At 40.3% G+C, this 144,179-nt stretch overlaps 1 protein-coding gene and 1 pseudogene across 2 annotated transcripts; one reads left to right on the plus strand and one right to left on the minus strand.

Moving 5' to 3' along the window:
- Nucleotides 1-25,989: 25,989 nt before the first annotated feature.
- On the minus strand, nucleotides 25,990-94,578 carry PARP11 (poly(ADP-ribose) polymerase family member 11). Of its 2 annotated transcripts, none has more exons than XM_090273858.1 (8): nucleotides 94,491-94,578; nucleotides 47,756-47,884; nucleotides 46,761-46,881; nucleotides 44,370-44,445; nucleotides 41,286-41,358; nucleotides 41,076-41,206; nucleotides 28,201-28,352; nucleotides 25,990-26,462 (listed from the first exon to the last, which is right to left on the minus strand). In XM_090273858.1, exons 1-8 carry the CDS (start codon nucleotides 94,506-94,508, stop codon nucleotides 26,146-26,148), a joined length of 1,017 nt encoding a protein of 338 aa, XP_090129984.1. In that variant the 5' UTR covers nucleotides 94,509-94,578; the 3' UTR covers nucleotides 25,990-26,145. The 2 variants fall into 2 exon arrangements, with proteins under 2 accessions (XP_090129984.1, XP_090129986.1); XM_090273860.1 differs by lacking the exon at nucleotides 94,491-94,578 and adding an exon at nucleotides 94,308-94,409.
- A 35,949-nt stretch (nucleotides 94,579-130,527) lies between these two features.
- LOC150012549 (dnaJ homolog subfamily A member 1-like) lies at nucleotides 130,528-132,326 on the plus strand (annotated as a pseudogene).
- The last annotated feature ends 11,853 nt before the right edge of the window (nucleotides 132,327-144,179 follow it).

The following is a 144,179-nucleotide window of genomic DNA, read 5'->3' on the forward strand; positions in this document are numbered from 1 at the left end:
TGTAGCAGCTAAACATATCACAGCCTTGGTCCTCTGTGATCGAAAGTTCTCCCACAGTGGAGTAATGATCCAAGAAGAGAACAAAAAGCTACTGGAGTAAAAATAAACTGTCAAATTGCACTATTAACAGAGAGATCCTATTTCCAGTGGTCCAGATGCCATAAAAGGAAGGATGACTATTAACTCTGCAGGTGGATGAAATGGTAGAGTCCCAAGGTTGCAAGGCAGTAACATAAACTGAAATATCAGGACTCTAAGCCTCTAGAGCCTCTGACACCTGGCAACACCCACCATCGCAGTAGACAGCAGGGCCCGGCCTACATTTTGCAGGCACTGAGCAGGCTGGGCTAGGGCCAGGCAGGCTTGGGCAGCCAGATAGCAGGACTAGTCTCGAATGTAGGTGGGGATTTAGTTCCTCATACAGTTAAATTTATGCCTCTCTCACCCCACTGAACTGGATTTGCTATATCATTGGAAACTAACATCTTGGGCTCTCTTCCCCGCAACAGATATATGCTATATATACATAAATTTTGTATATTTGAACCACTGGAAATAGGATCTCTCTGTTAATAGTGCAATTTGACAGTTTATACAAGAGAACTTGTGTGGCCTTGTGTCTAAGTGCTGGGCTTTGGAGGTAGACAGGTGTGAGTTTATGTCCTTATTAGCTATTTGACCTTGGATATGTTGCAATCTCTCTAGCTCTCGCTTGCTTATTTGTAAAATGGGGTTAAAAATGCCTCGTCCATAGAAATCTGAACTAATATGTAGATATAATTGGAAACTTTATTCTGTTATTAAAGAGATGGCTTATAAGAGCTGTGTTTCCAAAGAAAGATGCAATGGTGTTGTAACAACACAAGTAAGTCCATACTACTAAAACTTCTCAGAAGAGATTTTGGAACTTACCTGAAATGGGAAAGGTACTGAAAGGAGGGAGAGGGTGAAAAAGGTGAGAAACTGAGTCATTTCAAAGACACATTTCATCTGAATTGAATTCATTCACTCCAAAAATTTTCTCGAGTGTCTACTATGTACAAGGCACCATGCCAAACATTCTCATTACCCTAAACATTGCTAGAGTCTTGTAGGGTAGATAAGGTATGAACCCATCTTGTCATAAGTCTCATGAAAAAGCAATTCTAAGGACAAGTGCATGTGTGCCTAGAAGGACATCAGTGAAGAAGGGTGACATCTATATAACCTCTATCCTGGCAGGTTGCCCCATCCATCTGCCTGTCCTTCCTGTTGTTAAAAATTCTCAAGGCAAGCAATTTCATAGCTGCTCTTGCTCACCAATTCTGTGTCTTAAAACTATAACAGGCAATTCTTCTTGATGACTAACTGAAAGATCTTGTGCTGTAGCTTAAACTCGGTCCCCCCAGTTTGTTCTCAGAGAAGATAAAGAGCAGCTGGCTGCCATCTTCTGCACAGTAACCCTCTAGGTTATTGAGGACTGTTATTAGGTTCTTTTTGAGCTCTAGGTGCAATTACCCTTCGTGGACTGACTGAGAAAGCAAGATGCAGACATTATTCTTCATTTCCATGGCAAGTGAGCTTCTGTGGGAACTTGGAGACGCGTAAGACAGTGCAACTTGCCTTTGGTTGAGGACAAGATGGGGTAAGTAGCTTCAAGGTCGTCAGGAATTTTCTCCCAAGGACAATAAATAGACTATGATGCATCCTAGGGAAACAGTTTATCACTATGACAACCCACAGAAGTTCATTTTAAAACTTCAGTTTTAGAAAACATGGGAAGTTTGCTCTCCATCCAGATAATCAATCACCTTCTTAGGGAGAACCAAGCAGCAAAATGAGGAGTAAAGAGAGAAATCAAGATTGTATTTTAGTTTGATCCTAATAAATTTGATGCACTATTAGTTGATTTTTAAAAAAGACACATCCGTTTATTACTTCTTAAATCCTCAGATAATATATCTCATATGGTAGTAATTTTAAACTGCAAAATATTGAACACTGATGGGGTCATTATTATGCCCCTAGCTTCCAATCCAAGAAATGCTTTGTTATTTGAAAATGCAGACATATCTTGTTTTACTGCATCTGCTGTATTGCACTTTGGAGATACTGCATTTTTTTTTTACAAATTGAAGGTTTATGGCAACCCTGCATTGAGCAAGTCAATTGACACCATTTTTTCAACATTTGCTCACTTTGTGCCTCTTGTGTCACATTTCGGTAATTCTCACAATATTTCAAACTTCTTCATGTTGTTACATTTGTTATGGTGTTCTGTGATCAGTGATATTTTATGTCATCATTGTAATTGTTTTGGAACTCCACAAACCATGCCCATATCAGATGGTAAGTTTAATCAGTAAATGTGTGTGTCCTGACTACCCTACCAGCAAACTGGCCAGTCCTCTGTGTCTCTTCTCCTCAGGTCTCCCTATTCCTGAGACACAAGATTATTGAAATTATACCAGTTAATACCCTTACAATAGACTCTAAGTGTTCAAGTGAAATGAAGAGTCATACATCTTTCACTTTAAATCAAAAGCTAGAAATGACTTAGCTTAGTGATGAAGGTGTGTCTAAAGCTAAGACTGGCTGAAAGTTGGGCCTCTTGCACCAGTTAGCCAAGTTTAATTTCCTTCAAAAACTTTCCCTTTGGAAAATGCTACTCCAATGAATACACAAATCATAAGAAAATAAAATACCCCTCTTGCTGATATGGAGAAAGTTTTAGTGATTTGGAGAGAAGATCAAACCAGCCACAAGACTGCCTTAAGCCAAAGCCTAATCTAGAGCAAGACCCTAACTCTCTTAAATTCTAGGAAGGCAGAGAGCGGTAAGGAAGCTGCAGAAGTTTGAAACTAGCAAAAGTTGGTTTATGAGGTTGAAGAAAGGAGCTGTCCCATATCATAAAAGTGCAAAGTGAAGCAGCAAGTACTGATGTAGAAGCTGAAGCAAGTTATCCAGAAGATCTAGCTAAGATAATTAATGAAGGTGGCTACCTACCCAAAACAATTGATTTTCAATGTAGATGAAAAACCTTATCTCAGAAGAAGGTGCCATCTAGGACTTTCATGGCTCGAGAGGAGCGATCAAAAGATAGGCTGCCTCTCTTATAAGGGGCTGATGCAGTTGGTGACTTTAAGTTGAAGCCTGTACTCATTTATCATTCTGAAAATCATAGGACCATTAAGAATTATGCTAAATCTACTTTGCCTATGATCTATAAAAGGAACAAAGCCTGGATGACAGCATATTGTTTACAACACGATTTACTGAATATGTTATCCCTGTTGTTGAGACCTCCTTCTCAAAAAAAAAAAAAAAAAAAGAAAAAGGTTCCTTTCAAAATATTACTGCTCATTAACAATGGACTTAGTCCCCCAAGAGCTCTGATGGAGATATACAATGAGTTAAATGTTGTTTTCACGCCTGCTAACATAACATTCATTCTTCAGTCTATGGATTAAGGAGTAATTTTGACTTTCAAGTGTTATTCTTATTATTTTTTTATTTGTTTAAAGGTAAATATTTTTTATTTTATTAATTTTAAAGATTTTACTTATTTATTTTTAGAGAGAGGGGAAGGGAGGGAGAAAGAGAGGGAGAGAAACATCAATGTGTGGTTACCTCTTGCACACCCCTAACTGGGGACCTGGCCTGCAACCCAGGCATGTATCCTGACTCAGAATCAAACCCATAAGCCTTTGGTTCGCAGGCTGGTACTCAATCCACTGAGCCACACCAGCCAGGGCTCAAATGTTATTATTTAAGAAATACATTTCATAAGGCTATAGCTGCCATAGATAATGATTCCTCTGCTGGATCTGGGCAATATAAATTGAAAACCTTTTTGAAAGGATTAACCATTCCTAATGCCATTAAGAACATTTGTAACTCATGGGAAGAGGTCAAAATGTCAACAGGAATTTAGAGAAAGTTGATTCCAACTCTCATGAATAATTTTGAGGAGTTCAAGACTTCAGTGGAGGAAGTAACTGCAGATGTATGGAAATAGCAAGAGAACTAGAATTAGAAGTGGGGCCTGAATTGACTGAATTGCTGCAATCTCATGATAACACTTGAACAGATGAGGAGTTGCTTCTTATGGGTGAGAAAAAGAGTGGTTTCTTAACATAAAATCTACTACTGGGGAAGATGCTGTGAAGATTGTTGAAATGACAACAGGATTTAGAGTATTACATAAACTTAGTTGATAAAGCAGTAGCAGGGTTTGAGAGAACTGACCAATTTTAAAAGAAATTCTACTGTGGGTAAATACTATCAAATAGCATCACATGCAACAGAAAAACTATTCATGAAAGGAACAGTCACCTGATGCAGCAAACTTCATTATTGTCTAATTTTAAGAAATTGCTACTGCTACCCCAGCCTTCAGCAACCACCACCCTGATTATTGAGGCAAGATCTTCCACCAACAAAAATATTACATCTGGGGACTTCCGGCCAAGATGGAGGCTTAGACGGACGCGCTAGGTCTCCCTCTACAACTAGAGAGGAATACAACTACTTCAAAACAAAGGATAACTAGAAATTCCAGAAAATAAAACTACACGGAAGCCCAACATATGAAGTTATAAACCAGCGGCGCCCTTTGGGCAGGTAGGACGAGAGGAAGGGGGCGGAGCTGTTTGCGGTCGCACCTGGGACAGCGGCGGGGAAACAACCCCGGCTGCAGTCGAACCCCCGGCAGCTTGCGAACCCAACGCTGGGGAAAGCAGCCACCACATCGCCTTGAACAGTGAGGCCCAGGGGGGCAGAAGGACGGATCCCGGTCTCCTAGCGGAATAACTGTGTGAATCCATCTTGGGCCCCCGCCCCCACAGAAAGCGCCACAGCGCTGTGAAATAGGTTGCGGATCGCCACCGGCCGCTGGGTCGTGACGAGTACACAGGCACTGCCCCCGACAGCCGGCCCAAGAAAACAAAACGCATCTGTCAAAATGAGGCAGACAACTATAGAAATCCCGGTGGCACAGCTCACCAGGCAACAGATAGAGAACCTGACAGATGAACAGATAAGAAACCTGTCAGAGGCTCAGTTCTGGGCCATTGTTATCAGGTGGCTTACAGAATTCACAAAAGATTTGGAAAAAGATGAGAAAGAAGCGAAAAACACTCATACTGAAAGGAACAAAACCACATACGAGACAGATGGTGAGGAAATAAAATCCAGAGTTCATTTCAACAAACCGGAATATGGAGAAGGAACAAGCAGCCAACCAATGCAGCGAGAGGAAATGGGAAGCAACGATGAGAGGATCAGAAACCTCTGGGACAGCTATAAAAGGCCCAACATAAGAATCATTGGTTTGCCAGAGAGCGAGGAAGATGAACTAGAACTTGAAAAATTGAGTGAAAATATAATAAAGGAGAACTTCCCAGACTTGGGGAGGGAAATGGACTTGCAGGTCCAGGGGGCACAGAGTTCCAAAGAAGCTGGACCCAGGGAGAGCCACTCCAAGACACATTATAATCAAAATGTCGAGGATTAAAGATAAAGAGAGAATCTTAAAAGCAGCAAGAGAGAAGAAAAGAATCATGTACAAAGGGGTCCCAATTAGACTATCAGCTGACTTCTCAAGGGAGACCCTGCAGGCAAGAAGGGACTGGCAAGAAATATTCAAAGTAATGAAAATCCAAAACCTACAACCACGAATACTCTATCCAGCGAAATTGTCATTCAGAGTAGAGGGACAGAGAAAGTGTTTCCAGGACAAAATAAAACTGAAAGAGTTCATTAGATCCAAACCACTGTTGTATGAGATGTTAAAGGGACTGGTTTAGAAAAAGGAGGATCAAGACAATGAAATCTAAAATGAAAACTGCATCACAAGAAACAACAGAAGCTAGGGAATTGAAACAAAGGCAAACTAAACAGGCAGCGAGACTGGAAAGAGAGCTATGGGTATGGGGAACATGTTGGGGGGAGGTCAACGGGGAGGGGGAAGGGGGAGAGGGAGGGAGATGATATAGGCATTAAGGATCATGGTAGGAGGGAATGGAATAGACAGAGAGAGGTTGAGAAGAACTGTATGCACAACTAATGGACATGATCTAAAAGGGGGGGACAACTGGAGGGAGGGGGGCCACCGGGTGGAGGGGAGCAGAGGCAAGGGAAATTGGCACAAATGTAATATTATAATCAATAAAACACATTTAAAAAAAATAAAATAAAATAAAAGAGTAATTTTGAAAGAAAAATAAATAAATAAAAATAAAAAAAGAAATACCAAATAGATCTAGATACAGTATTGCATTAATAAATGATGAAAATTACAATATAAATGATAAAGATTTATATGATGAAAAAATATTTTCTGGGATAAAATGTTTATTATATGTGACTCCTTGACAATAAACATGACATAAAATTAAAAAAAAAAAATAATTACATCTGGCTGAAGGCTCAGATGATGGTTAGCATTACTTATTGACTAAGTATTTTCACTAAAGTATGCACACTTTATTTTTAGACATAATGTTATTGCAGACATAATATACTACAGTATAGTGCAAATAAACATAACTCTTTTAAGCACTGGGAAACCAAAAAGTTCATGTGACTCACTTTATCATGATATTTGCCTTATTGCAGTGATCTGGAACCAAATCTGCAATATCTCTTAGGTATGCCTGTATTAATGAAGGGTAGCAGAACATGCCACTGCAAAATAGGACTGTATAGTTCAGAACATGCCACCAAAAGTATGTAGCTCTGGTATTTTGATCATTTTGAGCTGTAGGCACTTGAAAACAGCCAATGCAGGGAGATATTCTCTCTGAACACCTTTTATCTTCCTGAAGACAGATCCTCCAAAAGAAAATCAGTTATCATAAATCCCCTCCCCAGGAGTTTCATCAGCCAGGGAGATTTGATTCTTATCACAGGAGAGTAGACTAAGAAGTCACCACCACACCCAGACAAGCTTTGTCACAAACTATTATTACCAAGCAAAGTAGGGCTCGTTCACGTGGTGCCTTGGTGTATGACCCAGCAATTAGTGATGAGAAAAACAGGCCTTTATTTATAATATTCCAACCTTGCCGGGGGGGGGATGGCTGGGAACACTTCAGCTCTGAGCCCTGTTCTTTCATGAGACTGAGCACTTCCCTTGCTCCCCCAAAGGCTAGAAAACAAAACCACGTCCAATAGTTCCCCATTCCTTATCTGTCAGTTCTCTCCTTCAGAATCTGAGGTACGTTGTCATCAGCCTCTGTATAAAGGTCCGGGAAAGCATGTGCCATGTTACACTGGATCATGGTGAAGTCCAGGGAAGGCACAAGTCCTAAGAGAGTGTCCTCTCCATACATTCCGAGTTCCAAGAATCCGAATAGACTCCGGGTCTACAAGACAGAGTCCTTGGTGGCTTCAGAGTCAGCTGGAGCAGGCACGGGCAAAGCAGCAGCATGCCTGCTTTCCTACTAGCCCAGGCTGCATGGCCGAATCCTGATGACAAACTGCATAGCTGCTCCTTCCTTCTCACCACGGACCAGCTTCACTACAAACCGCATAGCTGCTACTTCACTGCAGGCAGCATGGCTGAATCCCCTTCCGGCTCATGGCTCCTTCTTTATGGCTACTCCTCCTCTTCCCTTCTCCACTCGCTCTGCCTGCATGGCCCTCTCCCATGGCAGACCGGCTCTCCTACAAAGCTGCCTCACTGATACATTATGCCTCTCTCCCCTTATACACCAGACCTCCTAGCCGACTCCCCATCTACCCCCTTCCAGACCACATGGCTTTTTTCCTTACATGGCTGCCTGCCCTTATTTTAAATGCTGATCCAGAGCACCATATGTCATTGTTATGAAAAGTATCTTAAACCTATTATCCACCCTTTTACCTGGGGCCATCGTGAAAATATCTTATGTCTATCATCTTTCCTTTTACCTGTGGGCAGCATAGCTAGTATCTAGTTACCAACTTGCTATAGATATGGAAAGTACTTTAAAAGCTGTACTATCTCCTTTCCTCATCCCCCAAACCATGAGCTGTGGGGACTTTGGAGACCCCTCCCCTGCTCTGTTACACTATCTTACCACCCATCTATTCTTCTAAGGACCCATCCATCCTTCCTAAAAATCACTTACTGTCTCCTAAGAAGCCTACATTTCTTCTACCTACCCCACTCCCTATCACCTTTCCCTATTAAGGTGGTAAGTCTGAATTCTAAGCCACTTCAGGGAGTTACTCATTTCCCCTTGGATATCTCTCATGTACACATAAGGTATACATGTTAATAAACTTCTGGTTTTTCCCCCCTTGTTAATCTGTCTTTCATTACAGGATCTCAGCCAAGAACTCAGAAAGTAGAGGGAAAATATTTTTCCTCCCCTATGCTGACCATTAAGTTCCTTGTGTTTTGTCATTCTCTCCCAGTAGTTCAAGTATTTTATAGACATCAGATTTAAGAGGTATTCAGAAGGTAATTTCCCTGTCTAATGGTGTTCAGATAAATGAGTCTCTTTTGTCCCTTGAGAACTCTATGAAAGGAAACTGGACTTTGGTTAAGCATATGCGGTATTCCTTTCTTGATGCTTTTCTCTTACTTTCCATATTTTGCTGTCAGTGTTCCTCAGCTTCCATCTGAGGTTCTTTAAGATGAACATGCCTTTGTTCTAATCAACCATCCTTTTGTTGCAGTTGAACCCAGCAGTTCCTTGTTTGAATTACATCTTGTCTCCGGAGACTACACAAGCATGAGGACCTTCATATAAAGCCAATCCCATTTTGCAGACAGGAGAAGCAAGAGTCTTGCTTACATCTTTTGGTCAAAATCATACACTGAGTCACGACTGAATTCAGGACTTTTGATTTCCAGTCAACGAATGGGAATCCTGGGCTACAAGGCTCTTCCTAAAAGGTATAATCCCAAGTCTGGCTGGAGATGGAAAGATGGACGAAATTATCTTTTAGGTGCCTTTCACTCTGAATGTATTTTCTAAGAATATATCACTAGAGATCAATGTAGTGATTAAATCATATATCCAGGTAGTACTATAATCCAAAAGTTCAGTGCATTCCTAGACATTTACTATAGCCCTCTATTGTTCCCCAACATTACAAACATTCTTCTCTCCCATCTGGTAGATACATTTTTCAATGACAAAAATGTTGGGCAATAGAATTAGGATCAAAAATAATTTCTTGAAGTTAGAAAAGTGAATATCAATAAGATAAAATTGAAGAGGGACACCCCCCCCCCACTAAGTTCCAGTCCCTTTGCTAGTAGAAAGACTTTTAATAATTTCTTATTCCATATGGTTTAAACCCGGCATTTTCCTTAACATATGCCATAAGTACTTCCTTATGTCATTACATATGCATCAGGAAGATCATTTTGACAGACAAATGATATTCCACCTTAGGTATGCACTATATTTAACATTTTTCTACTTTTGATCAGGTATATTGGTTCCAATTATTTTTATCTTAAAAATAAGATTATAATGATCATTCTTCTATATTAAAAATAATTTAACACAGACAAATGGAAAGGCCTTTAAGTTCAACATTAATCACTTAATTACAGATTCTATTTGTCTGGCTTCCCAGAAATTTCTAGGAAAAACAAGACCTAGGATGATTTGGTTGCTCACAAGTGCAATACTTCCCAACAGTGCAACTGGTATGGTGTTCAGGCCGGGGAGGTAGTTATACCTGAAACAGTGTGTCTGTGCCAGATATCATCCTTTACCCTTTGCAACACAGACAAACATTTAGAAGAATTCAAGAAAATCTGGTAGTTCTCAGATGAGTGCCAATTCAGGCTGAAAGAAGTGAGAGATTTAACTCTGAAGAAGAGAGACCTAAGGTTATGAGGTCAGATTTCAAATGTAGGAAAGGCATTTTGGGAAAGAAGAATCAAGAGTTACTCCCATGCTCAATACCTATGGGAGGCAGATTTCAGAAGATGTGGCCTAGAGCAGTTAAAGAAAGAAAAAGAAAAAGAAAACTATTGATACCTTCATAGACTTTAACAGATTGCTTTCTTCCCACTGAGCACCATAGGATTGGAAGAGCTGGGTAAGCTCAGGAATGGCCCGAGTGTGAAACAGCTGTTTCCTCCTCCTGTAGAGCCTCTTAGATGTTGGCATTCTTCAAGGTCCCATCCTTGGCCTTTAGTCACTTTCTATGCTTACTTTAGGCAAGCTCACCCACTTCATGCCTTTAACAACCACTTACCCAAACATGACTTTCAAATCTATATCTTTAGTCCTGACCTTTCTCCTGAGCTCCGTTACCATCAAAAGAAAAATCTTTTAAACTGTAAGGTATCATGATCACAGTTAATTATCTTTCTGTCTTGAGTAGTGAGGACTCTTGGTTACAAGTGTCTGAAACTCAATAGTAACTGCCTTAGACAAAAAGGATAATTGATTGGTTCCTATTCACCAAACCATAGGACAAGCAGGGATCAAATTAGCTTCAGGGATGCCTGGAACCAAGGACTGAAAGGCGACCAGAACTCACTTTCCTTGTTTCTCACATATGCTTCTCTCCATGTGCTAGTTTCAGTTTTTCTTTATTGAAGACCAGCTTTTTCCACGTATGAAACATAACCACTAGTGTCTCTACACTTCCAACTTTGCAGATTCACCACCTGAGAAATAAAGCCCCTTTCCCTTAGCACCTATTCAAAATTCAGAATTATTGAAGGTCTGAGATTGGGTCACATACCCCTGTGTTGGCCAAACACTCTGAACAGAGTGGAGAGAATAAGATAGTATGACCAAACCAACTTGCATCTAGTAAACAGCCCTAGAACAATTATTATAGCTAAGAAGATGGGGTCATGTTAACAAAAAAAAGGTTGCTCTTATTATGTTTGTGTATTCAAGTTGGGGCAAGGGAGAGTGGGTATGTCTGCTCTTCCCAGGAAATGGGAGCAGTGCCAGGTAGATAAAACATTAGTGAGCACTGCACTCTCCAGAAATATTCTGTCTTCCATATATGAGGTGGGACGCCCAAAACCCGAAATTATCTTCTGAAGGGCAGGCCCCTTGTAGTATACGCTTCTCCTGCTAGGTGAGTGTTCTAGAAACCCATCTGTATCTGTGCGCCAGCTGGTGGTGTTATGAGAGGCTGCGTTCAGCATCAGTGAATATTTTTTTGAAGACTCTTTCAGTGTGTTTGCCCATTTCATGATGGGTGATTTATGAGCACACCTGCCCACACCATATTGAGTGTTCAACAGTTTTTGACAAAAAATGGCAAAATCCCCATACCCCACCCTCCCTGTTCACCTGATCTTGCCCCAAGCAACTTTTTTTTGTTGTTTCCCCAGATGAAAAAAGTCCTAAAAGAGAAGTGTTTTGATGTGGAAGAGGTAAAACAAAAAATGGCAGAAGTGCTAAAAGGTATCAAAATTGACGAGTTCAAAAATTGTTTTGAGCTATGGAAAAAAATGTCTCGATAGATATAGTGGATCAATTGGAGAGTACTTTGAAGGTGACTGACGTTTAAACATGTAAGAATACACAATTTTTTATAAATAAATTCTGGGTTTTTTTTTGTGTCCCCCCTCATACTTAATCTCTATTAATGACATCTCTACTTATCCAGTCTTGCACACTGTGCCTCAGCTTCTTAAAAGCTTTGGGCACTTTCCCAAACAAACTCCAAAGCCCTCAGCTTAAATACAAATCCCTTCCCAACCTGGCCCAACCTATTACAGCCTTAGCTCCTCTAATTCTTTTTATTGAATTTTTTCCATTACTATTGACCTTCCTTATACCTCCTTCTGCCCTGCAGTCACCACACTGTTGTCCATGTCCATGAGTCCTTTTTCCTTTTTTCCCAATCCCTCCAACCCCTAATGCACCTCCCATAGCTGTCAGCCTGCTCTCTATCTATGAGTCTGTCTCTATTTTTGCTTGTTAGTTCAGTTCGTTCATTAGATTCCACATATGAGTGAAATCATACGGTATTTGTCTTTGTCTGGCTTATTTCACTCAGCATGATGTTCTCCAGGTCCATCTGTGCTATTGCAAAGGGTAAAATTTTCTTCTTTTTTATAGCCAAGTAGTATTCCATTGTGCAAATGTCTCATAGTTGTTGTATCCACTCACCTAACTAATGGACACTTGGGCTGCTTCCATATCTTGGTGATTGTAAATAATGCTGCAATGAACATACAGGTGCTCATGTTCTTTCAAATTGGTGTTTTGGGGTTTTTTGGATATAAAAGGCAGATCCGGTTTTAATTAAAACTCCTCTAATTCTTCTATTCTCCACTCACTCCCTGCTTTCCCCACACAACTATTCATTGGTGCCACATTTGCTTGCTAGGCCTCAGATACACAGTCCCCTTTCCCCACTCTATACATTTGCCCATGCTCATCTCTTTGGACGGGCTGGACTTTCCTTTCTCACTCTTGTCACCTAGTATTTTCATTCAAGGTTTAGATAGAATGTTACCTTACCCTTAAGCTAAGCCTATCCTATTCTCCAGGTACATATGATCCCTTTGTAATTCCCATGATACACGAATTCATATCTTCTCACTAGGCCAAGAGCTCTTGGAAGACAAGAACCACACATTAATTTTCTTTGAAGTCAGTCCCAGTAAAGGTCCTGATAAGTAAATGGCTATCACCTGGCACATAATGGATAGTTGATAAATGTTTAATGACTAAAGCAATAATTTAAAATGTCTAATTTTTAAAATTTGTTTGGTTATTATTAGGTAATAAGTGAGACCCCATATTACCAAAACAAACAGTTCTATCTTTTTCCTTTAGGAAATAAGAGTGAATTAAAGAATGACTGGGTTATTTTGATTTTATTATTTTCATTCAAAATACTGTACCTCATTCCAATTTGCCAAATACTATTGCAGTAACCACCACCCAGTATTGTCATACTCATTTGAAGCCTTTTCACTGTCACATTAGTCCAAACTGTACATAGATTTTATCTTCCCAGGGTTCCAAAGTATACACTGTCCCACTGGGAGGTAAATGAACTCACAATATAAAAAGGGATACTTCGTGACAACAAAAACATAAAAGGGAAGAGAATAAAGGTAAATAAAGATAAGATACAGTCAGAAGCAAAAGGACTACTGTATATGTGAAACTTTTTTTTGCAAGACATCATTGAAAGAAATTGAAGAAGACACAAAAAGACAGAAAGATATTCCATGTTCATGGACTGGAAGAATCAGCATAGTTAAAATGGCCATATTACCCAAAGCAATATACAGATTTAATGCAATCCCATCAAAATCTCAATGAATCCCTGACTTCAAATAATACTATGAAGCTACAATAATAAAAGAGTATGATATTGGCAGAAAAACACACATAGACTAACAGAACAGGATTGAGAGCCCAGAAATAATTCTGCATATATATGAGCACCTAATTTTTGACAAAGAAGATAAAAATATATAATGGAGAAAAGAAAGCCTCTTCAGTAAATGGTGCTGAGAACATTGAAATGCCACACGCAAAAGAATCAAACTAGACGGCTACTTGACACAATACACAAAAATGAACTTGATGGATCAGATCTAAATAAAACACCTAAAACAATAAAGTACATAGAATAAAACATAGGTACTAAACTTACAGGTCTTGGTCTCAGAGAGGATTTTATGAATTTGATCCCAAAGGCAAGGGAAGTAAAAGCAAAAAAAAAAAAAAAAAAAAAAAAGAATGGAACTGTGTCAAACTAAAGAGCTTCTGCACAGCAAAAGAAACTGTCAATAAAACAAAAAGGCAACCAATGGAATAGGAGAAGATATTTACAAAAAATACCTCCAGTAAGGGGCTAACATCCAAAATACACAAAGAATGCATAAAACTTGACAACAAAAACCAAAGAATCTAATTTAAAAATGGACAGAGAACCTGAACAGGCAATTTTCCCAAGAGAACATATAAATGACCAATGAATTTATGAAACAATGCTCAACTTCACTAGCTACAGGGAAGTTCAAATCAAAACCACAACAAGATACCACCTCACATCTGCTAGAATGATTATTATCGAGAAACAAAAAAAAAATAACAAGTGTTGGAGAAGATGTGGAAAAAAAGAAACCGTTGTACACTGATGGGGAGAATGTAAATGGTGAAACCATTATGGGAAACAGTATGGAGAGTCTTCAAAAAATTAAGAATAGACCTGCCTTATGACCCAGCAATCCCTTTTCTTGGTATCTACTCAAAAAATTTGAAAACCTTTACTTGTAAAGAAATATATCCCTATGTTCATTGCAGCATTATTCATGGTGGCCAAGACATGAAAACAACCTAAGTGTCTCTCAGTGGGTGACTGGATAAAGATGTGGTACATATACATATACAATGGAATATTACTCAGCCATAAGAAGAGATAAAATGCTGCCATTTGCCACAACATGGATAGATTTTGAGTATCATGCTATGAAATAAGTCAGATGAGAGAGAACAAGAACCATATGATTTCACTCACATGTAAGATATACAACAGAAAGCAACAAATGACCAGACAAAACAAAACGAAAAACTGAATAGATACAGACAACAGTATGATGGTTACCAGAGGGGAAGGGGGTTGGGGAAGATTGAGGAGGGTAAAGCAGGTCAAATGGTGACGGAAGGAGACTAAACTTTGTGTCTATATATGGGTGATGTACACCTGATACTTATGCAACCTCGTTAACCAATGTCACCCCAATAAAGTTAATTAAAAATATACAGAGTGGAATTTCTCTAAAAGACCTTTCAATACACTAAAAATAGCCTCAATTTCTGCTATTTTATCCTTTTTATTTTAGTACATTTTGCTTATAATTCAGTTTTCTATTTATCATCCACTTTATTGTCCAACTCTATTCAAAACTGGGAGAACTGTGAACATAAATCTCTTTGCAGAATTGATCTTATTTTCATTTTTTTTGGTAGCTTTCAGAGAGTGAAAGCTATGTGTTATGGAAGAGAGAACTAGAAGAGGCCTTTTGACCACCCTCTCATTTTACAGATGTTGAACTGAAGCTCAGAAGGAGGAAGTGCCTTTCCAGTTGGTGGAAGAGCCAAAACTAGCTTCACACTAATGCACTTAATTATAAACCCAACAAATATAAATATAAATATGAATCTCTGAGGCACTGAGCTAGGAGCTACCAGAAGAGAAGAGTAATTATGGTCTGGCTCTGAGGACTTGAAAGTCAAATTATGGTCTGACTCTGAGGACTTGACAGTCAGTAATGGCAGGTTACCTAACTTCAGTCCATGATAATCTAGATATAGCCAAAGCATTAAGTGCTGTTGTTGCTTTTTTTTTTTTTATAACAAAAATGTACAAAGAATTTTGAACAGGAAGTCATCACTTGGAAGGGATATTCAAAATCATATTACCCTTATCCACAACCCTGCTTTGCCCCCAGCCCACAAGGGCTGTCTGGAATGGACAAAATATACATCTGACTGGAAGCCAGGGGATGGATAGTAAAGAATCTAATTCATAGCCTTGACCAGTGTGGTTTAGTTGGTTGGGTGTTGTCCTGCAAACCAGACGGTCACCAGTTCGACTCCTGGTCAGGGCACATGAATAGCTTGTGGGTTCGGTCCCCAGGCCAGGCATGTACAAGGAACAAATCATCAATATTTCTCTCTCACATTGATGTTTCTCTCTGTCTCTTTATCCCTCCCTTCCCCTCTCTAAAAGTAAATAAATAAAATATTTTTTAAAAAGAACCTAAATCTTAGATCTATTCTTATTTATGTTGCTCGGCCTTTCTATTCCTTGGGTTTTCTCTCCTGTATCCATTTCTTGTGCTTCCTGAGAGGTGAACAACAGTGTTGAGATCTAACACTAGATTGTTCTGGTATGACTTCTCCCCGACCATCTGGGCCTCTCACCATGACCTTACAGATACCCTCCTCCTGGAACAACTCAATTAATATCTGTATCTAAATGTTGAGCAACTAGTATATATTAGACATTGTGCTAAGTGCTTTTCATAACTCATACAGCCCCAGATAATTCTCCCAACAACATTAAAAGACAAGGAAACAGCAGTTCAGAAAAGCTGGGCAACTTCCCCAAGGCTAATGGGGCTGAAAAGCGGCAAAGCTGGGTATGTAACCTAGGATGATTGACTCTAAAACTATGTTTTTCATTATAGCACATTGCTGTTCAAACACAAAATGCTAAACCCATGACACATACCTTTTTAAAATGCTGATCTTATAATACACATATTTTTATAATGAAGGATATCAGCACTAAGATCAGGCAACTATAGCCACATAGCAACAAAGTTAATTAAAAGATAGATCTCTGGACTGGAAATTGCAATGCCTGGGTCTCTGCCAGCTCTGACACTAAAACATAATCTCAGGAAGTCAATTCTTCCTGTCCTCCATAGTGGCAAATTATTATCTGACCCCACCGCAGTTTCACAGAAAGAGTATGAAATCATCTTTAAACAATTTCTAGTGTACCAAGCTCAACTCCTCAGATTTTGAGAGAAGTATTTCATTCAGAAACATGCATGTTGATACATCACAGATTCTTTTTAAGCTAAATTTATGGCCCATCTTTTCTGACATACTTTTTTCTTTTTTAATTCTCACCCAAGGACATTTTTTCATTGCTTTGAGAGCGAGAAGAAAGGTGTAAAAAACATTGACATGAGAAACATCTATTGGTTGCCTCCCGCATGTGTCCAGGCTGGGCACTGAACCTGCAACCAGGCAGGTGCCCTCACCAGGAATCAAACCGGCACACTTTCAGTTACGGGACGATGTTCCAATCAAATGAGCCACATTGGCCCAGGTCTGATATACATTTTGTAAAGAGCATAGAATATGCACATTGTGTTCTAAGGTATTAACAATGGTAAGAAATGGCAAAACTTCAAGTCTTCATAATTTGAGAATTACAGATTTTTATTTTATGTCTGAAAAGATAAGGTTTAAAGAGCAACTATCTTTGTATTTATGAATTCAGAAAGTACCCTGTCATTGTTTCCTGGGTTAAATACAACTTTATATAAGAAAAGGAAAGAAAATAATATTAAACTATAGTATGTAAAGGGTTGTTTAGGAAGAATTTTCAGACAGGCAAGATTCTAAACTAGTGGGAAGGGGCCCATTTTTCCAAGCAATCATCACAAATAGGATAAATACATACCCAGGAGAATTTGACCAGGGTTGTCCCACCTGGTGGCAAAAAAGAGACTGGATATTTTCGTCCTTTGACCCTGTTCTCTACAGTCGAAGAGATAGGAACTCAGCTCCCAGACTGGCTGTGCCAGTTCCAAAGTAAGATGCTGCCATCTAGTGTTCGCTGTTCTCACCGTAATTTGGAAACCTCCCAATAATGTGGTCTGTCATCTAGTCAGACAAAATGGACCTAAATAGCAAAGGCATACATTCACACAGAATTAACATTAAGTTATTTGCTGAATTAAAGTATTCTTTTGAGAAAAATATGAATAGTCAGTACAGTATTGAGATGGGAATCAGAGTTCACTTACGCCTTCCGCGTGTTGACTATGTAAAGCGGCAACAGGGAACGTACAGAAAACCTGTGTGGGTTTGAATGGGAAGACATAGGCCAGGTGCTGTGATACAGGGGCAGGAGATTACAGATCAAGGTAAGGAGAGGTTTTCTGACGTTGAATCTCTAATATTGCCTAGTGGGGACGGGTGTTTGTCGTTACTGGAGTGTCCGGGCATAGCCTGGAGTTCTTTGTGGCAAAGTTGAGGAAGGCATTTAAAAAAAAAAAAAAAAAAAGGTTGACTGAAGCAGGCAAACTTTTTTTTTTTTTTAAGTTAATGTCTGATCTCTTTATTTATTAATATTATTTTATCTGCTTTTAGGGAGATGGGAAAGGAGAGAGGGAGAGAAACATCCATGTGTGGTTGTTGCTCACACACCCCCAGGTGGGGACCTGGCATGCAACCTAGTCATGGGCCCTGACTGGGAATCGAACCAGCGACTCTTGGTTTGCAGGTTGATGCACAATCCACTGAGCTTCATCAGCCAGGGCTTGCATGCAACCTTTAAATCTCTTCTCATGCTAGACTTTGAGCTCCTTGAATACAGGGTTCTTATTATTGTAACCTGTGTTTAGCATAGTATATGATATGTAGTGGATATAGATGTGTATTCAAGTGTTTGTTGAATGAATGAATATATTCACTTACCATTTCCCTGGAGGAAGAAAACTAGCCCAAATAAAACAGTTACTTAACAAAAAAGAAAAAAGGCAGCCCCTGCCATTTAGAAACTGGCCTGGCACTCCGACTGTCATGTTGTTCTGCTGTTGAACATAAACTCTCAGAACACCAACCTCAGACAAAGTTACTTGGAGACGATGACAATATGAGACAAAACAAGGTCACTTCATAATCTTGGCTGAGCTCAGACAAAAATAAGCTCACTAAGCCACCGCAAAACGCCCAACAACCCAGCTCTTAGCCAAAACCAATGACTGCTGCTTCTTTACAAATGACAGCTTTTCCTCCAGCTAGTCTTTCTTCCTATAGATGAGACTGGGACAGCCAGTCATAGACTTGCCCTGCTTCTGCACAGCACCCAATCTAAGGTAAGATCCCATTTCCTCAGAGGCACCCCAAATCACCCAGCCAAAACCCAAATCCTGAAATAAGTTCTTTCTAACACCCTCTTACTAAGATACTCCGCAGTCCCCATGGTCTGTTCTCCCTCACTGTACGGATGAAAAGGGGCCACACACTAAACCTGACAAGCTCAGGGGAGGTCTGCGTGGCAGCCTTACAAACTCAAGAGACCAAAAGTAGGCACGCAGGGTGGTCTGAAATTCACTTTCTCACTAAAAGCGGTTCACAGCAAGTGGTCATGTCCTAGGCGGGTGTTGTTCCCTCACAAAGGTCAATCTTCCCTTTAACTAAGCCTGTCTGTTGTCTTTTTGCATCGAGGATAATACACCTGGTAACATCCCTTTAAAATAGCAAAGGAATTTCCTTTTTTCTGCACCCCTTAAAAACACAGCCACCAGAGGGGAGACCACAAATCCCCTCATTGTTATTGCTCTCATGTTAGCTGTTGACTGTTAACTATCCTGTATCCACCAATGTAAAAGACGTCTGTGTCTATTCATTCTACTTTTTATCCAGTCCCAGAGACTCACCCACCGACCCCACTCACTTTCTCCCACCTCCCTAATCTATCACCAACGAATTTCATGCAACCCCCTTACATCTTCCCCTTTGATTCTGATGTAAAAAATAAGTGGTAAAAGTGCCATTTTCCGGAGCCTTTTCTCAATCTGCTGAGATTCTGCTTCCTGGCAATTGTTATCAGTTTGGCTCAGATAAACTCATAAATATTCTTACAGGTTTGGACGTTTCTTACGTTGACAACTATAACCCACCTTGTTTAACTACAGGTCTGTTTTTGGTGGTCTTTGGATAAAGAGCATTGACAAAGTAAATGCTACGGGAAAACAGTGTGCTCTTAAATCCAGCGCAGTGTGAATCTCATGAAAATCCCAGATCTGTGAGGGCAGTACCAGTTACAGAACACTTCCTAAAAGGGGTCTTACATATTAATACTACTAACATTTATTGAGGCTCATCTGTGTCTTTGACAGGCATTATCATTATCCCTATTTACAAACAAGGAAACTAAAGCACAGAGAGCAGCCTCCTCAAGTTCAGACAGCTGGTAAGGGGTGGTGCCAGGATTCAATGTGGTCATCTGACTCCCAAGCCCATGTTCCCAATAAATAAGACTTTGAAGGTATAGGCAGGTATGTGAGTAGGTGTTCTGAGGGCAGGCAGCAAGGCATGAGCAAAAGCACAGGGTAGAGAATGCCTCTATGTAACAAGCACCTTGATTCTCAGTAATTGTATAAAAATCTACCAAATCGCCCTGGCTGGGTGCCTCAGTTTGTTGGAGGGTCCTCCCGTACACCAAAAAGGTTGCCAGTTTGATTCCTGGTCAGGACACATGCCTAGATAGTGAGTTTGATCCCCGGCTGGGGCACATACGGGAGGCAGACGATAAATGTTTCTCTGTCATATCGATGTTTCTTTCTCTATCCCTCGCTCTCTAAAATCAGTAAACATATCCTTGGGTGAGGATTTAAAAAAAAAATTTTTTTAATCTACAAAATCTATGCTCCTTTCTCCATGTACCCTTAGTGCTAGTCCTGGTTCCCTTGGGGCTGACACCCAGAGCCAGGTGCAGGGCGCTCTTTAAGTGGTTTTAATTCTGTCATCTTAATTTTAATGAGAAAAATGCTCCAATCTGCCTCCACCCCACACCTAGCTTTTCTCACCTCCCCACAGCCTGAGACGGAATAAGCTGGGTGTGGTCGGGGGGACTAAAATCAATCCGTCACCTTCACTCATCTTTCAGGTCTCCACACTCACAAGTCATTCTGAGGGAAGCCTTCTCTGATTCCCTAGGATAGGTCAGATCCCTTCATCGAGAGGTCACAGTGGCCTGAACTTCCCCTTCGGTAAAGCCTATCACTCTTGCTACAGCTCAGTATGTGCCCCTCCCTGCTAGATCTTCCATGAGGGCAGAGGCCACGTCAGACTTGCTCACTGCTTGGCACACTGCAGGCACTGAGCTGTGCACTTGAAGGGGAAAGGGGACTGAGTGGTAGTAGAGATTTGGCGGGGGAAACCAGGTCAATTCCTTTCCCTTCTTACTTAAAACTCCTAACTCCTAATGCATATGATCCCTGCTCTACTGTATTTGTTGACCTTGACTCAAAAATAGTTCCGAGTCAGACCAGATGTGGCCTAGGGAGAAATCTAGCCATGCTTTTAAGAGTCTGATCATGTTACGGAAAGGGGACCTGGCCCTGAGCGGGTCTGCCTGGGGTCAGCCAGTAGTGTGTGGGTTCTTGACTTTGTGCAGGAAAGATTTCACGAGTTCAGGTGATTTTGAGAGTATGTGTATTAAAGCTGGGGACAGTGAAACAAGGAAGGGCCTAGGACAGCAGAAACAACACGAGAGACTAGTTGGGGAAATGAGCCTAAGCTGGGCTGCTTTGACTCACTAAATCAGAGAAAAGGGGGCCTTGGGGACAGGTTCAGAGGGTTAGCCCGAAATGAGCTGCTGCTGCCCATTGCTCCCCTGGTTTCAAGTCTCCTAGGACCCCTTAGGGTTTATGAGATGCTCGTCTGTGGGGGAAGGCGAGGAGGAAGGGAAAGGCACGGGTATGTTCCTGGAAGGGAGAGTGCACTTGGGGACCTTCGATCTGAGAGGTTTTTAAGGCTAGGAATTTAGGGGAGGTCTTGGGGAGGATCTCAATAAAATATCCATCAGCTTTATGCTGATGCTCCAAACTGAGATTTATTCCCTTAACTTCACCTGTCCTTGGGTGTGGTTGGCAATGGCACGAATGGGATTTCTGCTGCCTATCTCCCTCAGTAGGGTGATTTAAGCTATTTACATTTGTGTATTCCGCAGCTAAAAAGCCTCCTGTATCCTCTACCAAGAGGTTATACAGTAAGCGAATTTGGACTCTGGCTTATGCTGACTTCCCTTTGGTAAACCAGTTTAAGAGAATCACAATCCAGAATTTAGTTCAAATTATTTTTGTGATATCAATTATAAATCCAGATTGTACTTTTTGTGTTTTTCTGTCCCTTTTTAAAAAATACCATTTCCTAAAGGGCTCATTATGCTTTAATGTCTCAAAGATAACATGTAGTAGCTGCAGGCATTGTAAGTCTGCAAGTGGTTAACATTCTTGGAGAAGCGCTGTTGGTGCCCACAGTCCTCTTTTTCATTCCTTAAAGGAGACCAAGGGCCATCTTGGGAGCTGCTGAAGCTGAGTTTTATTTCTGGCTTTGCTGTTTGATTCAGTGTGACCTTGGATAACTCCCCAGGGGAATAAGGTTCACTTTTCAGAAGGTGCACTTTATGAAGGACTGGATGAGACAGGTTAGTAAACCGGGACAAGTGGAATAGGAAACTGAGACAGAGAGTTAAACAAGCAGTTTGCAGCCATCTAGTAAATCCTACCTTCCCTATAAGCCTGCATTCCAATCTCATGAGAAGCCACTTAAAACGAATGAAACCAATGCTAAATTCTCAGATACACAGCCACACAATGAGAAAGTTCAAATAAAAGCCATGTGCTTAGCCTGCAGGGCTGAAGAATGAAAGCCAAGCAATCAGAGCTGAGGAAATGGATTATATAATCTTACGGCAGGAGACTCAGATCAATTATAGCAAGAAAGTTACTGTCTGGGTGTTGGGAATTAACAAGACATCTTTTTACCTGGGATGGATCAAGTACAGTCAGGATAGGAAGGGGCGAGGGGAAGAGAGGCTACATAAACCACCATCCTGCCTGGAGTCTTAGAAAACAGGTGAAGTAAACTACGTCTGTGAAAAAGTGAAAGTTAATGGATGAACTTTGGATGTCTTTCCTAAACACTTGGGGCTCACCGCTCCTGTGTTTACTACTCACTAACCAGGAAGTCCCCAAATAATCATGCGCTTACTATTTCTTTGAGATATCTGTTTCTTTCATATCTGTGGACCCAAACAGCTTCATAAAATTATTCACAGGAAGTGAGGCAGGGCAGCTTGTTTCACCAAATCTCTTCCTGCATTTTATACAAAGAGCTAAAAATAAACAAAATCACTTTGCTAAAGTTTCTAACCAAAATAATTTTTGACAAGGCTTTTGTTTCTCCTTCCCCCGCTATTTTTCATCCTCTTTTAATGTTCTCTTTTACAAGAACAAAACCTATAATTTCATCTAGAAATGAACTATCTCTGTTTCAAGCAAAAAATAAATGTTTATTGAGAAATAAACCAACATCCTTCCCCATGGAGAGGGGACAACTATAACAATGAGGACCACTATCCGGCTGTTTCCTGTGTTATTCCTGTGATCTGGGAGGGCACCTCAAGTACCTGATGGCCTAAAAACAAAACTTGTAAGAATGTCACATTTCTACATCATTAATCAAAGCTCAGTTGAATTTTCATGACAATAGTCCAATATTTAGACAGAGTGGGATATAAGTTTAGTAGATGGAAAATTTGATTTGTTCCACAGGTAAACCTTGATTATTCTGTCTCTTGTTTCTCTCAGCTCTATAATTAAGCGATCTTTTGATACTTTCCCTTTTTTTGCCAATAGAAGATTAAAAGATTAAATGAAATGCCTAACTCACTTCAAAAGGAATTACTGTAGTGGTACCGGGAGGGGCTGGTTGGAGGTAGGACGGATGGCAGGAAGCGTGCTCACCCCCTGGAACTGCTCCTCAGAGCTGGGGGAGCACAATGAGAGCAAAGGATGCAGGCCATAGGCATTAGGCCTTTATCTGTTTTGGAACTTTCAATAGCACCAAGCACCAAGTACATAATTTTCCTCACAGGTTATCTGATGAGCTGTTGTTCAGGGTAATTCAAACTGAGAACAAGAGACTTTTCTCATCTGCAAGTGGGTTACGTAAGAGTGGCAAGCAACAGACTCCTTAAGAGTCCATTAAGTTTGAGCTGAAAACTGAGGTTTAAATATTGCCAGGTGGAGATGAGACACAGAAATCACAGACACAAATACACGGCCCACAAACAGCCAAGACCTGCTGTAGGAAGCTTTCATCCCCACATGTAAAAATAATATTTTCACATATCAAAATGGCTACAAATTTTTTATCCTCACTGTAACTCAAGAAATGAAAGTTGCACTAATACAAAACTTTCCTGTTTATGACTGCAAGATTTATGAAAATTTCTTATAAACATACTTTTTTAACCCTGAGGCTGATATCACCAAAGTGAAAAAGAAGTCACTATCAGCAGAAATGTTTTCAATGTAGAATTTTTAAAAATCACTTCTTTAACCTGGAGTGGCTCTCTCTTCACTGTCCCACCCACATTATGTGATGACAAGAAGAAACGGTGACAAATGGCTGCATCCAGACCAGTGATATATAACATACTGAAATTATGATTCTCAACTCAATCCATGGATCAAAACAAAGAAACCGAATTTTAGTATCAATTAGCTCAAAGCTATCACATGAAAAAATGTATCAAAATGGGCTCTTCCTTATAAAATGGGGTTGACAGTAAATTCTCAAACAGTTCTTTCTTACAATGTCTATTGCAGTGCACTCTACTTAGTACATATGAGCCAACTAATTAGGTTCACAGTTCAGATTGCCTTGCAAATCTCAGCTCTGGGCTCTTAGTCACCCTGAGATAAGATCTGCACATGCCTAACAGAAAAAGAACCCCAACACTAAAGCAATTATTCCAGTCAAGTGATGGGAGAGGCAACAGTTTTAAATCAGAAAAAAGACAGCCATGTTGACAGGGAGACTATTTAAACATTCTTGGTATGTAAAAGAAATAAATAGCACAAAGAAGATTTTCAAAATCTAAATTTCTAATGTCTCTAACATAGTTTTTTGAGAACGAGGCTAGAGCATGGTGTGCTACCACTCACAAGACAGCCTGGGGACTTTTTCTCCAGTTATTTCCATGATGACCTCTGCATGTTTCTAAAATGTGTTCTTTCTAAATACAGCACTTCAGCAAAACCAACTGTTAGTCTGCGCATCTGAGTCAGGCACTCTTTGCTGTTACTTGGTTTCAAAGTATTATAAATGCAATTTCCTGTGTACTACTTACTTTCGACTGCACAATCACCAGTATTCTGGGCTATAAGAAACACGTAGGGATCTATGGCAGGTAAAGAATTACCATACCTAATCTTGTTCCATACTCTCTTATTTTTATTATTCCTAGATGCCTTCCCAATTCAAATCACTGAACTGAACAACACAGACATGGATATTTATTGGGTTTTCTTGAGAAGTTGAATTATGTTCACTACCCCTCAGCCAAACTAGGTGAGGATAATACAGAGAGAATTCAGTATTAGACTGAATTAGAAAAAACTTTTCTGGGAAAGACTTGATACAAGTGTTCTTCTTTTTTCTTTTCCTGGTAGACTCACTGAAAAACTCTTAACAGTTGTATGGCCAATCCCCCATCTAACACCTGAACTCCTATATAACATTTCTGCCCAGTTGTTGTCCATCATCTGCTAAAATACCTTTAGGGGCAAGAAGCTGTTGCAACATTACTTACTCCTCCTTAGAATAGGAGAGCAAAATAGATGAAACAGGTAAACTAACTTCCATTAAACATGACTACGAATTTTGTCTAACTTTTCAAGAGAGTTAGCCGATTGTCAATTGCTACTCAAAGGAATAAACCAGATGTTTCACGCATCCCATACTTTTGACAATGAATCAAAAAGGGGAAATATGAATTTTATGAACATTGTTGAATAGCTGTGTGTCTGGGGCAGGGGCAGATAAAAATATCTTAGAAGTAATCATTGTAGGGACTCCAAAACAAAGGGAAAGTAAATATTTTGGATAATGAATAAAAGTTTCACTTTAAAGCTGCTATAAACACTTTGTGCACGAGTCGTGGTACAAGAGTTCCAGAGCCTTGGTGGACGAGTAATCACAGCTGCAGCATCTGTCAGTTCAGAGGCGGGCGATGGGGCAGGGACAGGAGCAGGTCTGAGACTGCAGCCCACTGTCCGCAGCACTCAGAAGCAGGACACTCTACCCAGACTTTCTCCTTCCAGCTTGCATAGAAGCACTGCAAATAATTTTCTCATTTCTGACTTCTCTCAAGGTACTCAGACTGCTTCTAGGTTTCAAATCCCCCCCTTCAGAAGACCAACAAAGCAGCATGTTGTTTGGTGGACAGTAACATCAGAATTCAATTTACAAAGGAGCAGTTCCTCTGAAGGAACAGGTTTAGGTCTCTATTTTTATTTTCTGAACATACACATAAATAAGTCTATCTGAACTGAAAACATTCATCCTGATAACACACACATAAACTTTAAAAACTCTAAATGACCATGTTAACTGAGCCTCAGTTGATTCTATTTTGAGTGGTATCTTTCACTGCAAGGTGTTAAAATGGTAATGGTGTCGATCTTTAACACGCAAGACCGTGCATAACAAACAAAAACAAAACAACAAAAAAACAACCTTAAAGTCAGTATGTCTTTTTATATGGAGGCCACTTTTTTTTCATATCAGTTTCAAAAGTGTCAGGTAATTAACATTTAGCGGCTAGATGACAAGAGAGCAAATCTTCCTGCAAAAAAGAACAAACTTCCTCGATCACTGAGATTTGGAAGTCAAATCAATGGAAGTCTATTAAGTACTCAGGATAGATCTGGTTGGCATCAAACACCACAAAGATCTTTGGATTCCAGGTGTCATCCACACAGCTGTCATATAAATTCACATAGCTGCCGTCTTTGGAAGGAGGTCGCATGTATTTGGAGTCTCCGTTTATATAATCTCCAATTAGCACTCGAGCAAGAAACATAGATTTATATGTTCTAAATAGATGCCGCTGTTGCAAGCTTACACCATGAATTTGAAATGTGTTTCCGTGTTTTATGTCATCTTTGCAGAAGCGACTGGAGTAAGCAGCATCTCTAGCAAAATAGGTCCCTTAAACAAAAAGAACCAAAAAAAAAAAAAAAAAAAAAAAAAAAAAAAGCCAAGATTACTCTGAAGAATACATGAAATACAATGGAATACAAACAAAAACACTCTAATTGTTAGGGGAATAGACATATAAGATTATTTAACAAAAATAGGTGTTGAATTTCCTCCTATATGGATCTTTAAGAAAAGATAGGAATTCCTCTGTTATGGACAGCTGGGATTCAGACTGCCGTCGGGGTAGATGTGTTTGTACAGACCAGTCCCCAACACCAACATCACCCCACCCACACAAAAATGGAGCTGCCAGACTTCTGTTCCAAAAGGTATCTTACAAAGAAATCCAATAGGTAGGACACATACAAACTATTTCTGTGATTGTAAGTCATGAGAGGACCTGGATTTTTTTTTTTTAAGATTTTTATTTAATTTTAGAGAGAAGGGAAGGGAGGGAGAAAGAGGGAGAGAAACATCCATGTGTTAGAGAAACATCGATTGGTTGCCTCTCGCACACCCCCAACTGGGGACCTGGCCTGCAACCCACAAATGTGCCTTGAGTGGGAATCGAACCAGCAACCTTTAGTTTGCAGGCCAGCGCTCAATCCACTGAGCCACACCAGCCAGGATGGACCTCAGTTTTAAGTGTTTGGATGCCCTCCCATTTCTATTTCCTTCCACCACTTTCCTCACCCGGCTACCCTGTACAGCAATGAAAACTACTGGTCTACATAGATGATTTTAAACCCCCAAAACACATTCCTATGACACAGAGTAATAATTCAATAACATTTCTGAAAATAATAGGACTCTATGTCCAGGAGAGTGCGATGCTCTTCACATCTGACCATCCCAAAAGAACAATCTCACAGGTTCATTGTCTAAATACGAAAACTCAGTAAAGCATCTGACTTCCCAGGAGTCAGGCCTAGGAGATTGACATCATTATGGGAACACTTACCCTAAGAAAATTTTTTAAAGAACTTCTAAGTCTCATATTACCCAATACTGGTGGGATTTATGTAACATTTTTCTGTCCTCTTACAGTTAAATAAATGAAATAGCTTTTTCAGTAGTTATTTTAAAAATTAATTTACTTTTTAAAATGATAGCACATTCTGATCCTAAGTGGCAGTCAGTCCTCTTGATGGAGGTAAGGTACAAAGTAAGAACCAGCAAAATAAATGTCCATCCCTTACCTTTTCCCCTCACCTCTCTCCTTAATTTGCTTGTGTAGTGGGCATAAATTGGAGAACTTGGACTTTCCCAACATTAGAAAAAAGGTGAGGATTTCCCCCATTAGTCCTTATTGCTCATTAATATTCTTACCTATCTTTTTCTAAAAAACAAAACAAACAAAAAATACTAGTACTAGACCTGTGCACAATGTAATTAATTTATTTTATAGTTCTCTCTATATCTGACATAGAACAGCATTAATTTTATCCATGGAAAGGACTTATACATGAAAATTAAATGTAATGCAGAAATCAGCTAACAGGGACATGATGCCCCATATGAATGAGGAGGAGTGGGGTGTGAGTGAATCCAATAAAAAGGTCCTCTATGTTGTACATGCAGTAAGTGGCTTTCTGTGGCTCAGAAACTCTGCGGGTGTGCCAGGGCCTTAGTACAATAACTTCTAACTTAGTGACTATCAAACTGCTGAATTACAAAACAGTCAATTGTCTCCAAAGAGAGATTTGTTCCTAAAGACTCAAATTAGACCTAGAATTCTGATAATTACCTTTACCAAAGAGAGTGCCATGTATGCCATTTATTCTCCAGTCAAAGTTATGAATGCAAATAGCTTCCACAAATTCACTGCTGGTCCCGTGAAACAGCATTTGTTCATTAATCTGAGGCACACCACTTTTTTTCTTGAGCTGAGCCTTTTTCCTAAAAACACAATAAACACAGACATAAAACAAACACAGAAATATACCATAAGTGGCAGATATTGATTTTTTAAGGGGTAAAATTCAATAGGAAGCATGAACCAGAAAACACTTCTTTAACATAAATCATAAGTGGACAAAGCAGTTCTGAAGAAGCATCTCAAATGCTCTTGGACACATTAATCACCTCATCAAAAATCATTAGTTAACACTGAGACTTAAGGTTGAAAATTATACTCCAAACTATAGATAAGCCAGACAATGTTCCATTATAGTAAAGGTGATTGCCTAAGGCAGCCAAGTTTTACAATGCCTAAAAATGACATTATAAACAATTAAATAATACAAAGTGCACAGAATCTTTAAACAGTGAATTCCTTGAGCAAGGGCCATGCTTTAATTTTTATATTCCCAGAGGTTAAAAAATTGTGGTTGAATTGAACTGAATTTTGAATCTTAGGGCTGGTGGGATATTAAACCATCAGTTCAACCTCTTCACAATGGACAAATCTCTTTTAACAAGGTAGCACTGATTGTAACAGTAAAAAACCAAACAAATTGAAAACGGCCTAAAATTCTCTCATAGAAAAATGAACAATTTTATATTCATACATGAAAGTTAAAAGTAATGAACTAGAACTTCTGGCCAAGATGGAGGCGTGGACGGACACGCTGCGTCTCCCTCCACGGCTGGGAAAGAGTACAGCTGACTCAGAGCTGGAGGCACCCAGAAGTTCCAGGGGATCAGGGTGCATGGAAGTCCAACAAACAGAGATATGGAGAGGAGATGCTCATCCAGATTGGGGGTGGGGGGGGGCGGCGAGGAGCCAGGGCAGAGAGGACGTGGTGTGCTGGCGGCAGCAGCTGTGGTGGCTGCGGCAGGCCAGCAGAGAGCGCAGTCGCATGTTTTACAAGGTTGGGAGGGACACCTGGAGAGGATTCCAGGCTCCTCACCAGACCTTGAAGCTCGCAGTCCCAGCGCCAGGGAGGGTTGAGCCTCATTGCTTCTGACTGTGCAGTCCAGTGGGGGTTGGGGTGGAGGCAGAAACTGCCAGTCTCTCAGCAGAGTCAGCTTGTTTGAAGGGCCCCCGCAGTCCTGGAACGCCTGCAGACACACCCACTCTGGGAACAATGACCAGGACAACAGCTAGAGGGGCACCAGTCTGATGCAGAAGTGGGAGAAGTGCCTGGAAAAGGGGTGAGTGCTGGGCAGGTGGCATTGTTCCCTCTCTAACCCCTCCCCCACATACAGCGCCACAACGTGGTGAAACAGGTCGCCCTGCACTGACGAATCCCTAAGGCTCCGCTCCTTACAACGTAACAGTTGCAACAGCTCTGCCTGGGACACAGAGACAAACAAACACAGGAGCCTGTCAGAATGAGGAGACACAGAAGTATGGCCCAAAAGGGGAAACAGATCAAGGTTCCAGTGGGAGAACTAAACAACGAGGAGATAGCCAACCTAACAGATGAGGAGATAGACAATCTAACAAACACAGAATTCAAAACACTGGTGATAAAGATGCTCACGGGCTTGACAGATATCCTTGAGTATGGAAAACACGTAAGAGAAGAAGTGAAGGCTATGCTAAGTGAAATGAAGGAAAATCCACACAAAACCAGTGGTGAAGGGAAGGAAACTGGGTTCAAATCAATGATTTGGAACATAAGGAAAAAAAAACAAAACAACAACCAGTGCAGAATGAGGAAGCAAGAGTTGAAAAAACAGAGGAAAACTTCCCAAATTTTGTGAAGGAGATGGACAGACAGGTCCGGGAAGCACGGAGTGTCCCGGGTGAGCTGGACCCAGTGGGACCACACCAGGACGCATCATGATTGAGATGCCAAAGGTGAAAGATAAAGACAGAGTCCTGGGGGCAGCAAGAGAGAGGCAGAGAGTTGCCTACAGGGGGGTGCCTATAGGACTATCAGTTGATTTCTCAGAGGACACTTTGCACACTGGAAGGGACTGGCAAGCAGTATTCAATGTCACGAAAAGCAACCTACAACCAAGATTACTCTATCCAGCAAAGCTATCATTTGGAATGGAAGGGCAGATGAAGTGCTTCCCAGACAAGGTAAAGCTAAAGGAGTTCATCATCACCGAGCCATTATTATATGAAATGTCAAAGGGACTTAGTTAATAAAAAGAAGATCAAAATTATGAACACTAAAATGACAACAAACTCACAACTTTCAACAACTGAATCTAAAAAGTAAAAACAAAATCCAATTAAGCAAATGAGAATAGAAACAGAATCATAGGTATGAGGATCATTTGGAGGGTGATCAGCTGGGAGGTGGGAGGGGGAGAAATGGGGAAATGGTGCAGGGACTAAGAAGCATAATTGGTTGGTACAAAATAGACAGGGGGATGTTAAGAATAATGTAGGAAAGGGTGAAGCCAAAGAACTTATATGCACGACCCATGGACATAATTTAAGGGGGGTGGGATTGCTGGAGGGAAAGGGGGGTACTAGGCAGAGGGGAGCAAAGATGAAACAAATTAGAACTACTGTAACAACATAATCGATAAAATATACGTAAAAAAAACCAAAAACCACAATGAGATTCCACTTTACACCAATCAGAATGGCTATCATCAACAAATCAACAAAGAACAAGTGCTGGCAAGGATATAAACAATGGGGTGGGGAATGACTGTGGGAGAAGGGGTGGGCTGGGTGTGGGGGAGCAATGGGGGAAAAATGGGACAACTATAATAGAAAAACAATTATATATATATATATATATATATTGTGATGAAAAAAAAGTAATGAATTAGACTTGCATGTATTAACATAGATAACTTATGAAAAATAATGCTGAATGTAAAAAGTGTTGTAAGAAGAGACATGTAACTCAAAATAATACTGCATAACGTGTAAGCACACATGTATAGGTAGTAAAAAATATAAAAACATGGACAAGAAAGCATCGCACCATACTCAGGAGGGAGGGAGGAAAACGGGATGGGGATGGGGTACACATTTCACCTGTATCTATGAGGCTTTGTATCTTAAAAAAAAACAGAAAGACTCAGAGTAAAAGGAAATGTGACAAATATTAAAATGTTAAATTTGATTGGTAGGTACACAGGTGTCTGTAGACTATTTGCTGCATTTTCACTTTAAAAATATTTCATAAAATCAATGTTTTGAAAATTACAATAATCCCTTTCCTCTATTTATTATATCTCTACTAGATCGATTGAGCCCTGGCTGGTTTGGCTCAGTGGATTGAGCGTCGGCCTGCGAGCTAAGTGTCGCTGGTTCGATCTTCCAGTCAGGGCACATCAGAGAAGGAAAACTCTGACTCCAAAAAACCTCCGCTGCCTTGCGGCATACCTCTTCAGGGGAAAGGCTAAGGGAGTAAACCCCGACAGAAAATCCGGAGCCGGAGTCCCTAAGGCGGTTTGACATTGTAGTCAACACCGGCAACTCCTGCGGCGCACCTGAAGCCAAGCTGTATTGACTCCGTCTTTCCCTTGGACCCTTCAGCTGCGAAGAGAGGGGGGGTCTGCTGCATGGGCAACAGCAGACCCTCCATATCACCCTGCCCAGGCTCTGTAGCTTCAGCTTCGCTGGAGAGGACACTCCAGCGTCATCGCAAGATGTCGATTCAACACGGGAGGAGACAGATACCGTGTCACTCCCGAGTCGGACTGCACAGCCATTCTCGGCGGTGCAGATAGACTCTTAAGAAGCTACACCATCGTCTCTTGAGATGGACGGCTGCCGACGACGACGACTAGATCGATACTTAACGCCTGCTTTAGTTCATTCCAGTATCGAGTGCTCACTGCTCTGCATGACAGGGCGATCTACTTGTGGTCAGCTCTAATTGTTGCAAAGTACATCCACCCTCATACCGAATCAAAATCTGCCTTCCTATTACTTCCATTGATTGGTCTTAGCTCTTCTCTTTCAAACACAGAACAACTCAAATATTCTTATACAAAACTACTCTGCAAATATCCAAAAATAACCATGAATACGGACTGAGGCTTTCTTCCCAAGGTCAAATATACACCACTCCATCAACTGTTCCTTACACAGCAGAGCTTCCAGGACCTTCTCTATCTGTGCTGGATAGCCCTCAGTTGACAAGAGTCTGCTGGATACCTTCTGGTTTATCAACATTGGTAGGAAATAGAAACAGAGTCCAGATATTATCAGGCAGCACTGACTGCCGCTCACCACTGGATTCATTTCGCAGCAGGGGCACCACACTGCTGACTTACAGAAGTTTGAGTCAATTAAAACACCCAGAACTTTCTCACATTAGACTTCTCTCAGCTTGGTATATTTGCACAAATGATTTACAAACCTAATGCAGTATACTTATTTCAATTAAGCTTTACCTTAGTACAGCAATTTAAAAAGTACAGAACTTATTTTTAAAAAACCATGTAGCTTAGTGACTATGGGGGGGGTGGATACTTGCATTTAAATGATGAAAGAAATAGAAAGCCATTTGGCAATATGTATCAAAATTTATATGTATATGCTTTGATCTATTGGTGATAGTCTCTTCAAACCACAAAGCATGACATTAGAAGGATGTGCATTAAACAAATATTTACTTCAGGAGAAGCCAGCATGTTTTCACTAAGAACAGGTGATGCTAGCCCTGACCAGTGTTGGCTCAGCTGGTCAGGCATGGACCCGCAGTGAAAAGGGGCTCCAACTCGATTCCCGGTCAGGGCACATACCTGGGTTGTCGGTTTGGTCCTTGTTTGGGGTGTGTACAGGAGGCAACCGACCAATGCTCTCTCACATGGACGTTTCTTTCCCTCTCTTTCTCCCTTCCTTAACCTCTCTCTAAAAATAAATAAAACCTTTTTGAAAAGAAAACAAATTATGCCAACACTCTTTTTAAAAGCCTGATGTACTTTTTAAAACAATGCATATTTTTAAAAAGATAATCATATTGTTTTGACTCACTGTTTCAATCTTCCAAGGTTTTTCTGACTTCTGATTCATTCACACAACACATAAGCCATTCTAGTTTTGAATCTTTCACCTGTGTGATACGCAAGTCTTCCACATTTTCATCCAAATTCCTGATAAAAATGTTGAAGGGCTCAAGCAGAAAGCATGCATGCCATTCAAGTTACTGTTTGCATATGACCTTTAACTGGGTATTAATTTTTTTCTTTATACTTATTCACCTCACACATATTTCTCTATCCTGTCTTCATCATAAGAGCCTTTTCAACTATTTTGTGGAAATCAAGTTACCCCAAAGGGCTCACTCATCTACTCTGCTTTTTTTCCTAAGTAAACATTGTTTAATATACATCCTTCTAATGTCAAACTTCATGGTCCATAATGACTAGAATCCACTCTAAAATTAGGATGTTCAACTCACTACTTTTCAGGCACAGGTTAGAATTTTGGGTTGAAAATTTACTCAAGTCTCTTAGATATTATAAATGAAGTGTTGGTTAGTTAAAGAGCCAGGTGTGGGGCCATTAAAAACCTGCTTGGTCACTGGACTGAATATAGTGTCATGATACCAGTTGAAGGCCGAGTGGGATGAGGTGGTCCAACCTTTGTATCCCTGTAGCACGATTTATTCTAGTGCCCACTGCTAAGACACCTGTGAAATGTGGAGGTTCTCACACCATGACCTTGGTGTTCCAGAAAGGCTCATGTGGAGTTCTAGGGCCTCCTGGACTTCAGTTAAACTTTTGGAAAAAGTCATAGGATTCAGACTATACTAAGTTCTTCACAATCCTGCCCACCTTTGCCCAACCTTACGTTCGTTTCTGAGGTTACTGAAAATATGGTAGCACCCAGCTTTCAAAGTTCTCTTACAATCACCCACCATCTCAGGGACTAGAATACCAAAAGGGCTAAATTGGATATGCCATGTACTCTGAGCTGCAGCAGAAATACCGTCATGCTCAGGATTGAAATAAGTTTTCCTAGGGTTAGACCAGTGGTTCTCCACCCTAGCTGAACATCAGATTCATTGCAGAACTTTGTAAAGATAATGTCAGAATGCTGAGATTCTGATTCGATGGGTCAGGAGTGGGTGACTGAGAGCTCTACTTGTTACAGAGCTCCACAGGGGATTCTGATATGCAGCCAGGACCAAGAATCTCTGATCTGAATCCAAATTATTTCACATTTTTAATGAGACAGCAGATTTCACTGCTCCTTTTCTCCTTGCTGCCTTCTCCTTTCCAACCCTGGATCAACTCAATCACCTCCTCTCTCTGCTCTTAAATTTGAATGGCTGAACTAAGTCAAACAACATCCCCATGGTATCCACTGCAAATTCACACATGCCAACTTTAGTTCAGCCCTCAGCACTGATGGAAATGCTATAGTTCCCAAATTAGCACTTCCTCAGCCATTTTGCACAGTGACCATTTCAAATCTCTACTTTTCCTCTATCTCTCCCTCATATCCACACCTACTCAACACCTCACTCTCTGCAGGTGGCCTTCATTTCTTATTTCAGGAAGGAAACTACAAGTATCAGGATGGAGCTCCAACCTAACTCCTGTCCTCATATCCAACCTCTGCTTATTTACAACGTAACTGGGCTACCCTTGTCTCTCTCCTGACATGAGCTCTCTGCATTCTGTTCCTTCACACCTCTTTAAGAACCTTTTTTTTTTTTTTAATGTGTTTTATGGATTATACTGTTACAATTGTCCCAATTTCCCTTCCCTCTGCTCCCCTCCACCCGGTGACCCCCTCCCTCCAGTTGTCCCCCCCTTTTAGTCCATGTCCCATTGGTTGTGCATATAGTTCTTCTCAGCCTCTTCCTGTCTACTCCACTCCCTCCTACTATGCTTCTTAATTCCTGTACCATCTCCCTTCCTTTCCCCCTTCCCCCTCCCTGCTGACCTCCCCCCAATATGTTCCCCATACCTATAATTCTTTTTCTACTCTCATTGCCTACTTAGTTTGCCTTTGTTTCAGTTCCCTAGCTTCTGTTGTTGGTTCTTGTGTTGCAGTTTTCGTTTTAGTGTTCATAGTTTTGACCCTCCTTTTTCTAAACCAGTCCCTTTAACATCTCATATAATAGTGGTTTGGATCTAATGAACTCTTTCAGTTTTATTTTGTCCTGGAAGCACTTTCTATGCCCTTCTATTCTGAATGACAATTTCGCTGGATAGAGTATTTGTGGTTGTAGGTCTTGGATTTTCATTACTTTGAATATTTCTTGCCAGTCCCTTCTTGCCTGCAGGGTGTCCCTCGAGAAGTCAGCTGATAGTCTAATTGGGACCCCTTTGTACATGATTCTTTTCTTCTCTCTTGCTGCTTTTAAGATTCTCTCTTTATCTTTAACTCTTGACATTTTGATTATAATGTGTCTTGGAGTGGTTCTCCCTGGGTCCAGTTTTTCTGGAACTCTCCGTGCTTCCTGGACCTATAAGTCTATTTCCTTCCCCAAGTTTGGGAAGTTCTGCTTTATTATATTTTCACTTAATTTTTCAATTTCTAGTTCATCTTCTTCGCCCTCTGGCAAACCAATTATTCTTATGTTCGGTCTCTTATAGCTGTCCCAGAGGTTTCTGATCCTCTCCTCATTTTCCTTGCTTCCTGTTTCCTCTCTCCACACTGGTTGACTGTTTGTTCCTTCTCTGTGTTCTGGTTTGTTGATTTGAACTCTGGATTTTATTTCCTCACCATCTGTCTCGTATGTGGTTTTGTTCCTTTCAGTATGAGTGTTTTTCAATTCTTTCTCATCTTTTTCCAGATCTTTTGTTAATTCTGTAAGCCACCTGATAACAATGGCCCTGAACTGAGGTTCTGACAGGTTTCTTATTTGTTCATCTGTCAGATTCTTCATCTGTTGCCTGGTGAGCTGCGCCACTGGGATTTCTATAGTTGTCTGCCTCATTTTGACAGATGTGTTTTGCTTTCTTGGGCCGGATATAGGGAGCAGTGCCTGTTTACTCGTCACAACCCAGCGACCGGTGGCGATCCGCAATCTTTTTAGCTGCGCTGTGGCCCTTTGTCGTCACTGCCCAGCGGCCGGTGGCGATCCGCAACCTATTTCACAGTGCTGTGGCGCTTTGTGTGGGGGTGGGGGTCCAAGATGGATTCCTGCAGTTATTCCGCTAGGAGACCAGGATCCGTCCTCCCGCCCTCTGGGCCTCACCGTTCGAGGCGATGTGGTGGCTGCTTTTCCCAGCATTGGGGTCGCGAGCTGCTGGGGTTCAACTGCAGCCGGGATTGCTCTCCTTGCCGCTGTCCCTGGTGCCACCGCAAACAGCACTGCCTACTTTCGCTCTTACCTGCCCGAAGAGCGCCGCTGGTTTATAACTTTGTACGTTGGGCTTCTGTGTAGTTTTATTTTCTGGAATTTCTAGTTATCTTTTGTTTTGAAGTAGTTGTATTCCTCTCTAGTTGTAGAGGGAGACCAAGCATGTCCGTCTAAGCCTCCATCTTGGCCGGAAGTCACCTCTTTAGGAACCTTAATGCATCAATTACCCTCCCCCTCTCTTGTCTTTTAAACTCTCCTTCTCCATAGGTTCTTTCCTATTATACCTTAAACATGCTCAAGTCTCTCCCATCTTTTAATTCAAAAAACATAAAAGAAAACAAAAAAGCTCTTCCCAACTCCACATTACCCATATTCTCAGAGCTCTCATTCTCTTCACTGCCAAGCTTCTTGAAAGAGTTGTCAACATTTGCTGTGACTATAATACAGGGTGGGGCAAAAGTAGGTTCACAGTTGTTTATATGGAAAATAATACAATAATTAAAAAATAGTAACAAGAATAAACTATTCTGTGTACTCACAACTGTAAGCCTACTTTTGCCCCACTCTGTATAGTATTTACCAACATTGTTTTCATCAAGAATACCAATAACCTTTTTGTTGCAGAATCCAAAGGATATTTTCAATATTTATCTTACTTGGCAACTCTTCCGTAGGTGACTGAGGACGACACCTACCTATGTAAACCACGTTCTTCCTTTGGCTTCTGTGACCACATTCCCTTGTTTTTTCCCACCTTTTCCGGTTGTTGCCTCTCAGTCAGTTTCTTCCTTGGTTTCCTGTTCCTCTGGCTATCCCTTCCAGAGTTCGGTCCTTGACCCTCTTCTTTTATTTATCTACGTAACGTCCCTGGTTATCCTATTAATTCCTACGGCTTCTTTTACCTACACTTTTGAACAACCTCAAACCTTCATCTCTAGTCTACACCACTCTGTTAAGCTTCCAACCCATACATCAACTACTACTCGCTCCCCATCCTCTCCTGGCCAAAACCTGCCCCCCACCCCATTTTTCCTTAGTTAAGACAAGTTAGAAACTTTGATGCTACCTTTCCTGTCTCTCTTACCCACCCCAGTGCACACATTAAATTAAGCACGAAGCATTATCATTCTACATCATTAATATCTCAAAATTATCACCTTTGCTCCTTTGGTCCACTTTGGTTCAAGCCACCCAATGTGTCTCAGTTTAATTACTGAAACAATTTCCTAAAATGGTGTTCCTGATTTTAACTGTGATCCATTTAAACCAGAGTTTCTAAGCCTCAGCACTACCGACATTTTGAACTAAATATTTCTTCATCATAGGAGGCTATCTTATGAACTGTAGAATGTTTAGCATCCTTGGCCTTTATGGAGTAGATGTCAGGAGAAATGCCCCATCCCAGTGCATGACAATCAAAATGTGTCCGGTCAATGCCCAATATACCCTGGTGTGAAAAGTCACTACTGACTAAGAACAACTATTTTAAAGCCCTTCTCCACAGTATAACCTGATGAATTAGTTTTCTAAAATGCAAATCAGAGCCATCAATCTCCTGTTTAAAGTCCTACGATGGCATTTCCACTGTCCCAGGAAAAATCCAAATCCCTAGTTTGGCTTGTAAGGCCCTGCATGGCCTGGCCCCAGCTAACTCCCTACCCCAACTGTGGATCAGTCCAACTCAGGAAAGGCTACTGAAGAAAATCAGACCCCAGTGGTTCTACTACAAACTCCTGCATGCCCTACCTCTTGAGTAGCTTTCTCTGCTCTCTCCAACCATTCATGCTACTTTCTGTTCTATTTGAAATCTCTCAATATTCTCTGTTCCCTCTTATAATTAACTTTGGCCCATGTTGCTCCTGAAGCCTGGGATGCCCTTTACTTCTCCTAACTATGTCTAGCTTAAATGACCCCTGCTTCAGAAAGTGCTTCTGGATACTCCCCACCCAACAACACATATCCTACTTTTGTAAGCAAGAGCAAGTAGATAGTCTCACTTCGTGTTCCATTGTGCCCCATGCTCCTGTTGAGAGCAGGACCAATAAAATGGCATTGGTCCAACCAAGACAGCATAAAGTATATAAAACAAAATGGAGTCACTCATGTCAGCCAAGACGGCTTTCAGTCAGCCATGACACTTTGGTTCATAGAGAGGCTCCTGGAGAAATTCCCCACTTGCCATCAGGGGTGCCAAGACACTTATCAAGGGACCCGGAATGGTGAAGTGCACCACTCTCAAGGGTATAACTGAGGCAGGCTCCAGACCACTACTGAGACAGCTGAGCTCCACAAACCAGAGTGCTGCTCCATACCACACTGATCTCCTTTGTCATCAGCTGATGGAGGCTCTTGCTCTGCTGGACTGAGCACTTCATCTGCCTTGCTGCCCACCTGGCTCCGGAGATCCTTCCTTGTAAAATGCTGACAGCTCCCTTGCTCACTGTGCTGTCTCCCAGACCTGCACACCGAGATTCTGGAACTTGGGTTCATTATCCCTGATTGATTGCTGTTTGTGTGTTATAATTCTCTTAGATCATTAGAGTGTCAGTAGGATATTAATGCATGTTGATATTCTACTTTGAGTGAACCTGTATTCAATAAAAGTTGAGTGAATAGCATAGTTACTGTGTGTGACTCTTGTCTATTCCTTGGTGCCGGGCTGCTCAGCAGGCAGCTAACCCAGCGGTTGACCAGTTGACTTAGAGGAAAGACTGTATCATGAACAGATGCTCATGACAGCTCTCCTCCACATTTTGTGGTTCAATGGCCTGGCTCCTTGTCTAAGCTATGGTCCTGTACACTCTTATATCCCAGGTGTCTAGAATAAAGCCTGTCACAAAGTAGGGGCTAAGACATATTTTTCGTAGAAGGGAGGAAGAGAGGCCTAGACAACATGCAAACTGATGGACTCACGTGGGCCTTACTGCCTGTATAGTGAGTCACAGATTACATGACAATGAGATTGACTCAGTTATCTTAGTTCAGGGAGATGAAAAAATGACAGGCTGTCCTCATAATGACATTTAGTATTTTCTACTGTCACAGCAGGTGGCAGGTTCACTTGCCATCACAGATTCTAGATACTGGCTTTACATAAAATCATGAAGGGCATCGACAGCAAAACTGTTTTCAATAAAATCTTCATATAAAATATTTGGGGACTCACTGTATATTTCATCACTAGGATTTAACTGAGGACTCAAATTATGAGGGAGACTAATATAAACTCCATTTCAGAAGCCTGATTAAATATAATGAAATAAAATTTCATCAGACCGTTTGAGAAAAAACTTATTTATTCACTGAGAGAATAAAACAAAAGGGAGAGTCTTCCATTTTCCTCTAAGAAATAATTACCTATCAAGAACTGAATAAAACCTTCTAAACTCAGTAATGTCAGAAATAAAAGTTGGCTTGGTCCAAAGACTCAGGACTATAAAGAATATTAGCTGAAAACCCTTTATTTTATAATATAAACCCTTATGAGAATAAAACCTGAAATTTTCTCAAGCCATATTAACTAACTCACCAGAAGCATGAAAGAATTCCATGTATCATTAACAAACAAAAATCAGCCTGATTTTCAAGAATGATAGGAGTTAAGGTATGGGATCTGGTTTAAAATATTTCAGCAACAGCAACAATAACAAAAAAAGACATAGATTATATGTGGTATATCTTGATAAATGTTAAATCAGTATGATGGCTGCCTAGGGGGTTCTTTTATCAAACTTTATTATTTAAATTTTTCCTGAGTAAGTAAGTATTAAAGGTCTGCTTATATTACAAATATTAGAAACTAAATCTCATACACAAATTTAATAAAAATATTTCAAAAAACCATATATTTTAGGTACTGCTTACTAAAAATACAGATTAATTTGGCTAATACCTTTAGGTTTTTGTAATGGGCTTTATTTTTAGGTTAAGTGATCACTGAGCAGTCCAATGGGTCATTTGCAACCTAAATTGAAAAATAAATTGAGATTTTAAATCTACAACATAAACTTTGGGCTAAACAGGAAATTTGAAGGTATATCTTTTACAATTGCCCATCAAAACTTAAATAGGCAAATGACTGCAGGCCAGATGCTATAATTGTTTAAAAATAAATTCAACAATGTTTCGGAGAGTTGCAATTGCACATAAAAGTCTGAGCCAACAAATCATATCAACAGAACTGAACAGCTCCCTTTGCAATGCTGATTCGGCCAAGATGCACAGCCCCAGACCTTGAGAGGAGTGTGCCGAGGGGACTGTGGGTCACAGTGCTGGAAGCAATGCCTTGCATTTAGTTACTTACAGAGCAGCTCCCTGGTCCTTCCTGAGAACGCTGAAGAAGAGAGCTGAGAAACGAGGTCAAAATATTGCAAGAAAAAAACACAGCAGAGGTGAAAATTAATTCAATTAAACATTTGTGCTTCATTATCATCTCTAAGACTACGAAAGTCTTAGAGGTCAAGGAGAGGGTTCAGATTAGAAACTGTCTCACCTGCAAAAGAACTCCCACAAGTCTAGGTTTTGAACTCTCTGAATTCTTTTAATTCTGTTGCGATCCATTGTTTTCCCAAAGAGACTAGCAACTTCATCATATTCACGTGTTTGACTGTGCAAAGGAATAAGCTGGAAAATGAAGTTTGATAGTTTTATTGGAGTCCTTTTCCGTCTCTAAGGCAGTATAGTCAGTCAGTTCTGCTCTTACCTGATAGGGTACATCAGTATTCACGTTCTCCCAGTGCAGTGGCATGGGGATGGCCTCATTTTCACAGATATAACTTTAAACAGCAAAAGATGAAACAAAATATTAGAATCTCTAAGGGACTGAGACTTTTCTTCAACGCTAAATATTCATGTTTGGGATAGCGCAACAAATGCAATTAAGTGTAACCCTTGGTTTCTTTATTTCAAAATATTTATTGGCTCTCTACCTTTTAGGTGCTGAATTGAGAACTTTGATGGAAAACATCCAACCCTACATAACATTAAAATTTCAAAAACAGTTGTTTAATTCGGTTTTGTTTTTCTGAATTTTCCAGAATTTCATTAAAATATAAGGAAGATTTTAGGTAAAGAAAAGAAATTTTCAAGAAGACAATACAATACTTGATTTAAAAACAACAACAACAACTCTTAAAGAGAATTACTCCACCTATTAAATAAAATCAAAACATCTAAGTCATACATTCAATGTCCTTCAAGATCTAACTCAAACCTAAACTTTTCTGTTTATTGCCCACTATTCCCTTAGAAAGTTCACATTAAATTAATCACAATAGTCAGTAAAACTTTTTAAAAACCATCTAGCATGTTTAAGCCACTGGATGTGAACACAGAAAAACATAGTGACCTTGGGGAGCTCAGAGGCAAAAGGCTGACACTGGCATATTAACCCTCTCTGGTGACTACAGGTTACTGGAAGAAATCATACAGCTCAAGCTTATCTTTAGCTTAATTTTTAAGAACTCATTTCAACTTTGAAAAGATCACACAATCATATGATTTCAGAATTAGTAAGTATTTTAAAAAGTAAACAGTTAATAGTTTCCCTGACACTTCAGTCCTTGGTCTCCAACTCTCTCCTCCTGCCTCAACTCCAATAATCATTGTTTTCAGCTCCTTGGGTATTCTTCCAGAACTTCTTTAGGTTAACACAAGCCAATTTTTCTCCACACACAAATGGTAGCCTAAAACATATGGGTTTTGAAGATTTTTATTTTTCACTTCTTGCGTTCTTAAAGATCTTTCCACATCAGTAGATGAAGCATACCCTCATTCCCAGTCCCTACCAGAGGACCTGGCACATGGTAGACACTCCATGAACACTGATTGAATGAATGTGGGCATTCTATTCCACAGATGCACAGAATTCCATGGTATGGAGACACCATAATTTATTTAACAAGTCCCCTATTGAAGATATTCAGGTTTTTCAACTTTTTGCTACTGTTAAAAATGCTGTAAAAAAAACTAGTTTGTCCACTTGTCATTGTACGTGTCCACTAGTCAATCTGTAGGATGACATCTTCAAAATGAAATATTTCGATCAAAGCATATATTTATTCACGATTTTAACAGATACCAACCAAATTCCTTACTTGAAGTTTGTACTCATTGACATTCCCATATAGATGCCTATTTTCCAACCTCACTAAAAAAGGTATGTTATCAAACTTTTGAATATTTGTCAATCTGATAGTAAAAAATAGTCTGATATAACTTGTATTTCTCTTGAGTGGGGCCTGTATGAACTGTTGAAATTCTTTGCTCATTTTTCTCCTTAGAGATTCATAGAAGTACTTCATATATTGTAGATACAAACCCTTTGACTGTGATAATGAATAACAATAATGTATCCAGTTTTTAATTTTGCCTAAAGTATTTTTTAGCTATGGAAAAGTTTTTTCGTGTTTTAAATTTCTGTAGCCCATAGCCTTAGTGAACTGTTATTGCCAATGGAAAATATGTACTATTCCCCTTATATGTAATTAATTCTTGCAATAAATAATATATCCCTGTAATAAATACAATAGATGTATATACTCATAAAGATTTCTATATCAGCACACACTCATCTTCATCACTCTTCTGTGTCCCACCTCACTGCTCTTCCTCTTTCGCTGTCTAGCTTATTATCCTCCAACCTGGTTCATTCTCTCACTCTTCCATCTTTGTTCTGTGGTTTGTACAGTCTGTGAGAGAACAAAGACTATGCTTCTTCTCCCCACCAAAATATGCCCATATATAATAACATGCCTTCACAGTAACACTTTCCACTCTTATGTCTCATTTTTCTCCCAGATTACACGCTCTTTGAAGATGAAGATAAGTTATTCCTTTACTATATTCCTTGTACTTGATAATGAGGATATGATATAGTTGGTAAGGAAATAATATTCTCTACCTTCCATAGAAGTACTAAAGCATTCATTACATAAGTACTTAAATAACTTCTAAGTCATCATGCTAAAAATAAGCCAAGTCTCATGAAACAAACTGATAGAAACTTAAACATTTTCATTCCTAAACTAATTCTTTCAAAATATCTCCTTGGAAGGAGCAAATGGGTATCTCTTAAAATTCACATGCTAGCACTTTTTTGTTTGTTTCATTTTAAATTCTTTAAACAGCAAGAATTTTAAAAACCTGCTGGAGGAATCATTCCAGAAAATAGGATACACATAGTAAGATTTTTCCCATTAATACCATTCACAGTAATACAAAATAGCTATTCTCTCCCGGCGTTTAAACCTCTTTTCAGGCCATATAAATCCAGCAACAGAAACAAGACAACTTGTAACAGGGAACCAGTGGCAGTGCTGTTGTCCCATCCTACGCCCGGCTCCTGCGCGTCTCCTTCAGTGACTACAGACTTGAACTGACTTACAGGAGTTGCCCAGTGGGGATCAGGAGAGGTGGAGAAGAGGGGTAATTACTTAGGATTCGTGGCCCAAATAACTGGATGGTTCCGTGAGAGTATTTCCAAGTTAGTGCAAAATTACCTCAGAAGGCTGTTTTAAGGATGCAAAGCAGAGACTATAAGGCGTTTTTAACTACCATGAAAACTGTTCTAAAGAACTGAAAAATATAAACAAAGGAAAGCCAAGGTGGGCAGAAAATAATAATATTGCTATTTCATCAACTACGGTGAAATTCAGTATTGAAAGAATCAATATTAAGATGATTAAATAATCTACCAAAATATTTTCAGTCTATTTGTTCCTCTGTCAAATATTAAGAAAGAGAAAGAAAAAGCCCACTCTTTCTACCCCTATGCTCTTTACAGTACCTGAAAGCACTGATAGAAAAGGGGGCTCTTTTTATTAATCGCTGTTTTCCAGTGGTGAGATTTATTTGCTTCATTTCTGCATAAAAAGACAAAGATGTTAAATAAGTCATAGAAACATATTGTGCTACAAATTGTCACAATGATTTATAGCCACCCTACATGATGATGCAGAATCACAGAGCTTTGGGAGTGGCTGACAAACAGGGTATTAAAGACACTTTACTACCTATGTATCTAGAATGTCATAAGAGTATTATTCAGGGAGGACAGCGTCACTGCTTCATCTATGCTCACACAAAGAATGCTAATCTCACATGCTGCTCAGTATGTAGGATCTATTCTATTCCTTTCTGTCATTCAACTAGACGAGTTCTACACTTAGGAAAATTAAGAGTACTAGAAGGAGAAAGGAATTATAGTACTGAATATTACAGTAGGCTTAAGTGGAAAATATACATTCATTTCTCCAAAAATTTTGGAAATGATTTTAAAAATACATTACCATTCTAAAACTGGCACAATTCACAGAATTTCAAAAATATGTACATTTCTTGCCATCTCTTTAAATTGTATACCTGAACCAAAACATAGAAAACCTAGCTACTCAATACATACTTACATGAGAGAGTCTAGTGATAAAGGACTAATTAACTAAAGGTATCATTTTCTTCTTTCATGTATGCCTCAGTAGTGGCAGTATTTACTAGAACTATTTCTTCATTCCCACAAATTTAATACTAAGTCTTAGTGTGAGATTCTAGTCACTGTATCTTATTAATTGGCATTCTACCATTCCAAAATAAAGGGAGTCACCCACCCAGGCAAATGCTGTAAAGTATGTTCTGCCCTTTCTGTGTTCTCCTGGATTCTGTACACACTGGCATTACCACTGTGCAGTGAAAAGCAAAATCTCAGCACATGTAACAGAACTTGTGCTGTCTTTTATGTCATCACATTTTGAGTTTGCTTTTCACCATTTTTGTAGAGAGAACCTGAGTTGGCTTGTGGCAGAATGGTTGGGGCTAATTTTGCAAATAGTATATATGAGATGCTAATAGTTACACTTTTGAAACAATCATCATATAGAGGACTAGGAAACTTGAGTTATTACATGTGATTCCTACTTGATTTAAAAAGTTTTAATGAACTGCACTGTCTGAGAGAAAGCTTCCCAGAAGTATAGTTTATTAGAAAATATTTGTTCAGAAACATGTAGCTTGCTGAATTATCTACCAAATGCTTCGGTAAACTTTACCCTCTACATGAGTGATGCTTGGGCATTTCAATATGCCTCAGTATTGCTTCAAAACTGGCTGTTGTACAGAAGATGAAAATACCTATCAGACACTTTCTGTCTGGACTGTAGGAGAAAGACAAATGTCAGGGTTCCCTTAGAGGTAGGATGTTTGTTTGCCTAATGCCATAAAACAAAGTTATGGTTAGTCAGGAGTAAGAATCTAACGGTTTTAACTCTTGATTTAAAAATAACAAAACTTTGGGGGGATAATAATCATTAGAGATTTGGTTGCATCAACCTCTCACTGGACAAACCCCCTTCACCACTTCTGGGCCCTGGCTTATCCAAGGAAATTTCCTAAGGTTTCACCACCCTTCCCTATAACAACACACTACTCACTGTCATAAAGACACTACTCACAGACACTAGGAAGAACAGGTAAGAGGACTGAGCTGTGTAGCAACCAAAATGTAATTTTATTAAGAAAGCTTCCCAACCACGTTGTATTTGCCTCTCAGCAGCAAACAGCTGGGACTACAGCAGCTTCGAAGTGAGGAGGTTGAATCCAACAGGTTTTCATGGGATACCCCAAACCATGCCCATCTATCATAGATGAAATCCAAAGTGCAGCTGATTTCCAGATTAGCTGGCCAATGTGTGAAAGATCCAATGAAATCAGAAAATGGCAGAAGGCTATGGCCATTAAAGAAATAGTTTTCTGGCAAAGGCACCAAAAGGTGGGTCACTCATCTGAACTTTGGTCTTAAAACTATCACCAACTTTATCACTTAACCTCTCAGATTGATCCTTAAAATAAAAAAATTCCTATCTATTTCAAAAGACTGATGGGATGATGAATTAAAACAATAGCTTGAAGGATTTGTGTTCATTAGAAGAGAAGCATTACATGAATATACGACCATCTCCAAATACATTAGTATTTAGAAGCATATAACTACTCCTTTATAAAAGACAATGTTGCTCAAGAAGACTTTAAATCTTGAATTTTTATAGAGGTATTTTGATGTATTTCAGAAAGGACTTACTTCACTATTTACAAATGTATCAACCAATCCTGATCTTCAGAACTGTAGGTTTAACCATATAACATATGAAAAACATACAACTATTAGGAAAAAACAAACAAAACATACCTGCAAAGTCTATCTTGTAGCTGAATTTGGAAGTAGTGAAAGAAATGGAGCCACAGGGATTTGTTTTGAAGCTTTTTTCGATATCGTCACTGCTAACTGAACACTGGATGTTAGTATCCGGCTTTAAGACAAACGAAAAAGTTTAATTTACCAGCTGTTCACATTAATGGCTTGGCCACAGAGGTGGTGCTGTGGTCACAGAGACAGAGGACAGTGCAGCAAGGAAAATTTAACTGATCACCTGTTCTAGTTCATTATACAGTGGGAGAATCATAGCTAAGCCAGCATGTTAAAATTAGTTCAATGATTTACAGCAAAGAAACTTCAATAACTGGTTATGATGCCTTTTTCGAAATTATAACAATTGTCACAAATTATGACAATTACACATCCTTCTTAAGAGGCTCAAAAAGTATAATATATCTTCTTTAAGTGGCTTTGTAAGTTTTAAAAAGAAACAAAAAAGACCACAAGCTTTAACCTAATAACTTAATCATTAACTAGCTGTGTGACTTTGGACAAATTACATAAAATTTTCTGAGCTTCCTTTTCTTTGACCATAAAACCAAGTGTCAACATCTGCTTCAAAGTTGTTATGAGAATAAAGGAGAAAACATTTGTACAACACCTAACATAATACCTGGTGTACAGAAGGTGTTTAATATGGGCTGTTCTCTTCCCTTTACCTTTGTCCACCAAATCAAACTTGGAGTTGCTTAGATGTACTGATACCATACAACTCTCCATCACAATAGCCTTCTGTCTGTACACACAGTAAATACAGACTGTTTCTTCTAAATAAAGTATTGTGAAAAACTGGGGAAAAGAGAAGGAAAAAGACTAAAAGAATTTCTAATTTTTTCTTTTAGTTAAGCTATCTGATTTCCTTCGGGTTTGGTTTCTTTCAGGGTTGTTCAATACTCATTATTATCTATCAGCAAGATGACACTGAGTGGATCTAAATCCCTTCTGCTATGTTTACGGGAAGGAAATACCTGAAACATGTGCCACTTTCCACATTCTGCCAAGTAAAACCAGCCCCACTGGGTATCTGACGTGTCCATCTCATCCATCTCACTACCTGTGCTTTTGGACAGGAATTCTTTTGCTTTGTGAAACATCTCCTGAAAAAGCAGAAAGAGGTAGAGAAAGAAATACTTTTTTCTAATAACCAATGTACTTTTTACACATTATTTTCTTCTTACAAAGAATTACATTCCAAGTGTCTTTCCCCCAGGGACACTTCAAAAGTAGCATTCTATGTTGTATATTAGTTCCGCAGATAAATATTTAAAAGCGTTAAATAACACTGCTTACCAAATAAAACAAATAATGATAGTTAGGTAGGAAATATCAATGCACATTCAACCATTTAAGTAAGCTGTATCAAAATCTGTAAGTACTCTCCAGACTCTCAGTATAGTGCCGAAAAGATTCTGTCTGATCATGTTTATTCATATATTTAGTCAAAAGGGTCCATGCTATCACAACTAATTAAGACCAAATATATCTGATTTTTGTTTTAAACATTTCATTAATGGCATAGAAAGAGGTTTATAATATACAGTGTTTAGTACAAAGAAGGTCACAAAAATAGAAATAATATACTTGAATTTTAATTTAAAATGCATCTATATTTACCCACATGAATGTATATGTATATTCATGTATGTGTATGTGTATACATACATACAGAGAAAGTCTGGCTGGAGATACAAAAATTTGTTGCAGTTTTTTCTGTGTGTCAGGATAATAATAATAACCATATATGGCTCTTCCTATGTGACAAGTATTGTGCTAAGTACTGTACAGCTAATACCTCATTTAGGCCTCACAAGAACACTGTAAGATAGGCACTATTATCCCAAATTTATAAATGAAGAAACTGAGGCACAGAGAGGTCATACAATGAAGAAGCCAGGATTCAAACTCAGGCAGTCTGGATCCAGGGTCTGTGCACTTAACCACCATGGTATACTGCCATATACTTCATTATCAAAAACCCTGGCTGGTTTGGCTCAGTGGATTGAGCGTCGGCCTGCGAGCTAAGTGTCGCTGGTTCGATCTTCCAGTCAGGGCACATCAGAGAAGGAAAACTCTGACTCCAAAAAAAAACCTCCTCTGCCTTGCGGCATACCTCTTCAGGGGAAAGGCTAAGGGAGTAAACCCCGACAGAAAATCCGGAGCCGGAGTCCCTAAGGCGGTTTGACGTTGTAGTCAACACCGGCAACTCCTGCGGCGCACCTGAACTCAAGCTGTATTGACTCCGTCTTTCCCTTGGACCCTTCAGCTGCGAAGAGAGGGGTATCTGCTGCATGGGCAACAGCAGACCCTCCATATCACCCTGCCCAGGCTCTGTAGCTTCAGCTTCACTGGAGAGGACACTCCAGCGTCATCGCAAGATGTCGATTCAACACGGGAGGAGACAGATACCGTGTCACTCCCGAGTCGGACTGCACAGCCATTCTCGGCGGTGCAGATAGACTCTTAAGAAGCTACACCATCGTCTCTCGAGACGGACGGCTGCCGACGACTTCATTATCAATGACTTCATAATCTTAATTATGAGGTCTGTCCAGAAAATGTCCAACCATTGTTAATATAATGAGAACAGTTGCATGACATCGATGTAACCTGGTAGCCAAGGAAAGTGGACTGGAATGTGCATGAGTGAACAATGAAAACTTCATTGTACTAGTCAGTGGGGGCAGTAGATGCTGTAGAGTGAACACATGTACTGTGTGGCCATTGCATTCAAAATGACTGAGCAAGTAAAGCAATGAATCTACATCAAATTTTGCATTAAGCTTGAACATTCCTCCATGGAAACTATTCGGATGATTCAGAAGACTGCGGCTATGGGAAACTGATGACTGGCAGCTTCACCATGACAATGTGCTGCTCATGCACCATGTCTCACGCAGAGTTTTTTGGTGAAACGTCAAATCATCAAGGTGACCCAGCTCTACTACAGCACAGGTTTGGCGTCCTGCAACTCCTGGCTTTTCCCAAAACTAAAATCACCTTTGAAAGGGAAAAGATTTCAGATTGTCGATGAGCATCAGGAAAATGTGACGGGGCAGCTGATGGCAACTGGGAGAACTGTGTGAGGTCCCAAGATGCCTACTTTGAAGGGGATTAAGGTGCCATTGTCCCATATACAATGTTTCTTGTATCTTGTATCTTCCTCAATAAATGTCTTTTTTTCATAGTACATGACTGGATACTTTCTGGACAGACCTTGTCAACTAACATATAGACATTATCTTTGAGAAGTTTTCAACACTCTTGGGTAGAGTTTGTGATAAAGAGGAAATTACCAGAGAAGAGACAGAGAAGTTAAGTCAAAGAAGATAAAACTTTATCTGTCCTCATTTTTAAAGGATTATTATGAGTCCAAATTTATATAACTTGCTCCACAAGATAATGCTAGACTTTTTTGACCATCACTTCCTGGTATCTTCTTACCCTTCTTCTCCAGGGTTAACCAATGCCATCAACTTACTATTTATCATACATATCTCTCTCTATATATCCCTCCCGCCCTCTCTCCCTATGTGTGTATATGTATATAATCATATAATACATACAAAGATATATAGTTACTGGTGATTTTTAAAATTTCATATACATATTTGATTTTTTTACAAAGAATATGCACTTGTGTAATTTAAAAAATATTTTAAGTATATTTTATTGAATATGCTATTACAATTATCCAATTTTTTTCCCCTTGGTCCCCCCTCTGTCCAGTACCCCCCCTTCCCTCCAGCAATCCTCCTCTTAGTTCATGTCCATGGGTCATGTATATAAGTTCTTTGGCTCCTCCATTTCCTATGCTATTCTTAATGGCCCCCTGTCTATTTTGTACCCACCAGTTATGTTTCTTGATCCCTGCACCTTTTCTCCAACCTCTCCCTTCCCCCTCCCAGCTGATAACCCTCCATATGATCTCTATATCTATGATTCTGTTCCTGTTCTAGTTGTTTGCTTAGTTTGTTTGGGTTTTTTAAGATTCATTTCTTGATATCTGTGAGTTTGTTGCCATTTTAGTGTTCATAGTTTTAATCTTCTTTTTCTTGAATGTGTCCCTTTAACATTTCATATAATAATGGCTTGGTGATGATGAACTCCTTTAGCTTTACCTTGTCTGGAAAGCACTTTATCTGCCCTTCCATTTTAAATGATAGCTTTGCTGGGTAGAGGAATCTTGGTTGTAGGCCCTTGCTTTTCATCACTTTGAATACTTCTTGCCAGCCCCTTCTTGCCTGCATGTTTCTTTTGAGAAATCAGCTGATAGTCTTATGGGAACTCCTTTGTAGGTAATGCTCTGCTTTTCTCTTGTTGCTTTTAAGATTCTCTCTTTATCTTTAATCTTTAGCATTTTAATTATGATGTGACTTGGTGTGGTCCTTTTGGGTCCAGCTTGTTTGGGACTCTCTGTGCTTCCCGGACTTGTATGTCTACTTCCTTCACCAAATTAGGGAAGTTTTACTTCATTAGTTTTTCAAATAAGTTTTCAACTTCTTGCTCTTCCTCTACTTCTGGCAACCCTATGATTCAGATGTTGGCACGTTTAAAGTTGTCCCATAGGTTCCTAAGCCTCTCCTCATTTTTTCAATTCTTGTTTCCTCCTTCTGTACTGGTTGACTGTTTATTCCTTCTTTATGTTCCAATTTGTTGATTTGAACCCTGGTTTCCTTCCCTTCGCCACTGGTTTTGTGTGGATTTTCCTTCATTTCATTTAGCACAGCCTTCATTTCTTCCTTTATGTGTTTGTCATACTTAATCTTGTCTGTCAAGTTTGTGAGCATCTTTACCGCCAGTGTTTTGAACTCTACCTCCGTTAGGTTGGCTATCACCTCATCGCTCAATTCTCTCACTGGAACCTTGGTCTGCCCCCCCTTTTGGGCCATACTTCTCTGTCTCCTCATCTTGACAGGCTCCTGTGTTTGTTTGCCTCTGTGTCTTAGGTAGAGCTGTCGCACCTATTACATTGTAATGGGTGGAGCCTTAGGTACTGCTCAGTACAGGGTGACCCGTTTCACCACGTTGTGGCACTTATGCGGGGGAGGGGGCTGAGAGGGAACAATGCTGCTTGCCCAGCACTTGCCCCTTTTCCAGGCACTTCTCCCACTTCCTGTATTCGACTGGAGCCCCTCTAGCTGTTGTTTGGTGATGGTTCCCAGATTGGGTGGGTCCTCTAAACAAGTTGACTCTGCTGAGAGACTAGCAGTTTCTTCCTCCATCCCCACCCCCACTGTTTTTCAGTTAGGAGCAATATGGCTTTCTTTTCCCCGATGCTGAAACTGTGAGTTGCACGGTCTGGTCTGGGGCTGGGATAACTTCCCAGGTTTCCCGCTCTACTTTTAAAATGTATGACTGTGCTTTATGCTGTGGCCACAGCCTCTGCCCTGCCACCACTGCTGCCGCCACTACACCGCATCATCTCTGCCCCGGCTCTGCCTCTCCTGCCTGCCTGGATGAGTATTTCTTCTTTATTTCTTCATTTGTTGGACTAACATGCAGTTTCATTTTCTGGAACTTCTGGTTGCTTTTTGTTTTGAGGTAGATGTAATCCTTCTTATGGCTGTACAAGGAGGCAAAGTATATCTACCTATGCCTCCATCTTGGCTGGAAGTCCAAAATATGTTTTTAATTTCATTATATTAAATGTCCATCATATTCCCAGAAGCTGTGTAACCTTGGATGAGAATCTATTACCTTCTCTAGCCCACAGTTTCCTCATCCCACAAAATGGAGATTAAAGGCTCCTGCCTCATTGGGTTGTTGTTAGAAAGGAATAGACAATGTCATAAAGTACGAAGTATAGTACCTGAGCTCAATGAAGGGGACTTGTTATTCCTTATTCATGTTTTGAATCTTTCATCAATGAATGCTTTATAATTATTTTCTGTCTTTTTTTTTCCCCTTCATGTTTTAATGTTGATTGGCTGCTAAGAAAGAAAAAATAGAACACCCTAGGATCAGGAGCCTTAGGTTTAGGACCCACTATTTACCTTATATATTTTAACCACATAATAAAGGTAATGAGTTGAAATTTAGGATCATTTGCACATGTTAACTATTTACAGTTTTTGCTTCTTCTATTGACATTCACATCATTTGGCTATCTTACTGTGAGAAAAAAAAAAAGCACAAATGACTTAACTTCAGTTTTCCTTCTGAAAATAATCAGAAAAAAATTTGTAAGGATGAGTCTGAAGGTAATAGTTAAGACAGATACTTGGCTTAACAAACCCTAAAAAAACAAAAACAAAAAACAGCATGTTGCATGCAGACAGCATATAGGCAACATGGATACTTGCCTCATCACACTGTCCCTAACGTCACACTTTAAGCCAGGTAATAAGTGAAAGTGTTTCACCAAAGTCTTTTCAGAACTTCCTGTCATCAACAGTTTTGGGCAGGATGTAGGACTGAGTCACATTTATCCCTGTTTTAGAGAGGGGCAACACCATAGACAGGTACCACTGTACTATCACTCCTAAAGCACTTTAAATTTTGTAAAATTCTTTATCAATTCACACTAATTTTTTCCTGCATAACCCAATGTGTAGGAGTAGTCATTAGAGTCAAACCTTAGTTCTCAAACATCTCCCATCTCGAACAATTTGGTGCTCAACCAAGTTGTTTACAGAAGAAAAAAAAGTCTCAATTGTCAAACAACAATTTGGTTTTCAACTCAACCCTTTCATGCAGATACTTATACGATCACACATCTTTCAGGTGTGATTCAGTTTTCCAACAAATCACTTCTCAAACAGCCTTCTGGAACAAATTAAGTCTGAGAACCAAGGTTCCACTGTACCCTTCAATTAAAGTTAGGAAAAACCCGAAGCAGAGGGAACACAATTATTTTGTCTGGACTCATAGTTAGCTGTACAAAGAAGATTAAAGAAATGCCCAAGGCCTCCTGAGTGTCAGTTCTTCCCTAAACTGCCAACACATACTGCCTCATCTTCATATATGGCAGTTGTTCCTTCTTTCCTCTGTTGCCAAAGCTTAATTTGATTGCTGTGCTTCACAGATGCTATGGCTTTCTTTCCAGATGCAGTTTGTAAGACTAAACCTTACAGTTTTCTACAATAAATTTTCCCTTCAAAGGAATGGCTATTCTGCAAAAAGTTCGTAGTCAATTTTAAATTAATAACCATAGTAATAATAAATCTAGGTTAGAACACACTAATAGACAATAAAAGGAATGTGTGCAAGTTGTCTGTCATAGAGTGGGCAATTAATACATGTCAGCTGAATGAATTAGTTCAGCCACAATGTCATACATACTCTGCTTTGATTTTCTAGTTTTTAATTTGCAGATAATGATATTACCTGCACATCAGAGCATGAAGAAAAAGAGTTAGTACAAAGTGGAAAGCATTTTTAAGTTTTCAAGTGCAGTGCAGTATGCTGGGGGAACCTGTCTATAATGCTATCTATTCCAAAGGTAATGTTTGTGGGGCATGGGAATAGCAGTCTGGATCATCAAATTGAAAAGCTATGTGGAAAATGAGTTTAAAGTAAAAACCCTGTTCTGTAGAAGAAAATACACTGCCACCTTCCAGACTGGTTAAAATCTTCCTGATAAGTTTAGTACAATATACAAAATATAATTTATTTTGTTAACATAATACCTCAAGGAAATCATATTTGATCTGGAAAACATTCTTGTCTCTTATAGAAAGATGATCCAAAACTTGATACTAAAAGTTTAAAAACAGGGTAGAACATTTGGAATTACAGAGTAAGGAGATTAGTGGACCCTCTCCCTAGCAAAACTGCAGTTTAACTGATGAACACTTTTTTAAAATTAAGTCTCTGAAAATTGTCCTAAAGGCATACAGCAAATGGAGAAACATTTACTCCAGAAAAGCTGCTAAATTTCAGAACAGGCAAGGGTGTGTGACATTTGAACTAGGATCTGTTCTACTATCCCGACTCCACCAGTTCAGTATTACAAAAGCTCTACCTCTGGCATGTGCAGCCAAAAAGGTAGGGACTCCTTGTCCTTCCAGCTTCCAGTCTTGGGGTAGTTTCACCCCGGGAGGGACAGGCTGCTGTTTTTTCTCATTCCCTTCAGCTCGGAGGTACAGAGTCTATTCTGGGCAGGCACACAGAGCCCTGGTCTCCCTTCCTCCACTCAGACTCCCTACTTATTTGGTAGAAACTACTCCAGGCCCACGGGGCAAATAATACTGGGCCTTGATTGCTACTACCCCAGTTTTCTCTCTGGGTAGAAGTTTCATGCCAGGAAGAGTAAGTCAGGGAGTCCAGGGGCTGCCACCACTCCTCCCACTGAGTGTCCACTCAAAGAGTGGGATGTAACTCTGGGAAAAGAGGACTGCTAGCTCCAGCTCCAGGTACAGGGACACAGGGGAAGGGATACCATAAGGACAAAGACCTTCACATCTCTACCTGAGGAGTTGACTTTATCTGGAACAGAAAGGAGAAAACCTCATGCCTAAGAACATTATAGAAGAAATGGAAATCTTGATAAAAACAATTTATGGGAAGCCTGAAGCTCTGATAACAAGCAGAATGACAGAGCAGACAGAAATTTAATATAGAGAACAAGGGATAGCCAAGAGCCCTCCTGGGATTTTAGTCTATCATAAGACATTACCAAGTGAGAAGGGACCCCCACCCCCTAAAAAAGGAATTGTCTTCTGGATTGCAGGCCCCATTAATACAGACTTCCCCCACTAGGTGAGTGTTCTAGGAACCCAATTGTATCAGAGTACTAAGCTGGCATTGTTCTGAGAGGCTGTATTTGGTTTCAGTGAATTTTTTTTGAAGACTCTTTCAACATGTTTGCCCATTTAATGATGGGTGACTTACGAGAGCACCTGTCCACACTGCGCTGAGTGTTCAGCAGTTTTTGACCAAAAACAGCATGACCCTTGTGCCCCACACTCCCTATTCACCTGACCTTGTCCTGAGTGCCTTTTTTTGTTTCCGCCAATGAAAAAGTCCTCAAAGGGAAACGTGCTGCCAATGTGGAAGAGGTGAAACAAAAAATGGCAGGAGCACTAAAAAGCATCAAAATTGATGAATTCAAAAATTGTTTTGAGCAGTGGCAAAAAAAGTCTGGATGGGTGTATTGCATCAAATGGAGAGTACTTTGAAGGTAACTGAAGTTTAAACATGTAAAAATAAATACACTACTTTTTATAAATACATTATGGGTTTCTGGGTTTCTCCTTGTATGTTATGCCATAAAACAAGTTTCACTAATTTTAAAAGGAATGAGATTATACAAAATGTTTTTCCACCAAAATGGAATTACAAATAAATAATAAGAAAATTTAGGAAATTCACAAATATGTGAAATTAAGCAACACACTACTAAATAACCAATGGGTTAAAAAATAAATCACAAGGAAAATTTAAAAGTATGTTGAGATGAATGAAAATTAAACACACTATATAAAATTTATGGGCTGTAGCTAAAGCAGTGCTCAGAGGAAACTTTATAGTTATAAATGCCTATATTAAAAAAGAAAAAATTCTCAAATCAAAAACTACATTCCACTTTGGAATGAGAAGAGCAAACTGAACCCAAAGCAAACAGAAAGGAAATAATAAAGGTTATAGAAGAAAAAAAGAGCAAGTAGTATTTTCTACTTAATCAAATAAACCAAAAGTTGGTTTATCTGAAAAGAAAAATAAAATTGCCCTGGTTGCTGTGGCTCGGTGCATTGAGCGTTGGCCTGAGAACCAAGTGTCACTGGTTCGATTCCCAGTCGGGGCACATGACTGGGTTGCATCTCGGGTCCCCAGTTGGGGGCGTGAGAGGCAACCACACAGTGATGTTTCTCTCCCTCTCTATCTCCTTTCCCCTCCCTCTAAAAATAAATAAATAAATAAACCAGCAAACAAATAAATAAATAATTTTTTAAAAAATTGACAAACCTTTAAGTAGACTGACAAGAAAAAAGAGAGAAAACTCAGATTACTAGAATAAGAAATAAAGAGGGGACATCAGTACTGATCTTACAGAAATATAATAATTATAAGATGTTAGAAACAAGGACATAGTGAATCCCAAACCAGTAAAAAGTCATTAGTAACAAAGGGCAAATGTACTTAGAGGATCTCTGAGAAGGGAGCTGACAGCACTGGCATATCTACAAACCACAGAAGGGGCATTTAGATAACCGTGTTAGATTGTAACTCCAGAGTAACCAGTAATGGGGAAACGGGGAAGAAGGAGCGGGGAGGGGGAGCTAATTGCGTTAGGGCAGTGAAGCTAATCGCTCTCACTTTAGGGCAAGGAGGATAATCACTTTAGGGCGGCAATTTTAGGGTGCAAAGGATAATCACTTTAGGGTGGCAATTTCAGGGTGGGGAAGCTAAGACTATAAAACCAGTTTCCTTTGTCTACTTGGCGCACACATCCTCCTGGCTGTGAGGGTGCGCCTGGCTCTGCAGAGTCGTGAATAAAGGCCTCACTTTACTGCTCAAGTCCTGTGTCCCAGTTTTTATTGTGAGCGTTTCTCACAATTTGGGGGCTCGTCTGGGATCCTCCGCCTGTGTGCGGGAAGGGGCTCTGAGCCAAGGCGGGGAGATGCATCCTACCCGCTTTTGGGTGGCCCGCTTGACCCAGGGCCCACCCGCCTCAGTGTCCGGAAACGACCCGAGACTTCTTGTTGGGACAGCAGTGGATCGATGCAGGGGGAAACAAAAGCAAACTCCGTGGCAACCAGGCAACCTCGTGCACGGGCCAAGGTAGGAAAATTGGACTTAAGTGCTGCCTTGGTGGTTGGGCATCCTCGGGAAGCTGATTGTGCGTGTGGCTGGTACGAGTTGTGTGTGTGTGGCTGGTACGAGTGTGGAGTGCCACTCTGCTGGGTCCGCTGTCCCGTGAGGGAAACGGCCGGAGTGCCCCTCCGCTGGGTCCGTTCTCCCGTGAGGGAAATGGCCGGAGTGCTCCTCCGCTGGGTCTGTTCTCCCGTGAGGGAAACAGCCGGAGTGCTCCTCCGCTGGGTCCGTTGTCCCGTGAGGAAACGGCCGGAGATGAACGAAGAAGCATCTCGGTCTGTGTGCAAGTAAACGAGTGTGGAGTGCTCCTCCGCTGGGTCCGTTAGGTTGAGAACACAACCGGATTCAGCCACAGGAATCAGGTGAGGATGGGAAATAGAAATTCTAGGCCTAGGGGTGGGGCCAAGAGAGGCCCCACAAACATTCCACCCAACAGTCCATTAGGGAGAATGTTAGAGCACTGGGGAAAGGATCCCCGGACCAAAAGTAAGGAAAACCAGACAATGGCAAATTATTGTTGTTTCCTTTGGCCAAAGGAACCCATTTAGGGGAAATCTGTCTTCTAGCCCCAATTTGGGTCTGATGAATGTTGGGTTTGTTAAGCCCTGGTCTTATATGTGTGTTCAGCTTTTTTGGATTGTTTGTTTTTGGAGAGAGAGGAGAGGGGCATCGCTGTGTGGTTGCCTCTCGCTCGTGCCCCCAGTTGGGGACCTGGCGTGTGGCCTGGTCGTGTGCCCTGACTGGGAGTTGAACCAGCAACACTTGGTTCGCGGGCTGATGCTTGGTCTACTGGGTCACAACAGCCAGGGCCAGGCATCAGCCTTTAAGGAAGAGAGGGAATATGCTCTCTGCTGATCACCACCTACCAGCAGATCCGCAGGTCCCTTCCCTGTAAAAAAGAAAAAGATAAGGCCTGGGACCCTCTGTCCTGTCTCCCATTGCCTTATAGCCCTGGCCAGCCGGCGGCCAACTGGGCAGAGACACCGTGGACGGACAGTACAGATGGAAGAGGCCAGGAACACCTAGGAAATACCCCACCAGTATCCTCCCCCATGACACCTACGTGCTGGTGGCAACTTATCTAAATTAAGAAAGGAATTGAAACAATGTAAGCAAGACCTAAAGAACTTCCCCATTCCCTCAGAGCAGCCGGTTTCCCCTTAGGGAGGTCTCCATGGGCCCAGGACATATTGGATATGTCAAATGCTCCTTCAACAAGCACTGAAGTTAGAAACTTCAAGCGCAATATGAAGCGCTTGGTAAAGGACCCCCTTGGACTGGCGGAACAATTAAATCAGTCCCTTGGACCCAGCATATACATGTGGACGGAATTAATGTCTATACTAGACATCTTCAGTGAGGAAGAGAAGGGAGTGATCAAGACGGGCTGCTATGAGGATATGGGAAAGGGAACATCCTCCCGGTCAGGAAATTGTCCCGGCCTAACAAAAGTTTCCCAGTATAGACCCTAATTGGGATAACAGATCGGAGGCTAGGGCTCAGGTGAGAGACCTTAGGAGCCTCGTCATCAGGGGAATCAAGGAGTCCGTTCCCCATGCACAGAATGTCTCCAAGGCATTCGAAATACAGCTCCATCAGATTCCTACAGAAGCTCAGGGACCAAATGAGGAAGTATTCTGGTCTAAATCCAGAGAATGCTGTAGGACAGGGACTCTTAAAAGTCACCATTGTAACAGAAACTGGCCAAATATTTGTAAGAAATTGCAAAAAGTAAATGAATGGGCCAAATAAAGCAACTGAAAAATTCCTCAGGAAAGATCAGAAAGTGTATGTTAGAAGAGAGGAGAAGCAGGAACTTCAAAAAGCTGCAGGATATCTCTGCAAATCTAGGAACTTTTAGCTGCCAGATACTGAGTTTGAGTACAGTCCTTCACCATGTGGAAAAAAACAAGGATTGGAAGCATGTTATGGTTAAATCTAAAGCAGTAAAGGGTATTTAGAAAGTTTGTGAATGTTGCAGAAGGTCTGAGGAAAGTTGTAATTATAAAAAAAGAAAGTTATGGAAGCTTTAAACCTGGGAAAAGAAAACCTCAGCTGCTTGTGTTCTGTTTATGCTCTGAAAGGAAAAATTGAGGTTTCCCAGGGAAATTTTAAAACTTCACATAAAAGAAAGGGAACCAGGAAAGGTGTACAGCATGTAAATAAAAAGGCTGGTTAGAAATTTATAAAGGTTTTGAGAAGAAATTGTATGGTTTTAGTAATAGAAGGTATAATGCATGGAAATGCAGTTTTGAAGGACAGGGATTTTCCTTCACGCCTTTATATTTTTCTCCCTACTGGAACCCTCCAGTATTTGGCATTGTAAAGAAGAAGTGACATAAAGTTTCTTTGCATAAAACTAATAATACCAGTTGCTAATGGTGGTTATGTCAGCCGAGGCTTTGACTGGAATGTCATGCCTGAAGGAGGCATGCCTAGGCTAATGCAAGCCCATGAGGGAAAGGCCTAGCACCTTGGTTGGTTGTGAGGTCCATGGCAATCTTTCTAGGGAAGAAACAAAGGTTGCTTCCCTGATAAATGGCTAGGAGGAAACTTTAGGCACAATGGAAAGCTTGAAGAACTTGTAAAAAGCATGGGTTTTACAGGCAAGGCCAGATGGCAGGTACGTGGCTCAGCTTCTGTGCCCAGAGGGGAGACTAAAGGTAATCCTGAAGGTTCCTTGTGTAAGTTCAAGCAAAGCAGACTTAAAAGATTTATGCTATCAATGGCTGCTCTTGTTGTATTTATGCAAATGAACAGGCTAAATTAAAACTGGACTTAATGCAGTCCCTTTAATAACAAGGAGGGTAATCTTAGGGAGAAAAATCATGATTTGAGGAAAATCACAATGCTCAGTGGTAGACTATAAACTAGTGCAGCTAACTGTGTCTATAAAGTTCATTTTAATTCAAAGTTTGTTTTCATTCGAAAGTTAAAACAGGTCTGTGATATCAACAATGCTTAATTTACAGGCAAGAAGAATATCAAATGCCTTGCAACTGGATGTCTTCCCAATAAGACAGTCTTGCAAATTTAAAGACTGGTTTGTGAATTGTGTTGTGTGAATTAACATGTGTGTGTCTTTCTGTTTTCATAGGGTATAAGCCTATGATCTCATTTCCTGAGTGGTTGTCTGTACATACAAGCCTCACTTAAGAAGCCCATCTGCATTGCTGCCTCCCGAGACTCAACAGTTTGGCTGAACTAAGTGGTTGGGTTGGCGAAGTATGGGTTGGTCAATGGGCTTCATTTTAAAACTGGTCTCCTTTGCCTAAAATAACTTTAAGCAAAGAAGCTCCTCCCCCAAACTGCCAGCCTCTCCAGTGCAACCCTCTTCTAACACTTAACCAGCCACAGGCCTTAAGTCAGGAACCCCATGTGGCTACCAGAGTTTATGGCTTAGGAGTGGATGTATCTGGCATAGATCCAGTAGGGTGGCTAGGTCTTCACTTAGTGACAACTCCTCCTTCCCTAGAAAATCTAACTTCTCTCAGCTAGACCTCAGAAACACCTCAGAAAAAACCCCAGAATAATCCAGCCAAGGGAAAAGTTTTTAAGGTATTAAATCTCAGACAGACCTTAGAGATAGAGACTGGGTACGGAGACGCAAATGCTTGGGTAGAATGGGTCAAATTTACCGTTAAATCCCTGAATAAAAGCAACTGCTATGCTTGTAGCACAGGGAGACCCCAGGCACAGGTCGTACCATTTCCACTAGGCTGGGACTCTGACCCCTCGGGAATGGCCTGTATGCTCGCTCTCTACCAGGATGAGAATGCATGGGGAAATGAGACTTGCAGAAGCTTGTCTCTCCTCTTTCCCTCTATAAGGAGTAATGGCACTCAATCACTCCCTTCATACTCAGTGGGGCCCATGAATTACTCTTCTTGCCTCTCCAGGTGGGAAGCAAATTCGGGTACCCCTGTGGAAGAACTCCTAATATGCACTCATACCAGAAATGCGAGCCACCTTCACAGTGGGGCCGGCAACTATATTCCCCTCCGAATCCCCAGAACAGATGTCTGGTGGTATTGTGGGCAGAGTCGTCTCTGGAAAATCCTACCTAACAGGTGGAGTGGAACCTGTGCCCTGGTTCAATTGGCTATCCCATTTACCCTAGCATTTCCAAAACCGATCCAGACTGCCCCTGTTAGGAAAAAAAAAAAGGTCAGTGGTGCCTGGTGAATCCTATAATCCTCATATCTATAGTGACACCACTGGAGTCCCCAGAGGAGTTCCAGATGAGTTTAAACCTAGAAATCAGATAGCAGCAGGGTTTGAGTCAGTGCTCTTCTGTTGATTAGATAAACTATATTTATTATAACCAAGAGAGGTTTATCAATTATACTAGGAATACTATAGAAGGAATCGCTCAACAATTAGATGCCACCAGTTGAGTGGCTTGGGAGAACAGGATGGCACTGGATATGATGTTGGCAGAAAAGGGAGGTGTGTGTGTAATGCTTGGGGGACAGTGTTGCACCTTTATCCCTAATAATACCACCCCTTACGGGTCTATCACTAAGGCCCTGCAGGGACTAACTATCTTAGCAAATAAGCTGGCAGAAAACTCAGGTATTGACAATCCCGTAACAGGATGGTTAGAAAACTGGTTTGGCAACTGGAAAGGAATGATCTCATCAGCTCTGGTATCCCTCATAGTGGTAGCAGATGTCCTAACAGCTTTAGGCTGCTGTATTATTCCATGCGTCAGAGGTTTGGTTCAAAGGCTAATTGAGACTGCACTAACTAAACAAATGCCAGCAACTTTTCATAATATCCTCCTCCGAGAGAGACCAAAGGGAATCCTAACTATGAGGAAGAAAGTCGAGAAATCCTCCTTAAATTTGAAGGGATAAATAGAATGGTTTGAGTAGTCAATTTTCCAAAAGAGACAGGGGGGAATTGTTAGAAACAAGGACATAGTGACTCCCAAACCAGTAAAAAGTCATTAGTAACAAAGGGCAAATATAATTAAAGGGTCCTAAGGGCAAATGTAATTAGAGGGTCTCTGAGAAGGGAGCTGACAGCACTGGCATATCTACAAACCACAGAAGGGGCATTTAGATAACCGTGTTAGATTGTAACTCCGGAGTAACCAGTAATGGAGAAACGGGGAAGAAGGAGAGGGAAGGGGGAGCTAATTGCGTTAGGGCGGGGAAGCTAATCGCTCTCACTTTAGGGCAAGGAAGATAATCACTTTAGGGTGGCAATTACAGGGTGGAAAAGATAATCACTTTAGGGTGGCAATTTCAGGGTGGGGAAGCTAAGACTATAAAACCAGTTTCCTTTGTCTACTTGGCGCGCACATTCTCCTGGCTATGAGGGTGCGCCCGGCTCTGCAGACTCGTGAATAAAGGCCTCGCTTTACTGCTCAAGTGCTGTGTCCCAGTTTTTATTGTGAGCGTTTCTCACACATACAAGCCTCACTTAAGAAGCCCATCTGCATTGCTGCCTCCCGAGACTCAACAGTTTGGCTGAACTAAGTGGTTGGGTTGGCGAAGTATGGGTTGGTCAATGGGCTTCATTTTAAAACTGGTCACTTTTGCCTAAAATAACTTTAAGCAAAGAAGTTCCTCCCCCAAACTGCCAGCCTCTCCAGTGCAACCCTCTTCTAACACTTAACCAGCCACAGGCCTTAAGTCAGGAACCCCATGTGGCTACCAGAGTTTATGGCTTAGGAGTGGATGTATCTGGCATAGATCCAGTAGGGTGGCTAGGTCTTCACTTAGTGACAACTCCTCCTTCCCTAGAAAATCTAACTTCTCCCAGCTAGACCTCAGAAACTCCTCAGAAAAGACCCCAGAATAATCCAGCCAAGGGAAAAGTTTTTGAGGTATTAGGTCTCAGACAAACCTTAAAGATAGAGACTGGGTACGGAGACGCAAATGCTTGGGTAGAATGGGTCAAATTTACCGTTAAATCCCTGAATAAAAGCAACTGCTATGCTTGTAGCACAGGGAGACCCCAGGCACAGGTTGTACCATGTTCACTAGGCTGGGACTCTGACCCCTCGGGAATGGCCTGTATGCTCGCTCTCTACCAGGATGAGAATGCATGGGGAAATGAGACTTGCAGAAGCTTGTCTCTCCTCTTTCCCTCTATAAGGAGTAATGGGACTCAATCTCTCCCTTCATACTCAGTGGGGCCCATGAATTACTCTTCTTGCCTCTCTAGGTGGGAAGCAAATTCGGGTACCCCTGTGGGAGAACTCCTAACATGCACTCATACCAGAAATGCGAGCCACCTTCACAGTGGGGCCGGCAACTATATTCCCCTCCGAATCCCCAGAACAGATGTCTGGTGGTATTGTGGGCAGAGTCGTCTCTGGAAAATCCTACCTAACAGGTGGAGTGGAACCTGTGCCCTGGTTCAATTGGCTATCCCATTTACCCTAGCATTTCCAAAACCGATCCAGACTGCCCCTGTTAGGAAAAAAAGGTCAGTGGCGCCTGGTGAATCCTATAATCCTCATATCTATAGTGACGCCATTGGAGTCCCCAGAGGAGTTCCAGATGAGTTTAAACCTAGAAATCAGATAGCAGCAGGGTTTGAGTCAGTGCTCTTCTGTTGATTAGATAAACTATATTTATTATAACCAACAGAGGTTTATCAATTATACTAGGAATACTGGCTGGTTTGGCTCAGTGGATTGAGTGTCGGCCTGCGAGCTAAGTGTTGCTGGTTCGATCTTCCAGTCAGGGCACATCAGAGAAGGAAAACTCTGATTCCAAAAAACCTCCGCTGCCTTGCGGCATACCTCTTTAGGGGAAAGGCTAAGGGAGTAAACCCCGACAGAAAATCCGGAGCCGGAGTCCCTAAGGCGGTTTGACGTTGTAGTCAACACCGGCAACTCCTGCGGCGCACCTGAAGCCAAGCTGTATTGACTCCGTCTTTCCCTTGGACCCTTCAGCTGCGAAGAGAGGGGGGGTCTGCTGCATGGGCAACAGCAGACCCTCCATATCACCCTGCCCAGGCTCTGTAGCTTCAGCTTCACTGGAGAGGACACTCCAGCGTCATCGCAAGATGTCGATTCAACACGGGAGGAGACAGATACCGTGTCACTCCCGAGTCGGACTGCACAGCCATTCTCGGCGGTGCAGATAGACTCTTAAGAAGCTACACCATCGTCTCTCGAGACGGACAGCTGCCGACGACGACTATAGAAGGAATCACTCAACAATTAGATGCCACCAGTTGAGTGGCTTGGGAGAACAGGATGGCACTGGATATGATGTTGGCAGAAAAGGAAGGTGTATGTGTAATGCTCGAAGGCAGTGTTGCACCTTTATCCCTAATAATACAGCCCCTAATGAATCTATCACTAAGGCCCTGCAGGGACTAACTATCTTAGCAAATGAGCTGGTGGAAAACTCAGGTATTGACAATCCCGTAACAGGATGGTTAGAAAACTGGTTTGGCAACTGGAAAGGAATGATCTCATCAGCTCTGGTATCCCTCATAGTGGTAGCAGATGTCCTAACAGCTTTAGGCTGCTGTATTATTCCATGCGTCAGAGGTTTGGTTCAAAGGCTAATTGAGACTGCACTAACTAAACAGATGCCAGCAACTTTTTATAATCTCCTCCGAGAGACCAAAGGGAATCCTAACTATGAGGAAGAAAGTCGAGAAATCCTCCTTAAATTTGAAGGGATAAATAGAATGGTTTGAGTAGTCAATTTTCCAAAAGAGACAGGGGGAAATTGTTAGAAACAAGGTCATAGTGACTCCCAAACCAGTAAAAAGTCATTAGTAACAAAGGGCAAATGTACTTAGAGGATCTCTGAGAAGGGAGCTGACAGCACTGGCATATCTACAAACCACAGAAGGGGCAATTAGATAACCGTGTTAGATTATAACTCCGGAGTAACCAGTAATGGAGAAACGGGGAAGAAGGAGAGGGGAGGGGGAGCTAATTGTGTTAGGGCGGGGAAGCTAATCGCTCTCACTTTAGGGCAAAGAAGATAATCACTTTAGGGTGGCAATTTTAGGGTGGAGAAGATAATCACTTTAGGGTGGCAATTTCAGGGTGGGGAAGCTAAGACTATAAAACCAGTTTCCTTTGTCTACTTGGCACGCACATTCTCCTGGCTGTGAGGGTGTGCCCGGCTCTGCAGACTCGTGAATAAAGGCCTCGCTTTACTGATCAAGTCCTGTGTCCCAGTTTTTATTGTGAGCGTTTCTCACATAAGATAATAATATGAACAACTGTACCCCAAGAATTCAGACAATTTAGATAAAATAAGCAAATTCCTAGATGAACACAAATCGTTAAAATGACTCAAGAAGAAACAGAAATCTAAATAGGCCTATAATAAATATAGAGACCAAATTAATAACTTAAAAACTTTTCACAAAGAGAAGTCTAATCCCAAAATGGCTTCACTGGTAAAATACACTAACTATTTACTAAAAAGCAAATACCAATGCTTCACAAAGTCTTCTAAAAACTGAAAGAGGAAGGAATACTTCCAAACTCATTCTATAAAACTGATGGTAGCCTGAGTTAAAAAAAAAAAAAAAAAAAAAAAGACATCACAAGAAAAGAAAAGTAGAAAAGTAGAGACCAGTGTACCTTATGGATATAAAAGAAAAGTCCCCAACAAGACTGGTCAACTGAATCCAGAGACATATAAAAAGTTGTACACACTATGACCAAATGAGATTTTTTTCTAGTAAAGAAAAATTAGCTTAGCATACAAAAGAATTAGTGTAACACACCATATTAATAAAATAATAAACATAATCATTTTATATGAAAAGAAAAATAATTTGACAAAATTCAATACCATTTCATGACAAAAGTCGTCAACAAACTAAAATAGAAGGGAACTTTCACAACCTGATAAAGAACATCTACAAAAACCCCATAGCTGACATTATATCTACTGTTGAAAAACTGAATGCTTTATGGGAACAAGGTGAGTATATCTGATCTCACTACTTCTATTGAACATTGTGCTGAGGGTTCAAGCAGGACAACTATCCAAGCAATAAATAAATAGAAATGCATCCAGATTCAATAAAAGAGAGTAAAATTCTCTATTTGCAGATGGCATGACTTTCTTCAGGAAATTCTAAGGAATTCAGTAAAGAACTACTAGAACTAAAAAACTAGTTCAACAAGTTTCAAGATAAGAGATAAATATACAAAACTCAATTACATTTCTCAACATTAACAATGAACATTCCAAAAATTAAGTTAAGAAAAAAATTCCACTTACAATAGCACCAAAAAGAATAGAATGCTTTGGTATAAATTTAACAAAAGATATGCAAGATGTACACACTGAAAACTTCATAACACTGGTGAAAGAAATTAAAGAAAATCTAAATAAATAGAGACATCCCATGTTCATGGGTCAGAATACTTACTGTTGAGCTGGCAATAGCTCCCAAATTGATCTATAAACTCAATGCGGTTCCTAACAAAATTTCTTCTAACTTTGCAGAAATGGACAAGTTGGTCCTAAAATGTATATGGAAATGCCAAAGTCCCAGAATAACCAAGCAATCTTGAAAAAGAAGAACAAATGTGAAAGATTTACACTTCCTGATTTCAAAGCTTAATATAAAGAATTTCTGGTCAAGATGGAGGCACAGGTAGACATGCTTCATTCAACTCATCACACAACTGTAGAAAAAATTACAACCAGATCTCAAGATTAATAACACCCAGAACCATCAGAAAACTAAGCTGTACAGAAATCCGACAACCAAGGATTTAAAGAAGAAATTCATCCAGATGGGTAGGAGGGGCAGAGTTGCGGAGTGGGGCAGAGAGGCAGTGTGGATGGAAAGGCAGTGGTGGAGGTCATAGAATGGACAGGAGGGATACCTTGAGAGTGAGGGATCCCAGCCCCAGGCCAGATCGCACAGCCAAGGGTTCCAGCACTCAAGAGATAGACCCCAGTTACCTCTGGCTGTAAAAACCAGAGGGGTGGTGGTGGAAGAAACTGCCAGACTTTCATCACTTAAAGGGCTAGCATGGTCTTAGAACATACACAAACCCACCCACTCTGGGATTCACCACTGGCGCAGCAGCTAGAAGGGCACCAGTCACACATGGGAAGGGGATAAAGTGATTGGAAATGGGGCAAGTGCTGGGTGAACTGTGAGAAGCCAGGTGCTGGCATTGTCCCCTCTCCAAGCCTTCACCACACAGCCACAAAACAGTGAAGCAGGTTGCCCCACCCTGGAAATTACCTAAGGCTCTATACCACACAATTTGCATGTGCCTTGTCTACAGAGGCCACAATACTGAGACAGGAAGTAAAAGCAGCTCTACCTAATACACAGAAACAAACACAGGAAGTCTACTAAATTGAGGAGGCAAAGAAATATGGCCCAAATGAAAGAACAGAACAAAACCCCAGAAAAGAACTAAGCAAAATGGAGATAGCCAACCTAACAGATGCAGAGTTCAAAACACTGGTTGTCAAGATACTCAGAGAACTCCTTGAGTATAGCAAAAAAAAAAAAAAGGAATGAAGGTTAAATAAAGAATAGTCCACAGTAAACCAACAGAGAGGAGAAGGAAACCAGGATTCAATCCAGCGATTTGGAATATAAGGAATAGATAAGCATTCAATATGAACAAAAAGAATAAACAATGAAAAAAAACAAGAATAGGTTTAGGAACCTTTGGGATATCTCTGAACATACCAATGTCCGGTTCACAGGGATGCCAGAAGGAGAAGAGGAAGAACAAGAAATTGAAAAATTATTTGAAAAAGTAATAAAGGGAAACTTCCATAATTGGGTGAAGGAAATAGACATACAAGTCCAGGAAGCACAGAGAGTCCCGAACAAGCTGGACCCAAAGAGGAGCACACCAACACAGATCATAATTAAAATGCCAAAGGTTAAAAATAAAGAAAAAAATCTCAAAAGCAGCAAGATAAAAGCAGAGAGTTACCTACAAAGAAGGTCCCATAAGAATATCAGCTGATTTCTCAAAGACACTTTGCAGGCAAGAAGGGGCTGGCAAGAAGTATTCAAAGTGATGAAAAGCAAGGACCTACAACCAATATTCCTCTATCCATAAAGCTATTGTTTAGAATGGAAGGGCAGATAAAGTGCTTCCCAGACAAGATAAAGCTAAAGGAGTTCATCACCACTAAGCCATTATTACAGGAAATGTTAAAGGGACTTATTTAAGGAAAAGAAGAAGATCAAAATCATTAACATTAAAAAGGCAACAACTTCACATCTATCAACAACTGAATAAAGTTTAAAAAAAAAAAAAGCAAACATCCAGACCAGGAACAGGACCATAGGTATGAAGATCATTTGGGTTATTAGCTGAGAGGGGGAAGAGGGAGAATGGGGAAATGGTGCAGGGATTAAGAAGCATAATTGGTAGAAACAAAATAGAGGGAAGTTAAGAATAGCATAGGAAATGGAGAAGCCAAAGAACTTACACCCACGACCCATGGACATGAACTAAGGGGTTGATTGCTGGAAGGAAGGTGTGTACTGGGTAGAGGAAGCAAAGGGGATAACACTGTGACAACTGTAATAGCATAATAAATAAAATATAATTTAAAAAAAAGCTTCATACAAAGTTACATAAACAAAAAGTGTAGGACTAGTATGAAGACAGACATATAGATCAATGAACCAAAACTGACAGTTCAGAAATAAACCCTACCATCTACTGTCAATTCATCTTCAACAAAGGTGCTAAGACAATTCAAAGGAGGAAAGAATAGCCTTTTCAACAAATAGTTTTGAGACAATTAAATATCCCCATGCAAAAGAATAAAGATGGCCCCTACCTGATGTCATACACAAAAATCTCTGACCTTTGGTTAGGCAGTGGTTTCTTAGCCATGACACCAAAAGAACAAGCTATAAAAGAAAAAATAAGATAAGTTTGACTACATCAAAATTAAAAATTTTTGTACTACAAATGATACCTTCAAGAAAATGAAAAGACCATGGGGGAAAAAAAGGAAATGAAAAGACAATTCACAAAAAGGGAGAGAATAATCAGTAATTACATATATGATAAAGGACTTGTATCCAGAATACATAAAGAAAATCTACAACTCAATAAAAAATAAGCAAATAATCTAATTAAAAATGGACAAAGGATTTGAATAGATATTTCTCCAAAGAAGAAATATCAATATCAATAGTCATCAGGGAATGCACATCAAAACAACAATGAAAGCTCACTGCACACATGCCCTCCTCCCCTCACTTTCTCAGGTGTCTCAGGTTGTGAAGCTTAAGCAAGTGCCTCAGCCAATCTGGAGGCTAAAGTGACGTCAGTTTGTAGCCACTAGCTGCTGCTGTGAGACTGAAGCTTCTGGTCCATCACTTCTTAGGTATCACCAAGAGCTCAGCAGCAAGGCTGAAGCATAAAGAATGGAAGCTAATGCTTCTACTGACATGTTTGCAAAAGTCCTGGAGAATCAGTTGCTTCAGACTACCAAATTAGTGGAAGAACATTTGAATGCTGAAATTCAGACGCTGGATGAAACTGATGAGGATGAACTGGAACGCCTCAAAGAAAAGAGACTTGAGGCACTAAGGAAAACTCAACAGCATAAACAAGTAACTTTTCTGCTCTGCTTTCTGAAACTGCTTTAACAGTATGCACCTAACAACTTAAATACACACATGCAGCAGTAGCATTTCACACTTACTAAAATGTCCATAGTCAAAAAAGGCAGACAACAGAAACACAAGATGGCAGCAGAGTAGGTGGAAGTTGCACTAACCAAACTGGAATTACAACTAAATTATAGAACAATCAAATTGAATAACCAAGTGAAGATGAGCTAAACAGAAGTCTTATAACCAAGGATTTACAAAAGTCATGTTGAGACTAGTAGGAAGGGTGGATACACAAAAAGGCTGGCCCCATACCTATGTGAGCTACCTCAGCTCTGCAAAGGTCCTCCTTGAGGAGCGTGGGGTCTCAACCCCACAGCAAACTCCCCAGCCCAGAGCACCAGAGCCAAGAAGAGCCCACATAATATCTGGCTGCAAAAATCAGAGGGGATTCTGCCTGCCAGGCAGAGAAAGGAGACTGCTAGGAACCAAGGAGCCCTCTGAAAGGGCCAACACACAAAATCTCATTCACTCACTCTGCGCTCCAGCAGAGGGAGGGCGAATCAGACAGAGCAAACTGGAGTCATGAGAGGACAGCCTGGGTTGTGTGGCTCTGGGGAGAGAGCTGAAGGGATAGCTGCCAGTGTCCCTGTGCTGAGTCTCTCTCCCATGCTGCCCACAGATGCCATCTTTCCTGGGTCAAGCACGCCACCCCCCAACTCCTTGTGCCCCATCCCGCCCCCCGTCCCCCCCCCCCCCACTGACTCATACCCTGCAGAGGCACCATCAGTCTGGCCAGCTTGGGCTCTGGGTACAGAATCTCTTGAAAGATTCTCAAGGAGGGAGAGACTGAGCTGCGTGGCTCTCGGATGGGGCCATTTTTTGCTTACATGCCCAATCAGCATTACCATTCTTGTGCAGAGCCTTCTCCTCACATGGCCAAATCTTGGTCTGTTTGGACTTCATTAACTTTGCTGGCCCCACCCTGAGGACTCCTTGAGACCTTGCCCCACCACAAAAGTCAATGGGCACCCAGAGCGTGGCAGCTGGCTTTGCTGTACCCTGAGGATTTTGCTGAATGACCTCCGTCACAGCAATGGCACTAAGCGTGAACCTGTATCAATCTAGTGAACATTACTTGCCCCTACCTGGTGACTCACTGAGAATCCAACCTCACCTTTACCTCACCCAACTTGATACCACCAGAGGCTCTTCCAGGAAGCACAGGCAGACCTTGGGACGCCTTGGGCCTTTTGCTGACCTGCCCCTGAGCTCAGTGCGGGTGGAAGCCAGTCTTGCTGCACAGCATGGCTCCTCCCACACACACCCAGGCCCAGCAGAGACAGACACAAACTATGGATCACTGTTAGCTACAAACACAGAGCCCAGGGCTTGTCACAAGCAGCACATGACATTGATCTGTACCAAAGTCCCTCCCAAGAGGCCCCAGAACCAACACACCCAGTGGCAGAATTCAGACCACATTAGAGCACAACCCAATTAGCTCTACAATCAGCAGACCCAAAGGGAGAACTGAGCAGCCAACAGATTCTGCTGGGATAAATTCCACTTTGTGGGGTCAGGCCCTGCACAGCAGCTTGTACACTGTGGTCAGTATCGATCCTCATAGTCAGTCAAGCCCAGGGTCAACCCCACCCATGAGAGGCCAACACCAATCAAGACTCAACTACAACTTGAAGATTCATAAAAACCCACACAAGCAACATTCCTGGAGCAACTAGCTCGGGTAGTCAAGAAGATTGCATTACTGAGCCCCACAAGACATATATTACATAAGGTCACCATACAAAGACTGGGAAGCAGAGCAGTTATACTTAATACCCAGAAACAATTACAGAGAGGCAGCCAAAATAGGGAGACAAAGAAACATGCCCCGAATGAAATAATAGGAGAAACCCCCCTGGATAAGAATTAAGTGAAATGGAGAAAAGCAATACCAGATACAGAGTTCAAAACAATGGTTATAAGGATACTCAAGGAACTTAGGGAGAGAATGATAAACTCAGTGAGAGCTTAAACAAAGAGAAAGTAAACATGAAAAAGGACTTAGAAACCATAAAAAAGAACCTGTCAGAAATGAAGAATACAATATCTGAAATGAAGAATATATTGAGGAATCAACAGCAGGTTAGATGAAGCAGAGGACTGAATCAGCAACTTGGAAAACAAGGTAGCAGAAAACACCAAATCAAAGCAGCAAAAAGAAAAAAGAAATCCAAGAATAATGCGAATAGTTTAAGGGACTTCTGGGACAACATCAAGCATAACAACACCTGAATTATAGGGGTATCAGAAAGAGAAGAAAGGGAGCAAGTTATTCTGAACATATCTGAAGAAATAACGACTGAAAAATTCCCTAACCAAGTGAAGAAAAAGACACACAAGTTCAGCAAATGCAAAGAGTCCCAAATAAGATAAACCAAAAGAGGCCCACACCAAGACACATCAACATTAAGATGATAAAGGTTAAAGACAAAGAAAGAATCTTAAAAGCAGAAAGACAGGTTACTACAAGGAAGCTACCATAAGACTGTCAGTTCATTGCTCAGAAGAAACATTTCAGGTCAGAAAGAATTGACACAAAATATTTAAAGTCATGTGGAGGGGGGGAGCAATGGGGGAAAAAATGGAACAACTATAATAGAAAAACAATAAAAAGTGAATAAAAATTAAAAGAAGACAAAAAAAATATTCAAAGTCATGAGAAGCAAGAACCTACAACCAAGACTACTCTACCCAGCAAAGCTATCATTCAAAATTTTAAAAGAAATAAAGAGCTTCCCAGACAAAAAAAAGCTAACGGAGTTCATTACCACCAAACCAGTATTACAAGAAATGTTAAAGGGACTTCTTTAAGAAGAAAGAAAAGGAACAGAGTTATAAAGAAGAAAATAACAATAAATAAATACCTATCAGTACTCACTTTAAATGTAAATGGATTAAATACTTCAATCAAAAGATATAGGGTAGCTAAACGTATGCAAAAAAAAAAACAAGACCCATATATATGCTGTTTACAAAAGATCCATCTCAGAATGAAAGATACACACAGACTGAAAGTAAAGGGATGGAAAAGATATTTCATACAAATGAAAAAGAAAAAGTTGGCATAGCAGTACTTATATCAGACAAAATAGACTTCAAAACAAAGACTATGAGACAAAGAAGGATATTACATAATGATAAAGGGATCAATTCAACAAGAAGATATAACCCTGGTAAACATTTATGCACCCAATATAGGGATACGTAAATATATAAAGCAAATCTTAATGGACTTAAGAAAAGAGTTCAACAGTAATATAGTAGAGGATTTTAACACCCCATTGGCATCAATAGATAGATCTTCCAGAGAGAAAATCAACAAGGGAACAGCAGCTTTAAATGACTAGATTAATTTAATTGATATTTTTCAGAGCATCTCACACCAAAGCAGCAGAATATACATTCTTTCAAGAGCACATGAAACATTTTCTAGGATAGAACATACGTTAAGACACAAAAAGAGTCCCAATAAATTTAAGAAGACTGAAATTATATCAAGCATCTTCTCTGACTACAGTTGTATGAAACTACAAATCAATTGCAAGATAAAAGCCAAAAAACACAAATATATGAAGGTCAAATAATATGTTACTAAACCATGAATGAATTAACAGTGAGGTCAAGGAAGATATCAAAAGATGCTTTGAGACAAATGAAAGTGAATACACAACAATCCAAAATCTATTGGACACAATGAAAGCAGTCCTAAGAGGGAAATTCATAGCATTGCAGGCCTACCTCAAAGAAGCAAGATAAATCGCAAATAAACAATCTAACCTTATGTCTAAAGAAACTAGAAAAAAAGAACAGAAAACAAAGCCCAAAGTGAGTAGAAAGAATGAAAGAATAAAGATCAGGGTGGAAGTAAACAAAATAGTCTAAAAAAACAATACAAAAGATCAATGAAACCAAGAACTGGTTCTCTGAAAAGATAAACAAGATTGATAAACCTTTAACCAGACTCATCAAGAAAAAGTGAGAGAGGACCCAAAGAAATAAGATCAGAAACAAAAGAGAACTAACACCACAAAAAATACAAAGGGATATGAGAAAATATTATGAACAACAATATGCCAACAAATTGGACAACTGAAAGAAATAGATAAATTCCTATGACATATAATTTTTCAAAACTGAATCAAGAAGAAACAGAAAACCTGAACAGCCCAATTATAACTAATAAAATTGAAATAGTAAACAAAAACTCCCAACAAACATAAGTCCTGAACTGGATAGCTTCACAGGTGAATTTCACCATTCAAAAAAGAACTAACACCTATCCTTCTCCAACTACTCCAAAAAAATTCAAGAGCAAGCTCCTAAGTTCAATTTTATGAGGCCAGCATTATGCTAATTTTAGATAAAGACACTACAAAAGAAGCAATTTATAGGCCAATATCCCTGACAAACATAAATGCAAAAATCCTCAACAAAATATTAGCAAAAATTAGAATACAGCAATATATTATAAAGATCATACACTATGGATCAAGTGGGATTTATTCCTGGGATGCAAGGTTGGTATAATATCTCCAAATCAATTAACATAATATACCACATAAGCAAAATAAAGAATAAAATGGCATTATTTTATCTACAGATGCAAAAAAAGAAAGCTTTTGACAAAATCCAGCAACCATAAAAAGGTCTCAGATAAACGATAATAGAGGGAACACACCTCAACATAATAAAGGCTATATATAACAAAACTACAGCTAACATCATACTCAATGGGGAAAAACTAAAAGTGTTTCCCTTAAGATCAGGAACAAGAAAGGGATGTCCACTTTCACCTCTCTTATTCAACATAGTACTGGAAGTCCTAGACACAGCAACCAGACAAGAAGAAAAAAATAAAAGGTATCCAAATAGGAAAGGAAGAAGTTAAACTGTCATTGTTTGCAAATGACATGGTACTATAATTGAGAACTCTAGAGATTCCATCAAAAAACTACTAGAACTGATAAATGAATTCAGTAAAGTAGCAGGATATAAAATAAACATTCAGAAATTTGTTGCATTTTTATACACCAATAGTGAAATATCAGAAAGAAAAATCAGAAAACAATCCCATTTACAATTGCATCAAAAAAATAAAATACCTAGGAATAAATTTCACCAAGGAGGTAAAAGACCTGTCTTCAGAAATGGATACAAATAAATGGAAGCATATACCGTGCTCATAGACAGGAAGAATTAACATCATTAAAATGTCCATACTACCCAAAGCTATCTATAAATTTAACACAATTCCTATCAAAACACCAATGGTGTATTTCACAGAACTAGAATAAATAATCCAAAAATATATGTGCAGCCACAAAAGACCCTAAATGGCCTCAGCAATCTTGAGGGAGAAGAACAAAGTTAAAGGTACCACACCACCCTATATCCAACTATAATACAAGGTCACGGTAATCAAAAGAGCATGGTACTGTCATAAAAATACATATAGATAAATGGAAGAAAACAGCCCAGAAATAAACTCATGCCTGTATGGTCAATTTATATTTGACAAAAAAGGCAAGAACATACAATGGAGTAAAAACAGTCTATTCAATAAATGTTGGAAAAATTGGACAGGTACATGCAAAAAATTAAACTAGATCACCTTCTTACACTTGAAACCATAAAACTCCTAGGAGAAAATACAATTAGTAAAATGTCTGACATTTCTCTTAGCAATATTTTTTTTTCTGATATATTTCCTTAGGCAAGGGAAATAAAACAATGAACAAATGGAACTACATTAAACCAAAAAGTTTTTGCACAGAAAAGGTAACCATCAACAAAACAAAAGACAATCTACTGAATGAGAGAACATATTTGTCAGTGATATATCTGATAAGGGGTTCATATTCAAAATTTATAAAGAATTCATACAACTCAACTCAAAAAAAAACCCAAATGACCTAATTTTAAAAATGGGTAGAGGATCTGAATAGACACTCTCCAAAAAGGACATAAGATGACAAACAGATATATCAAAAGATGCTCAACATCACTAATTGTCAGAGAAATACAAATTAAAACCACAATGAGATACCACTTCACACCTGTCAGAATGGCTACTATGAATAAAGTCACCACCAACAAATACTGATGAGTATGTGGAGAAAAGGGAACCCTCATGGCACTGCTCGTTTAGTGCAGCAACTATGGAAAACAGTATGGAGGGTCCCAAAAACATTAAAAATGGAACTGCCTTATGACTTAGTGATTCCACTTCTGGGTATATATCCAAAGAAACTGAAGACACTAATTCAAAAGAATATATGCACCCCTATGTTCATTGCAGCATTATTTCCAATAGCCAAGAGACGAAAGCAAGTCAAGTACCCATCAATGGATGAGTGGATAAAAAAGAGGTGGTACATGTATACAATGGAATATTACTCAGCCCTAGAAAAGAACAGTATCTTTTTAAAAATTAATGGATTAAATTTCTTAAGATTTTATTTATTTATTTTTTAGAGAGAGGGGCAGGGAGAAAGAGAGGGAGAGAAACATCCACGTGTGAGAGATACATCAAGATACATCAATCGGTTGACTCTCACACACCCATAACTAGCCTGGCCTGCAACCCAGGCATGTGCCCTTGACTGGGAATTGAACCAGCGACCTTTCGGTTCACAGGCCGGTGCTCAATCCATTGAGCCACACCAGCCAGGGAAAGAATGATACTTTTAACATTTGCGACAGCATGGGTGGACCTACAGCGTATTATGTTAAGTGAAATAAGTCAGTCAGAGAATGACAGATACCATATGATTTCACTTATATTTAAAATGAACAAACAAAATTGAAACAAACTACACACTGATGGCTGCCAGAGAGGAGGCAGGTTGGGGACCTGGATGAAAAAGCTGAAGGGTTTTGGAAATACAGGTTGGTAGTTACAAAATTGTCATGGGGATTTAAAGTACAGCAAATAGGGATTCTAGCCAATCATATTGTGGTAACTATGTATGGTGCCAGGTGGGTACTGGAAATATCAGGAGGAACATTTTGTAAAGTATATGATTATCTAACCACTATGCTATACACCTGAAAGTAATACAAAATAACATTGAATATAAACTGTAATTGAAAAATAAAATAAAAGGCAAACAATGACAAGTGTTGTTGAGAATGTGGAAAAATTGGAACCTTCACACATTGTATTATACATACTGGTGGGGATGTAAAATGGTGCAGCTGCTTTGGAGAAGTTTGCATTCCCCCAAAAAGTTAAACATAGAGTTGACATACAACCCAGTAATTCTACTTTAAGATATATACCCAAGAACAGCAAAAATATACATTCATACTAATATACAAATATTAATAGAAAAATTATTCATATTAGCCGAAAGTGGAACAATCCAATGTCCATCAACTGAGGAATGAATGAAAAAATATGGCATTTCACAGTACAATGGAATACTACTCAGCCTTAAAAATGAATGAAGCACTAATAAATACTACATAGATGAACCTTAAACATATTTTGCTAAGTGAAACATTCAATATGCAAAAGACCACATCATGTATGATTCTACTGAAATGTACAGAATAAGCAAATCTATAAACAAGAAAGTACATTAATGATTACTTAGGTCTGGCAAGGAGGTGGAATGACTGTTAATGTGTAAGAGTTTCTTTTTGAGGCGATGAAAATGTTCTAAAAATAAATTGTGGTAATAATTGCACAGCCCTGGGAATCTACTAACAAATATTGGATTACACACTGTACATGGGTAAATTGTACGGTATGTGGATTATATCTAAATAAAAACATTTCTTTTAAAAGCTAAGCAACAAAGATTTGGACTCTCACATCAAGATTCTGAAGGAAACAAGGAAGAGATTCTAGAAGAGGTTAAAAGCCTAAACAGAGATAGCCAACAAAAGGAAAATTCATGAGAAATCATAAATTACTTGAAAGGCTTTCCTTTATATATTAAAAAACCAGGACGATAGCTAGGTAAAGTCTCTAGGGAAGCACAAGGGTCAAGTCTCATAAGTTCCTTCATGTATTCCTATCCTGTCAAGAATGTGCCTCCACTTGAGACCACCCTGTATTACTTAGCACGGAACACCATGAAGGATTTTGCAGTTTTACTTTCTAGACTTTGTATTGGAAAACAAGTATCTTTATAAACAGCTTTACTGAGGTATAACTGACAAACAATAAACTGCATTTAAAGTATACAATTTCATGTTTTCACACACATATACACTCACGAAACCATCACCATATGAAGATGATGAACACATATATCACACTCAAAAGTTTCTTCATGCCCCCTCCCCTGCATCCAGACAACCACTAACCTGCTTTCTGTCACTATTGTTTGCCTTTTCTAAAGATTTATATACAAGGAGCCATAAAGTAAGTACCCTTTTTTGTCTGGCCTCTTTCAGTCAGCATGATTATTCTGAGATTCATGCATGTTATTGAGTATATCAACAATTGATTCCTTTGTATTGCTGACTAGTATTCCATTATATGGATATATCAGTTTGTCCCTTTACCTGTTGAACATCCGGGTTGTTTTCAGGTCTTACCATTACAATAAAGCTGCTATTCAGTTTATGCACAAGTCTTTATATAAACATATGGTTTCTTTTCTCTTGGATCATATGATACGTGTGTGCTTAAATTTCTAAGAAATAGCTAAACTTTTAAAGTGATGTACCATTTTACATTCCCATCTGCGGTGTACAAGTTTTAGTTGCTCTACATCCTGACTTTAGCCACTCTAATAGATAGATATGTAGTTATCTTTTTGTGGTTTTAATTTGCATTTCCCTAATGAATAATGATGTTGAGCATCTTTTCATGTATTTCTCTTCTTTGGTGCAGTGTCTGTTAAAATCTTTAGTCATTTTATTGGGTTATTTGGGGTGTTTTTTTTAGAGAGAGTTTTGAGAGTTCTATTTAATATATCTGGATACAAGTCCTTTTTTCAGATACATGCTTTAAAATTTTCTCTCCAGTCTGTGGCTTAGCTTTTCATTCTCTTAACAGCATGTTTTGGACAGCAAACTTTTTTTTCAGTTTATTTATTTTTCCTTTTTTTAAATTGTTGTTCTATTACAGTTGTCCCATCTTTCCCCCATTGCTCTCTCCTGCCCTGCCCACATTCCCACATCTCCCAGTCAATCCCCACCCTGTTGTCCATGTCCATGGGCCATTTACATTAATCCCTTGACTAGGTCCTTCCCCCCTTTTTTCCCCTTTCTTCCCCTTCCCATTCCCCTCTGGTCACTGTAAGTCTGTTCCTTGCTTTCATGCCTGTTTCTATTCTGCTCGTTACTTTTGTTCATTATCTTCTTGTATTAGGTGAGATCATATGGTATTTTTGTTTGCCGCCTGGCTTATTTCACTAAGCATAATAATTTCCAGTTCCATACATGTTGTCGCAAATGGCAGGAGTTCTTGCTCTCTGCTGCATAGTATTCCATCATGTAAATGTACCACAGTTTTTTGATCCACTCATCCACTGATGGGCACTTAGGCTGTTTTCAGCATTTGGCTATTGTAAATAGCACTGCTATGAACATAGGGGTGCATTTGTTCTTCTGAATTAGTGTTTCAGGATTCTTCGGGTATAATCCTAGCAGTGGAATCGCTGGTTCAAAAGGCAGTTCCATTTTCAGTTTTTTGAGGAAATTCCATACTGCTTTCCACAGTGGCCGCACCAGTCTGCATTCCCACCAACGCTGAAATAGGGTTCCCTTTTCTCCACATCCTCACCAGCACTTGTTTGTTGATGATGGCCATTCTGATTGGTGTGAAGTGGTATATTGTATTGTGGTTTTAATTTGCTTTCTCTGATGGCTAGTGATGTTGAACATCCTTTCATATGTCTATGGACCTTCTGTATGTCCTCCTTGGAGAAGTGTCTGCTCAGGTCCTTTGCCCATTTTTTAATTGGGTTGTCTGTCTTGATGTTGAGTCATATAAGTTCTTTATATATTTTAGAGATCAAACCCTTGTCTGAGGTATCATTGGCAAATATGTTTTCCCATACTGTTGGCTCTCTTTTCATCTTGCTGATGTTTTCTTCAGCAGAGCAGAAACTTTTAGTTTCATGTAGTTGCATTCGTTTATTTTTTTTCCTTCATTTCCCTTGCCCTGGGAGATATATCAGCAAAAATATTGCTGCATGGGATATTTGAGATTTTACTGCCTGTGTTTTCCTCCATGACTTTTATGGTGTCATGGCTTACATTTAAGTCTTTTATCCATCTTGAGTTTATTCTGGTGTATGATGTAAGTTGGTGGTCTAGTTTCATTTTTTGCATGTCCCTGTCCAGTTCTCCCAGCACCATTTGTTGAAGAGGATATTTTCACTCCGTTTTATACTCCTTCCCCCTTTGTCAAATATTAATTGACCATATACACCTGGGTTTATTTCTGGGCTCTCTATTCTGTTCCATTGATCTACGTGTCTATTCTTATGCCAGTACCATACTGTTTTGATTCTGTGGACAGCAAACATTTTTAATTTTATTTTTCAATTACAGTTTACATTCAATAGTATTTTGTATTAGTTTCAGGCGTACAGCATAGTGGTTAGACAATCATATGCTTTACAAAGTGTTCCCACGATCTCTCCAGCATTCAACTGGCACCACACATAGTTATTACAATATTATTGACTATACATTCTATGCTGTACAAACATTTTTAATTTTGATAAAGTCCAATTTATCAATTTTTTCTTTTATGGATCATAGTTTTGTAGTCATATCTAAATCATTGCCTAATCAATGTTACAAAGATTTTTATCCTGTTTTCTAAAATTTAGTTTTCTCCTGTTTTCTTCTAGAAATTTACAGAACTTATAGCTGCATTTAAGTCTATAATTCATCTTTAATATGCATGTATATGTGGTGCAAAGTATGTACTGAAGTTCATTTTTTTACCTATGGATATTCAATTATTCCAGCACCATTCGTTGAAACAACTGGTTTTTCTTCACTGAATTTTACCTTTATAAAAAATCAGTTACCTATACGTTTGTAGGTCTATTTTTGGACTCCCTATTCTGTTATAATAATCACTTTCTCTACATGATGCTAATACTACACTGTTTTGATTACTACAGTTTCATACTGAATATTTAAATCACGTAGTGACAGCATTCCAAATTTCTCCTCCATTTTCAGAATTGCTTTAGCTATTCTAGGTTCTTTCAGTTTTGATTGTGATTGCATAGCCATCTGTCTGGAGAGAATTGGCATCTTACAACACTGAGTATTCCAATCCATGAATGAGGTGCATCTCTTAGCTTATTTAGATCTTAACTTTTTCAGTAACATTTTCCAGATTTTAGTGTACAAATCTTGCACATCATTTATGCAAAATTGGTGCCTAAGTATTTGATATTTCTTATACTATCATAAATAAAACTGCATTTTTAAATTCAATTTCTAACTGAATGTTGCTAATATATAGAGATACACTGATTTTTGAAGGTTATACGCCAAGGGGTGGATTACCAGGGTACTCCTTTAGGCCTGGCTCTGACATCTTCATTCATCTGCTATATGTGTGACACTTTAAAATCCAAAGCTTTAATACTGCTGGTTTATAGCTCAGTGGATTGAGCGTCGGCCTGCGAGCTAAGTGTCGCTGGTTCGATCTTCCAGTCAGGGTACATCAGAGAAGGAAAACTCTGACTCCAAAAAACCTCTGCTGCCTTGCGGCATACCTCTTCAGGGGAAAGGCTAAGGGAGTAAACCCCGACAGAAAATCCGGAGCCGGAGTCCCTAAGGCGGTTTGACGTTGTAGTCAACACCGGCAACTCCTGCGGCGCACCTGAAGCCAAGCTGTATTGACTCTGTCTTTCCCTTGGACCCTTCAGCTGCGAAGAGAGGGGGGGTCTGCTGCATGGGCAACAGCAGACCCTCCATATCACCCTGCCCAGGCTCTGTAGCTTCAGCGTCATCGCAAGATGTCGATTCAACACGGGAGGAGACAGATACGATGTCACTCCCGAGTCGGACTGCACAGCCATTCTCGGCGGTGCAGATAGACTCTTAAGAAGCTACACCATCGTCTCTCGAGACGGACGGCTGCCGACGACGACGACACTGATTTTTGTATAATAAATGAGTCCTTATCCAGCAACTTTACTAAACTAACTCACTAGTTCTAAGACATTTTTGGACATTTCATCTGATTTTCTATACAGGCATCATATACCTATCTATACATAGATACACAGATTGATCTACATATTTATCTATCTATACATAAGCTTTACTTCTTTCTTCTAACATATAGCCCATTAATTCACCACTGTTTTTTCTGCCTTATTGCACTGGATAGAATCTCTGGTACAATGTTAAGTAAAGAATGGGCACTATTTCCTTGTTTCTAATCTTAAGTAGAAAGTATACAGTCTTTCACTGTTAAGCTAAATGTTAGATACAGGTGTTTTGTAGATGCCCCTGTGTCAGAGGTCCCCAAGATCACCCTCAGGCTCACAGGAGAAGAATTCAAGAACTCTGATGTTGTTCTACTCATGGTTGTAAGTTTATTACAGTAAAAGTATAGAGAGTGATATCCCCTCCCAGTATTGTCATGTAGAACACACTTAATTCTTCCAACAATTTATATGACAACTAGTGCAAAGTGCTGCCAACCAGGGATGCTCACCTGAGTCTAGATGTCCAGGGTTTTCATTGGGAGTTAGTCATGTGAACATACAGCACCTGTGTGACTGACCTTTGCTGCTGAAGGTTTAGACCTCCAAAGAAAAAGCAGGTATTCACTATAAATCACAGTATAAACTATCTGGACAAACTGGTAGAGCATGGCTCTAGGTCTCAGACAAGCAAATACACTCATTAGACAAGCCATTACAAGAGCTGTTCCCTGAAGCTAGGCAAAGAACAATCAGGGAAAAGGGCATTCCTTGAGAATATGCAGGATTTGAGCAACACAGGACTGATGAGTTAACCATTTCCTGTACTTATCAGGTTGAGCAAGTTCTCTTCTACTCTTAGGTTTTTGAGTTTTTCTTGGATTTTGTCAAATGTCTTTTCTGCATGCATTGAAATAATCATATGGGTTTTTTCATTTTAGTTTGCTTATATGGTGAATTACATTGACTGCTGTTCAAATATTAACCAACCTTGCATTTTTGGGATAAACACCAGTTGATAATGATGCATTAACCTTCTTATATGCCTATATTGTTATACTTGTTTTGCTAAAATTTTGTTTAAAATTTTTGCATCTACATGCATTAGGAATATTGGTCTGTAGTTTTTGTGTACTATCTTTGACTTCTTTTGGTGTCAGGGTAATGACAGCTTCTTAGAAAGAGCTGTAAAGTATTACCTTCTCTTTAATTTTGTAAAAGTCTGTGTAGAATTGGTTTTATTTTTGCCTTAAATATTTGTTAGAATTTACCAGTGAAACCATCTGTGCCTGGAGTTTTCTTTGTAAGTAGGCTTCTTCTACAAGTTCAAATTCTTTAATAGATATTGGGATATTCATGTTACTTATTTCTTCTTGAGGTAGCTTTGGTAGTTTGTGTCTTAGAAACAATATGTCCATTTCATTTAAGTTGTCATATTGATTGACACTGAACTATTTATCACATTCCCTTATTACCCTTTAATGCTTGTAGACATGCAATGATGTTACACCTCTCTTTCTTAATATTGGTAATTTGTATTCTTTTTCCCTGATCTGTCTGGCTTCCTAATAGTACTGATGTTCCCCCCAAAAAGTGCTTTTGGTTTCATTCATTTTCTCTGTTCTTATTCGCTTCAATTATTTCCACTCTAAACTTTATTTCCTTGCTCCTGCTTGAGTTTAATTTACTCTTCTTTTTTAGTTTCTTAAGGAGGAAGCTGTGGCCATTGATCTGTGACATTTTTTTCTTTTTCGATATAGGCATTAATTTAACTATAAAATTCCTTTTAAGTACTGTTTTAGAGAATAGCACAAATTTGATATGTTGTTTCATATTTTTTATTTCACTGACCAATGGGTCATTTTAAAGTGTTATTTATTTAACAAATCTTGGGGATTTTACAGATCTTTCTTCTGCTGATTTCTAATTTAGTACCATTTTTATCAGCTAGCACACTTTATGACCTGGTTTCTTTTAAATTTACTGAGACTTGTTTTATGGTCCAGAATATGATCTTGTTAAATGTTTTCTGTATAGTTGAATAAAAAGGTGTATTTAGTTGTTGTTGGGTGTAATGGTCTATAAATGTTAATTCAATCAAGTTGGTTAATAGTGTAATAATCTGCTATATCCTAACTCATTTCTATTTACCTATTTTATCAATTATTGACAATAAAAACCTCCAACTCTACTAGAATTTGTCTACTGTTCCTTACAGTTCTATTAGTTTTATTTCATGAATTTTGAGGTTCTATTATTAGGTGTACAAATGTTTAGGGCTATTACTAATTAACTGACCTCTTTATCATTAGGAATGGTGCTCATTACCCCTGATAATATCATTAAGTTTGAAACCCACTTTAACACTACGAGATCACTGAAGCCTTCTCTTGACTAGTGTTCAAACTGTACATCTCCTTCCATTTATTTTTATCCCATTTTGTCTTTCTATTCGATGTGTGCTTTTTGGAGACAGCTTATAGTTGAGTGTTGCTTTTTAATTCAATTTTACAATCTGCCTTCTAATTGGGGTGTTTAGAGCATTTATTATGCTATAATTATTGATATGGTTAGGTTTATCATCTTGCTATTTGCTTTTTATAAGAAGATAAATGGTTCAATTTTTTTTTCTTAAAGTGCAAAAGATTTAGGTGGACATCAAAGAAAATACATGGTATGACAAAAGTAGGTTTACAGTTTTGAGCATGCAAAACGCAGAGTTTATTCTTGTATTATCATTTATTAATGCTTGTATTATTTTCCATCAGAGAAGGAAAACTCTGACTCCAAAAACCCTCCGCTGCCTTGCGGCATACCTCTTCAGGGGAAAGGCTAAGGGAGTAAACCCCGACAGAAAATCCGGAGCCGGAGTCCCTAAGGCGGTTTGACGTTGTAGTCAACACCGGCAACTCCTGCGGCGCACCTGAAGCCAAGCTGTATTGACTCCGTCTTTCCCTTGGACCCTTCAGCTGCGAAGAGAGGGGGGGTCTGCTGCATGGGCAACAGCAGACCCTCCATATCACCCTGCCCAGGCTCTGTAGCTTCAGCTTCACTGGAGAGGACACTCCAGCGTCATCGCAAGATGTCGATTCAACACGGGAGGAGACAGATACCGTGTCACTCCCGAGTCGGACTGCACAGCCATTCTCGGCGGTGCAGATAGACTCTTAAGAAGCTACACCATCGTCTCTCGAGACGGACGGCTGCCGACGACGACGATTATTTTCCATATGAACAACTGTAAACCTACTCTTGCTCCACCCTGTATATATATTACATAATGAGGTAGAAGTACTAAACGATGTTTTGTTCTGCTTATCAGTGAGAACTCATGGTAGTTTTCACTGTGGGAATGACAGTTCTCATTTGTGACATAGGGTGAAAAAGGTACAACACATTCAAAACTGACTGAGCAAAAGCTACACAAATAACAAGAAAGGGTGTTGTTGAATTACTAAAAGATGTTATAAACATGGAACAGTTAGAAGCACACAATATGCTCCTAACTGTAATTCAGTGCTGAAGGAAATAGTGAAAATTGGACATTAACAAATCTTGACTACTTGGAGTACGTGCTCTCAGATGTAAGGAAAAAATGGCTGTGTTTCCAAAATTATTCATCCTACTTAGGTTTCCTGGCTGCCAAGGAAAAAAGTGCTGACAAAAGTTTCTGAAAAGAGGAATAAAATAAAAGCATTTCTTTATGATGCTAATAATACCAATAAAGTCTTTCTTGATTTCCAGGGGCCTGCTTAAGTGTATAGCTGAAAAATATTCAGCATCTTAAGTAAGCTGAACCTACGATTTCAAGGCCAAAATAACCCAACTTTTAATGCTGATGATAAGATACTAGATTTTTAAAGTCACCTAACTATGCTGCAGCAAATGGCTCAACTGTTAGAGTGTGATTCCTCCCCAGAATCTGATGGTTTTCTTTACTCATCAGAGAGACTGATTTTATTATTATGAATATATACAGAATGCACCCACATGTTACAACAAAGCAAGAATAGATACTTTCCAGAGACTGAAATAATCAAAGAATGACCAATAATACCTATGCTTCTACCTTCCAAACATTCAGGCTGGCTGAAACCTTCATCCCTATAAGTGCGTCAATTTGGCAACTGATAGAGCACTAGGAATAGTCTTCAGGGAGAAATCTTCCCATAATTTCCCAGTCTTGATATTTCATAACATGACAGCCAGCAAATGCCAGTTGCCAGTTGCCAATCTTGAAAATCTATAATTACAGCATGAGGTTTCCTAATTTAGTAGAAAATATTGAGTTAAAAACATCAAAGTGCTGGGTCTAACCTATATCTCAAGCTAGCTGCTTACTTTGTAAGAGGCTGTAAAAAATACCATTTTTTCCCATGATAATACAAACATTAATTTTTTAAATATTGCTCTGTTGTTTGAAATTGGTAGTTTGAATGGGTGTTGAAGTTTGAGAAACACTGTCCTAGGGATCTCACTCTATCGATTTTAAAAGCCATCTAAGAAGGCTGAGACCTAAATTACAATTTCTAGCCTTCTTCTCTGAGCTCCAGACTCACCTATGCAATTGCCTCTTTGACTTTATTACTTGAATGCCTCACAGGCACATTAAACCTGTAATAGGCTCCAAACTTTTGACCTTCAGCATTTCTCCCCCTTTTCCAATCTCCCCAACTCAGTGAAAACATTTCTTTCCTGGCTGCCTGTGCCAGAAACCTAACATTCACCATTCAAAGTGCAGCTTGAATTGATCCACTTTGCTCTCTCTCTCCACTCCCACCCACTTAGTCCAAGCCACCTTCACCTCCACTTTGGACTACAAGCCACCTTCACCTCCACTTTGGACTACAAGCCACCTTCACCTCCACTTTGGACTACAAGCCACCTTCACCTCCACTTTGGACTACAAGCCACCTTCACCTCCACTTTGGACTACAAGCCACCTTCACCTCCACTTTGGACTACAAGCCACCTTCACCTCCACTTTGGACTACAAGCCACCTTCACCTCCACTTTGGACTACACCATACTGTCTTAAGTGGTCTTACAACAGCCTTTCTGATGCACATGTGTAAAGTGTTCAATTGCTGCTGGAACAAATTAGCACAAACGGAAGCAACACGGATGTATTATCTTACATTTCTGTAGAAGTCTGATAGGGGACTCACTGAGCTAAAATCAAGGGGGACTTGATTCCTTTATGGAGGTTGTACAGGGGAATCTACTTCCTTGGATTTCCTAGCTTCTAAAAGCTATCCACATTTCTTACCATGAGACCCCCCCCACCCCCCGCTTATTTCGTCTCCCAACCAGCAATCCTGCGTCTTTTTGACCGTTCTCTCATAGTTGCATCTCCCTCTGACTCACTTCTTATGCCCCATATTCCACTTTTAAGAACCTTGTGATTATATTGAGCCCACCTGGATAATCTAAAATAACTACTCTTATGGGGCAGCTGGTTAGCAATCTTAATTCCACTTTGCCATGTAATCTAACACATTCTCAGTTTCCAGGGCTTAGAATAGGCATAAGGAGGCCATTATTCTTCCCATCACACTCTCTATCAAATACATAACTCATATTCCAACCTTTCTATTTAAAAGCATTCAACTCCTCTAAGAATAAGGTTCAAAATCCTAAACAGATGCCACAAAGCCAGGCATGGCCTAGTTCCTACCCACTTACTGGCATCATCTCCTGCTTCATTGAGTTCCAGCCATACACAGCTTCTCTCTGTTCCTCAAACACCAAGCTTCTTTCTGTCACGGGGTCTTTGCTCATACTATTTCTGCTGTCAGAATAGCCCTCTGGCTAATTCTTGCTCAATCCTTCAGATCTCTGTAAAAGTGGCTTTACCTGATCTCCAAGCCTAGTACTAGCTCCTCCCATTATACAATGTCTTGGTATTCTTTCTCTTTTAGAGCTTGCACTACAACTGTAGTTAAATGTCATCTGTGTAATTATTGGCTCAATGTCTGCTTCCCTGCACCAGATAGCAAACCCATGAGTGCTGGGGTCTAGTCTGTTCTGTTCACCATTGTAAACCCTGGGACTTAGTTAGAACTGACTGGCATATAGTAGGTGCTCAATAAATAAGCGAGTGCCATCAGACATAATTTTAAAGGCAGGTCTGACTCTTAGCGGATGAGTTGCATAAGCCAAATACCTAAACATTCTGCTTGAGCATTTTAGGCCAATTGTGTCACACTGAATATACTGTCTCATCCCATTCCTTCAAATCTCTATGACAAACATGGGCCTCCAGCCTTATCCCAAACTGTGTTTACTCCCAATACTAAAAACTGTTAGACTTATTTCCTTGGCCTTGTGCTATACTTGCCATGAAAGGCTACCTTATTTATCTACTCCTACTCAGGTGTTGTACCGCTAGAAAAAAAAAATTTTAAAGCATGAAAGTTGGTGTCACAAAAAGGTCATGATTTTCTGCAGCTGTGTCTGACTCTCTGTGACTTCCCTCACAGGTCCCTTTTTACTCACTTTAAGTTCTATATCCTATGTTAGACTGGAAAGACTATGTGTTCTGGAGCCAGAAAGTTCTAGATTTAAAACCTGGCTCTGTCCTTATTCAGAAAGTTCACTAACTTTGAGCCTTAGTATTGTCACTAAAAAAATAAGGCTAATAATTTATTAATTCCTACCTCACCAAAGTATTAGATTACCTAAGTCTGGGCATACTTCGTTTAGCATGGCCCCCGGCCACCAAACACTGGCATGTGGCACTACTCTCCAAGCTTAGTTGAATCAACTCATTGTTCGAACAACTACAAAGAATGACAAGAAGATAAAGATATCAGCATATGAACCCAACTGTATGTTGATCCTAAGAATATATTTTCATAAACATTATGTTCTCAGTACGACCTTCATTTCTAGAAACATATCCTACCCTCATCCTCCCTCCAGCCTGAGGGTATGCCTATAAACTACACTGCCTGACTAGAAGAGATATTACATAGATGTTAGTTACCACTGCCCACAATCCCTCCATCCTCATTCTCTGAGGGTGCCCATACTGAGACTTTGCGCATCAGATATGCATCCTCTCCATTTCACTTTGTCCAAACTATACTTGCCATTCTCCTTTACTTTTGTGGGCTCTGGTCATTTTGACCTTCCCATAAGACCACTTCTATCATTTAACTCCTAGCTCAAACGTAACTTACTTCAATAAACCTTCCTAGTACCCCAGGTACTCTCTGGAATCACCTTCTCCACACAATGTATGTTACAAAACTCCTGAAGGTATAGGTTCTGATTTGATTCACATTTATAAGCCCCTCTCTAGTGTCTAGAATGCTGTTTTATATGTAGTATTTACTGTACTAAATATTTGTTGACTAAGTAAAATAATAAATCAATGACTGAGTGAGTCTGGTTTAGATACACTAACTTTGAACTATAAGAGGGAAAACCAGTAGAAGTGTCTATCACCCAGCTCAAGAAAGAAGTCAGGACTACAACGCACACTGGGCGTGCAAAGTCACCAGAGTGGTATCCAAAGCCATGGAGCTCAACAAACAGAATGTGCCGAGAAGAACAAACAAACAAACAAAAGGCTAAAGTAGAACATGTCAGAGGTTTAAAACAAACAAACAAACAAAAAGGCAGTGCAGCTAAGTCAAGATTATTATTCCATAACAAATCATAGAAAGGAGAAATCAAAGGTGCAGTCTCAGGAAAACCAAGAAAGAGAGTGACGGCAAACACCCCTAATGGCATTAACATTACAAAGAGGTTGAAGACATAAAGGCTGCCCCTATATATGGTGATTCAAAGGTTCTTGGTGACCTCCTGGCAAGGGTTCAGGGAAGAAGTGGGGCTGTAGCTGAGCTATGAGTAAGAATGATTAAAAAAAAAGACTATTCTTTCAAGAAGTTTGACTAAAAAAGGAGATAGAAAAACAGTTTCAAAGGAATTTGGAAGCAGCTGAGAAGAAAATAAAATAACAGAGAAAAACGTGGCTCAGCAGGTAAAGCATGACACAAGCATGCAACTGTCATTACTGCTGCCACCAAGCAACAAAATGGGGTGAAAAATGACACGGGGACTGATCAAATTCTGTTGCTTACTCACCTGAGCTGTCTTGGAAAAGTCATTTCCCCCTCTTTAAGCTAACCCATCAGATTATTCTAATAGTATGAGTAAATAAGTGCAAAGGAATTTTAGAAGGGCTTACCACTTTCTCTAAAGTAAGGTCTTGTTATTGTACTAGATGGTTTGTAATCTTAAACAGATGTTTGCCATTTTTCATTCTTTTTTTTTTTTTTTTTAGTCTTCACCCAAGAACATATCCATTGATTCCAGGAAGGGAGAGAGAAAAAAAAACACATTGATGTGAGAGGAACGTTGATTGGGTGCCTCCTGAATGCACCCCAACAGAGGACTAAACCCACAACCCAGGCATGTGCCCTGATCGGGAATCCAACCTGCAACATTTCAGTTTACAGGACCACGCTCCAACCAACTGAGCCACATCAGCCAGGACTCATTTTTCATTTTTGCTCTTCAGTGCGATAGAGAGAAGCTAAAATTCCCTCGTATGTAATACTGATCTACTTATTCCAATCCCAGCAAAGAGGGATAAGACAAAGAGACAGAGAAAGGCTGGTTAAAGTCAGGGTATAAAGTCAAGGCAATGATGGCAACCCTTCCAACTTCTTTCTACAAATGTTGAGACTTTCCTAAACTGGAGGGCATTAATAAAGGGCTACCTCCCCCAGGTGGATGAAGAACCGCCAAGAGTTCATATCAGAAGTGAGTGTGCCTGCTGCTCTGTCAATCTGGTCTGCCTTGGCAGGGACATTATGCTTATCTCAAGTGTCAGGTCAGGGATAGGCTTCAGTAGAATCATCACTGAACTCATGATTGTCTTGCAAAATAAAATTAACTTGTGTACTTAAATAAAGTTTTTGTAGCTCCTTGGTTATCTTGTTATGGGCCCCCACTCCCACCCCAAGGAAATGTTGCAAGCTCAGTGGTAATTTTCCAAACTCAAACCATGTCATGGAGACTTTCCACCTGAAGGGGAGGCTGCCTCAGAATATTACTAAGGTCAGGGATAGTGTGCACATGTCTGGTAGTTTCATTGTAAACATCTTTGCCACAAGCATTTTTGCTGCACCACTAATTGACCATTAGGAAATTTCACCATAAAAGATAAAAGAACAAAAAATAAAATGGAGACATTAAGGATATAATGAAACACAAAAAAGTAATAACAAAATTTAAAATACTTTATTGCAAAAAATGAAAATACATTGTCTTCAAAGTCTTTTGTTCAAGTACACTTTTTTTTTTGCTTGTTGATTTGTCTCCTCATCCAGCATTGCACTTCTTCTTTTTTCACTAAAATTTCTTCCTCTCTTAAAAGAGGTATCAGTTTTCAACTAAAGAATAGATAATTAATGTTCTCAAAGACTGTTGTGAATTAGTAACTGCCTCTTTTATGTTTGACATAGCTTGGTAAACTTGGTTTTGATGAGTGGGAGGGATGATTGTACTCACTAAAAAATAAGCAAAAATTAATATGTTACTATTTTCTAGTATAGTATGCAATTTGGCTAAGACTTATATAATATAAAAATGATATGTTGTGAGGACTTTGTTATTAGGAGTACAGTGTGCAATCTGGCTAAGATTTATATAATATAAAAATGGGAGTACTGCAAGAACTTTGTCAATGGAGAAATGAAACCAAAATAACAACTAGCTTAAATACATTGTCTGCTGAAGGCCTTTGATTCATCATGAAGAAATGAAACCTAACTGTCAACTAATACCTTTTATGATGAAATTGCCTTACTGCCAAATAGCTGTGTGGCGAAAATGTTTGAGGCAAAGACGTTTAGAGTGAAACTACACAGAACCCAGTGTAATATTTCCTCAAAGCACTTTTGAGTGGAATACACTATTATACACAAGGTATACTTGCAATAGGAGGTATGTTTGAAGATCACAGGTGGCATACTAAGGTCATGGATGCTAACAAAATGATACAGGGAGAAACTAGGCAGAAATCTTCATTAAAGCAGTCCACAAATGACCTTCTTTCATATAGAATTTATTCTTATTCAATAAAGAGAAATGATAAACAGTGATTTAAATTGATGAGCAATGGAAAAGTCACCTGCATTTATCTTTAAGATCACTGTGTTTAAAAAAAAATCTTCCCAATTGTTTGGCTTAGGATAACATTAAAATTAATTTGGATTCCATAGGCACAGCTGGATAGACTATCCAGATGCCTCTTCTATTAAAAGAAAGTAACAAATCACTAGAGAAATCCACATGCAGAATGTTGAATGTATTTTGAAAAACTAAACTGTCTTTATTGTCAGTATTCATATGATTATAGGAAAACAAACAGTATCAGTAAGTAAATAAACCTAGTAGCCATAAGGCAACTAGAGTGATATGATAAGGGTTAAAAGAAGTGGAATTCTATGCAGAAGGCTCACTACTTTTAATAAAGTCAGTCTATTGAACTCAAGCAAAATCCTTAGGGTGATTACAGAGGAAACAGCATTATTTACAAAGGAGGGAAGATAATAATATAACAAACCAAATACATGAGACATTCATTAATGCTTTTATTTTATAATCCTCACAAACATACAAATGACCAATAGCAAATGCTGATGTATTTGTGATGGAGGAGAGAGAATAAACAGCAAGACCAAAGGACTCTCTTTAGTACAATCACCTTTGTTAATGCAATAAATATTTTCTGAGTGCCTACTAAGTGTGCCAGGTGCCCTTCTCTAGACTGAGGATACCACAGTAAACAAAACACACAAAAATGCTTGCCCATGTGGAATTTAGGATATAGTGAAGGATTTAAAACATGTGACTTTGAGCAAGACATGTACTTGGGTGACTAAAAGGTTTGTTACAGAGAAATCAAGACAAGGAAGACTGCCAATACAAAATCAACACTTAAACACACACACACAGACTATATAAAATGAAGATTGTTGATGACAGTGAAACTGAATATATATGAGGCAGGCACTTTCTCATCTCTCTAAATTATTTTTTCTAAAATCAAATACCAGCAACCACTTTCCTCTGATGTGGCCTGATATTAGAGGGCTATAAGTGTAAACCAAAAAAAAAAAAAAAAAAAATCTGAGATTACCAGTGTTACATGAACTGGGATGGAACCACAATGCGCAACCAACAAATGCATACCAACAGACTCGTTTCTGCTGAATAAAAAAAAATAATGAATTAACTGATAAACTCTGTTATTTATCTGGAAATATATTCCAAAAATGGAAGAAAAGTATTAATTGCCTGAAAGAAGTTTTTGCAAGTATGGAAACAGGGCTATCAAGTAAATTTAAGCAGATATCTCTGAATATGGGATAGTTTCACATATTTAGTCCAACAATTTGCTGAAACGTGACTGCCATTTTTCCAGTCAATTCGTAAGGCATAAATAGTGTACGTTTGCCATGTTATTAAGCGATTTCTACTCTGACAAGAGATTGAGGTCAATATTCTTGGCAAATAGATAGCACTCTGAGGGCTGCACATTAAATAAATGTACAAAAGCAAAGCAGACAAAAATACATGCATATGCCGGAATTAAACAAGGAGGGAGACAAAAAGTGCAGTTGAAAGGTTGCAGGTCACCAGTTCTGTCCACTGAAAAAGAAATATCTAAGAACTTCACCCTCGGGAGGCTTAAAACATTCACTTGGTTCCTCCAAGTTTTAAATGACTGTTCACCTAGAAGGGAAGCAGTGACGGTTCCTTCTAGACCCATTCAAGACCCGGGGGTCGAATCCCCTAGCTTTAGGTAGGTGACACTGGCAAGTACACCCAAGGCAAAGGAAGAGTAACAGGTCTGAAGCTCCAATTGAAAGCAAAACACAAAGTTTACAAAGGTGAAGGGGGAAAGACGGAGAAACCACAGCCGGTGAAATAAGTAACTAATAAGAAAGCAATACAACGTCGGAGAACCCACCGGGCCATCTCCACCACTCAAAAGGGACGGGCTGGAGAAATCGCTTTGGCCGGGATCTTCGAGCCCCGGAACTTAACATCCAGCCTGAAGCAGGTGAGGAGGAGCAGTTCCCGGAAACCTCCGCCCGCCCCTCTCCCACCAACCCCGCCCATTGGGTCCGCCCCGTCCCGCCCGGCTACTCACCGGATTCGCTTCCCACATAACGGTGGCGAAATCGAGCGGAGAGAGCCTGGGGGAAGGGGCTAGCCGCGGGACCGAGGTGTTGGTTTTTTCCAAGGGTGCCCGGGACGGGAAAGGATGAAGAGGCAACCCTCACGCAGGCCTTCCTTCTCCCCGCCCTGTCACAAGCCAGCGTCTTTACACTACCCAACCTCCCGACTTCCGCCCAAAGCCCGCCCCCCGGAAGCTCGTCCCGCCCCTGTCTCTCCCTTCCGGGCTCGGCCGGCGGGTCTTAATGGGAGGAGCTTGTGAGTATCTGGGTTGTCTTAGAGTTGACAGGGCTTTTAGTCCAACCACCCTTGTAGTGCTAAATCCCCAATGCAACATCCCCATCAAATGATCCTCAAGTCCTGGTTGGTTGTATTTCCTTCGATAGTTGTTGGTCAGTGTATACTGATTGTAGGGGCCAAGAGCTAGACAGGCCTGGGAATTGATCCCAGTGCCATCAATGACATTTGGGACAAGCTTCACAATCTAACTCAGTTTCCTCATCTTCAGAATGGAAATAATACATCTTCAACATGTACCTAAGTGTGTAGTGACATCATTTCAAGTACCTAACACTATTTGGCATACAGCAAGAGCTCAATGAGTGATATTTGTTTGCCGGACACTGCTAGGCTCTACAGTGAACAAGATTAACCCGAATGCAGTCCACACCCTTAGCGAGCCTAGAGTTTAAAGAAATAAGCAAACAGTAAGTATTTTAGATAAATAAAAAGGTGAAGTATGGTCTGTAGGGAGCATGGCAAGCACAGGGTTCTATGAGAACGTGCTTACCTAGGATAGGTGTCTGCCCCCATCCCCTCCTCCCCACAAGAAGTTTAAGGATGTACTCCTATTGAAGTTACCTGGGTAAAAGCTAAGAGAGGGGAAAAATCTTCTAGGCAAAAAGTAGAATCTACCCATTGGAAATGAAAAAGAATCAGTTTGCTATAGATCCTTCTGGGCTTTTCTATACCTTCGCACATTAGAAAAAAAAGATCAAGGGATACCTACAGACTTAAAACATGACATTCTTTTCACTTAATGTGATGCGGATAGTCTTCATTCCAATACATCTAAATCTATTTCAACATTGTAAAGTCATCATTTTAAGGACTCATGTCCTTCCATAGTTTGTATGTATGTCACACACACATTTGAAATAAACAATCATGATAGACATTTAAGTGGTTTCTAATTTTTTACTATTTCGTAAAATTTAAGCAGTGAACATTTTTGTACTGACATTTCTGTACGTTTGTCCATTTACCTCTTCGGAAAAAGTTCTAAGACATGGAATTGTTCAATAAAAAATTATGGATATTTCAAATTTTTGAGGTAGGGATCTTCACTTTACTTTTTTTCATTTACTTTTTGCCATTGTTAGCCAGTTGCCCCAATATCACTTATAGAATAATTCATTCTTTCCCCACTTTAAAGTGCCACCATTAATCAAAGACTAAATTTGTATTTGTTTCTGAACATTCTCATCTATTCAATTAGCTCTCTGCTAATTCCTGTGCTATGCCATTCTCATTATAACTTGGTAACATATTTGTTCTCTCAAAAAACAAGTCTCCTAATTCTATTTCAAATTTTTCAAAATCATGAGTCTTCATATTCATGATCACATTTGTTCATGTATTTTGGTCTTTTATACATTTAAATACAAAAAAAATATTTCACATAGACTTGCACAATTCTTGTGGACTTTGTTCCTAGATATTTTATAATTTCTTTGTTATTGTGAATGAGGAAAATTATTGATTTTTGTGTAATCTTGTATCCTATTGTACTATGAAAATGTCTTATTAGTCCTCGTATCTTGTCAGATGATGTTTCTGAATTTTATGTCAAAAATCACATCACCTACAAAGAATGCAGTTTTCTATCTTCCTATTGCATAGGCCAAAACTTCAGAAAATTTTTGAAGAATGCAGGATAAGGTAATGGGCATTCAGTCTTTAATGCCGTAAGACAAGCATTTGCCCTTAGTTGGTGCTAGATATTCTTTAAATACACCATTACCTTTGAAGAAATTTTCTTCCATTCCTAGTTTATTATTAGCTTTTAGCTAGTAAAGGATGTTAAATTTAATCAACTTTCTCATAAACTCTATTACTATATTTGTTTTTTACTCTGACTTATTAATATAATAAGATTATATTAGATTTCCTAAAGTTCAACCCATCCTGGCATTTTTTAAGTAAACTTTCCTTCATCACGTATTCATTATTCTTTGAATACACTCCTGGGTTCAATTTGTTAATCTTTTATTTAATATTAAAATTTATAATTAATCAAATTGGTCGATTGTTAGTGGTGTTTTTTGTGATTGTCTCTAGTAATTTTTGTTAAGTGAACTGTAACAGTTTAAGTAATTTAGGAATTAGCTCTTCATCAAAGGTGAAGTGGATTTTTACAAAGCAAGTTTAATTGGAAAGATTAGGACCAGGTCCTCAGCCTTTTGTGGTTGGGCCTATCCTTCATTTCCCTGAAGACCTGGGGTTGCCTAAGCTGGTGGTCAGAGAGTGGGGTGGAGAGAACACAGCTGGTTTGGGTATATATCAGGGGGACAACCTTTTAAAAAATACTGCTATATCCCAGAGTAATATGGAGGAAACATATCTCATGAACTGAAAATAGATGTGCGAGTTTTAGATAAATTTTTTCTTATTATTCTTGATTTAAAACCACATAGAGAGCAAGTGTGGGAATGGGCCCTAATGATTATTTAGGTCTGGGGTTGCAAACTGACAGCTAAGGATCTTTAGCACACATGGAATATTTAAACATTTCTTTTTAACTGGGAAATTTTAAATTAAACAATATGGACCTCCAGCTTCCCTTAGACAGTGTATTCTCATATGCCAACAAGTGGTCAAATTCTGCAGACCCATGTAGGCTGGGAATGGGCTCTCGGGTTTACCTGAGTTAGCAGGCCGATATTACTCATCCTCATTTAAAGGACGTAACTGAGCCTTGTGTATTTGGGTTTGTACTAAGTAAAATCCACCTCTTATTTTGCTTAGGAAATGTAATGGATCTGTGACTTATAAATATCCTTATAGAAAATACCTTCACAGCACTCTTATACATTTCTGAAGGATGGGTTCAATCATTGGGGCTCAACCTCTCAATCTTTCAATAGGTTCTTCTTCACATGTAATGCCTGAAATGTTGCCTATTACACAGAGTCTGGCGCTGGGAATGCTTCTCTCTGAGCCATAGTTCGGGGCAATGTGCCACAGAGTAGAAACTATGCCTACTGACCATCGTCTCACTAGTTTTCTCGGGAAAACTGAACAAACGAAAGATATTTTACTTCACCTCTCATGTTTTCTATGTATATTCTGAGTGGAGATGTGTGGAACGCTGCTAAACCTGTCCCTAGGAGCCTGGGTGACTGCAGCCCCACTCCCACCTGGTGGAGTTCATTAGCTCTTTGAATGCCGGGAGGGATGGGAGGAAATGCCCCAGGGGAAAGGAGAGAGACAAAGATTAGCAGAAGAGAACAATCACTGGAAAACATGAAAATAATCAGAAAACAGGTAGTTGAGCAGCAAAGTAAATTTGTGGGGGGAAAAATCAATCTCCCATAAAGACAATAGGAGAAAAGAGAACCAAGTAAATAGTGAGATGCAGGATATAGTACGTATTGTTTCAATGTTGTTTTCATAATTGTTTAATTTTTAAATTCCACATTTATAGCCAGAAATGGAACACTAGGAATACATATGGAAGACAGGCTGGATTTGACGTAAAGGAGGAGCAAGAGACCAGAAGAAAGTGCAAAATGAGAGAAGGGGTACAGGAGTAAGGGAGAAAAAAAGCCTCATTTGTGCCCATCAGTTTTGAATATAAAGACCCAGCCTCAGTCTGAAACAGAGCCAGGAGTGAGGCAGCCCCAGAGTCAGCCCTGCTGCTGAGGTCTGACATGTGAACAACCCAGCAGAAATTAAAGAGGTGAAATCAGCAGATGAAGCACTTGCTGAAGCCGAGGTAAGCATTCCTGGGAAGGAATTTTTCAAAAAATGAAAATGAATCCCGTAAATCTTCCTAATTAGGAAAAAGGACAAGGAACTAAATCCAACCAAAAAAAAAAAAAAAATGAAGTTCTGAATAACTCACCCACACTAAATGGAAAGGCTCTATTGAAAATACCACTGATTATTAGTTTTAGCTGCTCAGGGAAATTATCTAGGCACAATGATGGGCATCAACATTCAGCTCACAGCAGCAGTCAAAAGCAGCAGCTGAGATGTGTGGCCATCCTAATTAGAGGATGGAGAATTCTGAAAAGGCGCTGGAGCTGTGACATTCCTGGCTGGCTGAGGCTTTCCTTCTAGGAATGGCACATTAGGGTTTTGGTCATCACGTTGTAAAAAGGGGCCTAATAGGAATGATCTGGAAAAGGACAACAGAAGTGACTTAGAAAAGAGTATGAGAAGCTTTGAGGCTAAAAGCAGAAAGCAGGAAAATATTTCCATAAGATATCATTTTCAAAATCAAGAGAGGGAGGCAAGTAAAAAAAAAAGCCTAAGGTGGTGGAAAGGGCTGCCAGTGGGCACTGTTTGCACTTAGGTCATTCCAGACATGGGGAATGACCTGTTCCTTGTTGAGCACATCCAGGGAGGTCAAGAATTACAGCAGATTAATATGAATTACTCTTCCATTCTTCATTCAGCAAATATTTAGCAAGCACCTTGCATGTTCCAGGCACTGTCTCTAGCCTCTTAGGATATGTCAGTGAACAAGACAGGAAAATTCCTACCCTTGTGGAATTTATATGCTGGGGTGGGGTGGGGTGGGAAGGCCCTGGGCTGGGAGTGGGGGGAAACAGATAATGTAATGAAACAAATGTTGTATAGATGCTATAAGGTAGTAAGAACTACAGACAAAACATAGATCAGGGTAAGAGATAGAGTAGTCAGGATGGTCCTCATTGAGAAGGTATCACTAGAGGTAAAACCTGGAGGAAGTAAGGGAGCATGCTTAATGGATATCTGGGCAAAAAGTAGTCCATGCAGAGGAAACAGCTGGTACAAAGTCCCCAAGGAGTGTGTGCTTGGAGAGAGGGGAGGAGAGAAGATGTACCCTCATATAACAATTAGCAAATATTTACATGCACTAAGTATGTGTCTCACGATGTTATAAGCTCTTTATATATATTAATAAATACAATCCTCACAGCAACACTATAAAGTAAATATTCTTATTACCCCCTACTTGGCCAAAGGGCAAAGATCCAAACTTAGATGCCTGGTTTCAGAGCTGGTGCTCCTATTCACTACACTATGCCCTCTATCAATGTGGCTTCAACCTGTCTGCTTCTGATACCAGCCCTGATTACCCAGTTGCAGTTGGAATTCAAGTACTTTCCTAGGATAAATTCATGTTTTTCTTTTTTAAGAAAGCAGTGTTGCTCACTGCTTTATCACCTATGACCCTTCTCCTGGCCCTTTGTTTCCTTCTCCAACCAACTCAAGAACTACAGTTTTCTCCAAGTTCATCACTGGAGTCTATTGCTTCTGCCCAGAAAACCAAGTAAATGTCTACAGTTTGGGATGGGAAGCTAGGGAACAATGAAGCGGCATGTCTGACTAGGAGGAAGGACAGAGCATACATTGAATTTAAAAACTAGATATTGCTTTTCCTTCTACTCCAAAAGGTTCTGTTAGGAGATGTGTTGTAATCTGATGTTCACCAGCTCTTCTCGTGCCCTGTATCCTGCTCTCTCAAGACACAGACCTTTATATTAAAGGCCATTGAGTTGTGTGCTTTAAATTGAGGAGTTGTATGGTATGTGAATTATATCTTAATAAAGCTGTTAAAACCATTAATTTTTTAAATAGGTAGGATGTTGGCTTTCACCTGTGTTCTTTACCCTCCTTCTGACCTCTTTCCTTCTTCACACAGCTTCAGGGGGCCCAGAACCATACTCAGAAAGATGTTCATCATTCCTAAACCACAAGTACTCCAACCAAAGTTACAACTTTGTTTTGACTCCAAGGCTTACAGCATTGTGCCAAGGAAAAGAAGTGACTTTCCCATTATATCTTCAGTATCGATTTTCCTTAACAGAAAACATCTAACATTTTAATGTTAAAATGAACATAACATACATTATGGAGTAGAAGGCGATATTCAGGTACATGAGAAGGCAGTACGTATTCACATACTACTTGAAACAGTTCCTTGCTTACAGCTTGCTGCTTCCAGCTGGGGGGTGGGAAGGCACATGTTCCCTGCCATTATAGGACAGAAGCTTGAGATTCCATGTTAACATCTACAACAGTCGGGAGACTTGGAGGCTGACCCAAGCTCTAACTAACTGAGTAATATTTAGGAAGTCACATCTCATTTTGGGGCCTCAGTTTCACATCAAAAAGATGAGATAATGGGACCAGGTGATGTCCAAGGTCAATGCCAGATCTCACAGTCAGGATTTGCTGTCATAATGAGACAATGAGATGCTAGGCTCATATGTCAGTGCCAAGGTACTCAGAGATACAAGAGGCAAAAGATAAATTCCCTGTCTTTTAGGAACTTTTCATTTACTAGAAGGGACTAAAATGAGAGTCACATGTAAGTCTTGACAAAAACATGAAGTAAATATGTAAACCATCCAAAGAATGTAAGGGACAGGATGCAGCTGAGAATAACGAATGATTAGATCTCTGGTCCAGATCACCTGACTTGACTCACCTGTGGAATTAAAGAGACAGAGTCTGTCAACCCCTGGGGTCCTTTGGGCAGGTCACCCTGACACAAGCACTTGTTAGTGATCTTGAGGATGACCTCAAATCACAGAATAAGAAACTCTCAGAGGAAAATAGGGATCTTGGTGACCATTCAATTCAAACCCCTCTATCTACATTTAGTCTTTGGAATGCTTGTCTCATACTTGCAATACTTTTATTTAATAGAATATCCTTAACATTATCCCCAATCCTGAGTAATCCTGAAACTGGAACAGGAAAGCATATATCTTTCTCTTCATAGTCCAGTGGGTTGAATATGGAATTATTTTGGCATAAGTCTTATTATTAGCATGGAGTTGCATAAGATCTGCCTAGAAATGACTTCTCAAAAATCATTGCCCTGAAAAAAATTAAGTTCTTACCCTCTACCATTTTAAGTTCTTACCTTCATGCATTTTCCTATCTCCTCCTTTCATGTCAGAGCCATTCCCACTTTCTATGGCTATTTCTGAGCATTTCCACGGATGTGTACTCACAGGACTTTGCATGTCTTAAACTTCCACGAGTTCTAAAAAATGTAAAAGGAAATAAAAAGTAAAGGTCATTATGATCCCTCCCATTTAATTAGTTTATTTTTATTTGTTCTGGGAGGATTTTATTTTATTATTCCAGGAAAATTTCATCCCTAGCCTCCTGTATTAATACTTTCTGGGAACTAAACTAAAACTCAAAATATCTGGATAGGATCTTGGGGAAGGCCTTCCTGGATTATACAGAGATATTAAATATTCCCCACTGAACCTCAGAGGTTTCTTCCAATTATTCCAGTGTGCAGAAAGGAATAGTGGTCCCTCATAGATTGTCCAAAACTGAGTTTTTCTCCCTGGCTGGAAAATGTGTTCATTTCATCACTAGATGGAGCTGGCGCACAGGAAAGAATTAAAAAAAAAAAAAAAAAAAAAAAAAAAGAGCACAAACTGTCTAATAATCCAGAGGATTCTTTGTTTCTGGATGGGGAAGATCAGCTTTTATCAAGCACATTTCAGAATAGCTTTCATAATTAGCAATAATGTAATTGTATTCCTTTACCCTAAATCAACCAAATGGTCATGACTGAATGAAGCCATATAATATATACTTAGGAATAAAGGTATTTATAAAGAACTATAAATCTCTTAACTACATAGTGTCAAAAAACAGATATGAGTAGTCAGGAGACTTCATTGTGTACTATAACCAAAGGTGATAAATTTTAGATACTTACTCTGACATGGATGAGTCTTTGCCAGTTAGATCATGCAGATGTGAATTCAGGTAACTTCAAATTAAATTAGGAATTAAAGTAGGAACCCCCCTACTTCCTGATGAACCATATTGTTTTAACATATGTAGATCTGTTTGAGGATTATTTGCTATTATTTGATGAATAATTTACTATTTGAACTATAACCACTAACCAAGTTCTAATAAGCTATCATCTAAGTTGAGATTTAGTACTGTTGGATTTGGAAAGGAGCATACATGGCCTCTGTCTTCCTTCCACCTCCCACGGTGATCTCTTTCACATTAACAAGGGCTCGCTTAGGCTGTTTAAACTCTTGTGGCAACAAAAAAAAAAACTACTCGGAGAAGCAGCCCATTATATTTCTATACAGTTCTAGTAGAAAGTTCTTCCTTATGTTGGTTGAGCCCAAATATGGCTCTTTATAACTTCCACTCACATATCCCCATTCTTCCTTTTAGAGGAAAAATGCAGAAGACACTGCATTTTTAAGAATATGACTTGTTCCTTAAATGTGTGATGGTTTAGGCTCTCTCAGCCTAAAATAGCATTAATTCCTTCATCTATTTTTCATATAGCATAGTGTCTGGATCTCTCTTGGTTAATGTTCTCTGATTTATTTTTAAATAAACTCTGATCACACAGCCAGAAGACTATTAGTTGTTTTGATTTAAATACTATGAGTCTATTAATAAAGCCAAAATTCAATTAACTCTTCATGTTTTCTTTCTGAAGTCTTTAGGTCAGCTTAAACTCCCAAGTCTTTCATGTGTATGTGGTAGGTCAGATCTGCCCAATCTTTGTACATGTAATTGAGTTTTAGAATTAAAATGCATGTGTTAAACCCTATGATATCATGTACATTTAAGCTCAGAGCTGTGGTCTGTCAAAATTACTTACAATCGTTTAGTTCAATCTCTGGTGCCAGATATACCTGGATTTAGAGTTCTGTTCCTCCCCACATGAGCTGTGTCATCTGAATAAATTACTTGATCCTGTAAAACATCAGTGTCCTCACCTCTAAAATGGAGATAATATTACTACATGCCTATAAGCAACCACAATTTACATGTGATAATTTTGTGGAAAAAATATATTTAACATAATCCATGGCACATAGCAAGTACTCAGTGTTTGTCATTATTATTAGTAGTAATAATGTCCTTCATGTTAGCTGTCCTTCCTTCTCTGTGTCAAATGAAAGTCTGATAAGCAACTCCTTGAAGACACAGACAAAAACACTGTCAGCGAAGTTGAAGAAAGATCTCCATGGCTCACCATCACAGTTTCTCTTCAGACTGATGTATGCAATAATCAGCACTTTGTAGATATAGCTCTCACCTCAGCTGTGGTTGTACCCACTGGCTATCAGCCAATTCATGTCTTATCCACAAGTGATTATGATGTATCTTGTCAAAAGCCATGCTGAAAAGCAAGTATGGTTTTGATGCCTTGTCTTTTTTACCAGTCTAATATCCCTATCAAAAAAGGAATAAATGAAGACATGTTTTGTTTTCTGAGATTTTGGGTTGGCTCTGAGTGATCTTTGCTTTTCTAAAGACTGACAAAGAGTCTACTTAATAATCTGTTCAATTGATGGGTTAAAGTGGTGAAATTGTGGGTTATTTCCCCCTTCGTTTCTATTATTATAATGTTTGTGGAGTAAATAGCTTTTTAAAATTCTGTTCTAGAATTCTGCCAGGAATAATTGTCAAGCTGGCTGGCTTATAGTTTTTGTAATATGCCCTTTTGCCCCTTTATGAGAATAGGGACAACTTTGTTCTTCTCTTGTCAACAGTTCTTCTATTTACCATGCTTTTTCAAAGATTATTGACAACAGTTCTGGGAGTTCTTTGAGCAACCTGGGATGTGATTTGTCTAACTAAGTCTGGAGATTTGAATTTATTAACGGGTGGAGGGGGGGGGTGAAAAGAACACACTAGTTCTAACTCTGGCTTTGCCATTTATTACCTTAGTAAGTGTGGTCAGGTTTTGATTTTATTTTAGCTTTAATTTCCCCATGTGTTAAATAGGGCATTTTGACCAGATGAAGCTGAAGGTTCTTTCAAGATCTGATGTCTATGTCTCAAATAATCTAACATTTTCTTACTAAGTTTACTCATTTATCTTGACTTTCAGTTTTCTCTCAGTAAAATTTGTTCTACCCTTTTTAAATTTTGAAGATACATTGTGGTTTAGAATCCAAACACCTTAGTGTGGCACTCAGAATCCAATACTACCTGGCCCCGACATTTCATTTCAAGTTTATTTCCTCCTCCTCCCAGGTACATACCTTCTCTGCATTCACATGGACCTAGCCACTCTTCCATGTGCATTTTGTTCCGTCCTTTTGCTATGGCCACTTCCCTAAGGTGGAATATTATCCCAGCTGCCTCTTAGTCAGATTACCAATTCTTTAAGTCTCCCAGACACAGGGTGCTCCTTTCTCTCAGTTTCTGATGCATTCAGTAATGATCATCTGACACTTAATCACAATAATCCCTGTGGCATTTGAGTGTGTTGTTGTATTGCATTGTTACTGATTTAGTCAGTTAGGGTCCCTTCTTCCTGCCCTCTTCCCTTCCCCTTGTTCAGCACTGTCTGTCTAGGGGATACTCAATAAACCCTGGTAAGATGTTAAGTGAATTTCAAGCCATTATCAGCTTTTCCTACTCAGAACATTTAGGTAATTATCTAATATGTATAAGTTTCTCTTTCTTCTTAGGAGTAATAAAAGGATGAGCTCAGGCAGCTTAATACTAGAAAGCATTTCATTTTAAAACGAGAAATGGATTTGAGTGTACAATTGATAGTGAAGCCAAAACTAGCTCACTTTTCTCCTGATGCTAGCACAGAGAAGAGATGTGAGACTCCGGCGTCAAGATCTGGAACTTAGAGGGCAAGATAATTGTAGATAAGATGATGGGATCAGCTAAAGAACATATATGTATAGCCCATGGACACAGACAACAGTGGAGTGAAGACCAGGGGAAAGGAGAGAGGGCTGGGGAGTGGAGTTGGGTGGAGGTGGGCAAAGGGAAGAGGAAATGGGAGACATTTGTAATAGCGTCAACAATTTAAAAATTTTTTAAGAAGTTATCAATACCAGCAGCAAGACAGAGCCACCCCAGTGCACCTCTCTGGCCTGGTCTGCTGATGGCCAAGACCCTCTTTGCTGGCTACATAAACAACCTAGTGCAAGTGTGGCAGGTGACCATCAGCACCTAGAAATATATGGCAGAGCTTTAGAAATGAAAAACTGGTTTACTAATTTAAAAAAAAAAAATGTGAGAAAGTTGCCAAATGTACAAAATTACTAATTGGTTCAGGATCAAGTCTGACTCACAATGCCTATCTTATCCTAATTTGATCTTTCCAATATTGGCCACCATGGCCTAAAGCTCTGGGTGGCAGCTCGGTTTTTATTTTATCTAATACATGGCATAGTTACATTTCTTAGTAATGAAGAAGCTGCTTTTGTATGTCCTGCATCCTACCAGGTGTACGTGCCAGCATACATGGACTGTATGAATATGTTAGCACACAGAAAGGGAGGATTTGCCTTACCCCCAACATTTGTGAAATACTTGTTCATAGTACATTATAAGTTATAATGAATAATCTTAACAGAATAGCTCAGAACCATGTCACTGTCATAAAAGTACTATAGTCATGAGAAAAATAAAGTCTTCCCCAAAATGAGCTGCTCATAAGCTCCATGTCAGAAATGGAGCAGAGATAAGGAGGCATTCATGCACTGAGAACCAGACCTTGTGTGGGACACAGGCTTTAGGGATGAGAGATAGAGAAAAGATACATAGACCCTGTACACAAGCTTACAGTTTGTGGGGGGAGACCGCCCAGTAGGTAACGACTGTGTGATACAAGAAGTACTGTAACACTGATTTGTGTGTCCACAGTGGCTGGGGACCTGAGCAGAATTAGAAGGAAGTGAGTGTCTGTTTTTGCACAGTGCTCGGAAACGCTCATCCTTCTCCTTGCTCCTGAGCCCCACCTTCTCCACACACATAAGAAGGGGCCCACTAACTTCTCTGAAAATCACTACCAATGCCTTAGTGCAGTCTTTGACCACCAGGAAAAAATCAGGAACTGGGAGGCAAAATCACATACTGTTATTATGAAGGCAGCAAACTAACAAGTCACTTCCAGCCTTCAAAGGCAGTGTTTGCACAGCTCTTTCATTGCCCTGTTTAGGGTGATAAGCATAAATTTCCCAGGCAAGTATGAGTAAAGACAGTGCTTAGTAAGCTTGTAATAAACGGGAGTGTTTATACCGTTCAGACATAATGATAACACTGGAACTCCTTACAGGAAAGCAAAAGTAAAAGTGTGTGAAGCAACAACCCAGCTACGCATTGCTGGCGTGAGAACATAGACTCCTGCACCCAGCTCCTTTGAACTAACAGTCATCCAGAAATTGGACCACCTCAGCCACATCGTTTTCTTTTTTTTCCAAAGAGCACCATCTAACCTTATCCTTCAAGTCAAGGAAGCACTTTCCTTGGGAAATCCTATGCTTGTGAAGCCAACCTCATCCTTCACATGCCTGAACCCCTGACCCGCAACCTCCCTTCATCCGGTTGTAAATTTTAGGCCAGCCCTTTGCCGGGAAGATGGCTGCCCCATGACTTCTCCTCTCTTCTGGCAGGGTCTCTGATAAGGGGGGTAGAGAGGGAGATACTCCTTTCCTCTCCACTCTTCTGCTGAACACCCCAGGGAAAAGGGAGAGAGCACCCCCTCCTTCCACCTAAGAAAACAGAGGCCCAGGGAGTCCAGTCACTTGTCCAAGGTCACACTTATAGTAAGGGCCCCAAGCAAACCTGGAGTCAGAAGAAGTGTGACCAGTCCTGTTTGTGAGCCTCTGAACTTCTGCACATCCTGCCTACCACCAACAGGAGACTGGACCTCCATTTCCACCTCTGTTTCCTCCCACCCAGGGAGAGTCTCAGTGCTCCAAGGAACAGGAGGTGGTCCAAGCTCCCTGGGTACTGGGGCATCTTTGGCCCACAAGGAAAAGGGATGGGTTGGAGGTCTTCCTTCTACTGGGAAATACCTTATTACAATGAAGCGGGTGGGGTAGGGGTTAAGGTTAGGCAGCCGTGTGAAAAAAAATGCTCATTAAATACTTTCAAGGGGTTCCAACAGTGTAGAAACAAGAGTTCTGTGGAACAGATTGGGAATGGGACCCAGGCTCAGCCACTTACCAGGCTCGGCCATGGTCTTGGACCCATGAATGTCTTGGAGCTTCCCTTTCTGCATCTATTGTATAAAATACAAACAGTGAATACCCACCTCCTCAATTTGTTTTTTGTTTTTTTTTTTAATAATTTTATTTATTTATTTATAATTTATTTATTTGTTTATTTTATTTTATTTTTAGAGAGAGGGGAAAGGAGAGAGGGAGAGAAACATCACTGTGTGGTTGCCTCTCATTCACACCCCCAGCTGAGGAACTGATGTGCAACCTAGTCATGTGCCCTGACTGGGAATTGAACCAACGACACTTGGCTCGCAGGCCAATGCTCAATCCACTGAGCCACAGCAGCCAGGTCGATTTGTTTTAACAATGCATGTCAAGCATGTGGCCCAGTGACTGGCATATTTCAAGAACTCAGTGATATCTACTTTATTCCATGAAAATGACTTTGCCTTAAGTGGAGAGGAGATTTTTTTTTTTTTTTACTTTATTTTCTGTGCTATAATGTATTGATTAATAAATTTAGTAATGTATTAATAAATTAATGCATGTATCTTTAAAATATTTTTTAAAGTAGAACTTCTTTCCAGAGTAAAGATTTTCCTGGGTGTTTTAGCTCTGAAGGTTTAAAGAGACCTTCTCTAAGAGCATAAGAGGAATAAATAGGAGAGGGGGCATGAATCTATTCTCTTCTACTGTGGCTGAGGGTTTGGGCTCTGACTGTCCACAAATGCTTTGTAAGATGGTACTAGAAGGATGGTTTAGGACCCAAAGCACAATACTTTTTTGTTCCCCTAATGTGCAGGTTCCAGCCCCAAAGGCTTTGTCTCCAAGAGGAAAGAAACTCTTAGACTTCTGTTGAATAGAACACTGTTAGAACACCCTGCACAGACACACATTTACATCCAGACTTGGAGGCATGTGGAAAAGTAAATAAGAAAGAGAATAAGAGAAGCAACATAAGATACAGAATCTACATCTTCTGCTTCACATTGTCTCCTCTGAGCCACGGAAACTCCCACTCAGACAGTTATAGGGGATTTTAGGACACAATACAGCTCACTTTCTAATTTCCTTATTGTGTACAATCTTGCCAGGAGGCTATGGGACAAATGAAAGGTCTTGAAATGTCCTTCCACTTTCCCCTTGGAGCTTCCAGCTACAGACAGAAACTCTCTGAGAACCCTGTGAGCACACGACAGCCTCCAGGGGCCCTTGCCCTATCCACAGCTCCTTCTCCCGATGTCACCCTAGAACTCCCTTGAAATGACCTTCTTGGTCCTTAGAGGCATTAAATGGCCTTTCATTTCTTTAATCACATCTTAAGCCCCTGCAATTGGGCATCTGCCCAACTTCCTCTGTTGTAACTGTTCCCTCAAAAGCCAGTGACCTCGTTCTTAAATCTGGTGACTACTAAGCCACCTCTCCTTCCACCCCCTTGGCCTCCCTGCGGCTGGTGGTCTAGCTGTTGCTTCCTTTCTTCAGGAAATAGTCTCCATTCCATCCTCTCTTGCATGCTCAGGTGTCTTTAATTTTTTGAGCAAAAAAATAGGTATGAACTGACAATTTAAGCAACGATCTTTTTCTGTCCTTGCTACCTCCCCACCCTAACTAACACACATGCACACGTGCTCCTCGGTATGGGTGTCCTGCAGGCCTGCTCCTTGGCCTGTGCTTCTCTCTGTCTCCCTCCTTCCCTCCCTCCCTCCCTTCCTCCCTTTCCCTCTCCCTTTCTCAGTGAATTCATCCAATCTCGTGCCTTTTGTTTTTGCCACAGGCTGTGATGGCAGCTCCTACAGTCTTCACTTCTAACCATGGCTCTCAGATCTACTCTGTCTCATGGTTTAAAAGGTGCCTGTGCTTGGTGTCCTCTCACATTCAGTTACTGGAACTAGATACACATATCTACCCCTCACCAACCTCTCTATGGGCCTTTGGACCTGCGTGCCTGAGTTTTCCCTTATTTGTTCACCCCATTTTTAGCTTGTTGGTGAGATAGCTTCTGTCGCTCCATGTATCACATATCTTGCCTTTATGCCATTACCATGGATCAGCTGGCCCTGCTCCTTGCAACTCTCTACTGGTTCACTAGGTCCCATCTCTCAAATTCATTTAGACATTGTCACAGCTATTCTCACCTCTCTCCTGAATCATCTGTTCTCTCCCTACTGCATCTGTCCCATCTTACACACACACAAACACACACACACACACAGAACCTCTTCTAACTTCACTTCCTCCTCCAGCTACCATCCCATTTCTCTCCTTCTCCACACAGCAAAACTCCTTTAAATAGTTGTTCATACTCACTGTCTCCAATCTTTCTTCTGCTGTATTAGGGTTTCATAACACCTCACTCTCCCACTTCCTCTCACACACACCACTACCGCCGAAGTTGTTCTTACCAAGATCACCAAAGTTCTCTTCATTACTCTCTTTTCCTTGGTGACATCATCTGGTCTATGGTTTTAAATATAATCAATAAGCTTACAATGTCCTCATTTATAATTGCATACCAATTTCCTATTCACAATCTCTTTCAGTATTTAATAGGCACCTGAATGTATCCAAGACAACTCTAAGTCTTGATACCAAAACTCACTCTTCCCACTACCTTCCCCACTTCAGTTAATGGCATTTTTCTGGTTGTTCAGGGTAGAATCTTATAGTTCTGTCTTTCCCTCTCCCATCATACTCCATTTTGATCCTTCTGCAAATCCTATTCTCTTTATCTTCAAAATATGTACACAATGTAACCACATCTCACCACTTCCAAGGCTACCTCCTTAGACAGCCACCATGTAATAGCCTCCTTACTGGTCTCTCTGCTTCTTCATTTGATGCCTATAGTATGTTCTCAACAGGGCTCTCAGGGTGATCCTATTGAGTGTAGGTCTGACCATGTCACTTCCTTGCCTCCCATGACAATCAGAGCAAAAATCTGTGTTTACAATGGCCTGTAAGTCTTTCCATGGCCGGGGCCCTGTTGCCTGCGCCAGCCCCATTTCCAACTTCTCTCTCTCTTGCCTATTCCACCGCAGCCATGCTGGCCTTTGCTCCATCTCAAACATGCTAAGCATGGCACCACATCGGGCTCTGCACTTGCTCTCCCCTTTGCCTGAAGGCTCGTCCCTAAATATCCACATGGCTTGCTTCCTTACTTCCCCACTTCCTTCAGGTCTATATTCAAATATCACCTTCTTGGTAAACGGGCTTAAGTTACTCTATTTAAATATCCTCTTCTCCTAGTTTCAAAGCTCTCTAACTCCCTTACCTGGCTTGACTTTTTCCCCACAGCCTTATCACCATATATATTTTTTTCTTGTTCTTTTTCCTAGTTTTTATTTTATTATTATTCTTTTTTAATGGTCTATCCCCACTAAAATGTAAGCTTCATAATGGTAGGAATTTTTGTCTGTCTTTTTCACTTCCAAATCCTCATCTTAATGTGCCTGACATACAAGGTCTATCTAGAAGTTATCCAGCCATGTAATATGAAAAATAGAGACATTTATTGAAGAAGATACAAGAAACATTGTACATAAGACAATGATGCTTCAGTCCCCTTCAAAGTAGGCACCTTGGGACCTCACACAGTTCTCCCAATCACCATCAGCTACCCTGTCATATTTTCCTGAATCTCAATGATGGCCTGAAATCTCTGCCCTATCAAAGGTGATTTTAGTTTTGGGAAAAGCTAGAAGTCACAGGGCACCAAATCGGGGCTGTAGGAGGGGCTGGGTCACCTGGGTGATTTGATGTTTCACCAAAAAACTCTGCACAAGACATGATACATGAGCGGGCACATTGTGATGAAGCTGCCAATCACCAGTTGCCCAAAGCTGCAGCCCTCTGAATCCTCCAAACAGTTTCTGTCGAGGGGTGTTCAAGCTTAATGCAAAATTTGATGCAGATTCATTGCTCTACTTGCTCAGTCATTTTGAATGTGATGGCCACACAGTACACATGCTCACTCAATGGTGTCTACCGTCCCCACTGACTAGTACAGTAAAGTTGTCATTGCTCACGTATGCACATTCCAGTCTACTCTTGTTGGCTGCCAGGTTTCATTGTTGCCACACAAACCATTTTTGTTATGTTAACAATGGCTGGACTTTTTCTAGACAGATCTCATATAGTGGACACATAATAAGTATATATCAAATGAAAGACTGAATGAATGAATGGTTTTCTCCCTTCAAAGTGATATTTAAATTTCTCCCATACTTTTCATTCTCATACCAGTCTTAGTTTGGGACTTACCTCCCTAGGTCTGTATTACTATAATATTCTGCATACTGGTAACTTATAGTAACAGAACCAAACTAAGAGGCAGTTTTCCTGATTCCCAGCCTAGGTTCCTTCACTCTATGGTCCATCTGACCTTATATATATTTTAATGTTCTCTTAGAAGTGTCCAGCCACAATGGCTGGCTTATGCCTGAGACCCCTGTTCATACAGTTATAGGGAGAAACTCTGTTGCCCATTCTTAGAGGTTTTAAGATCTGAAATGATAAGCTTATTAGACTCTGTGTACAAAAAGTGAGTACAGTAGAAGGAATGGAGGAGCCTGGAACAAGCTCAGTAAGATAAGCACGTTCTTTTCGGAACTTCTTTGAGTTTCTAGGAGCCTCGTATCCAGGGGACTACTAAGACTGACTTGAGTGTAAGAGATGTACCTGTGCTTTTTATAACCTTTGCACCCCTCTTTCCTATATGGCAGAGAACTTGCTGAAACCAGTAAAAACAATGACCCAGGGCACTGCAAATTCAAATACTTAGCAGGACAAAGTAGAATAGAGAATATAAATGAAGGAAGTGGGGATGTGGAAACCTGGAGAAGGATGGCCAGTGGTTCCCATGGGGGAAAATAAATGTTGGGTCCAGAGATTTTCTTTTTAAGAAGCAATAAATATAAAATTTGATATAAAATCCCCTAAATTGTAAGTGTTGACTACATATTCAAAAGTTTTTGAAATTCTGTGAGGTCCAAAAAACCCAACTCTGGGCTAAGTAGTCCTGTGTACACCTTACCTACCAAAGGATGAGGAGTAGAATCATACTAACTGAATTTGACCCTGGGCTCTACCTATTGGATCATGAACAAAGTTATTTCAAGTTACTTAACCTAAGCTTCATTTTTTTTCCATCTCTAAAATCAGGTGTTTCCAGGATTGATATAATGATTAAATGAAGTAATGTAGTCAGTACTCAGTATTAATTTCCCTTCTTTCTTTAATCTCTGTCTTCTCCTCTCTCCCTCATTGCACAATAAACTGGAAAGAAATAGCTCCTTTACATTCTTATTTGAAGCAAATTAAGCAATATTTTTATCATTTCTCATGTTTTTCTAGGAAAAATTGACCATGATGAGTCTAGTGCACACTACCAGTTGCTTGTCAGAACTTGTTTGCAACTGCAATGGGAAGCAAGCCTGAAGAGGTTCTGTTTTGTTTTATTTATTTGTTGTTTGTTTTTTAGAAGAGGACAGAGGATTATTAAAGAAATATTATTTCCAAAGTTAAGTTCTGACCATATGATCTCTGTGATTCTGAGTTTGAAGGCCGAGACAGGTGGGCAGGAGCAGTGTCAGTCAGGAGGCAGGGGGAGGGGAGGTGCTGCTGTCAGTTTGAAGGCAGGAGAAGGTGGTTGAAGGTGGAATAAGTTGGAAGGAAAAATAATGTGGGCGGAATTAGTGCCATTTGGAACTCTAGGAAAGCAACTACATCCTGAGCAGGAAGGATGGGGAAGGGCCAGTGCCAGGACTTGGGCAGACAGTGTAACACTAGCAGATGAGAGATACCCAGCAGAATTATTTACCTCCTATCTGGCCTCCATCTTCTCTATCTTTAGGAAGGACCTTCAAACTGGAAAGGGTAGTATAAACATGGTTAAGAGAAAATTACAGCACTTGGTATGAAGTTCCTTAGAAAATAAATAACTTGCTTCTAAGAAAGCTCAGGTCTCCAGGCCCTGACAAATTACACCCTTGGGGACTAAAAGAACTTGTAGATTTAATCACAGAACCATTATCAGCAATCTTTCAGAAATCTCAGGAGTTATGTTAAAGGTTTAGTGATGGGCAGCTGTCCGAATTGTTAACAGGGGAATATGTAAGTTTTGGAAGGTTTGCAGTGTTGAGTTTAACTTTGATCCCCAGCAAAGTAACTTGGGTTATTAAAGAAGTTAGATTGTAATCACTTCAAAAAGGAAGTGGTAATCTCAAGAAGCCAGCACATGTTCATGTAGAACAAGCCACGTCATACAAACATCATTTTATATGTTTTTCTTTTTGGAAAGGTTACCAAAACTCACAAGAGGTAGTGAATCTTTCAGCAGGGCTTTTAAACAAGTTTCTCATGGTAGATGAATACATATGGACTAGATGACCTATTTTACCTCTGAGTGAAGGCACAGTTTGGCAAAGCAGTATATCCAGAAAGCATTGAATGACTGAGCCAAGACACCCAGAGGGAGGTACATGGAATAAGAAGCCACTGGTCCCTGTTTGGGGACCTGTTCTGTTAAAAACCTTCCAATGAGATGAAAGACATAACAGTGTATAAATGTGGCATGACACTAAATGAAGAAGTATGAATAATATGCTACCTGACAGAAACAGGATATGGTTTGCCTGAACAAGGAACCAAAACAAACACAATGGAATTTAATGGAGGAAAGTGAAAGTTTTTCATTTTGATTTTTTAAAAGCAACTCAGTTCAAACTATTGACAATAGGTAACGTGAAAAAGTCTGAAATTTTTAGTTAACAGTAAACTCCATATAAGCCCAAAATTCTGACATGGCAAAAAAAAAAGAACTCACTAGTCTGTTAGGCAGTATGTGCCATGGCCACACAAGGGGTGGGCGGGGAGGGGGGGGGTACTGTAGTCCTGCCTGCATCGGGGTATTGAGGTTGGTCTTAGGCACCATGTTTCTCCTTCATTTTAAGCTTTGTGGGCCTTTGTATTTTTTTTAATTATAAAAGCAAAATATAGTCATTGTAGAAATCTTAGAAGTGTAGAAAGGTAAACAGAAGGAAACAAAAATGACCTAACTCTCGCCATTCAGTGATAACTACTGTTATCATTCCTGTATGTGTTCTGTAAGTCATTTTTGTGTGTGAGATGGAGGCATACAGAGGGAAGTGTGGCTTAGATAGAGTTTATATTCTTCTTAAAAAATCAACATTATATCCTGACTTATTTTCCCCAACTCATTATACCAATCTACTATCATATGGATATGCCTTAATTTGTTTAAATGGACTGGTTCCTGGACATTTAGGTTGTTTCCATTTAGAAGTGGTGGCAGGGAGGTGGCACCAGATTTTAAAAGGGAATGACAAAGTAGGGAGCACTCCAGGGATGCCAGCCAGTTTAGTGAAGGGTCTTAGAAATCATGTTGTGAGAGGGGCAGTTAAAAAGGCTGGGACCGTTTATCCCGGAGAGGCAGACTGAGAGAGCCCCAATAGCTGTTTCAGACCTTTGACAAACTATCAAAGAGGAAAAGGGGTGAATTAGTGTTGTGTTCCTGCAAAAGGCTGAACTGAGACGAATGGGACGAACTCGGAGGGACTCTGATTTCAGCTCCAGGTATAATGATTCATGCTGTCCACCATGGGCTGAGAAGCTTGGTGAGGGAGCAGCACCTCCATCAGGAGAAGCATTCAAGCGGAGAGTGGATGGCCACCTAGGGCAGGAATTGGTAAAGACGATTCCACCACTGAGTGGGAGACTGAAAGAATAATCTCAAAGATTCCTTCCAGCTGAGAGATTTGCTGTTTCGTTCTAAGTTATAAAGCTGCCCTACTTGGACCTTGCTCGTGTGAAATATTTACAGCAGATAAGGGGCAAAGAGTCGATGTCATTAATTTTACTGCTAGAGTAAATGTTGTAACTCAGAGATACAATTTACATCTTGGTGCTTGGTATTGGCTCACATCTAGATAGCATTTTCTAGTTAACAAAAAGCAATTTTTATATAGACCTTATGTAATTTAATTCTTGTACCAGCTTTATGAAGTAGGTATTGTCATTATCCCACTTCTAAAGGTTGGAAAATGGAGGCCCACAGTGCTAAAGTAACGGAGCCCAGTCCTCCAGCTCTAGTTCCCTAGTGCTCCCCAGGAGAGGATGCCGCTCTTCCAGTGTGAGTCCCTGGTGTGCTCTTTCCTTCGTAAAGATCCTTTGTTCTTTATACTGTATATTTAGTATCTCTGTAGCTAGGTTTTAAAACTACTTTAGGGCAGGATCATATGTTATTTTTCATTTACATTACATCCTCTTGCTACCAATGCACTAAAACATAAATCTCATCATGCCAGTCCCTGTTTAGAATTGTTAGCTTCCCATTCCCATCCACAGTGTTGTAAACTAGTTAGGAGGGAAAGGGGAGAAGAGAGTGGTGTGCACTTCAGAATCTTATGGGGAAGTGAAGGATAGTTAGAAGCATCAGAAGCCATATAACATTTTTGGAAAAGAAAAATTAAAGCAATTGGATCATAAATACAAATTATGCTTGGTAGAGATATGCAAGCAATACTATAATTTTTAATCCTTTTTAGGAGAGTATACTATATTGAGGATGCAGCAGAGGCATGCATAAGATCTGTTTTTATGAAAGAGAGACACAGGTTTATTGTTGTTTGAAAAACACTGATGTAGGGAGTGAAATAATGCCACCTCTGTCATATATCAAATTTCCCAGTATGTATGGGCCTGTGTCTGGATTCTCTGTCTTCTACTGGTTTATGGTTTAGGTGTTAAAGCAATTCCATCTTGATTAGTATGGCTTTAGAAGCTGTTTTAACCTCTGGTAGGACAAGTGCCCCCCGTTTTTCTCCCTCTGAAATTGTCTTAACTATTCTTGGCCCTTTGCTCTTCCATATTAATTTTAGTATGAAATTTTTAAGTTCCTTAAAAAATAAAAACAGCTTCCATTTTGATTGTTATTACACTGAATTCATAGATTTTACTGAGGGAGAGACGACAACCTGATTTCAAGTTTTTCCATTCATTTAATCAAGTGTGTCAGGGCCTGTGGATCACCTACTCAATGCAAAACCTGCCTGCTTCTTGGAAGAGCATACTTCCCCTGACAGGGACTGGAAATACCGCATACCTTCCCGGCCTCCCTGCTGCTGGGCATGGCCTCAAACTTAATCCTGAGCAGTAAGACATGAGATGAAGTTTTTTTTTGTTTTTTTTTTTAAGTATATTTTATTGATTATATTGTTACAATAGTTCCATTTTTTTTTTTTTCTTTTTTTCTTTTCCCCTTTGCTCCCCTCCGCCCAGCACCCCCCTTCCCCAACAATCCCCTCTCCAAGTCCATGCCCATGGGTCGTACATACAAGCTCTCCCGCCTCACCCTTTCATATATTCTTCTTCTTCTTTTTTTAAAATTAATTAATTAATTAGTTAAATATTTTAACAATAAAAAATAACAATTCCTCCCTCTCAGACTTAAGACCCTTTACAATCTTATAAAGGACAATGGATGAAGGTCTCGGGCTCCTCTAGCTGCTTCAAGCTGGACATGGTCGTCGTCCTACCTACCCGTGGGTCAAGAAATCCCTAATAAGAGTGGGGATGTGGAGGGGAGGGTGGCCTTCCCACAAGGGGAAGGATCGTGCGGACTCCAGGTTGGTTGGCTGTCTCTGGACAACGGCATGCTTGGTTTGACAGGCTGGCATCCTTGTTGTATTCTGGGGGCAACAGGGTTAAAGGACATCATTTAATCCGTAACCACTAGATGACAAAAGACAGGTATTAATTTTTCAATGTCCCACATTAGGGAAAAGAAGGGCTTCTTTGGAGGAAGGTGTGCCAGGTACATCTCACCTGTCCAAAACCCTTTTGCCCATTATACTTATTTTGGACTGAGGGAAATATTTTAGGTTTCCCCCATCTCAGGCCTCTGGGCTTTTTCTGTCCAAGCCATTAGGATAGAAAAGAGAAACCAGTTTTAAAGTGAAGCCCACAGACCACCCCGTTCTTCACCAACCCAGCCACTTAGTTCAGCCAAACCATTGAGTCTCAGGAGGCAGCAATGCAGACAGGATTAAGTGAGGCCTATGCATACAGATAATCACTCAGGTAATGAGATTGTAGGCTTATGCCCTTTGAAAACAGAAAACACATGTTAATTTATGTAACATAACCCACATACAAGTCTCTAAATCTGTAGGACTGTCTTATCGGAAGGAAAATCCTTGTCCTTCTAATATTCACTGAACTTGCATTTCTATTCTTTATATTTTTATTCCCCCCCCACTAAAAAATTTTCTGTTTGTTTGTTTTTCCACTACAGTTGTCTCACTTTTTTTCCCCCTCTTGCTTCCCTGCACCCTGCCCCCCCCCACAGTCAGTCCCCACCCAGTTGTCCATGTCCATGGGTCATTCATACATGTTCTTTGACTAGACCCTTCCCCTTCTTACCCCTTCTCTCCCTCCCATCTCCCCCTTTGTTACTGTTAGTTTATTCCTTGTTTACATACCTCTGGTTCAATTTTGCTCATTTGTTTGTGTTGTTCATTAGTTTCCTGTAACAGGTGACAGCATAAGGTAATTTTCTTTTGTTGCCTGGCTTATTTCGCTAAGCATAATTCTCTCTAGTTCCAATCATGTTGTTGCAAATGGTAGAAGTTCCTTCTTTCTTTCAGTACTTATTCATTGTCATTTTCCCCCTTTGTACTCGTGTTCCTCTCTGTCTCTCTGTTTCTTCATCTTCTTAAAGCAGACCCTTTAGCATCTCTTGCAATGCTGGTTTGGTGGAGATGTATTCTTTTAGCCTTCTTTTGTCTTGGAAACTCCTTATTTCACCTTCCATTTTGAATGAAAGCCTTGCTGGGTAGAGTATTCTTGGTTGTAGGCCTTTGTTTTTCATTGCTTGGAATATTTTTTGCCATTCCCTTCTGGCTTGTAGTGTTTCTGCTGAGAAATCTGATGATAGCCTTATTGGAGCTCCCTTGTATGTTATTAGTTGTTTCTCTCTTGCTGCTTTTAGGATTCTCTCTTTGTCTTTGAATGTTGGCATTTTAATTATGATGTGTCTTGAAGTGGGCCTGTTGGGGTTCATCTTCATTGGGACCCTCTGTGCTTCCTGGACTTGCGTGACTCTTTCTCTCGTCATGTTAGGAAAGTTTTCTGTCATTAGTTTTTCAAAGAGGTTTTCTATCCCTTGCTCTTCTTCTTCTCCTTCTGGAATTCCTATGATACGGATATTATTACGTTTCATGTTGTCCTGCAGCTGTCTTAGAACCTCTTCAGTCTTGTTCAGTCTTTTTTCATTTTGTTGCATTGTCTGGGAGTTTTTGTGTAGGTTGTCCTCCAGCTCGCTGATCCGATCTTCTGCTTCCTCTAGCCTGCTTTTAATTCCTTCTACTGTGTTCTTCAATTCAGAGATCGTATTTTTCATTTCCTCCTGGCTCTTATTGATAGCTTCTATGTCCTTTTTCATGCTCACGTAATTTTCTGTGAGTTCCTTGTAGTTTTTCTGGAGTTCTTTGAAGTTTCCGCTGAGCTCATTCAGCTTCTCCATAATCCATGTTTTGAATTCCATATCTGATAGTTCGCTCCCCTCTATTTCATTTAGCACTCTTTCTGGGGATTCTACCTTTCCTTTTGATGGGAGGTTGTTTCTCTGTCTCCCCATTTTTTTGACTCCTATTGTTTGTTGGTGCTTCTTGGAATGATCTGCACTTCCTGGATCTGCCTCTGGTGGCGTCAGATCATGTACCAGTCTGGCCCTAGGCAGCCTGTTGGAGACTTCCAGGGATCTACTGCTGTTGTCTGTCTTCTTTGATTGTTAATCTATTCAATCTGTGATTAGCTGTCAGGCTTAAGGACTGTGGGTGTGGCAGCTTAATTCCTGTAGGCAGGGCTTTTGCTTCCCCTCAGGCTGACGCCACTTGGAGGGGAATGGTCTACCCGCAGTACTGGGGATGAGTCAGCACTGGGACCCAGTCAGCTGCTCCTCCAGTTCTCCCCTCAAAGCCACCGTGCCAAATTCTCCCCAAGTGTCTCCAGTCCTCTCTGCCTTCCCTCTGCTTGAGCCCAGGGTAAGTGGTGGCCAAAATATTTTCGTATGTGATCCACTTAAGAGCTCTTTTTCTCCTGCTGTTTCTCTCCGGCTAGCAAGAAAGCCTGTGGCTTTTCGCTTTTCACAGCTGATACTATTTTACTTTCCACTCTGTCGCTGTAGGCTGGGAAGCCCAGCTGGGGGTTTAGACCCTGCCCTTCTCAGGGGGAATCCCTGGCTGCTGAGCTGTTTCTCAGCCCCTTCAGCTGCCACCCGTGGGAGCCCAGCCAGCCCTTCCACGTCTCCGCACTCCCTACCGGTCACGTTGTGATGTAGCGGCCTTTTCTGTCTCTCCGTGGTTATAAGACTTCTCTCCAGCTGGTGTTCGGTTCGTTATTCCAGATGATTTCTCCAAAATTACATTGTAAATCCCGAGATGAAGTTTTATGAGAACAGTTTAACACAAATGGGTTGTGAAGAGATACTTCTTTTACTTCCTTCAGAACAGGGCTGTATGAAGAGGACTTACACACAGATTGCAGCTAAGACATCCAACCTACAACTGTGAAAGGACAAATCTGAGGGCAAAAGCCCTGCTGGAGTGATGCAGCAGGAAGACAGAAAGAGCCTGAGTGTTTGGTGATGCCTATGAGTTGCAGAATTAACAAAACCTGTACTTCCTATGCTGGTTTCTTGTTATGCAAAATAATAAATTTCTTATATTTCAGACATTTCTGGCTGGGTATGTTACTGGCATATGAAAGCAACATACTTCATCATTTCCTCCGAAGGCATCTTATTCATTTTTATGAACAAGACATTTTTTAAGTTACATTTCTAATTCTCCATTGTTACTGATTAAAGAGGCTACTGATTTGTTTGTAGGTCTTATATCCAATTTAGTGATCACTCTTATTAATTCCAAAAGTTTATCTATAGAATCTCTAACAGATCATTATAACACTTGCTTGTATTTTTTTTTGCTTTAAATTCTTGAATCTATTATTTATTTTCTTTATCTTATTGTATTAGCTGAGATTTCCAATACAGTATTGAAAAGAAGCGCGTATAGTGAGTAGTTGTGTTTCCTCCTGACTCTCTTAGGAATGCTTCTTAAATTTCACTTTTCGGGACCTCGGCAGGGCACTACTCCAGGAGCCCCATTCACATTACCTGGCCATTGTGTGTGACTTTGTAATATATTTTTTAAGAATATTCTTAATTAGGTTATGGCATTCCTTTTTGTCTCAATTCAGATTAGGCTTGACTGCAAGTTAACACATAAAAACTAAATACAGTGGATTAAACTAAGAAAGAAATTTATTTTTCATGCTCAAGATATCCAGAGGTAGTCAGTCTAGGACACAAATAATCTGAGAGATCCAAGTTCCTATTATCAAGCTGTTCCACCACCTGAAAAGTAAAGGTGGAAAAGATAAACTTTTCTCAATAAATGAAGAGAAGGCAATCAATAGAATTTATCATTGACTTCTGACTTAAAAAAGAAAACTTTAATAAACTAGGACTAGAAGTTATGGCTGACATTACTAATTTCACCCTAGTATTTATTGTCTCATTATTCCACTGTAAAAGAAACTTTAATCTTTTCTTGTGAATTTCAAATTTATTTGCATAAATGTATCTACTTTCTCTTATGAGTTATTTAATCTCTATTTTAATGTGGCATGGTTCTGCTTCCTTTTTTTAAATTTTGTTCTTGTACTCTTTTTCTTAATTAGCCTAGCTACATGCTTTTCTTCTATTCAAAAAATTTAATTTTAATTTTATGAATTTTTATAGTATTTGTTTTCTAACTCATTGACTTCTATTTTACCTTTATCTCCATTCTTTTAGTATTTTAAGGCTCTTTCTTTTCATTCCCTTGTTTCTTGACTTGACTGCATACTCGTTTACTTTTTAATCTTTATTTTTATAAATTAATTTTAGTTTTTAATTTTACTCTGCATCACATATTTTTATGTAATTCTTTCATTTTCACTTGGTTTAAAATATTTTGGACTTTCTGTTATGATTTTCATTTGAACCCAAAATTTATTTAGAACATTTTTAAGCATCCAAATATTTTTTAACTTATTATTTTTTAAAACTCTACCTTTGGCTTTTAAGTATCTAATTATACAGTAATCAGAAAATATGTATAATATAAATTATTTGAAAACTGTTAAATTTTCTTTGTTATATGGTAAAGCTTGCAAATATTCTATGTTGACATGAAAATGTTATTGTGTACAAGGTTCTACATAAAGCTATTAGATAAATTTATATATTTTCTAAATATTGTATAATCTTGCAGGGTGTTTTGTTTGTTTGTTTTCATATATATATATATATATTTGGCTGTTTGATTCATCATGTTCTGTAAGAACAATATAAAAAATCTACTATGTGTACAAAATGATCAGTTTTTCCCTTTTATGTAATTTGAAGGCATGTTGTTTAGGGTATGCAAGCTCATGATTGCTAGAGGATTCTTCATTTTATTGTATGGTATCTCTCTTATTTCTCATTTATTCTTTTTGCAATAAATTCCATTTTGGCTTGTATTAATATTGCTCCTCCACATTCTCTTAGAATTTGAATGATCTACCTTTGCCCCCACCCTTTATTTTCAACCTTTTGGAATGATATTGTTTTAGTATAGTTTTCTTGTCAATTGTATTGGTTAGGTTTCTTTCTCTCTCTTTCTCTCTCATTCATTCATTTTTATAATCTCTGCTTTCCACTCTTGGTTTTAATCCATTTGCAAGTATAATACATTATCATTACCTTACTTTGTTCATTTTTAATGAATACGATTCCTGGTTTATCTTTTTAATCATCTTAAACTTACTATTTAAGTCTTTGTCAGACTACTTCACAAAATTATTTTCAGTTAAATTATAAATTTTGTTGATGGTTTTTCTTGGCATTAATTTTTTACATATATTCTGGAAAGTCTGCAGGTTCATTTTTGTATGAGAGGCCTTTCGTTGTTTGTTTTTCTCTCTCTTGCACCCAGCTGAGTTTTGTGGATGCTTCCAGACAGTATTTGGTACCCAGCATCCTCAGTTCACAGCCAGGTTTATGATGGTTTTCTGGGGTTCCTGCTTCACAGTAATAATGAGAATATTACAGTCCATCACTGAACCTGGATTAGTTCCTTGTAAGGAGGCTGGGTCTTAGAGCTCCCCCCCCCGCTACTCCCGCCACTTCTGAGAGCTTGACCCTGTCTTCAGATTGTTAGCTTGCTTCTGTCAGCTCTTGCATAGACACTTGGTCTCTGTTACCCAAAGGAGTCAGGCTTACTGCTTTACAGTGATTCATAAAGATATTTTTTTCTTGTTTTTAAGTTTGGCTATATCTTATTTTTTCTTTTTATACTTTGTCTTTCACTGCTTTGTACTTAGAGCAGGGGGAATATATAGAAACATAAAATCAAGAGGAGCCAACTTGACTGTGGATCCATTTCATATATTTTTCCTAAAAATTAAAATATAAACTCCTTAGGCTGGCATTCAAGGTTCTTTGTATTTCAGATCCACTCCCACTCCATTGCCAGCCATCTTGCACTCCACTCACATGAAGTCACCTGCTGTCCCCTGAACAAGGCATGTGCTTTCATTCTTCTGTGTGTTTACATATGCTGTTATCTCTGTCAGACTGGCCCTCCTGCCACATTTTTAATCTTCAAGACCTTGATCAGAGATCATTTCAGTTGGGAAGTTGGCTTCAGATCCTACAGGTTCAGTTATCTATTTCTTCTCTGTGCAATGCACTCAATACACGGCAACTGAGTGAAAAAATGAATAAATCAGATGGTGTGCAAGACTGAGAAAGCACATGGTACCTCCATGGTCAATTTTTATTTTCCTAAGTTCTGCTCTGAGCAACTGCAATGTATTCTAGTTATCCAGTGCACTTAGAAATAAATGAAAAGCAGTGGTCACAGCTTTTCCATGAAATTTGGCTTATATCATGGCCATTAAGTTAACTCTGCATGAAGCCAGTTAAGAGAGCCCAATATGCCTTTTATGAAAGTGTGGCTTTTATAACTATCAAGGCAAGCTGATTAAGGACAGCCATCTCATTTCCTTCCTCAATTTCATGGTAGTCTTTTAGAAAGTGGAGAAGAGATGTTAGCTTGAGCTCTATTTTTTTCTTTTAAAGAAAGTTAAAAATATGGGAAAAAGCTTAAATACTTCAAGCTCTAGTATGTTTAAATGCTTTAATGTTATAAAAACCCAGTTGTATCTCTTTATTTATTATGATTCTGTCTCAGGAGAAGGGTTTCATTTTTTGGTCCCTATTTGACAGGGAAAAGATAATTTATCAAGGAAAATGGAACCAAATGGCATGTTTTTTGAGCAAAAATATTTACCTAATTGTCTAACTTTTTGGGAATCTTTCAGGATCATTTCTCCTCAGGATAGAATGAAGGCTCTGTGACATGGAAGGAACAAAAGGGGTTTCAGTCTGGTGGGAGTTACTTGTGCTTTCTTTTCCCCCAGCTCAGTTACAAGGGCATGGCAAAAACAGAATTCAACTGAGTAGCATTTTTGTTCTAAAACCATCTAAAATTCATCTCAACTCTGTATCTCTTCTGGAGAGAGAAACTAAATCTATTCTAACAAGTAATTAAACAAACAAACACAAAAATCCCCTAAAACCACAGACTCCTCTGGCGCCTGTCTACACCCGCCTTCCTCACTGTACCCTCCCCCCAAAACCCTAGTCAGTGTGACCTGCTCCACAAACCCACACTCACCTGGCACAGCTATCGTCAGGGCAGGGCTTGTTCTGTCAACATGGGAAATGAATTGGGCAAAAGCCACATGTGGCAAACATGGGTAAGAGAACTAGAAAGCAAATTAAAGTTATCTTCTCATTTAACTTCAGAACTTTGCTCCCTAATTCCAATAGTCGTCACAGATTTCTGAAAACCTGAAATGTAACTTATGTGGCATTTCTTCTTCGTCGTGATTCAGAAAAACAAAGCCTAACTTTTTTCTCAAAATTACTATTTCCTTCCACATTCCTAATTCAATCTCAAAGCTTTATTCATTTACTTCATTTAACAAAAAATCATTAATTAGGTACTCTGTTTTCTTTTTTTTTTTTAATTTTTTTTTTATTTTGGTTTTTCAATTACAGTTGTCCCCTTTTCCCCCAATTTCTCTCCCCCACCCAACCCACCCCCTCTCCCACAATCATATCCCTCCCCGTTGTCCATGTCCATGAGTCTTTCATACACGTTCCTTGACTAGACCCTTCCCTTACTTATTCTTCTTCTTTCCCTCCCCCTCCCCCCTACTGACTGCTATTCTGCTCTTTGTTCTATTTAGTTCCTTTGTTTGTGTTGTTCTTTAGTTTCCTGTATTAGGTGATATCATATGGTATTTTTCTTTCTTTGCCTGGCTTATTTCACTAAGCATAATTCTCTCTAGTTCCATCCATGTTGTTGCAAATGGCAGGAGTTCCTTCTTTCTTTCTGCTACATAGTATTCCATTGTGTAAATGTACCACAGTTTTTTGATCCACTCATCTACAGATGGGCACTTAGGTTGTTTCCAGCATAGGTACTCTGTTTTCCGCTGTATTTCCCATAGATGTAGACTTTGAGTCCATCGTGCGCCCTCATAAAGGATTTAGAGTTTAGGCAATTTAGAATTCTGAATCAATTTCAACATCTACAGAAAGAACCTAAAGTTGATAAATTGCTTTTTCCTGTCTGACCAGCCATCACACTGTACTTGAGAGACTGTGCTACATCCCAGAGAAGGGAATAAGGAAGAGGAACATGGAATATTTTATTTACAGTAAACATATCTGGAAGTATCTTTTGGCTTATTATCTTGATTTTTTATGCTAAGTAACTATGAATTTTTGAAGAGAACAAAAAGTAGCCAGTTAGAGAAAGAATTATTGCCGAAAGAAAAGGTATTAGTCACAGCTCTTAGACATGTGATTGCGGTACATTTAGCTTCATTTAATTTCAAATCACATCTGTGAGCATCTGCTAGGTACTAGGCACTGTGTGAAGTTCTAGATCAGTGCTGTTCAATAGAAATATAATGCAAGGCACATATTCAATCTTAAAAGTTTCTAGTAGCCCCACTACCATTAGAAAGAAATTGGTGAATGTGATCCGGCCCTGCCAATCTCCAACCTCACCCCACCACTTCCACCCTCTCTCCATGAACTTCAGCCTCCTTGGTGTTCTAGGTCCTTCCACAAACCAGTCTCTTCCCCATGGGGGCTTCCAACTTCATTTCTCTGCTTGGCAGCTCCTCCCCTGTCTCTGTCACTATTCACTGTCATTTGCCCTGGCTTGTTTGGCTCAGTGGATTGAGCGTCGGCCTGCGAGCTAAGTGTCGCTGGTTCGATCTTCCAGTCAGGGCACATCAGAGAAGGAAAACTCTGACTCCAAAAAACCTCCGCTGCCTTGCGGCATACCTCTTCAGGGGAAAGGCTAAGGGAGTAAACCCCGACAGAAAATCCGGAGCCGGAGTCCCTAAGGCGGTTTGACGTTGTAGTCAACACCGGCAACTCCTGCGGCGCACCTGAAGCCAAGCTGTATTGACTCCGTCTTTCCCTTGGACCCTTCAGCTGCGAAGAGAGGGGGGGTCTGCTGCATGGGCAACAGCAGACCCTCCATATCACCCTGCCCAGGCTCTGTAGCTTCAGCTTCGCTGGAGAGGACACTCCAGCGTCATCGCAAGATGTCGATTCAACACGGGAGGAGACAGATACTGTGTCACTCCCGAGTCGGACTGCACAGCCATTCTCGGCGGTGCAGATAGACTCTTAAGAAGCTACACCATCGTCTCTTGAGACGGACGGCTGCCAACGACGACGTAAAGAGTAATAAATTGTGGCTGTCGGAGCTGGATGTGTACTGAATACTTTCATCCAATCGTATTATTTTCATCCCTTCGTAGAGAATGGAATCCAAAATAGTAGAATTTTGGACTTCAAGAGGACTTTCATCTAGGATTGAATAGATAGTTTTGACATGGAACTTGAAGTCAAGAGGGTGAGTGACACTGTCAACCCCCTGTGCACTCTGCTCGCCAAGCCAAGCACCCTGGAACAGAGCTGTGTCCTCCTAAAGGAAAAAATGACTTCTCTCTTGTTCACAAAGTCACTGCATTAGCCAGTCGCAGCTTTGTGCTTCAGGGGGCTGTTGTAGGGGAAGAGGTCTTGCTGACCCTCCTTAACACAGACCTTGCAGGCAGCCCTCTAACGCTGTCACTGGGTATGTTTCATTTAACTAGAAAGTGCATATTTGTGTATCTGTAATAATTTCTAGGTCTTGACTATAAGATTCTCACAGGAAGAAACAGAAAAAGAACAGAAATATCAATCGTGTCAATAAATCTTATTTTGGGCCTGACATGGATCATCTCCGCCTCAAGATTCCGGTTCCCTGGCATTCAGATGGAGTTTCCCACAGCAGCCGGAGGCATGGGTTTCTGTCTCATGCTCTCTCAGAAGTGAGTCTTACTGAGAATTAAGGGAGAACAGAATCACAACCACACGTAGAGGCCTTCTGGAGAAATGTCTGAGGGATGTGGCCTTTTGAGATCACTATCCCGGTGTTACAAAACCTCCCTTACAATATTACCCCCCACTCTATAAACTCACACCATTTAAAAAAAATCCTACTCTTTAGGCAATATTAGAAAACTTCTCAAATATCCCCTAACCTCTCCCTTCCCTTCTTCCTCCTTCCCATAAGCTACTAATAATCAACCATTAAAAAATGTTTTTAGTGCATACTGTGTTCCAACAGTGATAAAGGAGGCACAGCCAGTCTCTGGTCCCATAGAGCTTAGCCTGGGTTTCCAAGCTAGTTTCTCCCAACAGAAAAGTTGAGGTCTGAGGTGATCTCTAGGAATGTGATGTTCAGGTTTCCATATCCCTGCTTGCCCCTTCATGTTTCTAAATGCTGAAGAGACTTAATTATGGCCCTGACTACATGTCAAGGAGAACAAAGTACCCAGCTCCACCTCCACCGTGCCCCCCGACAACACAAATGAAGCTATTTCTTCCCTGTGTTCTCTTATCACTTGTTCAGTACAGCAAGTCCTCACATAACATCATCAATAGGTTCTTGGAAACTGTGACTTTAAGCAAAATGATGTATAATGAAACCAATTTTACCATAGAGTTATTGATATAAATAAGATTTAAGTTCCCATGGCATATTTCTGGCCACAAAAACATCACCAAACTTTTAAATAAAGATCCAAAGCACTTTTAATACTAAACATTGAAATAAGTGTGTTATACATACATATAAGAAAGATGAATAAAAACTAGTAAGAGAATTCTTTTTCAACCTGCTTATCCCAGTTCAGGGTCGCATGTGCTCTAACTGGGAATCGAACCTGTGACCCTTTGGTTTGCAGGCCAGCACACAAATCCACTGATCCACACCAGCCAGGGTTAATCCCTACCATACTTGAACTCATGGACCAGTGAAGGAAACAAACAAGTAGGTAAAGTGTCTTTCTCAGGAAGAGCCATGATAAGTCCTATACAAAAACAGAAAACATAGCCACTAACTTGAACTGATGAAACTAGGGAAATTTCATAAAGAGGATTATTTTTAAACTGAATCTTAGAGAGTGAATATGAATTAACCATAAGGGAAGTAAGGGAAGATAATACCAGGCAGAGGGAACAGAGTGCATAAGCTGTCAAGGAAGCTGTGCTAAGTCTCCATCCCATAGAGTGATAGACACCATTCCCTCAGTACAGTTCATCTGTATCTGAAAACTTGAGAATCGAAGAGGCAAGTTATCTTTCTCCCCATCCCCCATGTCTCCCGAACACATACCTAACATGCAGTGGTGGATGACAGGCAAAGAATAACTGCTATAGACACTCCCACCAAAGAGGAGGAAACAGGAGGCATGTAGCAATCCTGGGAGTTGTCTGAAACCTGGCAGGGCACATGTGGCCAGCTTTGATTAGAGATCAAGCTCTGAGAATTAGTCACTATGGCTCTGGGTTCTACTCTCTGTGTCATTCTTTTTTCAGCCTTCAAAGTTTGGGAAATCAAAACCTTTTTTTTTTTTTTTTTGCACCTTCTCTGTCTCTTTAATCCAAGCTGGCCTTGTTTCTGCTTATATAATTCTTTTAAAACTTTTGACAGCCTCCTACGAATCATACTGCGGTTCATGCCAATGGGGGGAAAAGCCACATCTACAAATCTCTTTATGATAAATTACCACCTACCTTAGGCTTCTGCTGAAGCTGCTTTGTTTTGACTGAATAGTTTTCTAAAGCATTACTTTAAATCCTTCCAAAGTCTTACTAATTTTATAATCACATTCTTGGTTTCATCATTATGCCATGTTTTCCTGACCATTCCCTAAATTTTACTTTTGTCCAGAAGCCATTCTGGATTGGCAGGGGATTTTCAAACTCAGTAAATTCTGTCTTCTTCATATATAACCTTTTTTTTTTTTTCTCTTGAGCTTATTCTTCTCCCCTCATCTCTTAATTTAAGCAGCAAAAATAAGCCAGGGTGACTGTAACGCTGCCTGGAAATCTCCTCAGTTAGACCACTCAGTTCATGAGGTACATTTTTTATTTTCCACATTATTGCAGGTAAGAGTGTTGCTAAACTTCCTGTCACTGCATAATGGAGCCTCTTCTCCCTAGTTTCCAGTAACATTTTACTCACTTTTCTTTAATCCTTGACAGATAGACTTTTTGGGGACATTAGGCTTCTGCTAACAGCCTCTTTGAAACCCTTTAAATTTTTACTAATAATCTTCTCAAGGTCCTTCCAGCTTCTGTCATCTACTGTTCCAAAGCTACTCTCATATTTCAATATTTTCATTACAATAGGACCCCACTTGTCTCTCCCCTTCTGCACCCCACTTTGGACTCCTTTGCCTGTTTATATCTCCACCTACTGCCCACTGAGCCTGCTTCTCATCCCCACCCAGGCAGTGGGGAAACAATTTTCTTCCAAATCTTCTGCGCCTTTTGAAGGTCCTGGGAAATAATTCTAACATATCCCTCCAAAGATTGGGTCCCCTGAGAAGCTGTCTTTGAAAGGGCTGAAAGGTAGGGTTAGTGAAATATTTTATTTAACGCTGTCTTCAACAACAAACAAATAAACAAACCAAAAACATGTCAGGACATCAAATATTTCATCTGGGAAAAAAAAAATCAAAATTCTGTAAGAAACGTTTTTAATTCTCTGTTTCAAAGCAAAATCCAGAGAGTGAGATGCATTTCTAACGTTTTGGGAAACAGGGAAATAAAATGTAGGGTTGTATTTATGTTAGGCTAATATGGCTTACTATTGTTTTCCTTTTATTTTTAAACATCATTAACTTGACAGTGGAAGGAGGGCATGTCAGAGTGGGAAAGGCTGAGGACTCATGCAGACCTGGGTCAGTTTCTTAGTCCCCAGTTTCTTCATCTCTAAAGTGAAATTATAGTTACCTCATAAGGTTGATGTAAGGATTAGAGAAAAATATAATGTATGTGGAATTGCCAAGCAAAACATTAGCAGGTGATAACTAAACTACTTTGGACATGTTAATACGGAAATCACAAAAAAGACTCCTCATGTTTCCTCTGAATCCCCCATTGTCTTTATGAAATGTCTGGAATCAGGAGTCTCTGCTCCCACTCCTTACAGTGGCTGAGAAGGCAGGAGGAAGGGTGGCTTCTCTTGTTCTCTTGAGAATTAGGTTCTCAACAAGAACGTGCTCTTTCCTGCTCTCTCACACCGGCCTCAGCCTGCTCACCCACTGTCAAAAATGGTGAAAGAAACCACTAACTGTGATGTTTTGGAGGTCAAACCCGATGCCACCCAGGAAGAATTGAAAAGGGCTTACAAGAAGCTGGCCTTGAAGTACCACCTTGATAAGAATCTAAATGCAGAAGAAAAGTTTAAGGAGATTTCTCAAGCTTAGGAAATGCTCTCTGATGTAAAGAAAAGGGAATTACATGACAAAGGAGGAGAACAGGCAATTAAAGACGGTGGAGCAGGTGGTGGTTTTGGCTACCCCACGGATATATTTGGTACATTCTTTGAAGGAGGTGGAAGGATGGAGAGAGAAAGAAGAGGTAAAAATGTTGTGCATCAGTTCTCAGTAACCTTAGAAGATTAATATAATGGTGTGACAAGAAAACCAGCTTTGCAAAAGAATGTGATTTGTGACAAATGTGAAGGCTGAGGTGGTGAGAAAGGAGCAGTAGAGTGCCGTCCCAATTGCCAAGCTGTGGGGATGCAAATAAGAATTCATCAGATAGGACCTGGAATGGCTGAGCAAATTCAGTCTGTGTGCATGGCGTGCCAGGGACACGGGGGACAGATCAGTCCCACGGAGGGATGTAAGCGCTGCCATGGAAGGAAGGTAGTTCGAGAGAAGAAGACTCTATGAGTTCATACTCACAAAAGCAAGAACGATGGCCAGAAGAAAACATTTCATGGTGAAGGAGACCAAGAACCAGGCAGGAGACAGGAGATATTATCGTTATTCTAGATCAGAAGGAGGGCCATGCTGTTTTCACTCAATGAGAGAAAGACCTTTTCATGTGTGTGGACACATAGTTGGTTGAAACATTGTGTGACTTCCCAAAGCCAATAGCTACTCCTGACAAATGAACCACAGTCAAGCATAGAGATACCAAGTGTGTGCTAAATGAAGGCATGTGAAGTTATCAGAGACCATATGAAAAAGGTTGCTCATTGTTACAGAGCGGGGGTCCCCCCAAATCCCCAGAGCCTGTGGGTTGGGGGATGGGAGGAAGAGGGCAGCTTTCAAGATGCCTTTGTATATCTGTAACAGGCAGCTAGTGTCTTAGTTATGCAAATGGTTTTGGTTCTTCCAAGGCCCCAAAGAGATAGGAGGGCTTTTGACCATTGAATGGTGAGGAAAGAGCATATGGGGCCTGTGCAAGGTTCTGCAAATGGTCAGAACAAGTTACCCTACCCACTGCATCATAGGCCACAGTCAGGGATTTAAAAATAAGGCAGCTGCCATTTGGGGGAGAGGAAGGAGAGGAGGAGAACCTCGTGCTTTGCAGAGAGGAGTGTTCTGCGTGGTTTGCAAGGAAGAAAGAGAGATCCACGCGGCTTTGAAAGGGCAGAGAGAGAACCATGCATGATCCAGTGCAACATGGCACAGGTTTTCTGGGTCCGTTAAATGGAGGCTGATGACATTGTACCCCAGATCCTAAAGGAGACAGCTGACAGATAAGGGACGGGGAACTTCTGGGCATGTTTTTGGCTTATAGCTTTTAGGGGAGCAAGGGAAGTGCTGGGTCCCCTGGGAGAACAGGGCTCTGAGCTGAAGCGCTCACTGCCCTCCCCAGGTTGGAATATTGTAAATAAAGACCTGTTTTCCTCAACACTAGCTGTTGGATTTTACACGAAGGCACCACGTGAAAAAAACCCCTTTTGCTCTGTAACATCATTACTAAATTTAAGGTAAACTTTTTTGAGAATGGCTTTCTCTCTCCTGATAAACTCTCTTTGCTAGAAAAAGTCCTACCTGAAAGAAAGGAAGTAGAAGAGACTGCTGAAATGGACCAGGTAGAACTGGTGGACTGATCCAAATCAAGAAGACAGTGCCATTACAATGGAGAGGCATATGAGCATGATGAACATCCTAGGGGTGGTATTCAGTGTCGACCTCTAAATGGGGCCAGTGACTAACACTCAGTGTTGGCATGTTATATATAATAGCAAATGAGTGAAGGACTAGTATCATAATGTGCTCACTACTTGCTATTGTTTTTATTTTAATATTCAATTATGGTAGTGTTTTAAAAGTTAATAAAGAATAAACTAAATATAAAAGTTCAAAATTTAAAAAAAAATTAGATTCTCTCCCACACTAAAAAAAAAAAAAAAAAAGCCCTCAAATTTAGGACTATATGATGTGAAAAATCTCCATGGACCACAGTAAATCTGTAACCAATGAACCACTACAATTGAATTTTATTTCTGCTTTAAATTCACCCTGCATTCCATTTCTCTGGATTTCTCTCCTCTCCAAGCCCATATCTCCCTCATCCTACCTTCCAGGAAAGTCTTTTGACCATTTCTCCCAAGCAGCCTTTAAGGCAAGAGGCTGGAAGCCAGTTCAACCTGTGCTATGGTGTCACGCTGGGTAAAGCATGGAATTGGAAGAAGGAAAGAATAAAGAAGGTAAAAATGAGATTCGGAGGAGAGGACTTTCAGCATATTGGAGAAGAGCACTTGTTAGGAATTGTGGTACTGTATACATATGAGAGGAAGGTGTGAGGCGGAGAGTTGAACAAACGCAGAGATGCAAGGAGCGGGAGTTTGAGGGAGAGGAGTTTGAAGTACCCTTCAAGGAAAGGAGCTATGGCGAGTGAGGGGGAGGAGGGAGCTTATTAGACTTGCTGGAATTCTGGGAGATGTCCTCTCCTTGGTTTTCCCATGTCTTGCTCTTCAGATGGTGCTACCTTCTTACATAATCTGTATTCTTTGCCCCCTTCTCACTTAGCTTACTTTTCTCTTGCCCTGGAGATGACAGTAGCCTCCTAACCAACTGGTCCCTCCACCTGACACCCCTTGTCCACCAGTCTATTCATCTCACAACCAGAGTGACATCTCTTTAATCTGATCTTGTACCCAACCCACCCCTCACATCAGACTTCTCAGTAAACTCTTGTACCTTCAAGATCAAGTCTGAACTCCTCATTGCAGCATAGCAGACATTTTGTGATCTGGCCTCTGCCCCCCTCTCCACCTCACCTCTCTTGCAGTCTCTGCTCTGGCCTCTTCAGGCAGCCTGTCACCCAGAGCCTGGCTTGCTTGCCCGCTTCGCTTTGGCTTTGGCTTTCACTTGGTCTTTTCTCTTTCATCCAACCTCCATGCTTTTAACATGGCATTTCCTCTTTCGGTCAGATCCTTCTGCTTTCTTCTCCATCTAATTCCCATATGGTTTTCATATTTCAGCTCAACCACTCTCTTCTTGAAGCCTTATTTACTGTTACCACCCTACCCACACACACCATAGTCTCTCGCCCACCTCTGCCTGAGCTGACCCGGGCACACTGTGCTTCCTTCTGCACTGCTACTTATCTCAGCCCCAGCCTGTCTCTGGTGCTGGGAAGCAGGCTGCTTCAGGACAGAGACTCTACTTAGTAGCATCTAGAATGTCTTGGATGGTTTCTGGAAAGTCAATGTAGAAGGAGTTCCACGATGCTGACTGAGTGAATGAATGAACCAATTAATGGTCACTGGTGGCAAAGAAGGGAGAGTCAGGAGTGCTCCAGTGAAGGAAAGAGGTCTGTGAGGAAGAGAGATGTGATAAAATATAGAGAAGAAAACGAAGTGTTTGGGTGAAAGAAGCACAGTTACTTATGCGAGATGGCTGACTTCTATTTTGGGGAAGAAAAAGCACCCCATTCAAGCAGCCTGTTGGGTTCTTTCTGCTGCATCTGAAGGAAGAACAGGGGTATAATAGGGTGGGGGTCTCAGCACCCTATAGCCAGCACCACTCAGGATTCATATGCTGCCCCCCCACAGCCCCACTTCCCTCACCTCCAGACATCTAATGTCCTTCCCTTAATACTAACTCTGTCCCTGTCACTCCTTTCACTATATCCTCAAAGTGTCACCACCCCACCAACCAGGGGCAAGCTCTTCCAGTCTTTTCTCTTGCCCCATTGTCCTCACTTTCTTCCTCCACCTCTACCTGCCCTATTTCACATGCTCACTGCTTACCAGCCCAACTACCCAAAGTCAACCACTTTTCCATGTCCTGGGGGCTCAAGCTCTTCAGCCATTTGTCCAATTCCCCCACTAAGGTGTGCTGCCTCCACTTTTAAGCTTCCTAACACTTACCAAGGACTCCCACCCAAGTTGTGTTAAGACAATCAGAATATTAATGGACAGCCATTTTTTCAAACCTCCAAGGTACCAACTTGCATCTGTGCAAGATATCACCTTGATGAAAACTTCTCTAATGTTGCAAGGCATGACCTGTAGCAGATTAATGTTTCTGCTTGTGGAGGGTCATTTACTCATGGGGTTTTATCAGCCTAGGCAGAGTGGGAAAGATAAGGGAGAATCAGATGAGGAGACCCCATTCCCTCTCAGCAGCAGCCACCCATCCTCTCTCCTTTGGTGCAAACACTGTCCACAGAGCCAGGAGTACCACCGTTTATTTTCATCTGTTTATTTTGCAATTAACATAGAGAAGGAGCATCTTTTTTGTGCACTGGTTCAGGGGATCAGAATGTCTAGCCACCTTGACCCCTTCACCAGCTTCTGATATCACAGTACGTCTGCCCAACTGGGAAAGATTTATACTTATTTTTATATAATGGAAAACTCATTGCTGGACATCGAGTTACTCACTTTGATTTGTTTTCTTTGGAAGAAGCGGTCTGTGGTGGCGGTAGCAGCGCCCCAAGCTGGGTCATTAATATGGCAGCAACGGCAACAAAGACCTTTACAGCCGCTGCCTGTAAACCATGGATAAAGTTCAAGCATTTATTCTGTTTGAGGCCTCCCAGTGTCTATAAAAGCCCAGCATGATTATATGATCAGTGTCAAGACCCACTTTCCCCTCTTTGTGCTCTGGGATACATTTCCTTGCCCTGTCCCTCCGTGTTGCCACCGCAGCTGCTCTGGCTTTAATAGCAACCCAAGGCACACACTATTGGAGTGTTCCTTGGGCTTTGTTTTAAACATGGTTTTTGCTTGTGTTAACTACCGCCTGGCTCTCTGACACCCATGAATGAGGCTATGCGGGGCTGTCAATCAACAACAATAATAATGCCATCTGGGTTTGAATAATACTAATGAGAAGAAGAAGAAGAGGGACACTGTGTATTAACATAGCACCTTTGTCCCAGAAGCTCAGAGGGAGTTCAGGATAATAATTCATTCATGCTCTGAGCACTGTTTGACGGTAGATATTATGATCCCACTGCAGGGGACTGAGACACAGAGAGGGCAAGTGGCTGGTTCCAAAGTCACACAGTAAGTCAGAGATGGCATAAAACTTAGTTGTTGTGAGTCCCCCAAAGCACTGGCCCCATGGGATCACACTGGATTGTAACTCTCTGTGTGCCTCTTTTAAAAATCTACCTGTAAAAATAGATACAAAACTCAGTTTTTCCAAACCTTGTGGGATGAAGAAAAGGAGGAAAAGAAAAGAATGTCCTATGGTGGAGGAAGTTTCATCACACCAGGGGCAAGGGGAGGAGAGGGTAATGGGATACCGGTATACCATTCTGAGAGGCATCTGGGATTTCTGTAGGGGGAGAGGGTGGTAGAAGCATGTTAACGCAGAATGGATAAAGAGAAAGATGCTCTCCCATGCAGGTGAGGAAGCAAGCCAATACAGAGCCAAAGAGTTCAGGGAAGACTAAACAAGAAACAGCAGCCAAGCCCTGGCTGCTGTGGCTCAGTGGATTGAGCGTCGGCCTGCAAGCCAAGTGTCGCTGGTTCGATTCCCAGCCAGGGCACATTACTAGGTTGCACGTCAGGTCCCCAGTTGGGGGTGCAAGTGAGAGGCAACCAGACAGTGGGAAAAAAAAAAAAAAAAAGCAACAGCAGCCATATGGAAGGAAGGATATCGTTGAAGACACCAAGAGTTTCCCTGTTTGGTCTAAAATCGCATTCTGCACCTTTCAGATCCCGCTCTAGCTCTCCCCTCTCTACCTCCCTAGTGTACAGGGAGGTTCGTCCCTGACTCTGTCACTTCTGACCAGTAGAATCTTACCTAACTTCTCTGTGCCTCAGTTTTCACCTCTGTAAAATTAGTGAATAACATTATCTCATTGGGTTATAGAGCACATTGCAAGAACTTCCAAACTGATTTCCTCGACTTCATGCTCTCTGATATCTATCATGGGGTTGTTATGAGGATTAAATCCATTAATATATAAAATGCTAAGAATAGTACATGACACACAGTGGCACCTCAATAAATGTTAGTCATTATTGTCATAAGTAGTAATACATTTCTTGTTATCATCTTCATCATCATTGTTATCATCCTCTGGTTTGCTGGTCACTTAATTCTGGGTAGGTAACATAACCCAAGTACCATGAAGAAAGAGTTCAGCCATATTTATGACATTATATGGACATATAAGGACACATAATTCAACCGCCCAGGGCCTCTGCCCCTTGCCTGTGCTCGTGTTGCTTTTAGGAGCTGCACCCTGAAGAGCAGATCTATTATTTTACTTGCTGCATGTGTTCATTTTGTCTCTTCTGATAGACTTTCTAGACAAATTCTGAGTGACATCTAATTCTGCTCTCTCCCCCACCACACTCAGCACGCCATTCGACAAACTGCCTTTGCTCAGAAGATACACATCACCTTTCCATGATTTCTAGAACACCTGCTATGTGGTAGACTGAGCTGAGGGATCCAAGAATATATTAGGGACACTCTTGTCTGAAGAGAATATACTTCCTTGGTGGAAGACATAAGCCATATGGGGACAATTCACTAACCTTACAGGCCCCAAAGTCAGAACTCATTAAAACAGATAGCCCCTAAAATGACATTGAAGCCCATGGAAATTTTACTTTCATTCTTTTTCTTTGGAACTACTAAAAGTTGTAAGAAGATGAGTAATGTGATCAAAGCATCATGCCAAGAAGACGCACCTTGCAATACTATGAAGGGTAGATAAGGCCAAGGAAAGATTGAAGGTGAAGAAATCAATTCAGAAGTAACTGTAATATGCTACAAAGGAGCAAGAAGTGCTGAACTAAACAATTAATTGACTTATTGGTTTTGGAGTCTTCCAAAACCTCTCATCAAATAATTACATTTCCAGTTCTCTTTCCCTGGCAGAGAGCCTCTAAATGCTTGAGCTGACACCTTCTGCCCCGTAAGTTCCTTATTTATGGTATCATTTGTCCTTTGTTTTTTTGTCCCTGACCCAATTTAAAGACACTTTAATCACTGGGACTGAATCTGAGGCACTCTCTCGTTTCCACAGCGAGCATTCTTTGGCAATAAACAAACAGATTTACGATCCCTCCCCAGAACTTCAAGGCAGAAAGACACTCCTTTCACATCTCTACAAGCTAGACTGAATCCTCCCTCTTCTCATCTCTCACCATATGGAAGGGTTTTCACCTTTTATTTGATGTTTTGGCTCATGTCTTTTCTTTTTCTATAGACTTTGAGTTTCTTGAGGACAGATCCCACATCTGCTCCCATATTTGAGTCCCTTTACAGTGTAGCGCCTGACACAGCATAGGTGCTTGAGAAACCTTGATTTACAAAAATGCGGGTATATTTTATTAAAAGTTATCTGACATTTTTCATGTATTCAAATATGTAATGCCACATCACATGTAAATATCTTTGTGAAAGCATCTGGCTGACATGATTTCTCTTCCAGAGAGAATTTTATTATGTCCACATAAGAAGACAGTATTTGTGAGGTCTGCCTTCAAGAATAAGTAAGCATCTCATCAACGGAGTAGCTTTCAAAAAAAAATTACATGAGTTCCTTTCTCCTTTCTTTCCTCCTCCTTTTCTTCCAGCAGGCACATGGGAAGTGAATGTGAGACACTTACACAAGGTACTGTGGGGGATTGGCTCCTGCCATTAAGAGTTCGAAATCCAATGAAAAATTCACACCTGCCCATCATTTTATTTTATAAATTGAGTTATATTTTAGAAACAAAACAGAAGCAAACTCATAGATGCAGAGAACAAATTGATGGCTGTCAGATGGAAGGTCAGTTGGGGGATTGGGTGAAAAGGGTAAAGGGATTAAGAAGCACTAATTGCCAGTTATAAAAACAGTCACGGGGTTGTAAAGTGCAGCATAAGGAATGTAGTCAATAATAGTGTGATAACTATGTATGGTGCCAGGTGGGTACTAGACTTATCGGGGGGATTACTTCATAAATTACATACATGTCTGCTCATTGTGTTGTACACCTGAAACTAATATAATATTGTATGTCAGCTATAATTTAAGATTTTTTAAAATTTATTTTAAAAAGTAAGATTCAAAGAACACCATGCTGTCATGTGAAGGAACAACAAAATGGATAATGGCTTACTGAGCTGTATCTAGAATGGGCAAAATGTGAGTCAGTTCTGGTGGTAGCTCCACTTTCAGTAGACGGGGAGGAGGTGGAGGGCTTTGCCAGCTGGAGGCCCAGCCCAGGGGCCCCAGGAGCTCAGGGAATGGTGAATAGCCCTTGGGGAGCAAGAACAGGCCAATAGTGTGCAGATGAACTGTGGTAAGAAGAAGGATACAGTGATGGATCCAAAGAAGCCACAGTGAGGACTTTGGATACTACTCACAGGCAAGAACAACAATGGAAGTATTTGGAGCAGAGACATGTACCCCAGATCTGGTTTTGATGTGACAGTTTTGGCTCAGATGGTAAGCTGGCATTTGCCCTGTGGCTTGAGGTGACTGGTACTGCTGCACTTTTCCTCACAGCTGCAGGAGAAAGGAGAACCCTAGACAGAGATGCTGGACACTTCCTTCTGTGGTCTAGCATCTGGGGATTTTCCTGGCTTAGGGATGGATATATTTGTCCTTGAAGCATTTTTCTTGAGGAAAAGGTGATCTCTAAAAATCCTCTTTCCTTTCCCTGTCTTCACCCTGGGGATTGTTCCTATATTCAGCTTGCGATTGAGCTAAAAGGGCTTTGAGCCTCTATAGCCTCTCGAGTGGATTGACCACCACAGCAGGCAAACAGCCCCAGTATGCCGGCCCCCTTCTCTGGCAGACCAAGCTGGCCCATTTCTCACCATGTCACGGATTTTCCTGGAGGCCAGCAGCAGAGGCCACACGATTATGGCTTGAAAGGATTCCATGCTGTCTGCACAAACAGAGACTGGAGACTCTGGGAACAGCCTAGCTCTCACCTCACTCCCAGAAAGCCCCCCTTTTCTGGCCCGTGCAAACAGGCCTTGAATTGTGGCTCTTACTTCTACACACTGATGTACTGTGGGACTGAGGCTTGGGGTTTTTGCCTTTAAAAAATAAATCTATCTCCTCTCTGCATTGGACATGCTTGTCTCTGAGGACCTTTTCTTCCCAGAAAGCCCAAGTGGCAGACAAGAGGATTCTTGGGAGGGGCCTGACCTCACGGCAGGAACCCAGGCTGGCTTCCACCAGCCCCACACCTCCTCTCCTCCCTGCACACCATAATGCACTGTTCACCACCATATGCACTTACTCCTTTGCACATTGCAGCCTCTTAGCCCAGAATGCCCCTTCTTTCCTGCTCTGCTTGGGGAACTCCTAATCATTGTTCAATGCCTAACTTTAAGGGCTCTTGTACTGTGAAGACTTCCCCAGCTCCCAAGTAGAGAGATACTGGCTTCCTCCTCTGTGCTCTTTGGATGTGCCTCAGCGATAATGTTGATGAGAATGCATTATAGCTGTTTGGATACCATTTTTCCCAACTAGACTGTGAGCTGCCTGAGGGAGGGATGAAGGTCTCAGTGTATAGGATGTGCACTGCTCAACCCTCTGGGCTGCTATTCACCTTGCAGTGCAAATATACCCTGCACAATCCTAAGCAGCAGCTTTAGGGACAGCTAGATCTGATGTTTAATAGGGTCTGGCACACAACGTAAGTTTGTTTATTTAACCTAATGTAAGGCCACTGCTTAGATTTTTACTTCTCCTGCCCTAGTCCTATAAAAGAGGGAAGAAACACTAGTTAGCTGAAGAGCCTGAAGTGAAAAAAATATCCAGCTCTTCCTGGATACATCTAGGAGGGAACTCAAGATCCCATTAAGACATTCAAACAGCTAATGGCTGGTCCAGGGAGGTCAAAGGGGTTTTATTTCATGGGTCAAATGAAGATGTAGTAACTACATGAAGCACTAAACTAAGAAGTTTTCTGAGGAAATATCCAAACTCAGTGGGAAACACTGCCCCAGATAGACGGGTGCATGGGAAATGGAGGCCCGTGTGCCATGTGGCTGCTACCCTTTCTAGACTGGTCTTAGGCTGGTGACATTAACTCTGTGGCCATTGGTCATATTATAAAATAGGAGTTCCTGAACTGTTGTGTCCTCATGTTTTCAGGGCCCTAGGAGTGGTACATGAACTTTTGTACCTGTGCCTGAGTTTCTCATCAACATAATGAGATATCTTTCTTTTAGGGTTTTGGAGAGGTAAAGTGGAGGGTCAAAGGGAAGTTTATAATCCTCTCAGTAAAAATAAAGAGACTATATAGGAGGTGGGGATGCCCAGAACCCCTTTCAAATCATCAGACAATATAGGATACTACCTCATCTTTACTCTGATGTCTTTTTTTTCTCTGCCAGCTGTGTGACCCATCTCCCCTTCCCCCCATCACCACCACACTATACTGAGGTCAGGAAAAAGTGAAGATGGGAAGGTAGAAAAGAACCTCTGAAATACAGTTATAACAACAACAATAATTCTTACTATTGAAACTCAGTAGATGGTCACTGAGGGGTAGGGAGAGGGTTCTGGTTTATGCTGTATCACTGGAAGAAGACCCAGAGGGTCATGATTGAGATCCCAGGCTCTGGGACCTCTCTTTCTGGGCTCTACTCCAGCTCTGATCATCCTTAGCTAGTGACCCTGTGCCAATGGCTTGACTCTACTCCTCAGTCTTCTTTTTATAATAAAAGGGGGCTAATTATCACACTTACCTCACAAAACCATAAGGATTGGGTTAATAAATAGGAAGTGCTAAAAGTAGAGTCTGGTTCATGGTAGATTTCCAGTGTTGCTATTGCTATTGCATTACTCCGATTGGATTGGATTGCTCTTACGGCCCAGTGAAGAAGGGAAAATGGACTTGGATGACGGAACAGGAACACTTGAGAACAGACCAAGGGCCACACAGTACACTAACATGCTTCCCTTTCATCACATCAAACCCATACTCCCTGCTGTTATTATTTCAGCTTTCACAGAGTTAGCTAAAGCTTTCATAACCTCACGCTGGAATCCCTTTCCTTCAGCTGGTCTCTAAAGGACTGAGTGATCCAGTGCCCTTAGTGCCCTGTGCATTCTACTAGGAACTTTCACACTCGTCATCAGTCCCAGACACTGTCTTGGGCGCTATCAACTGATGGTCATTGGCACCAATTCAAATGCCAACAGGCATCCCCAATTTGGGGTGTGGTGAAGAAGGAAACTATTTAGTGCAAACAGCTCGATGGTAACAGGGCATGGATGTGAAAACAGCACTGCTGTGGAACGGCCCAACAGCGCTACATAGCGTGGCTGTGAGAACAGCACCCCCGCAGAACGGCCCGGTTGTGCTACGGTGCCACAGGGCCATGAGGCCGGGAGACGAGGCCCCGATCTGCTCTAGACGGCCCACTCCCTCCCGCCGAACTTCTGCTCCAGTTCAGGCCAGATGGCTTCGGTTTTTCAAGCGGGCTTCTGTGGGCAGAAGTCCCCGCCCCTGGTCCCTGACTGGTCAGTCAGAGCGGCACAGCCCTGACTGGATGGGGAAAGCCTCAGTTCTACTGGTAGATATAGGACTCCAGGAACTTCTTTATAAGGGCTGGCTTAGATAGCTCGCAAGCAATGCAGACAGGCAGTTTAGCAACACTGAGGAAAGCAATCTAACGCAGAGGCAGGAAAGTTAGCGCAGAGGCTTCTCTGCAAAGTGCAGTTTGCATGAGAGGCCCCTGTGCAGAAATGGCTGCTAGGCTCTGGGGTTTGGTTTTGTTTGTTTTGAGCCCAGTTAGCCACCAGGAGCCCTTCTTAGCCTCAGGGTTCATGCACAGCACCAACCAATTGATTAAAACCCCATTTGAATACTTGTACCTATAAGGTTTTCGGATCCCCTGTGCTAGGTTATTTATGTGTTCATTCTTTTATTATTTATTCTTTTAGCAGATGCTAATTGGCTTTGAGAGTAAGATCCTAGAGGAAGGAAGAGAGGATGCTCATCTACCCCTTATGCATTCACACCTTCTGATCCTTGTGCCTGGAATGTTGGTTCCTCCCTTTTCCACCTGAAAAACTTCTATTCATCCTTCAAAGTCCAGCACAACTATAACCTCCTTTGCAAAGCTTTCCTTATCATCCTCCAACCTCAAAGCAGAGCCAGTAACTTTCTGGTGAAATATTGTTGCCTATACTGTATTCTATACACTTTATACTTTAATTACTTATTACACTGTGAGCATCTGGAAGGAAAGAAAATCCTAACTTACCTCTCAACATCTAGGGTCTGACATCTAGCCTGGCACACAGCAGGTGTCCAACTGTGTTGAGTGTGGCCCTTTCAGCCTCTAGTATGTCTTTGGGGCCATGTGTTCTATAAGTTTAAGACTTGTTTTCAAGGTTGTGAATGCCAGACTGCCAAAGGGATTAAAAGTAAATGTGAGGAAAGAGTTGTCAGCAATTACATTCATAAAACTCTGAAACAACTTACCAAAGACTCTGGAATTTTTTCTTGGGTAAGGTTTATAAACAATATAAGACAATTTGGTCATGATTCTGTTTGGAGATGGGAATAGACCAGTTGGCTCTCCATTGGCTGTCTTAGCTCCAGGGATTTTTAAGCAGACTGCTGGACACATGTAGGATGCTTGGGGGTAAGAGGAACTGGCTTGTCCCACCTCAACACACTTGCTCCCCCTTTCACCCCATTTAGGGTGGGTGCCCAGTCTTTGCCTTTCTGACCAAATTATATTCTCCTTCCCAGCCAACTCAAGCCATACCTTTGCTACAAAACCTCTTCTGACCAGCCCCTTCCAAAAGGAACTCTCCTTCTTTGGGTTCTGGGCAGTGTGACATTTACCAGGCCTCTTATTGATTCAGGAATATGTTGCTTGACTTCACAATGGGAAATTCTTTCGAGAGGAAAAAAATTATTTCTCCTAGGCCCCTTGTTTCCTCCCCAGTACCAAGCACAATTTGGAATACTAATGCGTGCGTGTGTGTGTGACTGTGTATGTGTGTTGGCATGGCAACATAATGTGTATAATCCTAGTTGGAGATCCTGGTGTCATACATCTGGAACAAAACAAACTCATTTATGACATCTTCCAGCATGTACAATGCCTCTGAAACATTGAGATCTCAAAGAAACAAAACAGTTCCAAAACAGGGTGGAGAGCTGACATTCTTTCCTTGCCTGCCGGCTTGCCCTTCCCCCCTGCCCACCTCCCCATATACAGAATGGAAACTTTCAGGGAAAAGAATTCTGAACAGCTGTTGTGAGAGACCACACAGACTTCCCCACATCTGCTAGCATACAGCCGGTGAGCTCATTTCTCTGGGGGATGCAGTCTGAGTCTGTGGGGTCCACTTAAATCCACCTTGGGAGGGGCTAAGGAGGAAAGAGGAAGTGGCCCCAGGTGGAGGGGGACCTTTCTCACATCAGAAAATTCACTGGAGACAGGCTTAAGGGCGAGCGATCCTGCAGTCGCCTTCCTTGATTAGGAGAGTTTGTTTGCCTGTAGTGGTTAAAAAG

This window comes from Furipterus horrens, unplaced genomic scaffold (assembly GCF_987537825.1).
Source record: "Furipterus horrens unplaced genomic scaffold, mFurHor1.1.pri manual_scaffold_4, whole genome shotgun sequence".
Taxonomy (NCBI): domain Eukaryota; kingdom Metazoa; phylum Chordata; class Mammalia; order Chiroptera; family Furipteridae; genus Furipterus; species Furipterus horrens.

Coding starts and splice junctions, on each gene's coding strand:
- PARP11 (XM_090273858.1), bottom strand. Junction 46,882..47,755: donor GAAAGTGGCACATGTTTCAG/GTATTTCCTTCC, acceptor TTTGTCTTAAAG/CCGGATACTAACATCCAGTG. Junction 41,207..41,285: donor ATACTGATGTACCCTATCAG/GTAAGAGCAGAA, acceptor TTCATTTTCCAG/CTTATTCCTTTGCACAGTCA.